At 42.0% G+C, this 144179-nt stretch overlaps 1 pseudogene; it reads left to right on the top strand.

The window, feature by feature from the left end:
* The first annotated feature begins 22619 nt into the window (after positions 1-22619).
* Positions 22620-130647, top strand: LOC126188631 (uncharacterized; annotated as a pseudogene).
* The last annotated feature ends 13532 nt before the right edge of the window (positions 130648-144179 follow it).

Here is a 144179-nt window from a genome sequence, read left to right as displayed (position 1 = left end):
TAGAAAATCCTCACGTGCTGTAAGCGACTGTTGATATTCTGCACGTCAATCGGGGGAAGCAGGCTTGGAGGTTTAATGATCTCGAAAAATTGGCTGGTTATGCTTTCTCGCGAGTCTCTTAGTAAATTAACTTGCCTTTTGATAAAAAGAGCAGAGGCTTTATCCGTTATATCAGTTAATCCTAGTCCACCATTTTTAGGATCTAAAGTGGCTACTTTAGCAGGTACTCTGAACACTTCACCTCTCCACAAAAAGTTGGTGATTTTGGACATTATTCTCCTCGCCATCATTCTCGGTATTGGAAACAGCTGGGCAGTATAATAAGCCTTAGCAAGGATGCATGAGTTGATATACTGTGTTCTTTGAACTTGGTTCATATATCGAGTTAAATTCTCTACAATGGCTCCTTGCACTTTATCTGCTGCAACTTTCCAAATTAAAGCCGTCATTTTCATAGGGCATACTGTCAGGGTGATCCCAAGTGTTTTATGTTGTCGGACTAATTTTGCCCACTCGACGTTGATATTATCAAAACCTCTGAGATTTAACATCTTACTTTTTTTCCATTTGCATTGGCTCCAGATGCTCTACAGTACGAATCAATCACTGTTGCTAGCGTGGTTACCTCGTCATTATTCCTTATAATGACCCCTATATCGTCAGCATAGGCTCTCATAACTGTTCTGTTTCCTGATAATGTTAAGCCTTTTAATGTAGCATGGACATGTCGGAGGAAAGGTTCCAGCGAAATTGCGAAGAGCGACATGGCCAGAGGACTTCCTTGAGGAAGACCTCGTTGTATTTGCATCGGCCTGGATTGTTGACAATTCACCGCTATTTTAGCATTTATTGCAGTTGCTATGTTCTTAATCAACTGTATAACCTTATCGTTGAAACCTATTTTCTTCAATGTCTGTAGAAAATATTCATGGTTTACTACATCGAACGCCTTATAAAAATCTAAAAACAATAAAGCACACTTTATGTTTGTTACAGAAGTTATTCCAATGATATCCCTGAATTCCGCTAGATTTTGAAAAATGGTTCTGCCTTGCGCACAGTTCTGATGTTGACTAATAATTTTATCTGTAAGGCATGAAATTCTCTTGTTTATTATTCTAGCTATTAATTTATAATCAGAATTCAGCAGTGAAATTGGACGAAAATTATTTAAATCTTTGTTTCCATTATTTTTTGGCACCAGAACAATTTTACTCTCCTTAAACTCAGCCGGAATCATTTTACCCTGAATAACCTCATTTACAATGTTCGTGATTTTCGCACCTACTATTGGCCAGTAACGGATGTAAAACTCTGCTGGCAGACCATCCGGTCCTGGTGATTTTTTTGGTGGTGAGGCGCACAGAGTCTCATACACGTCTTCTTCACTGACAACCTCGAGAAAATTTTCGTTGTCATCTTCTGTCAGCTGTGGGGCTAGGATTTCAAGGAATTCTTCCAAGGAAGCATCACCACTTTGATGTACAGAATATAGCTCGCAATAATAGCGATAAATCTCGTCCATGATATCCTGCTGGGTTCTGAGAATCGTACCGTGTTTTGTTCGAATTTCTTCAATAAAAGTCCTTCTCCCGTTTTTCGTATGCTTCACTAAATGATATAGGGAAGTAGTTTCATCTGCTGACACCGAATTTGCCTTCGATTTTATTTTCAACCCTTCCATTTGACTTCTCTTGATATTAAGTAACTTGGCTTTGACTTTTTTGATGTCTGCTATCCGAAGTGAGGAACCTGCTGAGACTTGATCATATAGATCTCTCAAAACGGAATAGTAATACTCTATAGTGCATTTCATTTCCCTTGCGCTCTGGGCACTGTATTAAATAAGAACTTTCCTCAACTTTGGCTTTGCCATTTTAGCCCACCAGTCAATAGCAGTGGCATACCATCTGAGCTACAGAAGCACGACTCACGCCCGGTCCTCACAGCTTTACTTCTGCCAGTATCTCGTCTCCTACCTTCCAAACTTTACAGAAGCTCTCCTTCGAACCTTGCAGAACTAGCACTACTGAAAGAAAGGATACTGCGGAGACATGGCTTAGCCTGGGGGATGTTTCCAGAATGAGATTTTCACTCTGCAGCGGAGTGTGCGCTGGTATGAAACTTCCTGGCAGATTAAAACTGATAATACAAAAATTAGGGGGAAATCAGATTACTCTGTATTTGATAGCTTGGAAACCTTTCATATCTAGATAAATCGTCACTTAGAGTGTAGTTAAGGGTATCGGCTACTTATTTTTAAATCATGAAACTGTACTATTTAGATATTACGAACAGGTACATTGATCTGATACGAATTCTGGATGGCTTAGTATAAGAATTTCTACAATAGCAAATTAAATAAGATGAGATACTACCTTTTTGAAACGTCAATTGCAGTTTGACGTGAATTGTGCCACGAGTGACCTAACACATATAGAAAGCCAAATACATCATCGTGAGCATGTAGCATTAATCTTCTCTTGACTCTGACTTCAGTGACGCTACAGTTGTGTTTATAGTATCACTTGAGGATCATTTATTACGACATCTGCTTACGGCGAAATCTCAGTGAGTCATAACTTATCATTCGGGTAAGAAATCTCATGTTTCGTGGGTAAAAGCTAACGAATATTCCTTAAAAACATGACTAATCGTAACGCACGACCAGATATATGAAATGATTTATAAATAATCACAATTACTGTGAGGACGAAACTGAACCGTATTTTGGTTGTGGCTAACAGAATATTAATTTGGTCAGGTAGATTACAATCAGACACATGCATGAATTAGAAATTAAAGAGTTGTGCACCAATTTAATATTTTGAGTATTGCGGCGCAAATCAGGTTCATTTCACAGAGATTTAATTAAAAAGTTATTCAGATTTTAATTCGAATTACTTTTTGTAGACGTCATCTTATTCCGAATATAATTAATTTGAAATACTTATGTTCGTGATAATACAAAAATTAAGGGGAAATCAGATTACTCTGTATTTGATAGCTTGGAAACCTTTCATATCTAGGTAAATCGTCACTTAGCGTGTAGTTAAGGGTATCGGCGACTTATTTTTAAATCATCTTCTGTGGTTATTGTAGTAATATGCTTTTTCTTATAATTCCGTTTCCTACAATAATGCATAGTTATGTTTTAATTCATTACCATAAATAGTATTAAATCATCATCATTCTCGCTGTTTTCTGATTTTTATTTCATTCTGAACGCTCTTCCACAAATATGAACCTTTTTTGTACAGAGTACATTCAAAAAAGATATTTACGTTCTGTAGGTCCACTGCCATCTTTCAGTGTATTTGTTTATTCGTGGATCTCCTTTAAAATAACATTGGAGGTTTTAGGTCATTACAGCTTCAAAGAAGAACATATAATTCATATATATGGGCATCTATATCCCTACAGGCCTAATGTTCGATGCGGTCGCATATTCTCATCCACGAAAATAAAGTCACGTCCGAACTCTCTTCTGAAAAGACGCACGTTGGGAAGTAGTTAGCGTCACAATAATATTGACTAGTTAGTGTATTGTACCCAAGGATTTAGAGATCAGTAGACCCATGCGACGTATGGGCCAGCACTGCATAGCACACGACTCCCCAAAACGACCATGTTCGACAGAGCTGGACGTACAGCGAGAGGTGCATGCACCCATGAACATTGTTGGTCATTATTGTTTTGGTGGTCCAGGTGTTGTAGCGGGTGGGTGGCGGGACGGAGCCAGTATGTTGCATGGTGGGCGTACTGACTTCCATATCTTTGAACACACCTGTCAACGTTATTGTGACACACTACTTTTCACCGTGGTCGTCTTTTCAGGGCTGCAGTCGAACCTAACTTCATTTTTATAGATGACAACGAGTGACCGCATCGAACATTGCAGGTGCAGGACTTCTTGGAAAGAGAAGGTATTTGGCGACTGGGATGGAATTCCATTCCTTTTACTCAAATCTCGTCGACCACAAGCTGGATGCGTTCGGTAGACGTATTGCAGTACGTCAATATGCACCATGAACACTCGGTAGTCGTCACCGGAGCTGTTTGAGGAATGGAACGCCCTGCCACAAGAACTCTTTACCGAGCATATGGCCAGTATGTGACCACGTTGAGGAACATGCTTTGTCGTCCTTAGTGATGACACACTCATTAAGGACTGGTAATCGCACACTTTTTGCGATGTCCAGCGGACCTTCATGAATCGCGGTGACTTCTCATTGACTGAAAGTGTTATTTCTGTTCGTCTGAGTACTTTTTTCAGTTATCTTCTGTGCTGTACTGTAATATAGCAGTTCTTACTAGGTGTGAATCCAATTTCATTCTTTTAGCTACTTTCTGTGTTATACTGTAGCAGGTCTTCCTGTGTATGATCTAGTTTCATCATGCTACGTTAATTGGCAGTGATACATCATGTGACATTTTCTTTCGTCCTTCACTTTCGCACACCGGTGTAGATCACTGCCGGACCCTTAGAAGACTGACCGTCTCGTCACCACACCAGCGTGTAAGGTCGCCGTCTTTGCATAGTACAAGGCCTGTGTAGTGTCACCAGTACAAAGAACACACGTGACCAACTGAATTACAGTCAGGTATGTGGTAGGGTATAGTAGCCCGATCCACATCGTTAATTTCGAAGTCACGCAATTACAAAGCCTCGCGAGACATAAAAAGAAAACTATGAATTCCCGCTCAGCTGCGGTCTGTAAGCCAGTTCTGAATCAAAGGCGCACTCATCCCACTCCACAGTTGTTCCAAACAGGATTCAGATCAGTGGTCCTGAAGGCGGTGGGGAAGGAGGACTTTGCGTGGAGCGTTCCTGCAACCCATCTGAAATAATTGAGACAGGCGCGTTATTTATCTGAAATAGCATGTTGTCTTTATGCTGCGGGTGGAAACGAACCAACGAACAAAATCTTACCGTATGATCTCGTGTCAACATCGCTGTTGCTGTCACCTTCAGTTTGAAGGATGATTTGGTGCGCTTCCCCACGCTAGTCTGTGGTGTGCAAGTATCTTAATCTCTACGTAACTACAGCTAGCTACTTACATGGTTGGTTGCAGTCAAACCATGGTCTGTACTACCCTCATACACATACTGTCCTTCATTAACAAACTAACTATCCTTCAGAGATATTCTATTAAGTCATCCCTTATTTTATTCAAGTTGTATCATAAAGGTATTTTTTCCCCGGTTCTATTCAGTACGGTATTAGTTACACAGTTTAATCTTCTTCTCCGGCATGTTTGTCGGTTACGTTTCATAACCATTAATAGCTAATTTCAAGTCATTTAATTATTCTTCTTTCAGTCTCGCACAACCATAACCCCCTCGTTCGGCCTTACTTCTACAGTCTCCTCCTGCTGCCTCTGTCTCCCTCTTGCATTCTCTTACGGTTAATATCCCATTCCTTCCTTCCTATTGCTGCTCTCTTCTCCCACTGTCGTTATCACTCTCTTCCTCGTTGGAAATACTCTGTTTTTATTATCACTGGTTCTCACCCATTTCCACTTCCTCCTTCTCTTTATTCCTTCCCCGACCCCTCCTTTCATGCCTACTTCACTCTTTATCTAGCACTGTTCCGTCACAATCAGTTATTTACCGCAGTTACTGTGTCCCTCTCTTTCTCTTAGAGTGCCATTGTCTCCTTCGCTCTTTCTGTAATACAGCCACTATCTACGAGCTTCCAGTATTTATTGCTTTTCATCTCTCTGCAACTGCGACTTTCATCTCTCACAGTATAAAAAAATTCAACATGTTCGTATGCCAAAATTTTTGTGGAAATTTTTGAAGGCGCTGAGGAAGGTAGTGTGAGGCAACTGGAACCCCACTTTTCAGTCAGTCTTATGAATATGCAGGAACATACTCGCATTTTTTGTGCTCCGGTAAGAGTATTTTTCTGCTGGTTCCCTTCCTTCCCCTGCTGCAGCAGGGCATGCAACTCGTACGAAAGGAAATGAAACTGAAATCACGCGAAGCCGGTTATACACTCAGATGGGATTTTAGGTGTAAAAAGATTTTACACGTTCTTCAGTACTGAAAGATGGAGTTATTACAAGGGAACCTCCCCATCGCACCCCCCCTCAGATTTAGTTATAAGTTAGCACAGTGGATAGGCCTTGAAAAACTGAACACAGATCAATGAAGAAAACAGGAAGAAGTTGTGTGGAACTATGAAAAAAATAAACAAAATATCAAACTGAGTAGTTCATGCGCAAGATAAGCAACATCAAGCACAGTGTGACCTCAGGAGCGCCGTGGTCCCGTGGTTAGCGTGAACAGCTGCGGAACAACAGGTCGTAGGTTCAAGTCTTCCCTCAAGTGAAAATTTTACTTTCTTTATTTTCCAAAAGTTATGACCTGTCCGTTCGTTCATTGATGTCTCTGTCCACTGTAATAAGTTTAGTGTCTGCGTTTTGCAACCGCTCCGCAAAACCGTGCGATTAGTAGACGAAAGGACGTGCCTCTCCAATGCGAACCGAAAACATTTGATCGCAAGGTCATAGGTCAACCGATTCCTCCACAGGAAAACACGTCTGATATATTCTATACGACACTGGTGACGGCATGTGCGTCACATGACAGGAATATGCTGTCGACCTTCCTAATTTGTACACTTGGCGAATGGGTAAAAAGATTCTTCTACCTAGCCTGATTTAGGTTTTCTTGTTAATGTGATACACTCCCAAGAAAGTGATGAAAACATAAGAGTTTGTCACATAAACTGCAAAAAATGAATGCAACAGTTTCACAGTCGCACAGTTTTCCCTGTGCTCTGTCAAAACATATGTTTTAAACGTTTTCATACAACGTCCCCATACTACGGCGCAGTTACCTCGCATCGGACGGACGGACGGACAAATAATAATTGTCTGAAAATAAAAAAAATAAACTTTTCACACGTTCTCGTTCGGCAGGTGCTCACGCTAACCACGGGACCACGTCGCTGTTGGCCTCATAAAAGCCTCGATATTGACTATCTTCTGCATGGACTACTCAGTTTGTATATTTTGATTATTTTTTTCATAGTTCCACGCAACTTCTTCCTGTTTTCTCGATTGATCTGTGTTCAGTTTTTCAAGGTCTATCCATTGTGCTAACTTATAACTAAATCTGGGGGGGGGGGGGGGGGGTGATGGGGAGGTTCCCTTGCTAGGTGTATCGGAGACACTTCATAGCAAGTTGCTGCGATCTAGGTTACTTTATATACGATCTTTCGCCTGCCATCTGATTTTACGTGTGTATTTTACGTGTACAAGTAGGATAACTTTGATCCTCTGTATATCAGAAAGGAATAAAGATATGGATAAAATTTTCAAGGTTTTTCGAAGACGGGATTTTAGGAATATATTGTAAAAATTATAGCCATTTTCTGTGCATAGACATATAGGAATCTGCTGAAGTACCCCAAAAATAAGTTTTTTGGGGTTTGTGTCGATAACCGATAAGTATTTATCAAAACGTGAAGACTATTCGTCTAGATAAATGCCTAGAGAATATGCCGTTAACATTGTAGCAAATTTGTGTCATTATTATTTAGATTTCGCGTATCTTACTTGTAGAAGTAGAGTAACTTTGAATCTATGTATCTCGGAAATGGATGAAGATAAGAAGAAAATTTCCAAGGCTGTTCGAGATCGGGATCTTGGGAATATATCGTAAAAACTTCAGCCATTTGCTTCTTGTAGCAGTCTTGGAATTCTCGGCTGGGATTTGGTCCATTTATGATTGCGAAAATACAGTAAAAGAACCATTTATGTCGTAAGAATTTTTCACAGTCAGTTCCAACGTAGCGTCCGTGGCTAACCGACCCCTTTCCACGAAGTGGGACCGGGGCTGTTAGCTAAGTAACGTAACTTGACATGGTACCACGGTACTTTAGCTTTTAATGTTTGACCGTGCCTTATTCTGGTACGTATTAATTTATTTTATGCTTCTGAAGAAGGCTAGATTACTCTAGCTGAAACCTGGGTAAAGACCAGTAACATTTCGCAACTGAGGCGGAGTTTTGACACATTCATTTATGTGGTGTTTCCTGAGGAACTACCCATGAAGTAATGGTTCCTCTGTAAGTCTCATCAAACCCCCCGTAGACCATATCAAATGGGAGAAGAACCAACCGATTTGTTCCTTCGCCTAATCAGGCGGTAGTGTGTAATATTCATATGTTTACGTTGTACCGTAGAATAATGATTCAAAGACGATAATTCTGTTGGGTGTACAAATGGTCAGTAGCCCAAGGGGTATCCAGAACACTTGACCTTACCTTTTTATCAATAGGACCCCAAGCATGAGCACCGGAAAATCCGGTTTTCATGCGCTGCGTTTTGGAAGATATTATGTACGCATGCAGTCGCATGCATTCCGCTAACTTCACTCTTCCTGGAACTTCCCATCGTGAACCAAAACTACAACAAACACAAGCGTTTCTTCTTCGTATTTATGATTTCGAACCGTCTCAGAAAACCATAAAACCATCTCTTCCATTCCATCGACGTCGCACTTGCCATCTGTACAATACTTGGCGAAGCGACTTCTTTAGACGTGGAAGTGACAAAGGCCCCGTTTGCGCTGCTGCAGCGATGAACATAACGGACATGAGTAAGTAGGTTACTGCTGCTGGTGGTGCCCGTGTAAAGGAAACAGCATAGCAAGGGAGGAGCGGGGGACTAGGGCGGTCATCAGCCTGGATCGATGGGATCTGCACTGCCGCGGAGCTCCGCATGCCCGCGGGCAGTGTGTGTCCTTGCCGCGAGGCAAGTGGGCAGAGGGCCATACGCCGGAATGGCGCCAAATGCCGCGCGCCGCCCGCCGATATCTGCGGAGCCCTTCGGCGCAGTCTTCTGCAGGTCTCTGCGTCGATCTGGTCCGCCCTTCCATCGGCGGCAAATGACAGCCAGCGACACTCGCTACGATGTGCAGTTTCTCCTGATCACCCTGCCTAACACATACGGCCTTTTTTCAAGGTGCAGCAGCGACTGTGTTTCACCTTATCCGTCTTTGGTCTCTGTTACCGAGATACACTGAAATCACCCTAAAGGAAGACGAAACACACGGGTGTGAGGTGTTTTTAACAATAACACGGGTTACCAGCTCACTGGATGTTCCATATCTTCGTCTCCCTTCGCACAATCAGCTGCTAGCCCTGCCAGCTATCTGTTTCAGATGTTCAAGTGGCTCTAAGCACTATGGGATTTAACATCATCAGTCCCCTATAACGTAGAACTACTTAAACCTAACTAACCTAAGGACATCACACACATCCAAGCACGAGGCAGGATTCGAACCTGCGACCGTAGTAGTCGCGTCGTTCCAGACTGTAGCGCCTAGAACCGCTCGGCCTCTCTGGCTGGCGCCAGGTATCGAGGAACGTACAGTTTAACTGGGTACTGGAATCATCGTACCATTTGCATTCGTAACATAAATGCAGACTGGATACAGTAAGAAGTCGAGAATTTTTTACCGTCAAATATAGATGTAACTGTTAAATGGCTTTACCGAAGATACTTTTTTGAGTAAAGGGTGTAGGTTTCAATGGATATAGTAATTCTGCAAAATTTTGACAGAGTAGACTAGCTTAGAGGGTTGCATAACACCAACGGGATGATGGCAACAGCCCGCAGCTCGTGGTCGTGCGGTAGCGTTCTCGCTTCCCACGTCCGGGTTCCCGGGTTCGATTCCCGGCGGGGTCAGGGATTTTCTCTGCCTCGTGATGGCTGGGTGTTGTGTGATGTCCTTAGGTTAGTTAGGTTTAAGTAGTTTTAAGTTCTAGGGGACTGATGACCATAGCTGTTAAGTCCCATTGTGCTCAGAGCCATTTGAACCATTTGATGATAGCAACAGCCACAATACCAACAGCAGCAGCAGCAGCAGCAACAACAACAACAACAACAACAGCAACAGAGTGACACGACGCTTATGCTATTTAAATATCAGAAACACCGAATACACTATTTCTTTAGGAGAAGAGAATGAAAGAGAGTAGCGTTTTAGTCATGGGGTAACCTCCATTCCTCCCGCTTCCACTCACCGAGTCACTTGACTCGTAATCAAGCGGAATTTATCCATGGTGATACTCGCTTACGAAGTCCTCATGCAACAGATTCTGCAGTACTGTTTTTCATTCTGGAATCTATGTTAACTTATGTAAATGGTCTGCTGGATAATATCGGAAACTGCATGCCGCTGTTTGAGATTTATGCTATTGAGTACTACGAAATTTTAGAATCAGATAACTATATCGAAATACATGCAGCCCTGCGTGGTAATTGAATATCATTTTGAGGGTACTTAAGGGCGATCTGTTTTAATTGTAAAAATCTGTCCAACAGCCAAGATAACGTAAAATATTTCTTTATGTAAGACAACCGATTTCAACAGACTTAGCTGTTATCTTCAGACCTTAAAAACTTTTTGCTGTAAAACATGTTAGTTTTACGCTGAATCTCACTCACAAGATGTGGTGGATTTTATCCATTTGACACCTTGTATGTGAGGTTTAGCGTTAAATGAACATGTTTCACAACAAAAAGATTATAAGACGCTGAAGATGACAGTTAAGACTGTTGAAACCGATTGTCTTTAATAAAGAAATATTTTATTCGATCTTGGATGTTGAATGGTATTTCACTTCACAGCAATGCTGGTTTGTGCATTTACTCGGTTTTGACCATCAACATAAAAAATGTTAAGTACTGCGCATAAGCATTGTTTGCTTAGGGGATTGATGACTGATCATTAAACAGTCACAATCGGTTACGATCTAGGAGCATGTGTCCCGAGGGATTCAGAGTGAAACGGAAGTGTGAAACTAGCTGTAAGAATTTTGAGGTAGCACCATTTCTCGGCAAAGGAGGAAGCTCACATGAAAATGGTTCAAATGGTTCTGAGAACTAGGGATTTAACTGCTGAGGTCATCAGTCCCCTAGAACGTAGAACTATTTAAACCTAAGTAGCCTAAGGACATCACACACATCCATGGCCTAGGCAGGATTCGAACCTGCGACCGTAGCAGTCGCGCGGTTCCAGACTGCAACGCTTAGAGCCGCTCAGCCACACCGGCCGGCGAAACTCGTTTCACTGACTGCTGCATTTTGTTCATTACGTAAAATTAATAGAGGAGATAGAGATAATTCAGACAGAAGGGTCGCTTCCGTTACGATCTTGTTATTGAATGCAGGACTGTGACAATAAACTGTTTATTATTTGAAAAGTAGTCACCTTAGCTGCTGATCCATTTATCGTACTATGAGACAAAATGGTCAACGGGTTAGAGGAAAAACGCTTGCAGTTGGATACTTAACATAACTGAACTTCTTTGCCGAAGCATATCGACGGCCACCACTGTCATTCTCGAGGGCTCCAAAAATACGGAAGTCGGAGATCAGCACTGTATGGTGGTTCTCAGAGGACCATCTGCAGCCTACTCGAAACTACCTTGGCAACAAGTGGGTTGGCCCAAACGGGAAGCTGTGAGGGTGAACAGGGGCTCCCTGCGTTACAGCGAAGTCTTTGGGGTTGCCTGCACAGCAGGCGTATGCGGACGGTCTGCCGTGCAGAAAGAAGAGTGGAGAGAGAACTCGAGAGACAGGGCCGATGTCCTTCCAGCTAGTAAGACGATCACCACTCACCCATTACATAAATAGCTCAGCGAACGGACTTAGAACTTCTTGGAAGTGTGACATAATCTATTACTGTGATAGCAATTAATCTGACTACGACACTGATACAAAATTGAAAATTACCTGACATGGGTGCTCTTCAGCAGAGAGTTAAGTATTTTATGTACTTACCTTAATGGTAAAAGTTGATGTAATATTTTCCACATCCTCAGTACAGCAGAATGAATCTTCAAAAAAAGGAATATACTATTTCCAACTATATGGAAAAGAACGTAAATTAGTTACAAACTATGGGGCGCACTCACTTTATTCAACATATAAAAGTCACTACAGATATTCGGATTTAGTTAGTTACATGTTCGATATGCCTGTCATCATTGGCGATAATGTGGCGCATACGAATAGTGAAATTCTGCATGACTCTCTGAAGTGTCGATGATCTTCTGAATGGCTGTTTTCAGCTCAGCAATGGTTCTGGGGTTATTGCTTTACACCACGTCTTTAATATAGCCCCACAAAAAGGTGTCGCATGTGTTCTGATTCGGAAAATATGGTGGCCAACTGCGGCCTATGCCAGTGGCCTCTGGGTACTCCAGACCACAATGTGGTCCCCAAAGTGCTCCTCCAGGACATCCAGCACTTTGCGGAGGTCGAACTCTGTCTCGCATGAACCACACCTTGTCTAAGTCAGGGTCACATTGGATTATGGGGATGAAATAATCTTTCAAAACCTTTGTGTACCGTTCGGTAGTCACCGTGCCATCAATGAAAATCACAACGATTATTCCGTCACTTGACATTGCACACCACACAGTCACCCGTTGAGGGTGAGGAGACATCTCAATCGCGAAATTCTGGTTCTTAGTCCTCCAAATGCGCCAATTTGACTTATTGATGAACCCAACCAAATGAAAGTGGGCTTCGTCGCTAAACCAAACCAAAATGCGCATACTAATACCAACATGCCCCGCGGCCGACCGTGCAGTTTTAACGTCCTAACGCAAACCATTCAGAAGTTATGACGATTTTGTTTCCTATAGTTTAATAATTGTCACCCTGAATCTCATGAAATGACCATGGCTGTGAAATCAAAGTAAATCTAACAGACAGTCTTCAGAGCCGGACATAGTACCAATATGAAAAAGCTGAATTGGTTAATGATAGCGGTGTAGAAGTACCCTTCGTGACATATCGAAACGTAGCTTTTGTTGCGCAAGTGTAGATTAAAACAAGAGATATAGCAAATCAACGAAGAGCTGCAGGATTCGTTACATTCGTATCAAACGCTGGAATGTCACAGTGATGCTCAACAAGATTCAGTGGAAACAATTATTACGAATATGTTGTGAAGCACCGATGAACATGACATTGCTATTCCGAAAGTGGAAACAAAGAAAAGGCTAAAGCCACCCGTAGATGTCGAATTCATCAGGATCGGAGCACAGATACATGTTTAGAAAATGGAGAATTAAATTCACTGTGACCTTATTTAATGATTCGTCGTGCCGAAATTCACTTGTCCTGCACACTTACCACTGTAAACCCAAATCAGCAATTTTGCAAGGAGATACGAACTCTAATCCCACTGGCAACAAGTCCACAGTCCAAAACATACAACTCCGTAAATTCAGGAGCGAAAGTTCCAAAACAAATAAAGGAATTTTTTTTATATTATTAAGACGGGATAGTAAGAAAGTTTCAGGGTTCTTTGGGAATCCTAATGATTGACCTCTTGTACAGGTATAGTGCTACCAATGTTTAAATACCATGTCGCTTATGAAGCATCATGTACTACTGCTACTACTACTACTACTACTACTACTACTACTACTAGTAGTAGTAGTAGTAGTAGTAGTAGTTGTTGTTGTTGTTGTCTTGTCTGAAGATTAATTTGAGTCAGATCTTCAAGGAATACTATCCCGTGCCTGCTTCTTCATCTCCGCTCAACTACTGCTACCTACATCCATTTGAACTTCCTTACTGAAGTAATACCTTGGTCTCTCACTACAGTTTGTTCCCCCCCCCCCCTTCCCCACACACACACACACACACACACACACACACTTCTGTTCATAAAGAAGCTGGTGATTCCTCGATGTCTGAGCATGTGTGTTCTCAACCGACCCCTTCTTTTAGCCAAATTGTGCCATCAATTTATTTTCTACTCAGATCTAATCAATATTTCCCCATTAACCATCCAACCTATCCATGTAATCCTTAGCCTTCTTCAGTGTCGAGTATGGCACTATAAGCCTAGGCTGGCAATACTTCCTCCCGACTGTGTTTGCGACCTCTCTGGTTAGGAGTGGTGCATCTAGCCTCCGTTAATGCATATGGATTGTGCATCGTTATTCAAGTTTTATGTACGGGAGGCCACGTCGCCACTATTTCTGTCTTTCGTTCTTCCATAGTGCGCCGCTAGTTGATGACTGACCTGTTCTGTGCTATCATATAATGTAAATTTCGTGAGTGCACACCGGATCCGTGTCCTCAGTTTGGCAGCATAATGTGCTTATGTTATTAATACGTGCCTGGTTTGCTACCCTCTCGGTTGTGGTACAGCGTAATGGTTGACTTGATAATCAGGCTCATTATTTGTTGCTGGCAGTGCCTTGTCTATTTTTTTCTCTAAAATCTTGTGACTGTGCAGAGAGAGAGAGAGAGAGAGAGAGAGAGAGAGAGAAACATGCGTTGTGTTATTTATGATTTATTTGGTGAAATGGGCGACTGACCGATATTAAGTCTTTTAAACGAAGCACAACGGAGAATTTTAAATACTTCGCTATGAGGTAGCTTGCCTTTGTTTTTGATTAAGTCACTCTTCTACATTTTTAAAAAATCTTAGTGGTTATCCTAGTATTTATTGTAATTGTATTTCTAAGTCTTGAACCCACTTCACATCCCGGTCTAATGCATGAGATAAGAGACATGTGTAAATGTATGAATATTATTGAACTCAATCATTCGGTCCACCTTTCTCTATCCTATGGTCCTGAACCACGCTCCACTTCCACAGCGCCATATTACACGAGGTCTACTTTTTGACCTCTGAACTGCATAGTAACTACGTTTCAGTTCCGTACAAGACTACAACCAAGACGAATACTACCAGAAACGATTTCCTACAATTTAAATTTATAATCTTTGTTATATTTGACAGATTACTTTCAAGACATTTGTATACATAAAGAAGCTGATTATCTGTAGCTACGATTCAGAAGCAGTTTTCATATCGTCTTATCAGTCGAAAAACGCAGAGGCTGAAAAGGCTTATAAATGGGGTTCTTTCTAAAATCAACTTAATTTTATAAGATGCAGGCCGTTACACATTAAGCCTAAATTAATGTGAAGAACACTAATTCTCTTTTACGTAGTTTTTCTTCGATTTGCCTACGGAACTTCTGCTGTAAGTATGCTGGACGCTTTGGTATTCATATTTAATTCATCACTAAAATCAGTTAACCCAAAACTCGTAGTGGTAATGTGAAATGGAACAATGATCTGCAGCACTTCTTAGGCTGAAGACCAAACTGAACTATGTGAGACGATTAAAGACGAAGACCTTCATCTGCTTGAAATAATGTTCTATTTGATAACATACATAGAGGGTGTTTATAATGAAGCTTTCGGTACCTGAGCCAGTGTAGTCAGAAAATTATTTACCGTCTGAGTACTCAACTTCATAAAAATTATGTTCAGTCTGTACGCTGCAGGATTTGCGTTGTTGAAACTGTTAGTGTCATGATTTACCGTTAGGCGTCGGTAGTGATACTGCGACGTAGGGTTGAAACACAGCCATCATTATGTATATGTGGTATCCATTATTTCGGACATGTCCGAAAGAACAGACGCCATAATTTTATCCAAGAGCCACTATGAATAAAGAAGAAGAGAATTAAAGACATTGGGTGCGACTGGGCCTTGATTTAAATCAATGGGGATAGTCTAAAATTTGTGCCTGGCCGGGATACAAAATCCGGCCTGCCGCTTACTAGACAGATGCTCTGACCACTAAGCTATCCGGACACAGTGGTCATCGCAGCTCAGCGGACAAGCCTACACTGCTTCCGTCAGAGCCAAAGTCTCAACTCATCTACACGCTAAAAATGTACTGCTCGCTATCCTTATTGTTTGCGGCATTTAGCGGATCCCCGTAAACGTTCGAGACTATTGTGCATCTGCACTGAAGAGATTACAGGCTATTGTCCCCTTAATTGCACAGGCTGGATATTAATAAAACTGGCAAACTGCAAGGACTGATTCCTGACTGTAAATGGAATAAAAAGTGTCCTATCAAAATGTGTCCGGAAATGCATCATAACCACAGTAAATTGTGCCGACGAATTAAAGTTCCTCTTACCACGTGTCGTGTGTTTAATGTGTGTTGCAGGCTGTGTGACTGACGTAGCGTACTGTAAGCGGCAGAATGGTCCAGTATTCATGTCGGAAATAAGGAGAGATGGTGTTCGTGTACGACCAAGCAGGTTGAAACGGTCAGGAGGCAGCACAGCTATACCAAAAGAAGTGTCCTCACAGATACCTACAACATTGCACAACGTCTCAAGCCCTTTTCGACGTTGGATCACAGGCCCTTACACACAGATGAAGGTGCAGGGAGGCGTCGGACTGTTCTTACGCCACACTTGGAGGACCGCATTCTGCTGGATATTGAGACGATGCGCAGTACAAGCTCCAGGCAAGTATGCCAAGATGGTGTGAGCCCAAGTGCGGTTATGTGTATCCCGTATGACACCCGCTACTGTCCCCATCATGTGAAACGAGTGCAAGGATAACCAGTTGTGGATTTTCCTCTACGGGAAGGATGGTTTTCGCGCCAGACTACCACAATGATGAGATGCCTGTCAGACCTCTTTACCGACAAAGCAACCTTTTCCAGAACTTACATCATCAAACTCCTTAATCGCCTTCTGTGGGCTACAGTCAATGCACTTGGTCAGAGGAACTTTCATTCATCAGCACCATACATCGTGGTAGTGACGCATTTCCAGATACATACGCATAGTACGTTTCTCCCCCATTCCCAGTTGGGAATCCGTGCCTCTGGTCTGTCGGTTTTATTAACACTCACCCTGTATATATGTAGCGTCTGTTTTTTCGGACATGTACGAAAGATCAGAAACCATTTCTTCATCCAGTAGCTACGATGAACTAAGACACAAACTAATTAGAGACTTTTACTACGAGTGGGAATTGATTGACGTCAATGGAGAAAATTGAAAATTCTTGACGGATGAGGATTCGAACCTGAGTCTTCTGCTTCCCAGGCAGAGGCACTGACAACTTTTTTAATTATTTTTTTTCGATCTCATTTGGTTCGTTTCATCTGCTCGGGCGGACGTCGCAAGACACCCGTTTCAGTTCGTCGTTGATCCATTAACTCAGTTTTTTTATTACAGAGGGCAGCTAACCCTCTGACCGAACACGCTGAGCTATCGTGCCGGCTACCACTAAGCCATCCTAAACACTGTGATCATCACAACTGCACGGCTACCCTTGCACGTCCCGCATAAGATCCTATGCTGAATGCTGAACACATTCAACTACAGCTCTATTTCGGGTGATAAGTTCTAGTATTAAGATGAAGTGAGTCACACGTAGACAATGCATCTAATAAATAGCTCTTAAATATAGTAGAAAGCATGCAAGACAAACGGACGAAGAGCAAAATCACAGCAGTATATTGAAGGGCTCTGAGCACTATGGGACTCAACATCTTAGGTCATAAGTCCCCTAGAACTTAGAACTACTTAAACCTAACTAACCTAAGGACATCACACACACCCATGCCCGAGGCAGGATTCGAACCTGCGACCTTCGCAGTCCCGCGGTTCCGGACTGCAGCCCCAGAACCGCTAGACCACCGCGGCCAGCCAGTATGTTGAAAATGTAGGTTTCATAAAATTCAGTAACATGAAGGTATCACCAACTTCTCCTTCTAAAATCAAGAAAATTATGCATTCTATGGATCAAAAATAAAAGCTCATCTGGTTTTAATGGGGTTTTCAGTACAGTATTAATGATCTGTTCGCATATAATAGGCCCAGTATTATACACAAGACGAAATCATCACTTACTCAAAGAATTTTTCCAGAGAGACTGAAATATGCCTTTGTTAAAACGACCTTCAAGGAAGATGATAAGAGAGATGTCAATAACTACCAACCTATTTATCTGCTGAAATTATTTTCCAAAATTTTTGAGAAAGTAATGTATTCTGCAGTAGTACCTCACCTTAGCAACAATAATATTCTCTGCAAATCACAGTCTGAGTTTCAGGACGGTTGCTCTACTGAGACTCCCATTCACATGTTCACGCATCAGATTTACGGACATTAAATAATAAAAAAGACCGTGTTGGTATTTTCTGCTAGCTCCCTTAGGCATTTTACTGTGTGAATCGCAGTGTTTGCCTCGATAAATTAAAGTTCTGCGGAACTGATGGTATCGCCGACTAATGAATAATGTCATATCTGACTAAAAGAATGCAGAAAGCTGTACATGGTAATTCAGCCATTACAGTCTAGGGAGACAATTCCGACTGGGGAAAATCACGTATGGGGTTCCCCAGATTTCAATCTTAGGTCCACTATTGTGCCTCATGTATGTAAACGATCTTCCATGTGACATACAAATAGCTGAATTAGTTCCCTTTGCAGAGGACACTAGTTTGTTATCAGTCCAAGCACACAGACAGAAACAGAAAAAATGGTAAACAAAAAGTATCAATGACTTGTTTTCTGCAAGTAGTCCCATCCTCAGTCATAAAGAGACACACCATATTTATTTCTCCACATCTAAGGGTGTACACCAATGATAAGTGTAACACATGATAAGGAAACATTACATAGGACGAAACTTAAAAATTATTACGTCCAATGTTGATGAGAATGTAAATAGGAAAAGCACATTTTGGAGAGATGTTAATAACTACCGACCTATTTCACTGCTGACATCATTCTCCAAAATTATCTAGAAGATGATGTATTCTAGAATAGTATCTCACCTCGGCAGCAACAGTAGTTAATTAGTTAGTTGGTTGCGTGTTCCATTGATCAATCGCACGGTACGGTAGGCGTTATGATGTGGAACGTGTCAAGTGCACAAGAAATGCACATACGAAACAAGATTTTTTAGTATATATATATATTAAAGATAAACATTTCTATGATTTATCCCATTCCCTTAAATGGCACAGAATGCATATACTATATTTATATATTTTTTTATTCCTGTTTACGGATTCATCTATTATATGGATCGAATTGTCAAGGAGATATGATTTCTGTTTGTTTTTGAAGCTATTATTGCTGTCTGTCAGACATTTTATTTCATCAGTAACTTGTCGAAATTTTTTTTTTTTTTTGTTATCAGTCTACTGACTGGTTTGATGCGGCCCGCCACGAATTCCTTTCCTGTGCTAACCTCTTCATCTCAGAGTAGCACTTGCAACCTACGTCCTCAATTATTTGCTTGACGTATTCCAATCTCTGTCTTCCTCTACAGTTTTTGCCCTCTACAACCCCCTCTAGTACCATGGAAGTCATTCCCTCATGTCTTAGCAGATGTCCTATCATCCTGTCCCTCCTCCTTGTCAGTGTTTTCCACATATTCCTTTCCTCTCCGATTCTGCGTAGGTCCTCCTCATTCCTTACCTTATCAGTCCACCTAATTTTCAACATTCGTCTATAGCATCTCAAATGCTTCGATTCTATTCTGTTCCGGTTTCCCCACTGTCCATCTTTCACTACCATACAATGCTGTACTCCAGACGTACATCCTCAGAAATTTCGTCCTCAAGTTAAGGCCGGTATTTGATATTAGTAGGCTTGTCTTGGCCAGAAATGCCTTTTTTGCCATAGCGAGTCTGCTTTTGATGTCCTCCTTGCTCTGTCCGTCATTGGTTATTTTACTGCCTAGGTAGCAGAATTCCTTAACTTCATTGACTTCGTGACCATCAATCCTGATGTTAAGTTACTCGCTGTTCTCATTTCTACTACTTCTCATTACCTTCGTCTTTCTCCGATTTACTCTCAAACCATACAGTGTACCCATTAGACTATTCATTCCGTTCAGCAGATCATTTAATTCTTCTTCACTTTTACTCAGGATAGCAACGTCATCAGCGAATCGTATCATTGATATCCTTTCACCTTGTATTTTAATTCCACTCCTGAACCTTTCTTTTATTTCCGTCATTGCTTCCTCGATGTGCAGATTGAAGAGTAGAGGCGAAAGGCTACAGCCTTGTCTTACACCCTTCTTAATACGAGCACTTCGTTCTTGATCGTCCACTCTTATTGTTCCCTCTTGGTTGTTGTACATATTGTATATGACCCGTCTCTCCCTATAACTTACCCCTACTTTTTTCAGAATCTCGAACAGCTTGCACCATTTTATTTTGTCGAACGCTTTTTCCAGGTCAAAAAATCCTATGAAAGTGTCTTGATTTTTCTTTAGCCTTGCTTTCATTATTAGCCGTAACGTCAGAATTGCCTTTCTCGTCCCTTTACTTTTCCTAAAGCCAAACTGATCATCACCTAGCGCATTATCAATTTTCTTTTCCATTCTTCTGTATATTATTCTTGTAAGCAGCTTCGATGTATGAGCTGTTAAGCTGATTGTGCGATACTTCTCGCACTTGTCAGCTCTTGCCGTCTTCAGAATTGTGTGGACGATGCTTTTCCGAACGTCAGATGGTATATCGCCAGACTCATATATTCTACACACCAACGTGAATAGTCGTTTTGTTGCCACTTCCCCCAATGATTTTAGAAATTCTCATGGAATGTTATCTATCCCTTCTGCCTTATTTATCCAAAACTTTTTTAAATTCCGATTCTAATACTGGATCCCCTATCTCTTCTAAATCGACTCCTGTTTCTTCTTCTATCACATCAGACAAATATTCACCCTCATAGAGGCTTTCAATGTATTCTTTCCACCTATCTGCTCTCTCCTCTGCATTTAACAGTGGAATTCCCGTTGCACTCTTAATGTCACCACCGTTGCTTTTAATTTCACCAAAGGTTGTTTTGACTTTCCTGTATGCTGCGCCTGTCCTTCCGACAATCATACCTCTTTCGATGTCTTCACATTCTTCCTGCAGCCATTTCATCTTAGCTTCCCTGCACTTCCTATTTATTTCATTCTTTTGCAGATTACACGAGTATTGTAGTGAACACAAGCATATGTACAGAAACAGAAGAAATGGTAAACAAATTCTTATAAGTATTATTGACTGGTTTTCTGCGAATGGTCTCACCCCCAATTTTAAAAAGACACAATATATTCATTTCTGTGTATCTAGAGGCACTACAGCAATGGTAAGTGTAACACACAGCGAGGAAATAATAAACAGGGTAGAAACTTGAAAGTCCTTAGGGCCCTTATTGATGAACATTTACACTGGAAAGATACACATTTTACAATTCAAAACAACTGAGTTCAGCCCCACTTAGAATCATTGCAAATCTTGGGCAGAGACAAATCGGTAAGCTTACATGCTTTGCACATTTTCATTCAATAAGGAATAATAATGAACCGTAATTCATCTTGAAGAAAGAAAGTGTTCATTGCACAAAACGGCCTATGAGAATAATATGTGATGATTACCTACTATCACCGTGCTGAATAGCCGCGCTGTCTTAGACGCCTATCTACGGCTCGCGCGGCTACCCCTGTCGGAGGTTCGAGTCTTCCGTCGGGCGTGTGTGTGTGTGTGTGTGTGTGTGTGTGTGTGTGTGTGTGTGTGTGTGTGTTTTATCCTTAGTGTAAATTAGTTTAAGTAAGATTAAGTTGTTTGCAAGCCTAGGGACCGATGACCTCAGCGGTTTGGTCCCTTAGGTACTTACTGCAAATTTCCAAAAAGGATTTCACCTATTATCATCTTCTAAATATCTGTTTACTGACTACTGCTTTACAGTATATTTATTTCCTCATGAAATTTGTTATAAGTAATCCACCTCAGTTCAAAAGGATCAATTATGTACATAATTACAATACGAGAAGGAAAAATGACACTCATTACTCCAAATTAACGTTATCTTTAGCACAAAAAGGGGTGCACAATGTTGTAACAAAATTTTTTGATCACTTATCCGGTGATATAAAATGTCTGATAGCAAAGTAAAATTTTGTGAGAAACAGAAAGATTCTCCTTGAAAATTCCTTCTATCCCGACGAAAAATTTCTATCATTGTTATGTGCAAAATATTGTCGCTAGAAACTAGTATCTTCCAGCTATACATATATATTATTTTTGTAAAAAAGAAAATACACCATTATAAATGTTCGTTATGTTGCCAAATGTACAAACTGATTCGCTATTTGAATGTAAAGTGACTCATTCCGCATCAGTACGAACTGTCGTTCAAAATGGCCCATGCGACATGGAACTAACTAGCCAACGGTCGCCATGGAGACGCACATCAGCTTATATAGTTGCCCCTGCTGTACTTTCTTCAGCTAGTGGGACTGTCACGTACTGATGTGTGTCGCACATTACTTGGCATTAAGAAGTGTCTAGTCACAAACCTGTCCATTAGCAAACGTCGGCAGTCTTCTTATTACAAATACCAAAAACATCATAACTCTTATTATTGTTTATTTCATCTTAAGTGTACTACAATTATTTAACGAGTATTTTTTACCAGATGCGTTTCGCTTTTATTTACGAAGCATATTCTACGGTTATTCTGTAAACATTGGTTCATAAAAGGCTTTTATATTTTTGGTTTTGTAAGTTAAAATCAGTATTTCTTTATAAAGTTGGCGAGCAATTGAAGGGCTCGGAGAGATAAGCCACAACTTTCACGAAATTGAGTTTTTCATGTTGCGGCATTCTTAACAATGTCTTCTTCAGAATGTGTTGAAAAAGTTCACTGTTACTGCAATAGACGGCAGGCTATTACGGAGTGCAGTTCTATGCTGTGCCATCTGGTGGTAGTTTCAGAAGACACAGCTAAATGGCTCGTGGGTCAGAAACGTTTGAAGTGTCTTCGGGGCTTCAACACATATTTGACACAGACATTAGTGGAAGTGAAGAGCTTTACCCGTTGGATCCAGACAGTGATCAATCTTGGCATCCATCGACCACCAGTTCCAGCTCAGATGATGTTTCGGTAAGTATATAAAACGGTTTATTTCTGGTGATTAATTTCCTGTGGCTTGTGACTTTGTTTCTCTCAACATTGCCAAAGCATTTGACAGCCATCCTGTGTGTTAATGATGAAACTCGATGGGCACATTTATATTACTGATTAATGGTGCAATAATGTAGTTTCAAAGGCAATAGATGTGTAAAAAATATTTTCTCATAAATGTGATTTTAGCGAAATTTAATGTTTTGTGTGGCTTATGACAGTATCTCACGCTTATTCTTAGACTATTTTGCTCTTCATGTTATAGCTTGAAATAAGTAGAATAAATGAAGAATCACCCGAAAAACCAAAGCCTTCACGGAAAAGAAAGCGAAATATTGATCAGTGGAAGAAAAATAAAGGAAAAGGTCGACGAAATGCTGGTCAGCAGTATAAGTCTTTAAAAGCCCACAAGACTGTTCAGGCTGCTACTATAGGAAGTCCCTGTACTTGTTTAAATAAATACTTCACAAAACCGCTTGGAGAGGAAAAAAAACATTTTTCATTTTGGGATATAGGAAACTTTAATGTCCAGAATACTTACCTGATGAGCTGTATGAAAATGGAACCGAAAAAGCGGAGGTTTGTTCACTTTTTAAATACAAATGGTTCAATATTTTATATATTTATTTTATTTTGTTATATTTGTCATAATTTCTTTCAAAGCTATCCAAAAAAGACTTCGAAGAAAATATCATCCTGGGATGTTACATTTTCTTATAATGTGAGGGTATGTGGAATAGAAGTCATGATCTGCAAGGAAGCTTTATAAAGGGCTCATGGCTAACAGATACATGCACGAAGAGAGAGGAATTTACAACATCAAATGAAGCAGGGATTTGCAGTGCCAAAAGAAGACGGAAGAGGTTTGTATGTTACTCTGTGCTATAAGTTAGGCATGTACTGAAACTGAGTACTATACAAACATTTCTATTAGGAAGAGGATATAAGCTCATCTTTTTTTACTTTCAGGAAAACAAGGAAACTACCCACATAAATTTCAAGATGAAGCTGTACAAAGTGTTAGAGAATTTCTCAACGCCATACCAAAATATAACAGTCATTACAATGGGCAACAGAACCCCAATAAAGTGTATTTAGATTGTGAGCTAACAATTGCTTCCTTATTTCGAGATAAATACTCAGAATACTGCAAGGAAAAGCAGGTTCCTGCAGTATCTGAAAGTAAATTCAGAGAAATTTTCGTATCTGAATTTAACATAGGCTTCAAACTACCAAAAAGTGACACCTGTTCAAAATGTGATGGATTTCTAATTGCAATAAATAACCCAGAATTATGTGCAGAAGAAGTCACAGAAAAGAAACAACAATATGAACTGCATCTCAAAAAGGCTGACAGGTGACAAAATATGATTGCGTCTTTAACTGCTGTGGCTAAAGAAAATTCGAAACAGCATCATGTGATAGCAATGGACATGCAGCAAACGTTCCCCACACCTAAACTAACAGTTGGTCCAGCATTTTACAAGAGGAAAATATGGACATACAACTATGGTATCCACGACTGTGGGTCAAATAAGGGTTATATGTTTCTGTGGAGCGAGAAAGATGGAGGACGGGGTTCGGATAAGGTTGGGAGCTGCTTATTGAAGTACTTGGAGATAACTAATCCTCAGACAAAACATGTCCACATAATCACAGACGACTGCAAGGGTCAGGCAAAGAACTGGAATGTTATTGCTTTGGAAAGGTCCCTTGTTTCTACCAAAAGATTTGATTCTGTCCAGCATTACTTCCCTCTGGTAGGTCACACCATGCCACCTTGCTATCGTGATTTTGGTCGCATTGAACGGTATGCAAGAAACAGACGTCCAATATTGTACACTCCAGATGCATGGGCAGAAGTAATAAAATCTGCGAGACCAAAACATTTCATTGTAACGAAAATAGAAAGAGAAGACTTCAGCAGGTTTGGAAAGCCTGAAGACGTTAATCTCAAAACGTACAGAATCCACGTCTGGAGATCCCCACCCTTTCAGAGAAGCTACTCAATTTAAGTTAGTTTGAAGATCCCTTCAAGCTAAGAGTAAAGCACTCTTATTCAGACATAGGAGCTTTCATGTCAGTGGACATTCGTGTCAAAAAGAAAGGAAGGCTAGTTGAACCAGGTCCATATCAGCTGCCAATAAAGTACAGAAAGCCACTACCATTTAACGAGAAAAAGTTGATGTACTGTCTCTTATGCCATACATACCCGCAGCAAATCAAGATTTCTTTCTGTCTTGTACTGGAAATAACGTGAACAATGATGAGGTAGAGGAACTTCCTTGATGTAACTGTATCAATGAAAAAGTAATTTATATATCTCAGATACCTTATATGTATATATTATTGTGTAAAAATTATATATTCTGCTTGCTGTGTAAGAGTAGTTAAAATAAATCCTTACAGATTCATACTTTATGTTTTAGACAATTTTTTGGGAGATATAGTCATAAGCCACCGTTGAATACATCTTAATTAGAATCATTCCAAAATTAAAATTTTATAGCATGCAGAGAGTTGACTATTTAACAACATACTTTGCAAGTATTAAGCAAGTGTTTGCAGTAGAAATAAGGTTCCTACCTTGTATTACACATTTTCAGACCTCTGTGGAACTTTAAACTCGCTGTATCTCAAAACTAGTTCGATGTGGCTTATGACTATATCTCTCTGACCCCTTCAATTATGTAACTGTGTTTACGCTTCTTGTTTACGTAATATTCAAATCAGTGCTTCGTCCTTCATTGTTAGCTGAGGTTGGGGTCGAAACCAGCTTGGTTGGACATTCAGTCTTGGTTCTTTGTCTTTTTTGAAACATTTTTTTCTTATGATGCAATGACGTTATTACCCCATCACCTCACATTGCAGTTGCGTATGTTCCGCACCCAGCACAGTGTATATGCTTATTCATTTGCTTTCCACGTCGGTTGTCAACATTACCATCCTATGAATGCATGGTTTTTGTATTTGTGTGTGTGTGTGTGTGTGTGTGTGTGTGTGTGTGTCTAAGTACAGGTGTGAGTGGAAATTAGTGAACATGTCTTATAGGCGTACGGTCAGCAGAGATGTCTTTCCTTTTTTCTCTCTGCCTTCGTCTCATTCAAATCTCTCTCTCTCTCTCTCTCTCTCTCTCTCTCTCTCTCTCTCTTTCGCACACACGCAAGCGCTCACGCACACGCACACACACACACACACACACACACACACACGCAAATATAGAAACAACTGTATTCACTGGTTGGCAACGCTTAATGCGAGTGCAGAACTCATGTAACCGCGTTTCTCTTTCTGTTGGGAAGCTCTACAATTTGATCTGAAGTGAAAATAATGCCAATGCAGCGTCAAAAAAGTTGTTACAAAACTGAGAAAATTTCCAATTGTGAATATGCAACCAAGCTTCCTTCTATCTATACCTCTCCTAACAACGAAGGAAAAAGCAGAGATTTGCCGAATATATGAACAAGAAGTAGAGAAACCGTAAGCGGACTGCACATCATCTTCATAAAGAAACAAAGACATTTCAAGCAAAATACCTTGATACATTTGCGCTTTTTTATGAATTAACCCTCCTTTCCCAGCGCAGTGAATTGGCACACCTACATCTTGCAGTTTTCCTGCCCAAAATTCAGAAAATTGGCCAACCATAGAAAACTATACGTAACATCATATTGCTTTTTTTTTTTAATTTCTGGCTGAGGGAGGTTGATTTTTTCCGCGAGGGGCTATTTCTTCTCAAACCTACTCCCTGTTACACGTATGGTGAGGTGTGTAAGAACACTTAGAAACAAATTAATGTGGTTCTAGAGAGTGTGCATCCCCTACAATAGGAAGAATCAGACTGGGCGTTGGATCTGTAAAAGGAAGTATGCCAGAGTAGGGATGCATGTGTGCTAAGCTTTAATGATATGTTATGTCATACTGCACAACACGACAAATTTTGAATGACATGATGGCATGTGTCATGCTATACGACCTAATATCATGCATTATTTTACTTTTCTTGACATGATGAATTATATTACAAAAAATATATTAAAATGTGTGAATATGCCCAATTGTTTTGATTTAAATGTAATTGAAACTACCAGACAAGTCGAAACCCTTGTTTCGTCCTTTTACATTCCATGCTCTGCTCAGGATATATTGGCCATTTTTTTGTTATGATAGAAGCATTTTTCACTCTTGTGTCTTACGTAATCCTTTGTTAATGTTATATGCTTCGGAGACCTGTTCTGAGAATGACATAAAGGGCAGAGGCCGAGAGCCAGAATTAAAAATAATTTTTTTTCATAACGTGTACTGCTACTTTTATTAAGATATCTAGTATGATCGCTGTGTTTCGTAATGATGTCAAAAATAGCTCAGTGACAGTGATTGGTCACATGAGTCCAACAAGCACTCGCCAAATTTTCCTTGGGATTTACCAACAAATAATATCATTATTACCAAATGAGCATCCGCCAGTAACGAAGTTCCTAATCGAACTTCCTTGCATAAAGTACTTATAGGAACCGAAGGGCCGAAAAAATGTTTTATGCTGCACATATAAAATTATTGGTCGAAATATCTCTCATATCGGAGAAGAGCCATTTATTCAGCCGCAGCCGCTTTCCATCTTTGGCGATTAATGCCGGCCGCGCCGACACAGGCCTCCGGTGCGACTGCAGATGGATGAATGGCGGCGCCACTAAATGGAATCACTTTTCGCCGTTCCGCGGGCGCAGCCGTCAAAGCCAGCCAATTACCCGCAGGCGGCTCACCGCGCCGCTCCGTGCCTCGCCCCGGCGGGGACAAATTTGCCGTTCCCCCGATTCCTCCCCGGTAGGCAGCAATAATCATAAAAGCCGACAGCGGTGTCCGGGCAGGGGGTGTCTAACACGCCGATGGCTCTCCGGGCCTTTTCACGGCTGCCCGGGAGAAATGTGGCCCTGAGCGATGACGGCGCTGTTACAGCGCGGGTGGTGGTGGGGGCTCACCTTTACGCTGCCCCGCGTCCCACCTCCACTGCCTTACAAACCCCCTCGTACCCAACCCCTTCGTAGCTTCCGCGCCCAAGATATCTCGGCGCCGCATGGATGACTAACTATAAAGGGATGGATGAGATGGAGAGGCCATGAGTGTGGGCCGTATCGGATAAGCTGCGGAAGGTCCGCGGGGGAGCATTCGGATGTTAGTATCTGAGCCGAGGATGCAGAGATGGGAAAAGAAACCCTCAATGTTCTATGACCTAGTTTTTCACCCGAGACGTCGAAGATTCAAACAACTGATAAATACTATATCTATACTATGGTATCTGATAACTTGATTACTTACGACATTTCTTAATTGCACCTTCACCGGCCACGTCATCGGTTCCATCATGCGACTTTTTACGCTGCATGTAATTAAAATACAAGGTACTTGGAAATTCCCGTAACAAATTTCTAGGACTTTTAGAGGGTAATAACTATATATCGTTATGAAGAGGAACCAATGGACGGAAACTTACAGTTCCTGTTCTACAACGGTTTCAGTTCAGATGTTTAACTCATCCACTTCTGCTTGAGGAGTTGAATTGGGCTTGAGACTACATTTACTAGGTGACAATACGAAAGAAAACATAACAAAACACCTATTTATCAATTACGCACATTTTTTTGTACTAACACTTAAATAACACATCTTTACATTATTCGAAAGTAAAGAAGAACCCAGCATACAGCGTACACAGAACAGTGCTGATGCACTACAACAGCAGCTCGATGTGATATCCACCGACGTTGTTACAGACATTGTACGTACTAACCATTTTCTGGTACACATTCTGCATCCTACCTGCCATCTCTTCAGTTTCTAGTGCAACAGCCAGAACTCGTCCCAGCAGTTCTTCCTCAGTCTCTTTATGAGTCTCGAAAATTAACCTTGCATACAACATTAAGTGACACAAGGTGACTGGCATAGTACACGTCATGTGCTCTACCTTATTGCATACCACGTCAAGCAAGTCTCAGATTTTTCTCTTTCCCTCAGGAGGAGTGGAGGCATTCTACACCTGACGTGAAGCTGTCGAACAACGGAGATGGCGCCTTTCCGGACATGGGTCCCTATTCAAAATACTATGTACTCTGGGCACTCTACTAGTCCTAAAAGATTTTATCGATATTTCCGAATACCCTGTATATAATTATAGTTCGGTGTTCTCTATAGTACAAAGACTACTTTGCTGCAGCTTTCATGTTGCTATATCCCGTTCAGGAATCTTGATCTCTGACTGACTACTGCAATCTACATTCATTTAGTCCTGCTTGCTTTTACTCTTTCTCTACAATTTTAACCAACACGTTTCCTTCCAGCGGGTAACTGGTGATCCTTCATGCCTCAGAACGTATTCCACCAACCAGTCTCTTCTTTCAGTCTAGTTTTACACACACACACACACACACACACACACACACACACACACACGGATAAACTACTCACAAACCTCCGCAAAAGACATATTAACACTTTTATTTCTATTAGATGTTAACAGATTGCTTCTTTAACCACTATCTTCTATTTCTATCACCTCTCTGAATTTTGTATCCTCTCTACTTCGGACTTCATCAGTTATTTTGATACCCAAATAGGAATTCTGGCATTTTGTAACACAGTTGCATTATCTGATTTAATTGAACTATATTCCAGTACCCTTTTTTACTTTTGTTTGTGCACATAATTGCTGCTGTATTGTAAATAACATTAATAATGACAACAATAGTGAAACGACGTTATGAACAATATCTGTGGGTTTCTAACGAAGAAGCAATATTAGCAATGTCAATATTAGTGTAAAAATTAATATTTGGAGTGACAGTACTTGCTAAGATCTAATAACAAAACCAACACTACAACTCCTACGACTACTGCCACTGCTACTACGAGCAATAATAATAATAATAATAATAAACCCCGTGGAGGCCCGGGAAAAGAATAGGCGTCCGGTATGTTCTGACAGTCGTAAAAGGCGACGAAAAGAACAAACCACTAATAGGGCTAACCCCCCTTTTACTGTGATTAGTTGGATCAGGACAGAACTAATGAAGCCTCGGACAAGCGCTGTCATTGTTGGGGACGACGCTTGAACCCTATTCCTGTCCACAGTGGTAACGACACTGCTAGCCACACGGAAAATGATTTAAATCCAAATAGAGGTGTTTTGCAGGATATGCTTCGTGCAACCACCATAGAAGGAAAACAAAGATAGAGGATGAGATGGTCAGATGACGTTAACTGACACCTCTTGTTCTGTTATTACCAAACAACAAATTTAGGAACCAATACAACCGGATACAGATCACAAGTATACACAACATTTATTACCAGGTACCCAGAATTAAAATTTTTAACAGAACAACTACTAGCTGATCAGATCCGTGCAGTAACCAAAAATAACAGGATGCTCCAGTCAGAATTAGAAAACATCAAACAACAAGTACAACAAATACTGGAACAAAATAATGTGCCATCAGAAGAAGAAGAAAATAAAGTAATGGACTCAAACATCCCAGAGCAAACAAACAAAGAACAACACACATCAATTAAACAATCAGAGGAAAACGAAATCTTAAGACAGCCACCAGAACAAGCACAAATAGAACACGAAGTGACACACATGTTAGATATAGAAGCAAAATTTTAGCTGACACATATAGAATACAAAGACACAAATACAGATATTAGACCATTCTTGAATAGACCCCCAAATAACCCACAAGTCGAAACAACAATAACTACTATCAACACAATCACACACAACAAAATAAATGAAAATACAACTATGCAAGAGTTAACAACCACTGGTTTATATAAGAGCAATCACTACACTAAATATACACACTAGGCAGAGATCAGAACCAACCAACACACAGAAGAAACCCACAAAACCAGCATGGCACCACAGGCTACAGATCAGAATAGAAAAACTGAGGTAAGACATCGGACAGCTGACACAATTTATAAGAAATGAAATATCAGACAAGAAACGAAAAAGGTTAGTTAAAATCTCACAACAAGAAGCAATAGAGCAATTAGATGAAAAGAAGCAGAAATTACAAGCATTGGCCAACCGACTTAGAAGATACAAAAAAAGTGAAAACAGAAGGAAACAAAACCAAACATTCAACAAAAACCAAAAGAAATTTTACCAGACAATAGATAAGAGACACATTAAAATAGACAATCCACCAAACATAACAGACATGGAACACTTCTGGAGCAACATATGGTCAAACCCAGTACAACATAACAGACATGCACGGTGGATACAAGCAGAAACAGAACCATACAAGATGATACCACAAATGCCTAAAGTGATAATTTTCCAACATGAAGTCATCCGAGCAATTAATTCTATGCACAATTGGAAAGCCCCTGGAAAAGATAAAATAGCAAATTTCTGGCTAAAGAAGTTCACTTCAACACATTCACATCTAACTAAATTATTTAACAGTTACATTGCAAACCCATATACATTCCCTGATACACTTACACGTGGAATAACTTATTTGAGACCTAAAGATCAAGAACACACAGCAAACCCAGCTAAATATCGCCCCATAACATGCCTACCAACAATATACAAAATATTAACTTCAGTCATTACATAGAAATTAATGACACATACAACAGAGAAAAAACTATAAATGAAGATCAAAAAGGCTGTTGCAAAGGAGCACGAGGATGTAAAGAGCAACTGATAATAGATGCAGAGGTGACATATCAAGCTAAAACTAAACAAAGGTCGCTACACTACGCATACATTGATTACCAAAAAGCTTTTGATACTGTACCCCACTCATGGTTATTACAAATATTGGAAATATACAAAGTAGATCCTAAATTGATACAGTTCCTAAACATAGTAATGAAAAATTGGAAAACCATACTTAATATCCAAACAAATTCAAACAATATCACATCTCAGCGAATACAGATTAAGCGTGGAATATACCAAGGAAACTCGTTAAGTCCATTCTGGTTCTGCCTTGCTCTGAACCCACTATCCAACATGCTAAATAATACAAATTATGGAAATAATATAACTGGAACATAACAACACAAAATCACACATTTGCTACATATGGCTGATCTAAAACTACTGGCAGCAAAAAATCAACAACTCAATTACTAAAGATAATAGAAGTATTTAGCAATGACATAAATATGGCTTTTGGAACAGACAAATGTAAGAAAAATAGCATAGTCAAGGGAAAACACACTAAACAAGAAGATTACTTATTGGATAACCACAGCGACTGCATAGAAGGGATGGAAAAAACGGATGCCTATAAATATCTAGGATACAGGCAAAAATTAGGAATAGATAATACAAATATTAAAGAAGAACTAAAAGAAAAATATAGACAAAGACTAACAAAAATACTGAAAACAGAATTGACAGCAAGAAACAAGACAAAAGCTATAAAAACTTACACTATACCAATATTGACCTACTCATTTGGAGTATTGAAATGGAGTAACACAGACGTAGAAGCACTCAATACACGTACACGATCACAATGCCACAAATATAGAATACATCACATACATTCAGCAACAGAAAGATTCACATTAAGCAGAAAGGAAGGAGGAAGGGGATTTATCGACATAAAAAACCTAGATTATGGACAGGTAGAAAATTTAAGAAAATTCTTTATAGAACGAGCAGAAACTAGCAAAATACACAAAGCAATCACTCATATAAATACATCGGCTACACCATTGAAATTTCATAACCACTTCTACAACCATTTAGATCACATAACATCAACAGATACAAAGAAAGTAAATTGGAAAAAGAAAACACTACATGGCAAGCACCCACATCATATGACACATCCACATATCAATCAAGATGCATCCAACACATGTCTAAGAAAAGGCAATATATACAGCGAGATGGAAGGATTCATGATTGCAATACAGGATCAAACAATAAACGCCAGATATTACAGCAAGCATATTATTAAAGATCCCAATACCACAACAGATAAACGCAGACTTTGCAAACAACAAATAGAAACTGTAGATCACATCACAAGCGGATGTACAATACTAGCAAATACAGAATACACCAGAAGATATGACAATGTAGCAAAAATAATACATCAACAACTTGCCATACAACATAAACCAATAAAACAACACGTTCTCACATACAAGTTTGCACCACAAAATGTACTGGAGAATGATGAATACAAATTATACTGGAACAGAACCATTATAACAGATAAAACACCACCACATAATAAACCTGACATCATACTCATCAATAAAAAGAGGAAATTAACACAACTAATCGAAATAGCCATACCAATTATACTACCAACTACAGGAGTCATACCACACAATATCCACCAGTACATGAACGCAATACAGCTACATCCAAACGTATACATACAACTACAGAAATCTGTAATTATTAATACATGTTCAGTTACCTGAACGCTCGTAAATGCAATGTAACATATACCGTACAGTTAAAAGGAAGTCACACTTGATCAAGGTCCGCGTCACTTTCCATTTTTAACCAGGCACAACGTCTGAGAAAGGAAAGAGAAATAATAATAACAGTAACATTCATTTAAATCTAGACGAGTATATAGCTAGTAATGAAGCTCACTTTAAAACGCACGTAAATGATACAGTGATTGTCATCTCCTTCTGTTCATCCGAGAGATTTCTTAGTAGTACCAGTTGATAATCACATGTTGTTAATAATGACAGAGAACATGATCAATACATAAAAACTGACTTGTACACTAATATGATCAGTATTTTGAAATAGTGTGAACTTATTTCATGTATGATGATACGTGACTTCAGCAGCCTATGAATAATCAGGTACGTTAGCATGTTTTAAATTTACATGTTTCCTTACAAGTTTCTTATTATCTCGTAAATGAAAATACGTTTGAAGTTATTTTACCTGTTCGACATCCATGAGGACCATTTCACTTATCGTGGGAGGTTTATTAGCATATCTGTGTTTATATTATAAATATGGTTTATTTATTTTTGTTTTACGAAATATCCTGCAGCCTTGGGAATCTTCTCCTTATAGATTTACGGGAAAAAGTATATCTAGTCTAATCCAACGTAACATTCGAAAGTTTGTTGATTTTGACCTTAAGAAATGAAAGCAGATGTTAGAGAGAGAATATTAATCTCCCCGTATTTGTTCAACTGCGTATTGTAAAATGTAATACACGAATGGAGTCAGAATTGTATTTTCTGGACCGGTTCAAATCTCTAATGGTTGGGATGAAGAAAAATGGCGTTAAAATGGACTGTTTTGCTTTTGCAGATATACCATGCCCAAATTGTAACCTAAATTGATCTCAATTAAAAATCGGAAGCCAGAAAAAATTTATTTAAAATAAGACCATAGGAACACAATAAGAAACTCTAGAGTTCACTTTTGTGGCCGCATTAGACGAATGAATTGATCCTAATGGACGAAAAACATGTTAGTGACCTTCGATTCGAAAGCAGAAAGAACAGTGTCCTGGCACATGAACGGCAGTGTACAATAATTGTACAGTTTAAGGCATAAATCGAACCATTTGCAGAACGTCTATAATGACAATTGGGACTATCCAAACAGAAATCGGAAAAATGGTGCCCAGTTGTCTAATGAATGGTTTGGTAGATACAGTGAATTGTTAAAATAATCAGTTCGAACGAAAGAAAAGAGAACAATACTGTAATTAATGTAAGTTATAGTATTCATTTTGTGGTGGACTAACAAAATAGATGAAGCAACGGAATAATTAGTAACAGCGTGTATAGAAAAAGCTAACGTAATTTTATGTAATAGCACAGAACTGAGTTATTACAGCATAGTGCTTCCCAACAAATACACTGCTTTGCATCCAGAATGCAACACGAAGAAGGACCGGAGATACCACAGCCAAACTGATTTGGGAGATAACACGTTGTACAAAGATTCCATGTGAAGTGAAACTGAAAATTTGTGGTAAGATCCTATGGGACCAAACTGCTGAGGTCATCGGTCCCTGCCGGCCGAGGTGGCCGTGCGGTTAAAGGCGCTGCAGTCTGGAACCGCAAGACCGCTACGGTCGCAGGTTCGAATCCTGCCTGGGGCATGGATGTTTGTGATGTCCTTAGGTTAGTTAGGTTTAACTAGTTCTAAGTTCTAGGGGACTAATGACCTCAGCAGTTGAGTCCCATAGTGCTCAGTGCCATTTGAATTTTCATCGGTCCCTACGCTAACACGCTACTTAATCTAACTTAAACTAACTTACGCTAAGGACAAAACGCACACCCATGCCCGAGGGCGGACTCGAACCTCCAATTGGGGTGTGGGGGGGTGGGGTGGGAGGGTGTGGGGGGGGGGGCACGCGAACCGTAGCAAGGCGCCGCAGACCGCGCAGCTACCCCGCGCTTCCGTTGTGGTGTGAAGAAGATGAATTCACTAGTGAGTGTGGTCGCCATTGCTGTCTATAATCACTACAAGACGTCTCGGTGTTGAGTCAAAGAGGCTCTTGATGTGGTATAACAGTTCATGCTGCTTCCACATATTGCTGCAGTTGATCTTGGTTGTATCCCGGACCAGTCGTTCCAGAGTCATCGGCCTGACATTTGTGGTGTCGAGAGACCAGAAGAACAGGGAGGCCAAGGCAGTAGTACAACCCAATAGGCGACGAAGAAGTCTTGAACACTGCGTGCCACGTGTGGTGGCGCATTATCCTGTTGCTACGTGGCCGACGGTAAGCTCCAAAGGTATGGGAAGACAACAGGCTCCGACACTTCGGAGATGTAACGCTGGCCGGTTTGTGTAGTGAGAAAGTGTACTAGGAGGATGCGGGAGTGGAATCAAGTACCACCCCAAACCATAATACCCGGTGCAGGACCGGGCATCAATCCAACAGTACCTCACCACGGTGTCTTCAAACTCTAATCCGACCATCGTGGTGCAGTGGACAGAATAGGAACTAGTCGGTAAAAACAATGTCGTTCCATTGTGTTGTCCATGTTCGTCGTCGATCACACGGTTCACGCACACACTGCTTGTTGCGCAATTGACCGAATTTGTTGTGATCTAGTTTGTGATGCAGCGGAGCGATCCATCACTGCCACGTTCACAACATGCCTGTCATTACGTATAGTGGTGCAACGAGGTGGGTGCAATCGGCTCCGCCGGTCCGTCTTTACCTCCTGCTGCCAGCAATTACAGATCCGCATCACAGTTGCTTGGTTACGTCCGACACTATCACCGATTTCTCTGAAGAATAGTCCGCATTTCCTATGGGTAACTATTCTTCCTCAGTCAAACTCCGAAACCTGTTCGAAAGACGCTCACTGCGTTCTACGAAACTTACTGAAGCTGCTTACGGAAAACAACCGCACGAAAGAACAACTCCAATACGTCCACACGGCCGTCTGCACCTCCCTTATTCAGTGCTTGCAGGTGGCTCCACAGGCGCCCGTGATGTGCGCCTGCGCTGAAATGCTGGTCATGTGACTCTCGCGTCGTCGCCACAAACGCATACTGAAAATTTCATCTCATTTGCACGCTTCCTTCAGGGTGGCGCATTTTGGGTGGCCAGCAGTGTAGGAAAGCAATCAAGCGGCTTTTGGAATTGAGGCAAAGTGTAGATATTATTGGTTTGTTAGGATGTAGGTCACTAACATTCTTTTGAAGCGAAAGATATACCTCTCCTGATACAATGAGCTAATTTATTCCGGATTAAGGTTTGGCAGCCGACAATAATTCAGTGATAACTGTTGTTTGGTGGGAAACTTCCTTGCTCTGGAAGAATCTGTTGTTTCAGCGTAACCGTTGCTGATATTAGTGTTAGGTCGAGGAGAGACAAAAGTAATTGTCTGCGTTTGATACGTAACAGTCCGTTGCCGCACGGAGACGTCTCATGTATTATTCGTACCTGATACCTAGGATTAAGTGCTCTACTTTTATAGTAATTCATTCTGTTCCCTAGTGGATATTTTGCATTTAATATTCTCTGCAGTTAAGCTGGGTTTGTGATGACCCAGGCCGGATTCCTCTGGGACTTGTACCTCGCCTTTCAGAGGAGAGAGTGAAGGGATGGAGCAAACTGACCGCCCGTGGTAGTAACACAAATTGGCCTATGCAGTTTTATCACGGCCGCCAGAGTTGCGTTCGTGCAGTTTTTCGCACAATATGCCCTGCGCAAAATGGGGTCCAGTCCCACATTCACCGAAGTCGTGTATTGTAGCATGACGAACACCCTAAGCTAGGGTAGAGTTTTAATTTTTACAAGCGCGCCAGCAGACCAAAATATCTTTCAACTTTTTTGCGCCACTGATTGCGTTTTCTGACAATACTTTGCGACGGGAAGTAAGTAACAGATAAGGAGCTTAGCATTCCGTGACAGTGACAGAGCAGCATTGTGGACAGACATTTTGTTGACTTTGTAAAGCGATGGGCTGACTTTCTGGCACCGTTGTGTGTAGGATGAACAGCTTCTTGTCTACTAGGTCGTAAGAGGGCTCCTCATTACTTAATCTTAAAAAATAGCAGGGACGGGTTATTCCGGAGGACACTTTTTGAGGAGTGTTTACATGCACATAAACGTATTGGCTCCAGTGGACGAAATTAGCTGAAGAGTGGAAGTGTAGCTCAGAATTGTTTAATAACTATGTACATGGGACTGGTCAATGTTGTACAAAATTCGCTAGGACGGAGATTTTTGTCTTATTATCAAACAGATCGTTTGCAAGCATTTTGCACAGCCCTTCCCATTGGTGCCCAGGAATTGTGTGGACTTGTAAGGAGAAGAGGAAACACTGTGCTGGTAGAGAAGTTTGGCTGCAGACCACGTTGCAAAATATGTGTAACGTGAGGAATGCCACACAAAGAGATAATGTACCACAAGTTCTAAATACCGCTGTAACACGTTTCCAGGCCGTACCCGTCGGTAAGTGGTGCTCCCTGTTTTCAGCTTTCTGGGTACGGCGACCTCAAGTCAAGATATAAAGGGCCAATATGTCCTTAATCCAGTTAAACAGAGGTTGCCTGTCCCGGCTTTGTGACAGTTTTGCTGAGTGACACTTGTGCGAGGATGGGTTGTTACGATATTTCCGATGAGGCCAAGGCACATCAGGTAGTGTTTCATATTCGTTGTCTTCTTCAACATACAACAAGACTGTCACTTTCAGCCTGACCTAGACTTCCGACTAAACTGCAGGTTAGTAGAACCCGGTTTCCTGCTTCCACATTTGTTAGCTTTGGCAACTTACAAACGAGCTGTCACATTCCAACCTAACCGTGACCTCGTCTGAAGATGGGTAAACCAATATTAGACTGCTAAGAGCCAGCTGAAGGAAATGTGTTAGAAATCTTATGGGACTTAACTGCTAACGTCATCAGTCCCTAAGCTTACACACTACTTAACCTAAATTACCCTAAGGACAAACCCACATACCCATGCCCGAGGGAGGACTCGAGCCTCCGACGGGACCAGCCGCACAGTCTATGACTGCAGCGCCTTAGACCTCTCGGATAATCCCTCGCGGCAAAAAAGAGCCACCTGCATATTTAAAAAAGTATATATATTATATTATCGGTTGTGTTCTGTTCTGTTTGACATGCTATACTGTGAACTTCTCAATGACTGACCAGATTTAATTGAGATTGTCTACTTATAGTTTACGTCACTTAAGTATAGGTTCACAAATAGCGCTATACAGTCGGAAGAAAAATTCGTGCACTCCGACTCCGTAGAGTAATTCCTCATATACTGGCAATACAAAAATGTTCGTCACAAAATTTCGTCATGTGCGTATTTTGGGCAGTAAATGGACGCTAAAGATTTACAGTATGGCAACACTGTTGTCATATTTACGTTAACTACCTCTGTCGGGAGATAGACCAGTACTGTGGAGTTGGTGCTGTTGATAGCGTTTTCGATTAACATCCGTGAGGTCGAGGGATCCATTCTGGGTCGAAACTTGTTATTACTGGCAAAAGTAGTCTGAGTGGTACAAGTGTTTACAGTATGTCTTCTACAAAATATTTGCATTTAGGTACTATGAGCACTGGTTACCTTTTAGAGGAGCCTTTTGCACATCGTGGACGCGAATTTTTTCTCGGCATTGCATCTGCTAAATTCCAAACCTCTTTCCTGAGTAGCTTCCCCGAATGGGCTCATGGAAATTATTTGCAAAGCACGTTGCTAGCCCTATTGGTGACCTAAGGCACTAACGAAATGTAATGGAACTGAACATGACATGAATAATAATTCGTGTTAATCAATGGAACCACTGGGGAAGGTTCACACAAAACAAGTTTGGAATCAAGCAGATGCACTGGTGCGAAGAAATTCGCGTCCACGACGTACAAAAGGTTCTTTTGAAAGCTGACCAATGAAAGCGATTGTATTTCCATTTGTGTGTTCACAGTACGTAACTGCAAATGTTTTGTAGAAGATCCACTGTAAGATGACAGGTATCGTACCACGCAGACTGCTTTTAGCATATAAAAACAAAAACGCCTCCACCCAGAATCGAACCCTCGGCCTGCTGCATCCTAACCCAAAATGCCATCCAGTGCACCTACTACACAGCATTACTGCTGAGGTCTGACGGAGATAGTTACCTTAAACGTGATTACATTATTGCCATATTGCCAGTCTTTAACGTCCATTTACTGTCCGAAATATGAGTAGGACGAAATTTTCTGACAGACATTTCTTTATTGTTAGTACGTGAGGAGCCGCTCTGCAAAGTGCGTGGGCGCGAATTTTACTTCACCCTCTATATGTATGGAATTTCAAGAATAAAAATGTTTTTTTCTATGGTTATAATTACTGACTTGTTATTGGTAGATTGCAAATACCGAAGTGACTATATTGTCATGTAGTCTGAGTTAAAGTTGAGCAATTTTGGTTCATTTAATGACCTGAAACCCTGTAGTCATGAAATTTGCAGAAGTGACAGTTATTTACACTTATTATGCAGGGCTAGATACTCTGTCAAAGCTGTGCATTCTGAAGTTGTGTGACTACAACTTCACGACTACAACTTACCTTGATTATTTTCAGATTAGTCACATTATTAAACAGTGTCAGGGCTCGACCACTGTTTAAAATGAACTATAATTTTAGCTGGACTATACTGGTGCCCGTAGAGTGTGCCATCTTAAGACGATAACATGATCGTAGCGCTCACAGGTTTTAGTGGGCAATTTAGTGGCAGTAATAACTATACTAGAGGTTAGTAATAGTCCAGAAATCTGCATCTACATTTACACAGCTACGGCATGGTGCGTGGCGGAGTGCACCCTCTACTTCTACTAGTCATTTCCTTCCACTGTTAAACAGAGCGAGGGAAAAACGATCATCGTGGTCCTTATGCGCAGTGTATGTAGGTGGCCGTAGAATCGTTGGGCAGTCAACTCCAGATGTCTGTTCTATAAATTTTTGCAGTAGTATTCCTCGAAAAGAACGTTGCTTCCCCTTCACGGATTCCCAGTTGAGCTTCTGAAGCATCTCCGTAACACTTACGTGTTATTCGAACCTACCACGTCAGAATTGCTTCCATGTCTTCCTTCAGTCCGACCTGGCACGGATACCAGATACTCGAGCAGTACTCAAGAACAGATCTCGCCAGCGTCCTATATGTAGTCTTCTTTACAGGCGAACCACTCTTACCTAACATTCTCTCAAAGACCAAAGCCGACCATTCGCCTTTCGTGTCACAGTTCTCACATGCGCGTTCCACTTCACATCGTTTTGTAATGTTATGCCCAGTTTAAAAGACTTGACTGTGTCTAGCAGGACAGTAGCAATACTGTACCCAAGGTTGCAGGCTTGTCCTTCCTATTTACCCGCATTAATGTGTATTTTTCCACATTTAGAGCTAGCTCTCGTCACACCAATTAGAAATTCTGTCTTACAGTTACTCGACACCTTACCGTACACCACAGCATCATCAGCAAACACCGCAGATTGCTGACCACCCTATTCGACAATTCTTTTATGTATATAGAGAACAACAGCAGTTCTATTACACTTCCCTGGGGCACTCCTAACGACCCTTCCCTAGATAGGACGTCCGCCACATTACGTAATTAAAAGTCAGAAAAGTTAAAATTCAGTTCAATCAAAACGCAGTTTGCCCCAGATAGTCATCCTACTATCATTAGTCCTTTGTACTAAATGAAGATAAGAAAATATTTTCGTCTACGGTGAAGAGTCTAAGTGAAATAACAGACGAAAATCTAAAGTGATAGGAACACAATCCTACAACTTCGAGGAAAGCATAGCATCCAACGATCGACAGCAAAAAATATGAAAGGTCTTCTCATGATAACTGTAAAAGAAACGTGTTTTTTTTAATTATCTTTTTCGTAATTATTTTTGTTTTGTTTATATCATAATTCTTAACTTTGTTTAATTTTTTATATCTACACACATTTTATTCATGTACGCATGAGACTGTTTAAGCAAACATATGAAAAACAACCACAAATTCTTAGTGCAGAGCCCAAAATAAACGAAAGCGTAAATAAGATACCGAACGAAATATTAAATGCTGTGGGAAGTTCACCATAATAATGTATGTAAATAGTTTATACGACTTATATGTACTTACGGAACGACCATATTACACCGATAAACATACTTAAAACCTTACTGTATCGCCAGCTGAATGATTCGTGACACAGAAGCCTATCTAATGAAAAGTATACATCTTGTTATCATCTCGTATCTTAAAATTCTGGTGATTGTTTATTTAAAGTATGCGCTAGTAAAAATTGAAATTGGTAAACCGCTAGAAAAATCCACGTGAATAATTTTGGCGTGAAGAGTCGCAACAGCCAATCCGAATTAAGTATCATCCTGATTGGCTGATATAAGCAGATCAACTGCCAAACAATGTACGTACGTCAAACTGCAATCAAATGTTGAGTCCTGAACGAAAACTGACGAGCATAAGCTTGTTTTCTACAATAATAAATTTTCAGCAAGATAACAGCATTTTTTGAAGGAAACTAAGTAAAGCATTTTATGTTGATTAGAAAAAAGGTGATCTTTCATCTGAGAATCAATTTTTCTTGTAGCAGTTTTCGGGTTAGCTAAATTCTTTGCGTACTCATCGATAAAACTTTAAATACTTCATGAAACAGCATATTATTTTGTACATGGCTGGGTATAATTGTGGTTTGGTACATCCTTTTTTCTTGCGTATCCAAAGGTATTTTGATTATTTTAAGCCATTGCCGAATAAAAACTTTGATGTATAAACAACGAAATTATAATCAACTGTAATAACCATTTTTTAATTATGTCGAAGTACAGCCATTAAAATATAAAGCATTTCTACGAAACAGTGTTTCTGTACACACTTGTGATTTCTCGCAGGTAAATCCAGAACGATGAAGATTTTTTGTGAAGACTTCTTACAGTTACCGTATGAACATATTTTTTAATATCACCAGCATCGCTTTAAATCATCGAGGCCCTTGTGTTTCACGTGAAACCGGATTTTACATACTTTCTATGTGCAATATTAGAGCGCTGTATCTTGCCCGTGAAATCCGAATGAAGCTAGGTTTTTGAATACGAGTTTTCTATTTTAACGTAAGAATTCGTTTCTTTTCTTTTTGTTTCACTTTAAATCATTACCACGCATTCAGTAGGCGTAAGAGCGAATTTCACGTGTTACATTATGTCGACTTTAAACCATTGTATCTTGACAAAGGATGAAGATCATCAGATAAAAAAAATGTTTAACTTTATACATTTGTCTCGCTTCGCGCGAAGTTTTATCCGATTCGTACAAGTTGAAAGAATGGAAGTGGTGCGCTTCAAAAAACTCGCAGAAAAACGTGGATTTTGCATGTTTTTGCACGTAAAATCCGAACAGTGCACATTCAGACGGCGGCATTAATTTTAGCCCAATGAAAGACTTTTTCAAAAGTAATGAATCAATTGGCACAGTTTACCTGGGCACCAGCTCCCGTTTCGTCGTTCAAACCTTGTTTAATCTAATGTAACATAACTACAATAAGACAAATGTCTGAATCGCTGCATAAATGGCTGCTGGTCTGGTCTACATCAAAAACATTTTACTCCATGTTCCTTGCTGAAACACGAACCGAGCGCCAAGACTCCCCCCCACCCCCCCCTCCCCCCTACCAAACTTTGATTCTGCTCTCGGCCTTTCATACATACTTGTTACAGCACAGAAGCACTGTAACGATAGTTTCTTAGTTTGAATGTGGAAAAAAAGCATAGAAATCGGTGGTGAGACATTATATGTAAATCAAATGCGTGAAATCTTATGGGACTTAACTGCTAAGGTCATCAGTCCCTAAGCTTACACACTACTTAACCCAAATTATCCTAAGGACAAACACCCACACCCATGCCCGAGGGAGGACTCGAACCTCCGCCGGGACCAGCCGTACAGTCCACGACTGCAGCGCCCAGACCGCTCGGCTAATCCCGCGCGGCCTTTATATCTAAGAGATTCCCCAATGGTACTACAAACTATGTTAAAATTAACATCTTTATTTGAATACTTAGTATTGATGTGAGTATTTTTTTCTGAAAATTATTTTATTTTTAATTTGATAACAGTTACTTTAACGCCGCGTGTAATTCTTCTGCAAGGGTGAGAGAAAAAGACACTTAATTCTCTGTGTGAAAGAATAACATTATATATTATTCAAGTCTTATTATTGCTTGTTAGGCCCCTTGTTCCATACTAGTCCGATTTTTGCGATGGTTGCCTGCAGCTGTTGTTCGTTTGTATACAAATAATATTACTATTCTGTCAGCCACTTGAGCCGTACCGAATTATCCAGCTTTAAGTGGAACCTGGGCTTAGTAACTGTTGTGGACAGTTTTCGAGGGCTGAGTTTAGCAGCGGGCTGTGTACACCGAGCGCCGACTGCGGACTCCATTAGCGTAACCATTAGGCGTGTTTGCGCGCTACGGAGTCCGCCTGCTGTGCCTCTTCCAGCAGTGGGCTCCACCGTTTCCGCGCCGACCCCGGCGATCGATAACTTATTTGCCGACAATGCAGAGGTCTACGAGGATCGATGCTAATGTGAAAGAAGGACGGTGCCCAACGCTATCAGCGATATCGCCTTGCTTCTGGCAACGAAGCAGTAAGGCTGTTAAGTAGAAATTTCAGTTACACGTTTCTGATCTCTCACACTAATGGTTCGGAGTTGATGAATCTTAATGATACTCAGTAATACTGTTTAATACGCCGATTTAGTTGCGATTTTTTCATTCGTAACCTTACTGGTTACAGTTAGTTTAAGTCGTTGGAACCTCAGTTAGTTGATGTTGTCTCGGTCTTCATTCAATTCCAAGAATGGCTTGACACAGTTCTCCACGTGATAGTACATTAGCAAAATCTGAGACATTCAGCATTTATTTAGAATTGATATCTTATTTTGAGTTCAGCAATAGGAACATCTGAATGGTTTGAAAACTATATTTTATGATAGTAAATAACCGAAAGTATTGAAAGTCTTTAGCTTTCATACACTTCAAGACGTAGATATATTGCAATTTTTTATCGACATAAACGGTAAATTACGCGTTCTGGTAGACCGTCAAAATTGGATTCATGAACAGAGTAAGGCAAAAAGGTTATTACGGAGTCATGGCTTAGCCACAGCCTGGGGGATGTTGCTAGAATGAGATATTCACTCTGCAGCAGAGTGTACGCTTGGGTAGCTCAGACAGTAGAGCACTTGCCCGCGAAAGGCAAAAGTTCCGAGTTCGAATCTCGGGCCGACACACAGTTTTAATCTGCCAGGAAGTTTCATATCAGCGCACACTCCACTGCAGAATGGAAATCTTAGTCTGGAAACGTACCCCCGGCTGTGGCTAAGCCATGTCCCCACAGTATCCTTTCTTCCAGGAGTGCTAGTTCTGCAAGGTTCGCAGAAGAGCTTTTGTGAAGTTTGGAATGTAGGAGACGAGGTGCTGGCAGAACTGAAGCTGTGAGGACACGTCGTGAGTCGTGCTTGGGTAGCTCAGACGGCAGAGAACTTGACCGCGAAAGGCAAAGTTTCCGAGTTACATTCTCTGTCAGGCACACAGTTTTATCCGCCAGGAAGTTTCAACATTATCAGAAAGTAATGTAAAAGTTTGTGAAGAAGTAAATTCCCTGAAATGACTATATTTTTGTATGCAGGAATTTTTCATCAGTAACAAAACCGTAAATTGCGGGAAACAAAGAATAACTTGCGGAGCACACGTTGTTATAGAATATTGATGTTCAACTTTTTAATCTATTGCCTCCAACATGCATCAGTCGGTAAGCCACACGTCCCACAGCAAACTCACTTATTCTGAATGTTTATTGCTTGAGTCTTGATATTATCGTGCTTTAGCTGTTGTAAAGCACGTTGAATACAAGATCCATGCAAATCATTCGTAAGGTCCTTATACTCATTGGAGGAATCGATACTGCTATCAGTATGAATAATGATATGTTGTCTGTTGCAGAGTGGGGTACATGATAAGAGGGTTACGAAACTCTAAACAATATAAAACTATAGTAAAACTGCAGGCAGACATCATCAGAAGATATCTACATACACATACAGATAGGAGCACAGTAAATACTGGTATTTTGGTCACCGTCTCCATTGTTCATGAGTAGAATTACGTGTGTAGTACCATGTATGGTTGTGGAAGAATGAGAACAGAGAGAAGGACGACAAATAACGAAGAAAGTACCAACAAAATATCAATACTTGGGAGGTAATTATCAACGTCTCTTTTCGCTTCATGCCTCACTAGATTGATTGTACACTTCTGACCCTCGTTCGCTTCCGTTTGTACGAAACGAGCTATCGACGTACCATTCTCCACGTGAAAAGTAAATATCATTTCCTCTCCCTTTCCAATAGATCTCATAATAAGCGATGGTTCCAACCAAAACAATAGCTGTTTATCTATATTCTTCATATAACAAATTTCTTATAAAAATTAAATGCTCGCATCTCAAGACCGATTAAACAGTACGTTTGGTCTAAGAAAGAAAACAGTGTTAGCAACACCCAGAATAAGATATTCGCTTCAAAAATGTGAGGTGCAGAAATATCAGGGTCTTCTCAGAAAGAACGGTCAGACGGAGGCTGCGAAAAATTACATCCATTTCCTCTAGCACTTCCCACGAATACTTCAGGAGCAGGAGTGTAAAATAACAATGACTGCATAACGTAGACGGGGAACGTCGCGAGACGTGCGTGTAGCTGCGGATCTGCGTATGCTCTGTGGTGCGTGGTGGTGGTGGTGGTGGTGGTGGTGGTGGTGGTGGTGGGGACGGAGGGTGGTGCTCCGGACGGAGGGTTGGCGGAGGGAGGGAAGGGGTGAAGGTGGAGAGTGGGTGGAAGTTCTGAAACGCGTTACCGTTTTGTCTGTCCCAGCCAAGCAGTACAGCCCCTGATGGAAACAAAACACTATTCTGTAACTTCATTTTGTTATGCATGCTCTTATTATAAATTTCAGCATCATATGCGAAATAGTTCTGCATTTTTATCGGTAATTAATCAAAATCTAGTGCTAGCAGGAAGCAATGTGCTCTTCAACAGCTGTAAAGTGAGTGGCTGATTGCCAAAGTGACCTTTCTTTTCTGGAAGGTATTCCAAATTAGCAAAATATACTAAAATACAGAGATGTATGAAATATTACTTTGGAAAATTGACTCATAAAGACATATACCGTCCGTCCATAAAGTTCCGAGATGTATTTTGCTTCTTGTGCACAAGCAACGTGAGATTAGTACACTACTGGTTATTAAAATTGCTGCACCAAGAAGAAATGCAGATGATAAACGGCTATTCATTGGACAAATATATTATACTAGAATTGACATGTGATTACAAAAAAATGGTTGAAATGGCTCTGAGCACTATGGGACTTAACTTCTAAGGTCATGAGTCTCCTAGAACTTAGAACTACTTAAACGAACCTAACCTAAGGACATCACACACATCCATGCCCGAGGCAGGATACGAACCTGCAACCGTAGCGGTAGCGCGGTTACAGACTGTAGTGCCTAGAACCGCTCGGCCACACCGGCCGGCCATGTGATTACATTTACACGCAATTTCAGTGCATAGATCCTGAGACATCAGTACCCATAACAACCACCCCTGGCCGTAATAACGGCCTTGATACGCCTGGGCATTGAGTCAAACAGAGCTTGGACGGCTTGTACAGGTACAGCTGCCCATGCAGCTTCAACACGATACCACAGTTCATCAAGAGTAGTGACTGGCGTATTGTGACGAGCCAACTGCTCGGCCACCATTGACCAGACGTTTTCAATTGGTGAGAGATCTGGAGAATGTGCTGGCCAGGGCAGCAGTCGAACATTTTCTGTATCCAGAAAGGCCCGTACAGGACCTGCAACATGCGGTCGTGCATTATCCTGCTGAAATGTAGGGTTTCGCAGGGATCGAATGAAGGGTAGAGCCACGGGTCGTAACACATCTGAAATGTAACGTCCACTGTTCAAAGTGCGAATGCGAACAAGACATGACCGAGACGGGTAACCAATGGCACCCCCTACCATCACGCCAGGTGATACTCTAGTGTGGCGATGACGATTACACGCTTCCAATGTCCAATGGAAGAGTTGTACAATGGTAGGGCCATCTATAGTGTCAGGAGAGACCACTGCTTCTTTTTCTTTGTCAGAACGACTTGATATTAGGGGTCATGTCCGCTTTGAGCGTTAAGTTCAGTACAATATTCCTTCAATAATCAAATTTAATTTCATATAATATAGTTTTGTAAATTTATTTACATGCTTAACCGTACAAGACGTTCTTGATAATCTTGTACAACAAACTTGTTGGCAGATTAAAACAGTGATTATTACTAGGACTCAAAACTGGCACTTATTTTACCACAAAAATGCTCTTACCAAATGAGCTATAAAGTCAAGACTTAAATACCTCCTCCAGTCCAGTCGGAATGTCTTGTGGAAGCAATTTTGTTTACTTAAGTGCGTTAACAGTAATAAGTCTCAAGGTGGTAGTTTTGAGATGTTGGGCAGTAATATTTCGTAACTAAAACATTTCAAGAACATGCACTGTGATTTTGTATTTGAGTGAATCACTGTTTACAAACTAACGGCTTATTTTTAAAATGGTGAATTCTGCCCAATCGGTACTTAACATCGTTTAGTTGCAAACTGAGTGGTCTTAACAAGGGTTGGCATTGATTTTCCACTTATTACTTACTGGGTGAAATAACGCGTGAAACCTCTCGAAAAACGAATTTGAAAAGTCCGAACTGTTTCAGTTTTTGATGTTAAGACATGCGTTAAAAATTTTTGCTGTAATAAAATATAATAAGCTGAAAAATTAATCCTACTCCAAACAATATAAAATTAATTTTAGCAAGCACCTTAGTACAGCAGGTAAACAATGCTAAAGATGGCCCTAAACTTTCTACCATCATCCAGTCACGAAAATTCAAGTAAACTTGCTTAAATAAATTTTAACATTTACTTTATTATCGACAAATTTTTAAGCACTTTTGCGTTCAGGAACATATATAACATTTGTGAATCGTAGTTATCCATATCATCCTCAGATTCGTGCGAATTGTTCCAGGAAAGGATTTTCTTGGCACGAACACTGCTTGTGTTACTAAATTGGCAGCTTTGTCTTTTGGCACTTACCACTATTAACTTGCATAGCAAAAAAATGGTTCAAATGGCTCTGAGCACTATGGCACTCAACATCTTAGGCCATAAGTCCCCTAGAACTTAGAACTACTTAAACCTAACTAACCTAAGGACATCATACACACCCATGCCCGAGGCAGGATTCGAACCTGCGACCGTAGCAGTCCCACGGTTCCGGACTGCAGCGCCAGAAACTTGCATAGCTCCCGGCCAAGTTACCATTAGGGAGGATCTCTAATCTAAGACAGATTTGCCATTTATCGATTTACTGTGAAGCTATCAACTAATATGAATAATAGACATCGCTTGACATGTTTTAAATGAAGCAACTCTGATTCTTACCAGTGTTTACAGCTGAAGTATAAATATACATTTTGGGATATAAAAGCTACAAAGCTATCTGTGATTCCCGACATACATTGCTACCAGCATGTGACAACGTTGAGTGCTGAAGAGCACCGCAGAGCAATAAAAGTTCTAAGTTTCCGTTATAGGTACTGAAACAGTCTCTGCGTAAGGCAAATACACCGTCAAGGACAAGAGCACAAAAGGATGAGGAATACAGAAAGAGTGACACAGTTCTGTGCTCTGCAGACGAAATAAACATTTTACTGTTGTTTTTACTTTTGCTCAGAAACGTGGTAAGATGTATGGAGCTGTAGCGAAGTTTGTTGTGGAAGGAGGCCAACTCCAAACGAAAGTCAGTTCCTTAGCAAGCGTTCTGGAATGAGGGAGAACAACAAAAAAGCAAATCTGAGCAATAAATCGCGAACGTTGTCAGGCGAGACAGAAAACCGATGGTTGCATCTCGCACCGTGCCGCGCTGGAAAAGATTGCGTGCTGTCTGTCCCGCTACTGTGGCCAACAGCGCCGCAGTAATAACCTCCATTGTCTGACGCTGGCCATGGATAAACGCCCTTCCTCTGAAGAGATGCGGCGCAGTCGGAAAATTGGTGAACTGCGGGGGCCGGACAGCCGATAACAACCCGCCGAAAATGGATGCGGCAGTCGGCCGTATCGGCTGGTTGCAGGGCACCAGGCTATTTTTCAGAAGAAAGGCTAAGCGTTTAACGTGTCACCGCCTCTTGTTCTGGCCGAGCAAGCGAGAAAAATGACAGTAATGGGGCATAGCGAATAGGCGAAGAATATCAGCTTAAAAGGCAAAGCCTCCCGAGTTCTTTATAAAGGATAACGATCATGCAGAAAGCTGTACAACAAAAACGATCAATGGGAGCACCCTTTTATCGACTGCTGCTCACTGCCTTTCATTAATCTCAGGTGACATAGACAAGAGGCAACAGAACTATAAATGCCGGCGTGGCGACTGCTATATAGTTTTGCATGAGCTGGGCCATTGAGAGGGCCAAAGAACTCCGGTACTGATTGAAGAACTGTGCGCAACGGAATTGACAACTCAGGGCGGCCCTTGTAAACGAGTCCAGGATACTGGATGGCAAAAATAATTAAAGTTACACTGCTGTGGGCAAGAGATTCAGTTACTACTGAATTAAAAACTAGGTCCAAAGGCATATAGGCTTATTACAACCATTCTCAGTGTGCATACGTCTAGGGTAACTTAAACAGGTATCTCAATCGGGCACACACACACACACACACACACACACACACACACACACACACACAATCAGCATTGAATTAGGAGAAATAAATGAGATAGAATAAGCACTAGTTAACTCGTCACGGTTCTTGGAAAAGGAACTCGGGATTTCAGAAAGTGTTAGTACCCTAACAACTTTAGTGTGGGGAACATAGCCTCTGCTAGTTACACAATGATTGTAAGATCATACCGAATGGCGAATAGATAAACAAACATCTAACTACTCCTGCTCGCATGGTCATGGATGTGTCCAGACGAATTTAATTGTGTGACGCCTATTGCTTTTTTTAATTTTTTTATTTTTGAGTCATGAGTCTTCTGACTGGCTTGATACGACCTGTCACGAGTTCCTCTCCTGTGCCAACCTTTTCACGTCAGAGTAGCACTTGCAACATACCTCCTCAGTTGTTTACTGGATGTATGTACCCTCTACAGCGCCCTCTCTCGCCATGGAAGTTATTCCCTGATGTCTTAACAAATGTCCTATCAGCTTGTCCCTTCTTCACGTCAGTGTTCTCCATGTATTCCTATTCCCTCCGTTTCTGCGAGAGAGCTTCGTCATTCTTTGTCTTATCAGCCCACCCAATTTTCAACAGTCCTCTATAGCACCATATCTGAAATGCTTCGATTCTCTTTCATTCCGGTTTTCCCACGCCCGTGTTTCACTGCCATACAATGTTGTGCACCAAACGTACAGTCTCAGAAATTCTTTCCTCAGGTTAAGGGCTATGTTTGATACTAGTACACTTCTTTCAGCCAGGAAAGCCTTTTTTGTCAGTAGTAGTCTGCTTTTTGTGTCCTCTTTGCTCCCTCCGCCTTGCGTTATTTTGCTGCCTATGTAGCAGAATTCCTTAACTTCATATACTTCGTAATCTCCACTCCTTGTATTAAATTTCTCGCTGTTCTAATTTCTGCTACTTCTCATTATTTTCGCCTTTCTCCGATTTACTCTAAATCCATATTCCGTAATCATTACAGTGTTCATTTCAATCAGCAGATCCTGTAATTCCTTTTCTCTTCCACTGAAGACGGAAAAGTCACCAGCGAATCTTATAACTGATATAATTCACCTCGAATTTTAGTTCCATTATTGAACCTTTATTTTATTTCGATCATTGCTTCTTTGACTTATAGACTGAATAGCAAGGGAAATAGTCTACATCCTTGTCTTACACGCTTTTTAATCCTTGTATTTCATTTTTCATCTTCCACTTTGATTTTTCCTTCTTGGTTCTTGTACACATTGTATATTATCCGTCTTCCCTTATAGTTTACCGCTGTTTGTCTCAGAACTTCGAACATCTTGCAACATTTGGGAATGTTGGAAGCTTTCTCCAAGTCGTCTTATCCTATGAATGCATCCTGACTTTTCTTCAGTCTTGTTTCCATTATCAGCCAAAACGTGAGAACTACCTCTCTGATGTCTTTCAGGCAAAACTGACTGTGATCCCACTGATCCTCCATAACCAGCCAATACCGCTAGATAATCTCACCACAACTGATGTTCAGAGACGCGCGCTGCCTAAGGTCCCGATGGCTTCAACTGCCACTATACACACAATGCACTGGCTGCTTCTTAAAGCCGATACTCCGATTTCTGGTCCATTTTATCATCGGAGCCCTCAAGTCTCCACTCTTAACCCCGAACGGGAGTCTACTCTTCTAAATCATAGCACAGGCCTTCTCCACAAGCCCTACACTTAAATAAATTTCAACCGCTCTTCCTGTCCCTGCAATTAGCAAAATCCCTGCCACAAAACCTCCAAGGAAAAAGAAAGCGCGAAATTCCGGCCAATGGGGTAGTTGCTAAGGCGCTGTCTGTTCTCTCACATAATAACTGATGTACAAGGATCTCCGCATGCCGGAGTGGCCGAGCGGTTATAGGCGCTACAGTCTGGAACCGCGCGACAGCTACGGTCGGAGGTTCGAATCCTGCCTCGGGCATGGATGTGTGTGATGTCCTTAGGTTAAATGGTTCAAATGGCTCTGAGCACTATGGGACTCAACTGCTGAGGTCATTAGTCCCCTAGAACTTAGAACTAGTTAAACCTAACTAGCCTAAGGACATCACAAACATCCATGCCCGAAGCAGGATTCGAACCTGCGACCGTAGCGGTCTTGCGGTTCCAGACTGCAGCGCCTTTAACCGCACGGCCACTTCGGCCGGCTGTCCTTAGGTTAGTTAGGTTTAAGTAGTTCTACGTTTCAGGGGACTAATGACCTGAGATGTTAAGTCCCATAGTGCTCAGAGCCATTTGAACCATTTTACAAGGATCTCCAGAAAGCTGGCTTCGCATCGATGCCATTTATACGGCCTCGTATTTAGCTTTCTTAGATCATTAATTTCTTTTTTTGTTCTTCCAATCCCTGGTGTTTTCGTGTACAAAATTTCCAAAATTATGTATCCTCTCTAGGCCGACGTGAACATATCAGGTCATTTTGGTAGAAGATATCGTCACACCATTGTGGCTGACGTCACACTGCTCCAAATTGATTTCTCTGTGAGAGCGAAAACACAGTAAACTAAGTTGAATGGCGTTGCGTCTCTTGGAGAAGCAGCAGACAGGAACCTATTCAAGGTGTCTCCCATAACTGGGTATACTGCAATGCCCTCTACAAGAGCTCTTGCCCAACCAGGGCTCAGGTTGTAAAACGGCCATTTGCTTGCTATGAGCGACTCTCTTTTAGTCTTCAGCTGGATCCTACGCATTACAAACTTCGGTGTGGAGAAGAAATCAACACCCAAATTACAAAAATAATAGGAATTAGGCAAAAAACATCGAATTTGACAAGAAACACCGAAGTTTGCAATATAAATAACATCGTATTTGGGAAAATGAAAAGCATCGTATTTGGTAAAAAATAGTACAGGACTTGGCAAAACAATAATACCAAATTTGACAAAAATGTACTATCGAATTTAAAAAAAATAAGAGAACATTGAATTTGGCCATAAAAAAACCGAATGCGGCAAAAAGCACTGTTCTGGCAAAAGTGCAGAATTTGACAAAAATTTCACAAAATATGACAAAAAAGTAATATAGAGTTTGGCAAAGAGACACCAAATTTGACAAAAAATTTCAGTAGGTTTGACAAAAAGCCAGCACCGAAGTCGGTAAGAAAAGAAGATCGAATTTGGTAAAAGAAAAAGGCAGGGAGTTAAGCAATTTTTCAGAAATTAGTTATTTTTTTGCTAAATAACTAAATTCGGCAAAAATTGCTTTGCATTTTGTACGAATTTGGCAAAAGCATTAACTAATTTCCAAAAGTAACAAGGATTCTTCCAAAAATAAAGCAGAGTTTCGCAGAAAATAACACAGAATGAGGCAAGAAATAACATCGAATTCGGAAATAATGTAGAACGATCTTTTACTGCCCTGCCGACAACTCATGAAGAATATTTCTGGGTCCACCAGAACGACACCCAGCAGAACAATGCTGGTTGATAAAGTACCTGTACCCCTGCTGTTCGGATTAACTGGCTCTCCTCCTGTCGACAAGAGACTTAGAAGACAGCCCTGTCCTTTTGAACTTATCTCTACTGAGACATCAGTCCGTAGCCTTTGTTGGTGTATACCAATGCCTCCCCTGATCAAGGCTGACCTGTGATATCTGCTACTCTACATGAAAAAGTTCCCAATGAGAGCGGAGAAGATTAACATAAAACAATATGTCTTCCCAATCACACACATCACCACTGCACTCAACAACCAATATAAATCGAGCGGCATAGAGATGTCTGCAGTTGTGGATAAGAATTTACGGAATAAAAATGTCTCTTCACATCACACTTGAAGTGACTGACGGCGACTTCTTCTTACTGCAGTTAGGGAATGAGCTGATTAGTAGAGGTAAGCTGGAAGAATCATGCCTCTGTTAGCGAAGTGTGGAGTTGACTGTAATTGGCGACGTAGTAAGCAATGCGGTAACCGAGGACACTATAATTTACTTTCAGTCATGTGTTCTAGTGAATTGACGATAAATATTAGTACCAAATAATTGGTCACGACAGCCAGCATCTAACTGGTACATGGGGGTATGACTTTTATCCGTAATCCCTCTCGTAGTCGTTAAAAAAGGAAAGAACAGTTATGGGAAGAACGGCGCTTCCTGAGTGAGTGACGTTGGTTTCTTTGTGGTACCATAAAGGAACAATCGTTAACAGTACTGTTCGAATCTCTGTCATTCTGTGGAATTTGATAAACTGTCGTACAGAAGAATCATTTTTACTGTCATGGAGAGTTGGCGACGCAATTCTTGATTAGCACTACGTGTAATGGTTTCGGGTTAAGAGTTCTGGTCCGATAATTTGTACAGTTATATCTCTTTCAGATGTGTTATAATAACTCTACTACTCAGATTATTGAGTTAAGATGCAAATTAACAGTGGAGAATTATGACTGAATTAAATGATCACTTTCTTCTGGCACCGCAGCTGCAGAAGTGAAGAATCGCAGATTATGCTCATTATATTTGGTATGCTTGCTCTTATGCCTGTTCAGTGGCTACAGTTGCTAAAAGACATCTATTCACATCACGTAAGGAGAAAGCAAGCTTTCGCTCAGTTAAGAAAAAGAATAGATAACAAACATTCTTTTCGTACATGATACCACCCAGAAACTTCCTGCAATTCTGCTGAAACGTCGTCAACCAGTCCGGAGAATCGCCATGAGAGTTGGGAACATAACTATAAATTTTGAGAGCTTCAGTCTACCTCCTGTTATCTGGTGCAAACTGAATCGAATTAGGTGTGGCTCCAGGAGTCACAGCAGATGCTCTCTACAGTTGGGGATGGCGGGACTCTCCAAGATGTGACTACTGCAGCCAGGTGGCATCATTCAGGACTGCACCTTACGTGCTTTCGCCGGAGTCCTGCAAGAACTACACTAAGCTGCCTCTAAGGCAACTGAGTGGTTGGAAATACTGGACACTGATATTTGATTTTTTTCATTTTGTTTATTTAACTGGTTGTTTACAATATATTTATAATTGTCAACGTGCTTGCGATTGTATCAGAGTATCGGACGCTAGAAAAATAAAGTTTTCTTTAACCCCCTCTTTTCTTCTGTATTTCATGTGGAAATCGCGAGCTAATATAAACCTTTCTTGTGGCGGCGAAGATAAACATCACGTGTACAAAACAAAGACAGAAAGAAAAGCTAGTACTAAATGACCTAATGAATATAACTAACCACTCAATGTCTACACTGATCGATCATATAATAAACAGAAAGCCTAAGAGGTGATCACAAAACCCATTCACCTAGTTAGTATATTATTATTATTATTATTATGAGGTTTTCCTCATTACAGAGGCTTATCTCGAACATAATAATTTACTTGGAAATTACAATACAAACAAGAAACGTTCTTAAACTATATTCTCGAAATATTCCTCCAGGTGTTTCGGTCTTGTGTGTCCTCTTCCTCTGCGCCCATTCTCCTCATTGTGCGCTGTACATTTTGGAGCCAGGTGATCATAGGTCGCCCTCTTCTTCTTCTCCCCTCCGGTTCCCACTCCAGTATCAATGTTGGTATTCTGGTTTTCTCCATTCGTCGTACATGCCCGTACCACTGTAATTTCTTCCTATCCATTACGTCATATATTCTTTCTTTTATGTCCATTCTCCTTATTATTTCGGTGTTCCTTATCTTTTCTTTCCTGGAGATTCTTGCCGATTCTTCTCCAAAAGTCCATCTCTAGAGCTTGTAATTTTTTAATGTGCTTCATGTTATTTGTCCAGGTCTCCGTTCCATACAGAACCACATTCTCTAATATGGATTTGTATATTAATTTTTTAGTTCTGCTCATTACATTCCTGCTCCATAAGACTGAGTTAAGCATCCCAATGACCCTCCGTCCGCTACTAATTCTTTTATTGATTTCTGACTCTGATTTTCCCTCGATTTCTAAAATGGATCCCAAATAACAGAAAGTGTTCATCTTTTTGATTTTCTTTCCTTCAATGTATACCTCATCTGAATCATTAGTTAAGTATTCTGTTTTTTGGTAATTAATCTTAAAACCCCATCTTTTGTATGCTATTGCTAGTTGATTGCACATATAGTTAGCATTCTCCTCATCTTGTGCTACGACTACTTGATCATCAGCAAATAATAAATGATGTAGGTAAATTCCATCTCTTATTTCTAATCCCATACTATTACATTTACGAGACCGTGTTCTAAGGCTAATATCTATATAGATTTTAAATAATGATGGTGACATGGGACAGCCCTGTAAAAGGCCTTTGCCTGTTCTAAATTTATGTGTAAGTTTATTACCAACTTTCAATTGGCAAATGTTATCTTTATACAACTGTTGTATTATTTTAATCAAGGAAGGGTTTATGTTTGCCATATGTAGTGCTCTCCAAAGTAATTTTTTTGGAACAGTATCATATGCTTTTTCTAGATCTATGAAAATTAATCCTATATTTTTTTGATTTTTTCCTCTGTTTCTCCAAAATCTGTCGTAATGTGAAAATATGGTCTACACATGATCTCCCAGCCGTGAATCCACATTGTTCTTCTTGGGTTCTAAATTTTTTTCCAGTTGGTTTTTAATTACTTTCGCAAAAATTCTCATTAATGTGTTTGTAACACAAATTCCTCAATAGTTTGAACAAATTTGGCGATCCCCTTTCTTAAATAATGTATTAATGTAACCTAGCTTCATCTCGTTGGGTATTGAATCTCCATGTATCATTTTGTTGAAGAGCTGTGTTATCAGTTTCACAATATTGTCGCCACCATATTTCAGACACTCCAGATTGATATTGCCTGGTCCCGGTGATTTACCATTCTTTCCTGTTCTCAACGCCTGAAGTACTTCACTTTCTAAAATCTGGATCTCATCATCTTCATGTCCTTTTTCTTCCCCTCTTCCTTCTTCTTGATATTCTTCTCTGTCCTCATTTAATAATTTTTGGAAATACTCTTCCCATTCCTTTTGTGTTATCAGTTGGAGATTAGTTTTGCTTTTTGTATCCTGTCGAAGCCCTTTCAATACTGACCATGCTTCTTTTGCTCTCCCAAATCCTAATTTGGTATTCACCTTGGCACATGTTCTTTCCCTGCTTAATTTTTGCCATCCTTATTTTTTTCGTCACTTCATTCTTCTTTTCCTTGTATATTGATCTTGTTTCTTCTGATTTATCATTCAACCACTGAAGGAACGCATTTCGTTTTTCTCTAACGAGGACCTCTAGTTCCTCTGACCACCACTCTGCTGCACGGTTGTGGTTGCTATCTTTTTTACTCAACACCTCTGTTGCTATGATTTTCACATTAGCTTTTATATAGTCATATATTTCCTCTGTAATTCCTTCAAATGATTCAACCAGTTTCCTTTCCATCCTGGCCGCAAAGAGTGTTCTGATACTTTCGTCTTGTAGGCTGTCAATATTAAAAGGTAAATTTTCATCTATCTCAGTCTGGTTCGTTTTATTTATGTTACTTGTATCACTCCTTGCATTCTTCCATGGCCAGAAAGACTTCTTTTTAACTAGATAGTGGTCTGATCCACACTGGGCTCCTCTATAAGATCTGACATCTACTGCTTTGAAACTACTTGTTTGCCTAATGTATATTAGTATATAACTGAAAAAAAAAAACCACGCTCTGTTAACATAGCTGTTGTCTTGTTGGAAGCTGCACGTACGCATAGCAATTTCAGCATGACGATATAGAAAAATGGCAACACTTGGTAACAGGGAATGAGGAAATAAACATCCCGGTTCACGCTCACTGTAATATGAATGAGTGGACCAACGTAACGCAAGAAAATACACGCACTAACCACCACAGAACCACCTACGCCATGAACCACATACTGTAAACACAGCCGATGAGACACCTGGTTGGGCCACCGGTGCACTCACCACCCACAGACTTTGTAAAGAGGCAAAATTGTGACTAGCCACACCACAACAGACGTTTCAAGTCACTAATGTCCAGTTTCTGGTTTTCTTGGAAATTTGTGGTCAGGTATTATAGGACCAAAGTGCTGAGGTCATCGCTCCCTAGGCTTACACACTACTTAATCTAACTTAAACTAACTTGTGCTAAGGACGACACTCACACCCATGCCCGAGGGTGGACTCGATCTTCCGACGCGGGGAGCCGCGCGAACCGTGCAGGGCGCCCTAGACCACGCGGCTACCCAGCGCGGCAGTTTCTGGCTTGTTTGGACCACTGATTTGTATTTTTACAACCTCGTTTGAGCACACACCTTCTTCGACATACACTGTTCGCTCATAAACTATTCTAGATGGACCTTGATGGACTCCTGTCGAGTATGAATCCGATCCCTTGTCAAGCCCTGACGTTTGTCTCCAGTCTAAGTCGGTTATAACGTTTCTTTACGACACTCTGAACGACAGCGAGTCGTACACTATTCTTTCTAGCCACGTTGGCTAGTCCACCAACAAATCCGACTACTTAATTTACCACCATTTACAAGACAGCTCCTTTCTGACGTTCTGTCACACGTCACCTCATCACTCTGCACTGTTTCACTTCCATTACTTAAAACAGCGGTGGACGGTCATACGACCGCCTGGAACCAGTTCTACTATGTCTATATCGCTCCAAAGCGACTACTGTGGTCTTCCTGCGGGAAAGGGTAACTACACTCTTGTGAAAAACTTAAAGACGAAAGTAACTAGCACAGGAGGTGAACCACCTCGATGAAATTTGGATCATACCTAGAAAAGAACGTAACTGAAAACGCAATGAGACGAATGTAAATTGCAGCTGTACTCAAAGACAATGATTACACTGAAGTTATGGTCCTCTGGATATTACACTTGATCGATGCGATGTAAGTCGGGCTGCACTGTTCGATGCGATCGTGCATCGTGATCTATAAAAATTAGATCCGGGCCGAATGCATACCTCAAAAGAAACACACAGTACTGACCACAGTGTACAATAAAGCTGATCTGTGACTGTACAGTGTTCAAACATTTGGAGGTCAGTACACCAGAGCAACATTATGCTTTCCCACAAAATAACACCTGGACCATCAAAACGATCATGTTTGACAAGGTTTCTGGGTGCATCACGTGTTTCCACGGTTCGCCATATGAGGGCACGTAAAGCACTAAACAGGACTCGGGCGTGCACGATCCTGTACTTTGTTCGTAATGTTACAACGGACGCTATCAATTTCGTTCTTGAAACCGGTACCGTACCTTTCAGCAAAATGTAGCGTTTGTCTCGGAAAAGCATGAATATAAAGTTCATCCAACCGCAAGCTTAGTGACACGCTATCATATGCTCCACCAAACAAGTATAAATCAGTGCAAGCATACGCCACAGTCACGTGATTTATGGCTATAGGTCGTTTAATAGAATGGGGTATACTGCACAGTATGTCTACAGATATTCGTTCAGCATTGTCACTGTTTCGTATGCAGCACCTCGTTTGTATGCGCGCTCGTGAAGCGTTTAAACATTTAATGATGTTGTCTCATCTGTATGCCAAATCAGTAGCTAATGCATTTGCTCCAAATGCACCCATTTGGGAAGGCTCTGTGATTGCGATAAATATTACCTCATACGGTGTCTGTTTTTGTCGGTGACAAACGTACACGATGATTCTTGCGAAACAGGGAAGTGGTCCAGATGAGGATAGAATCCACGCGACCTAACGTAGATTCTTTGTCTGGTACACTGCACATACAGAGACTAGTTTCAGGCAGTTTTCACAATAGATTACGTAAATGCCTGGTTGGATTCCGACCGCCTCCTCGGAGCAAAACACGAAACACAACAAATTACCCTACGACCTCTTCCAGCTTGAGCTTCATGCCATACATATAAAACATGCTGTGTGTTTTCTATAATTGTTACTCAGAAGCTATAAAATGCAAGAGTTGAAATTGGTTGCACACTGCTCTCGCTTTCGGGAGGATATCGGTCCAGTTCTCTTACAGGTCACCCCGATTTTGATTTCCCATGGTTTTCCTTATTAATGGTTCCTATCACAAGGACACGTTCAATTCCCATCCAAATTGAAGAGCAACTCATCAAAACGTATAATGTCCGTTGATTAAAATTTTTCAGGAAAAGCGAAGAACTGATATTTACTAATCTATTCAATGGAACGTAATGCTGTTTTCACACTTTATTCCGTGTTGGGATATTGAATTAGATACCACTTCGCAACAGTTCAAAATTTGATAACGATGGCTACAAAATCAATATATGGTTTGAACAATACACGTTTTGATCGGTCACCTAGGACATTACTCATTGTGATGGGTTTTCAGGATTAAATCTTCATTAATTCTCTCGAGCTATAACACCAGAAATTAATTATTAAATTACAGTAATTTTCAATTGATTTACCTTAATTATAAAAGCGAGAACAATGTAACATTAATATTTACTTGAAAGAATGCTACGAAGTCTTAAATTACAAAAGAAAACTGTTCAACACAATAATTTGTTACAGACAGAATTATCTAAATTTTGTCCATTTTTGGTTCTTCTTGTAAACAGTCACATTCTATATCTTCTGGAGTGCTGCATGGAATCTCTAGGGTCCGCAAAATCAATTAAGTTGCTGTCCTTTTTTCCGAATCTTAAAGTGAGCTGTTTCTTCACATCTTCCCTTTTCTCTTCCTTTAACATGTTTGACAACGTTAGTACAGGTCACTGAGTAGAGAAAAAATCTTATGTCCACGTTTTTCCAATGTTGTGAATTATCTAGAATGGTCGTCGAGGTAATAATGAGTTTCTATTTTAATTCTATATCCTGATCACTGACACTCTTCAGTTTTGAATTTTTCAAAATGATTATTTTTACTTCACTTACACCATCTACACAATGTGATCAAAAGTATCCGGACACCTAGCTGAACATGACCTTACAAGTTCGTGGCACCTTCCATCGCTAATGCAAGAATTCAGTATGGTGTTGACCAACCCTTAGCCTTGATAAGAGCTTCCGCTCTCGCAGGCAACCGTTCAGTCATGTGATGGAAGTTTTCTAGGGGAATGGCAGCCCATTTTTCACGGAGTGCTGCACTGAGGAGATGCATCGATGTCGATCGATGAGGCATGGCACGAAGTCGGCGTTCTAAAACATCCCAAAGGTGTCCTATAGGATTCAGGTCAGGACTTTGTGCAGGCCAGTCCATTACAGGGATGTTATTGTCGTGTAACTACTCCGTCACAGGCCGTGCATTATGAACAAGCGCTCGATCGCGTTGAAAGAGGAAATCGCCATCCCCGAATTGCTCTTCATGTGTGGGAAGCAATAAGTTGCTTGAAACATCAATGTAGGCCTGTGCTCCGATAGTGTCACGCAAAACATCGAGGGGTGCTAGCCCACGAAAAACAGGACCACACCATATCACCGCCGCCTCCGAATTTTACTGTTGGCACCACACACGCTAGCAGATGACATTAACCGGGCATTCTCCATATCCACGCCGTGCTATCGGATCGCCACATTGTGTATCGTTCCACACAACGTTTTGTCACTCTTCAATCGTCCAATGTTTACGCTTCTTACACCAAGCGAGGCGTCGTCTTGCTTTTACCGGCGTGATGTGTGGCTTATGAGCAGTCGCTCGACCATAAAATCCAAATTTTCTCACCTCACATCTAACTGTCTTAGTACTTGCAGTGGATGCTGATGCAGTGTGGACTTCCTGTGTGATGGTCTGGATAGATGTGTGCCTATTACACACTACGGCTCTCTGCAACTGTCGGCGGTCTTTGTCAACAGACGAGGTCGGTCTGGCCGTGCGGTTCTAGGCGCTTCAGTCCGGAACCGACCGACTGCTACGGTCGCAGGTTCGAATCCTGCCTCGGGCATGGATGTGTGTGACGTCCTTAGGTTAGTTAGGTTTAAGTAGTTCTAAGTTCTAGGGGACTGATGACCTCAGATGTTAAGTCCCATAGTGCTCAGAGCCATTTGAACCATTTTTTGAGGTCGGCCTGTACGTTTTTCTTTTGCGCTATACTGCCCCTTCACGTTTCCATTTCACTATCACATCGAAAGCAGTGGACCTACGGATGTTTAGGAGTGTGGAAATCAATCACCGGACCACTTCCGAAGTCCGTGAGTTCCGCGGAGTGCCCCATCCTGCTCTTTCCTGATGTGTAATGACTTCTGAGATCGCTGATTTGGAGTACCTGGCAGTAGGTGGCAGCATAATGCGCCTAATATAAAAAACGTATGTTTTTGGGGGTGTCCGGATACCTTTTATCACACACTGTACCTTTTTGCATTCATTTTAGAGTTTCTTATAGTTCTTAAGCTCCATGTCTTTTGCAATTAACCATATTTCCCCAACTTCGTTATAGGTCGGTACATACTTCGTGGATTCAAAATTTTTTCAAATCTGCGCAGTATTCTCCAACTCGTCCAAAGCCCCTGCCTGTAGGTAAAAAAGGATGCCCTCGAACTGGAAACTTTATGTAATACAGAACTTTAAGTAGCCAGAATGCAGTACCATGAATCAGATGAATCTGGCCACCACACCCATCAGCAAAGAGTCTGAAACATGTGGTGGTCAAGTCAGAGGATGTTTTAGAAAGAGCTTCATGCCATACATATAAAAAATGCTGTGTGTTTTCTATAATTGTTACTCAGAAGCTATAAAATGCAATTTTCGGGCGTAGTATGCGTCTCTAATGTTCAATTTTGGACTTAAGGGTGGACTTGCTGCAAGTCAAAAATCAAGATAAATCTTTTATATGAATATTTTTACATAAGCACCATACTAAAATAGAAGTCCTTGTTAATGAACAACACATATGTTCGCCTGATTGCCTTTATAACATGCATAATTTTTATCCTTGCGTCTCTAATCTTACTGATATTCAGTTCATTGCCGCTGCAACTTCGTTACTATATAAAGGTCTCAAATATAATTTAAAGCCAGCTCTAAACTACGAAAATGTGAAATGGATAATTGCTGAGGTAAAGGTTGCTACAAAATGTTCTAAACCTAGTAAATCAGAAGTATACAAAATTGCCTTGCAAACAAAAGAATTTATTACCAATGAAAAGTATAGATAACAAACAAACGGTAAATCTAACATAACTAAAAAATCAATAAAAAGTAGACCTTAGGCAGGGCTATTGACACAAAAGCAGACAAAGGAAACACCTTAGTAACTGTCAACGAAGCAGATTACATTTTGAAAACTCTTACGTTGTATAGCGAAAATGCGATCAATGAAATCAGTAAAGATCCAACCCCTAAATTTCAAACTACGATAAGGAAACTAATCGATGACAATAATTCGCTATTTCTGCCTAACGGAAAAGTGTTTTAGAAGGTGATAAATCTGCTATTACCCAAATTAAGATCCAAACTGAAGATTCATAAGGATTATTTACCTCTTCGCCCTACTGTGGGTAATAAGAGCTGTCCTTCGTATAAATGAAATAAACGCCTGAATGTTATTTGGAAGTCCTCTCATGTTTATGATAAAAGCTTTAACATTAAAAACAGCTATGATTTGCTTTACTTGATATTAAAAATTTATAAACTAATATACCAGTTAAAGATGTAATTGATATTATTGAAAATAATTTGCAGTTGCACAGAATCATGGATATAGAAGATATCACAGAGTTCATAGAACTGCTTGAAAATATTTTAGCTTTTAATTATTCCTCCTTCAATGGTAAAATTTATATTCAGAAAGAATGTCTACCAATAAGGAATTCCTTAGCCGGTATCGTGGTAGATATTTTTTGTTATTTATGTTGAGTTACAATGTTTCAAAGACAACCCAGAAATTACCACTAACATATACTACAAGCGATATGTCGATGATGCACTATTGCTCTATAATGGGACTAAAGATGAAATAGACATATTGAAAGACTGTTTGAATAATACACATCCCAAACTGATTTTCACAGTTGAACACGAAAATCAAGGAAGTATTAATTTTTAAGAACTCACCATTACAAACAGGGACAATAAACGTCATTTTGCAATCTACAGAAGGCTAATGGCTACAGATGTCATCATTAATGCTGCTTCTTGTCATCCACCCAAATATAAAAAAGCGTTTTTTCAATCAGTGATCCATAGAATTGTAAAACTACCGCTAACCCCAGATGAAATCCACAAAGAGATGTCAATACTAAAGAAGATTGCCAAGACAAATGATTAAAATCCCAACAAAAATTGATTTTTTTGTTTAATAAACTACAACATTCGAATGACACTTCTGAAGATGGTAATCGAAAACTCACGAAAATGACATATATGGGGAATATTTCTGACAAAATAATTAATAATTTAAAAATACCGAATTGACAAAAGCTTTCAACACTAACAACTTCCTTCAGAAGAGACTTAGTCACAGAATTGGTCTAAATGACATCAAATATGAAAATTATGGTGTTTATAAAATCTTATGTTATGATTATGAGAAACGATATATTGGACAGAAAGGTCGCAACTTTAAGAGAATACACCTCAGGTACTTACCAAGGTAAGTTTTTATTGGGCCAACATTTAACAGACTGATCATTCTGAAGGGCCAATCCAAAATAATTTAAAAATTCTCCACATTGCCCGTAAAGGACCTTTATTAAATTCACTAGAAGGAATAGAAATTTACGCATATCGTAAAAATGAGCCTCTAGCTTTATTGAACGAGCAGCTTGATTTTAGGGTAAAATATTTCTTTGACCTTTTTGATGACTTGCTATAAATTTGACTGCTCTTTCGTTTTTTGTCCAGTCAATGTTTTAGTTTACCTTCTTTCTATACAAACAATGCCGACTCGTGATTTTATCATAAGCACTTTTTTATGATTAATGAAATTATAGTTTCTTTATATTTAAGACTGCTGCTATGTTAATATTCTTAATGTTCTGTTACCAACAACCCCAACCCCCCCCCCCCCCCATTTTACTTCACAAGCTGTTTTTTTCATTAACAGTCTACTTTTAACGGAATTTGTATCTTTTAATGTTGCAAGGGTTATTCTACCATCACCATTACTTTACACAGTATTATCTATTATATTAATTTATATCCATTTCGTGTCTAACATGGGATTTAATGGATATCTGTATATCTAAAACCTTATGCTGCCCTTTGTGTCTATTTTCCCTTCCTACGTATTAGGCAAGATTGCTTGTTAACTAACGCCCCATGTTTCTCTATTCTGCCATTTATATTACTATGAATAATCTCTAACGTCTATTATATTCAGTATTATATTTCTACGACAACCCCTCAACGAAGCCAGTAGCTTCTCTCTATCGCTATGTCAATCTTTGGCAGCTATTCCATACATCGTTGCCAACAGCACGTATATTACGGAACGGATAACAGAGGGCAGCCTAGAATACTTTATTTTAAACTAATTATTTCCTAGAGTGTATAATGTTTGACGAATAGTTATTTTTTAGCTATTTTACTATGTATTTTACCTATAACTCTTCTTCAAATCTTAGTAATATAGACTACTGCCAACACATTTTATGCAAATCGTACACGCTGTACTTCTGATTGGTTAACACTGATGTCATACACAGGGCGGTGAGTGGGACCAGTGCTATTTAAGACCAATCCCTGCCTATTCATTTAGCAGTCAGTTCAATGTCGTGAATCGGCGCAACCTGCTCTATGGAAGTCCACCTGCCGTTCTGGGTATATGTAGTTAGTAATCTTATTTCAGTGTATTTACGTTAGTGTATGGATCCCTCTATCTGTACGTGTGTTATTTCAGAGTCTAAAGATGATCCTGAAGATAGGAAACCACTCCGATTAAAGGAAATTTGCGATCAAGACCGTGTTTTAATTATCATTGCGTTTCTGCCTAATGTGTTGCTGTACTTAGCAGCTGCGGTAAGGTCAGATAATTTATTTAAAAACAATGACCGAATGAAAATGAACATACCCCAGCTGCATGAAGTATTACCTACATGTAACCTCCATGTGTGATTCTTATGCTTGATATAGCAAATATTGTACCGGCAGACCTGACCTCACATCGTGTAATGGGTGTAGTCTTATGCATTTAAAAACGAATACTGTGACGTTGCAGATAGTGGATTAGTACCAAAAGTCAATGTAATCCCGAGCTAAGCCGCTTTTGAAATGAATACTGTGACTGTACAAATACCGGATATATTACAAAAATCAACGAAGTCTCCAGCTAAATAAGTGTAACATAAACTCATTCTCCAGGTGTGATTCTTGTGCTTGCTGCAAGGAACATTAAAACGAATACCGTGACGGCAACAGTGCAAATAGGGGATATAGGGATGCAGCTGTAAAATCAATGAAATCTCCAGCTAAATAAGTGTGAACTTGTGATATGAACTTATGCTTGCTACAATGAATATTGAAGCGAGGACACTGAATCTCGCGTTGAATACACTACAATATCAGTGCTTAACACCATCTAACTATGGTGATTAGAAAACTTTAGCGATAATGTAAAGCTGGTAGGACAACACAACAACATGATAACGGATATTGAGCGAGCATTCTGGAATGGATAGACATATTTTTCGTGTGAGTAGTACCAGTGTGTCTTACAAGGAGAGAAACGCAATCCCATCACGACTGAGCAACTATTAGACGAAACCACAACAGCAACGACTGTGTTTCGCTATGGCTGCATCCTAGCCTTGGTTCTACTGGAAGGCGAAATACTCTAATAACATCACACAGCCATTGGAAGAAAACGCCTTCTGATCGCACACACTCATGACTGTGAAGCACGTTCCACCCACCTAGTGCAGCATTCCCTGGGGAACCACGGCCACTCCAGCCACGCTGGCAGTTGAATGCATATCTTCACCCACACCAGAGAGACCATCGCTGTGACTGTCCAGCATTGGACAAGTCTGTTTTCAAAGGGTGGGAATAATCACACAGCGGAAACCAACCAAAACACCAATTTAGCTTGTTCTACATGCTGTCGTCCAGTAGAACAAGCGTTAACAGTAATTAAAAGTAACATCAGAACTACAGCGCACAGGGAAAAAGTATCTGTGAGTGACTGTCTTTGTAGAGTCTGTGTGGGTGAGTTGACAGTGCGTGAAGGCGTCGAGCCTAAGGTCTTGCGTTCCACCCAGATGCGCCAAGGGGCTACCGTCAGTGTCTTCTCAAGAATTCAGCGAACGTCTGCTGCAGGCGTCTCTTCGTGCACCCATGCTTACTGGCGTTTATCGGCAATGTAGGCTGAAAATTGCTTGCCAAAAGCGCAACTGGACGTCGAATTAGTGGTGACAGTTGTGCTTTTAAGATAAATCGCATTCTATGCTGCATAACACCGTTGGGTGGCTTGCGGAGTATAAATGTAGATGTAGATGTAGATGTAAAACAGATGGCCGTTGCACTGCAACAAAGGTCCAGATTGGAGGAGGGAGCATTATGGTTCAGGGAATGTTATGTGGCATTCCATGGGTGATCTCGTCTTTGTGGAAGACACAATGGATCAACACAAGTATGTATCTATCCCTGGGTATCACGTCCCCCCCTAAATGCAGTTTCTTTTTTCTTGGCACAATGGCATCTGCCAGCAAGACATTGCAATGTGTCATATAAATCACAGTGTACATCCATAGTTCGAAAAGCACAAGGACGAGTTTACCCATATTCACCTAGTCACCAAGGTTCTTTGACCTATATCCAATCTAGAATATGTGAGACCACCTCGATGAGGCTCTTCGCAACAAGGATCCTCAACTGAGAAGCCTGGAGCAGCTGGCCATGGCGCACCCCTGTTAGTTCCTTCCAGAACCTCAGTGACTCTTCTCCTGCACGTCCACACCGCATTCGGGTTGTTGACAGGCGGTTACATTAATGTGACTGGACAGTGTAGGAACTTACTGCCGTCATATGAAGGACGTTTTCATCTACTGCTCTGTGCAGACGATCTGTATTGTAAGCAAGGCAACGCACTACCATATATTTTGAGAGTGCAGTTCGTTGATCGGTCACTCTTGAAGATGAATCCCTAATTCCTTCGGTGTCTCGTAAGGTCAGCGCTCACAGGCTGACGTCTTTAATTCATTTGCAAGTAGTTATTAAGGTGCAGTCAGAAGACTGGATTGATGCAGCTCTCGGCACCAGTCTGTTCTATGCAAACCTTTTCATCTATGCTGTATTCAACCATTGTTCTGTACAATGCTCCCTCCACCTCACCTCCACACACACTCCCTTCCATACCTGAGTGCCTGATCCCTCAGGATGTGTACGATCAACTGTGTTCTTCAATTAGTAAATTTGTGGAAGGGATGTTAAACAAATAATATTTATCTATGAAGAAGCTCTACTGGAGTAATGTATGGACAAATAACAACAATAAAATGAAATTCATCCAGGGTTCGATTCCCGGCGGGGTCAGGGATTTTCTCTGCCTCGTGATGACTGGGTGTTGTGTGCTGTCCTTAGGTTAGTTAGGTTTAAGTAGTTCTAAGTTCTAGGGGACTGATGACCGTAGATGTTAAGTCCCATAGTGCTCAGAGCCATTTGAACCATTTTTGAAATTCATGTTTGGATACCTGCCTGCCTTCTCAAAACATCATATCTTAGAGGTTCATATTTCTAAGTTTTAATTTATTATGAATAAACTATATTAATATATCAAATGGTAACATATCCCACTCGCGGACCTAAACACTAATACAAAGTACAGACTACCGAGTATTGAAAAATGGTCTTTAACATACATTAATACGTTTTCGCAACTTCATTAATAACAAGGTACAGACAGTAACTGATTTTGTTGCAACAATGCCACGAGTATATTTTGCGCTAGAGTTGCGATTCTAGTTGTATAGAAGGTAATTTTAGTGATATAATCCTATTACAAGTTTTACAAGAAATTAGCTAGTAAAAGTGTACGGCATACGGGGAGTTATTTGTGGTGTTGTTGCGATCATTTGGTAGATAACATGGCCACAAGTTTTCGCCACTCTTCATACAAATCAGTCTCCAAGCGAAGTGGTAAGATACAGTGAGTGGAAAGTGGAAAAGATTTCCCTTGGGAAATTGGCCACAACAACTGCACAAAAATCCTCCGTTTCTCGTGTATATTTACTCTTCGTACCCCGTCAGACTGCATAAAGTGTTACATCACTGAATTTACCTCATACATATCTGCTGTTGTGGAGTCTATTATACGAGGAACATTTAGTAATTAATGAAAAAATCATTCTCGGCCATTTTCGGTTGTAAAAATGTCGAATGCTTTGTGTAACATCTTGAAATATTCCGGTTTCAGCCCGTATAGTTTCAGGAAATTTCGGTAGCTGACGGCGCTGTATGTAGTCTTGAAAATGGCGTCTTCAAGTGAGGTGCGTTCCAAACAGAGCGCTGTAATTGTGTTTATTCTGACAGAAAACCAGAGTATCGCAGATATTCTAAGACGCTTACAGAGCGTGTACGGAGACCTGGTAATTAACAAAAGCACGATAAGTCTTTCGGTGAGGCGTGTCTCATCATCGCAACGAGGTCACGAAAATCTTCCTCATCCACCATAAATCCAGAATATCGTACCTTCCGACTTCCATCTGTTTGGCCCAATAAAGGGAACATTCCATGGAAAGAAGTACTGTACGTGGATGATGAGTTGATTATTGATGCAGTAAGACGTTTACTCTGATGTCGGCCAGTAGAATGGTAGCACGTGATCTTACAGGCTCTTCCAGTAAGGTGGTGCAAACCCGTCGTATTGAACGGATATTATGTTGACAAACAGGATATTGTAGCTGAAAGAGTAGAGAATAATATGACGTATTGGAATCCTGAATAAAACCAATCTGCTTTCAGAAAAAAATGTGTTGCATTTTCTATTGCTCTGTATATCGGTGATTAATAAAGCTGCAGGAAAAGTTTCGTCTGTGATTCATGAGCCCAAGGTCACAATTCGTGAAGTGAAAAGTGACTAAAAATATCTCTAACGAGGCAAACGTTTTTAGGTGGAAACGTTCGACGTATTCGACTGTTCAGCGTATAATGTCGGCTGTATGAAAACTGAGCTTGTAATATAACGCTTTTAAAGTCCTTTCCACCCATACATTAAAGTTTTCTTCTTTAATCCTGACGTAGCGGGTAGAACTTACTCCGTCTGTATTCCTGCACGGTGCTTTCTCATTATTTCGCTAAAAATATCACCAGAGCTTCGTCGTAATTCGCAGAGTATAAAGGCACACTTCAAAGCCCTGTCACTTCAAAGCAATAGTACAGATTTTACTTACTGTTCCTCCTCTGGCAGGAGTCAAAACGGAATTTCTGTAGGAGCTCCGACCCGAATAGAGAACTTAATCTCCCGTGCAAGGGCGCACGGCATCGACCTATAACATACTGCCGCAGCTGGAGTCACAAAGCAAATAACTCTGCTTTGTGATTTCGCCGGAATCCGGAGAAGTGCAAGGTATGCAAATCTTTCGGTAGCGGTCTCGCCTGTTTTTCTTTCATTTAATTGGATCTATTGTTGTCGACTGGTTTGCCAGAGCTTGACAGGCTGCCGGCGCGGAAGAGCTAGTGCTCCGGCTGCCGCCTTAATTGCGTTCCTATAAGGGAAGCCGTATCCGGGGTGCGCGCGTCCGAATAATTGGCGATATACCGCAGGCGGCTGCCGCCAACTCCTGCAGGCGGTTAAGCCAGAAGCCTTACGGAGGGTTGCGTCACCCGCTAGCATAACACTGCCTTGCACTTGGAAACACAGTACGTGGCGCCGCTGCGTAGCAAAATCAACAAAGACGCACGGTTCCTTCGATGGGTGCTTGAGAGCTCACCCCGTGGTCGTGAATACGCATAACAGATGTGCTTACGCCGCCGTAACAACTTGCCTGGCGGACCTGTATCGCGGGGTTTTGCGCGTAGATTTACATCCACATACATACTGTGGGGGGTATCTTGTACCACTGCCAGTCATTTCTTTCCTTTTCCACTCGCAAGTGTAGCGAGAGAAGAACGACTATCTATGTGCTTCCGTACGAGCTCGGAATTCTCTTGTCCTTGCGATCACTGTGCGAGTTGTACGTAGGCGGAAGCAGAATCGGTCTGGAGTCTGTCGAAATGCGGTTTCTAAACTAACTCACGAGGAGAACACGGAAAGTACCATAACCCTTATTTCACAAAAACTTTACTCGGTGGAACAGGTGTCAAAATAGACAAACATGTGTCTCCGCTTGTCCCTTGATGCTAGATCGTGTCTGGTCTGAAAAACCGACGTAAAATTTTTTGACGTAATTTAGGTGTCATTCATTCAGCGCGCGATAATCTCAGCCGAAATGGAGGCACAGTGGCCATTGTCGCGGCCTTCTCCTTTCGCGCCTCGTCTTTGATACAAGATTACTGTTTTTCTTTATCTTTTTTACTTTTTCATTTATCTATTCTTGTCCGTAGAAGGAATGTTTCTTGTCATGTTTTGGATGTAAGGGCCTTATAGTAATTATAAAATTACAACTGAGTTTTACGAAAAATGTCATACCTGATTATATAGGTGTGTATCGTATAGGCAATGGTTATAATGTTTTGAGATTCTAATATTCGTATATTTCGTTCTTATCCATTCTTGTAGTAACTATTATATTTTATTCTTAAGTTTATTCTTGAGGAATATTTGTTGCATTCATTTGGATGGTGTCGATCGTCGAAACATTCGATACAGAAACTCCGAACAACACGAGTGAAGGCAGGTTTGGCAGAGCGACATTTCTTCTTACGAATCTCATTCGGGAACGAAACGTCGGTACCAATCCTGAAGGTTTCACGCGTTGGCAGTAATTTCGCGACAAATCACGCATTACGGATAACTTCACCTACAAAATGGTGCTTGTAACTGATTATGAATCAAGATAAACGGAAGGACCTTCACCGTAAGCAATTTCAAATAATTTTCTTACTCATTTACCGTTTTCTAAATGAAGTCAGCATACGTACAATTATCTGTAATTCGATCTTTATATAAGAGGGTTGAGTGACCTAGTATGTAATATAAAATATCAAATCAAAACACCTTCAGGCATGTGAGTTTCCAGTTTCATTTTCGAATGTTTATCTAACAGTTGGCAAGTGATGATCGAAGGGATCGCTGTGTAAAGATGAAACCTAAGATACAGGTGACTGAATGCTGGCCTCTTTTTCGACAGGGCCAGAGGTTGGATTACCGCTGAGCAATAAACTTAGAAACCGAAAAGCTATTACAAAAATTTAATCCTGATACATTTACCCACTTGTATCAGTTTGAAATTACACATAAAACAAGCGCTGTTACATCAAAAACTCAGTTTGAGAAGATCATAACGTTACGTTGCACTGAGATACAACATGAATCCAAGTTAATTGCCGGCTCAACTGCAACTAAATACCAGCGAGTTGTATAAAGAATAATACCTCTTCATCCAAGAACACCAAGCAAAAAATTATCATCGATGAAAAATAATGCTAATACCGTACAACTCTGCCTTTCGTCAAACCAGAAATCATTACGTGCGCCCATAAGAAAACAGCTGTTCTTTGTCTACAGTAGAAAAATCATCAAATGTGCAATTAAAGGCAACACTTGTTTATCGAGAATGTGGAAATAAACTCCATGGTAAGAAAAGCACGAATATTAAGAAGGAAATGATTTAGACAAACAAGTTTTAAGCTTGGCAGCCCGAAGAGCAGTAGTAATTGTAGTGACAATACACTTGATAGTGTTCTTATCATTCTTTTCTCGTCAGCAAGACCTGTTTCTTAACTTATCATACGCTTTTATTCACAGGCCTATAAACTGGTAAAGAAACAGCAGACAACTTCGTAACCGCACGTTATAAAATCTCATTTTAGAAGCGTCGGGCAGTCCTCCGTCTTTTTACATCCCTCGGTCGAAAATCCAGTTAGGGGCGAGGGAAAAAGTGTTATTCTGACGGGAAAGACAGCTCAGCGACAATATATCATGCAAGATCGCAGTAAAAGATGGTGGATCATGACTGCAAATCGCTTCTGTTCTCTCATACGGAGGAGAGATGAGAATGCGGCACATAATCTTGTGAAAGCCTATTCCGTTTCTTCAGAAGCGCCCTACTGTAACCTCAGCTCTGTCTCATTTGGATGGAAGCATTTCCTGACGTTTCGAGATTACTCTGCGTTACGAACATAAGGACATAAAAAAATTTTGGACATTGTTTATCATCTTTAAAGGGAGCACTTTGTTAGATGTAACTTAAGGGATTTGGAACTGTGACGAAAAAAAGAATTTTGTTTGTGTTAGGTGGCAAAACCAGTCGAGAGTCGTCTTGCATGACGAACTACACGTAATTCCAACTGTCGTCTTGGCAAACTACGTACACTGATAAGCCGAAACAGTATGACCACTGCCCACCGCTACTTTGGATTTTGCCTGGTGGCGTTGCGGACACGTGACACGCTAAAAAAAGTAAGCAGAGCAGACATGGACGGGGGATCACCCCAGCGAAGATATGGGCTGCAAATGGGAAAAACCATTGAGTAAACGACTTCGACAATGGGTATATTATTTTTACACAGAGTGAATGAGGATCTCGGAAATGGCGAAGCCTCTCGGATATTCACGAGGTACTGTCGTGAGCATATATGGAAAGATGTAGAAAAACACTGTAACTACCGCTAGGCGCTAAATGGTTGGACGTCCACGACTCTTCACAGAACGTGAGGCTCGGAGGTTTGTCTGGCCCGCCGTGCTAGTGCACGCACAAGTGTTTCGGAGAACACCGTCCATCATACACTGTAGAACATGAGGCTCCGCAGCAGACCACCCTACTTGTATACATACGGACCCAACGACATCGTTGATAGCTATTGCGGGAGGCACAGGGTGGTCGAGGACCGTCCTTCAATGGAAATGTGTCGGCTCTTGGGGTGACTCACATTTTTGCTACACGCCGCCATCGAGGTAAACGGGGGCTCGGAAACATGCATCGCCCCAAGGACGCAGGCTGGTGGGAGCCGTATTACGCTGTGGAAGACATTCTCCTTCGCTTGCGTTGAACCTGTGGTAGTAATTGAAGACAGCTGACAGCAGCGAACCACCTGCATGCCATGACGCTTGATGTCTTCTCCGACGGGGACGACACCTATTATCAGTATAATTGTCCCTATCTAGGAGCCAGAACCTTGCTACGGTGGTCTGAGGAGCTTTATACTGGACTCACGTTGATGGCTCGGCAACGAAATTCGCTTGACGTAAATCGTGTGAAACACATCTGGGTCGCTGTGGGGCACCATTAGCGCGTAACCAAATCAGCGACTCGTTATTTACGCAAAACTGCATGACTTGTACGCAAACATCTAGCTCCATATGCCTCTAAAAACCTGTCAACAAACTGACGGATCGCTGATATGCAGATCCAGTGATTTATATCGCTCCAAAGACGGACAATCAAGCTATTAAGGAGGTGGTCATAACGCTTTGGGTCGTCAGTGAATAAGGGAATAAAATGCAATGTTGTGACCCAGGAGAGCTACTGCATGCAAAATTCCGCCGACTTCGGAATACGGTAGACACAGATCTGCTGCATATTATACTAGCACCACTATTCCCATTGCAAATAGTCACCTCTGTGCTCTTTAGCACAAAGGACACGCACAGTACTCTGCATAGACTAGGCGTACAGCAACAGCAGGAACGCTAAAACGCCCCCACCTAGTAACTACCCGGGAAGTCGTGTTAAAAAGGTGCTTATTCCTATAAACATTCCCTATGTACTTATTCCTTAGGAATTACTGATAAAAACACGAATCACTCAAGATGCGTACGTCAACTACAGCGTTCATCCCTTAACACTTCTACACCACTGAACGGCTCTTAAGTTTCAACCTCTACTACCTTCTTCCTTCAAAATTAACTGTGCCTTAATTTGGTGGTTGAGGGGAAACCACAACTGCAGACGAGGAAAGAAATGTACAAGGGACGTTCAATAAGTAACGAAACACTTTTTTATTTATTTGCTGAACCCAGGTCGGATTTGTTGTCTATTCCAATACACCATATTATTCCTTTCTCTTTTAGTTACAAAACTCTATTTTTCGACGTAACCTCCGTTCAGTGCGCGGGCTTGCTCTATCTTACTGGGAGGACCTGTTCGCCCGCAAGGTACTACTCCACTGGTCGACGTCAGAACCAAGGTCTTGCTACGTCAATAACCTCCCCATTATCCGCGTACTGCTTCCTGCGGAATGCCTCCTCAGTTGGGTCAAACGAAAGACGGAGGGTGCGAGATCCCGTCTGTAGGGTGAACGAGGAAGGACAGTCCAATAAAAGCTTTGCGAACTCCTTTCGGATGAGGCCTTTGTCACACACAGAGGACAGTTCGTTTGCGTTTTTGTAGCGACGAACACGCTGAAGTCGTGAGGGTAGCAGATCGCAGAAGTCCAAGCTGTGTGTAGCCAGCCGGCACGCAGGAGATCGGACAAGTTTGTACGACTTCGTTGCGATGATGACACATGCCTCGCGCAACGACTTATCATGATTTTGTTCACTGCCAGGTCTCCGCAGAAATTCTGCTAGTCTCTATGGACATCTCCGAGCTCCTGACAGCTCTCTGTTTGGAAGGCTCCTCCATTACGAAGCCATTTTGTTGGCTGTGTGTAGCGGCGCCACCTATCGGAACTTCATGAAAGTGTAGGGACTGAAACGTGAAAATTCCTCTGTCTCATAATCAAGTGCAAATTTTCTCAACCGAAATTAGCCTTGAAAAGTAATTTGCATTACGTGTTAAAGACTCCTCGTAAGTGCAACCTGTCAACAAAGTTGCACGCCACTCAATCCTGTCATCATCTTGCACCTGTGACCCAGCCGAGATCCCAAGAGCAAGTGTCCAAGTCCTGAAATGCTCACCCAGCTAACGGCTGTTTTATCCGCCGGTGTGCCCCAAGGTTCCATCCTCTCCCCCCTTCTATACCTTTTGTATACGGCGGACATGCCGCCGCCGTCACCCCCCCTCCACCTTCTCCAATTTGCCGCTGACACCGCCTACCTTGCCCTTGCCCCCACCCTGCAGCACTCAAAACACCTTCTCCAATCCCATCTTGACCGGTTCATCGCTTGGTGCAACCAGTGGTTGCTCAAGGTCAATCCCTCCAAAACCCAGGCGATCATTGTAGGCAAAACCACCTCTTCCTTCCGCCTCCTTGATTTCTATCTCACCGTCTATGGCCGCCCTATCGCACTCACCCCCACCCTCAAGTACCTTGGAGTCACCCTCGACCGTCGTCTCTCCTGGACCCCCAATCTCCAGACAATCCAAGCCAAGGCACGCTCCTTTCCAGCCGTATGTGGGGTCTGGACACCTCCACCATCCTCCACACCTATAAATCCCTCCTCCACCCTATCCTTTGTTACACCCATCCGGCCTGGATCTCCGCCCCCCTACCTTTTATAAATCCCGTCAAATCCTTGAACGCCATGCTCTCCACCTTGCCTATCGCATCCGTCTCCCCTCCCCCACGTGAATCATGTACGATCTCATTCCATTCCCCCACTTCCTCCTTTTCCTTGAAAGGATACAGATCCTGTACACCTCCTGCAAACTCGATCCTCCTCACCTGCTTGTCTCGCCCATCCTCTCCCACCCCCGCCCACTGCCGCACCTGTATTCCCACGTCCCACCCGGTCTCCATCTCTCCACCCCCCTTACCGTCTCCCAAGGGGGCTTCCGCCAGCTCCCCCTCCCTGATGATGTCCTCCTCCCCTCCATCTACCTCTCCTATCAACTTTGATCCTCCCCACCCCCACTTCCTTTAGGCACCCTCCCTCCCTTCTCTTTCCTTTTCCCATGTCCCCTTCCTCCACCCTTCTTCCCTCTGGCTTCCCCTCCCCTTTCCTCCCTTCCCCCTATCTCCCCTGCCCATGGCATCTGCTCTCCCCTCTCCCTCTCCCACCCCCCTCCTCCTCTCTTGGCAGGTCCCTGGACTTGTACACGGTTAGTGAACATTCGCGCGCCAGAGATCAACACCTTGTGTTTCTGTGTGTGCTGTCGTTTTGTGCTTAAGTGGTTCAGTGTTATTCGTTTTGTGCACCTACGTTCAAGTGTGACAATTTTCGTCTATGTATGTGTCCAAGTGTCTGAACAAATTTTATCTTGGACTCTACGCCCGTGAACGGCTCCATGTATTTTAAAAAGTGTTTGTCTCCATTTATATGTCCACCATATTTTTCTCTAATTGTCTCCCTTTGTATCTTTTGTGTTTCTCTGTGGCCAAAGTGCGGCGTAGTATGCTGCTGCAGGCCCGCCTGTAAACAGGTTTAAAAATAACAATAAAGAAAAAAAAAACGGCTGCCAGCCGAGATCCCAGCAGCAATTGTCGATCTCCAAGTCCTGAAATGCTCACCCAGCTAACGCCTGGTTTATTCCATCCTGTTTTCTCCCGACCTAACCTCTCTCTGCCTCCCTTCTCCCCTCCCCCCCCCCCCGAGTCTTTCTGCATCCCCTTCCTCTGCATTTCCTCACTCCCTCACTCCTTGTTGCGTCTGCCCAGCCCCCCACCCCCCCACCCTCTTATGGGTCCTCGTCCTCCATCGGCTCCTTCCCCCCCCCCACACTTCGTTTTTTCCGCTCCTTCACCCCCCCCCCCTTTTCTTTCCCATCATCTGTCCACATTCGCCCTGTCTGCCCTCGGCTGTGGTATGTCATATTTGTGCCACCTTTTTAGTGCAGTGTTCAAGTGAGTGTTCAGTGTTGTGCGTCCTTCCAAAGTGTTGCGAACAGAGATCATACTGTCACTGGGTGTCAATTTTATATCTCTTGCGAACAGAAACCAGACAGTCGCCGTGTATTTGACAGTCGCCGTGTATTTTAATTGTCTGTGTATCATTTTTCTGCTGCCTGTGTATTTTATTAGCATCATCAACCCTTTGTTCTATGTTTTAAATTCCACAATTTTCCGCCACTTTACCATTTAAGTATCCGATTTTATCGCCAGCTTTTATTATTTATTATCTTCATCATTTTGAAACAAACTCTGTGGGCTGAAGAGCCGCGTACTAAGCTGCTGCCAGCCTGCTCACTTCGGCGGGAATCGAAACCGAATAAAAGAAAAAAAAAGGCTGGTTTAGGCGATCAGTGGCCAGCCCCTCCCCCACCTTACTCAAGTCTATACTATTAATTTTTATTTCAAATTCCGGTAGTACAAAGGGAAAAAACTCCCCATATGACATGCTACAACAAAGCTTCTCGTCGCCTGTTTGCAGTGAAGTTATACATCTTTTTTGTAGTAACGAGAACATCCACATATCAAGTGCCGGACTGTGATTGTCTATTTGTGTCTAGACGGCAACGAGCGCACTTTTGGCAGGAAGGGAAAGCGAGTTCCATCGCGTCCGTTGCGTTTTGAGCCTGCAGGGCCTCAGCGCCTTGATAGCAGATGCATTTATACCCTCACTGTCAACTTTGAGACGTGCTTCCACATGGCCACACAAGCGGCAGTGGTAATTTGTTTGCTCTCACGACATGAAATGGATGTTTCTCTTCACTGAAAAGACTTCTAACCGATTGTTCATACCATAGTTACTCATTAACAACGAACTTTTGTTAATGCAGTCACATTAGGATTATTATTATTATTATTATTATTATTATTATTATTATTATTACTAGCAGCACCTTGCAGTATTAGCCGGTTAAACAGTTGCTTATAAAGAAATATTAGTGCCGAAACGCACTATCCACACATATTCGCCGTCACAATTGTTATCTCTATGTGATATTGAGGCGCGAGTCACTTGCGGCTAAGCAGTTCGCATGACATCGGAAAAAATGGGAAACACCATGTTTTGAGACGACGGGGAAAGCTGACAGAATACATCTACCTTACAACTCACTCGTTTACCTGCAAAAAAAATTTTTGCGCAACCGAGTAGAGAATTAAAAAATGTGCCAGTAAAGGTAGCAAATAATTTCACAACTGTTTGTGACACGCCTAGCACGGAACATATCATAATTGTCTTGGTATGTGTGTATGTAGAGCCAGAAATCTACAGTAAATAACGTGCCGAGACTTCTTGTTCTCTGCGTATAGGTAGACACTGCTCGACTAGGCAATGTTCAGCTTGTCCGTTCGAGAAACTTGGCATTCCTATATTAATAACTGCTACTTTCAACGATTGTCCCTAGCTCTTATGGATAGCCATCCCACCGACATCACAAACCATTACACTTCCAAAACATCCTACACCCTGCGCATTATTTTTATGCCCTTACGTCACGCTGTTAGTGATGATTTTATTCTACAGGAATATTTCTGCTTCCCTAGGTTTATGTATGCACTTATATCATTTGTCTTTTTGCGCTAAACTTAATGCACTCATTTCGTAGTTAAATTTTATGAATGACTTTCTAGTCACGTGAACCATCCCATGGGAACAGTTGTCACTTGACAGTCCTGCAGTGATAGTGATTTTTTTTTTCGGAATAAAAGGTAGCCTGTCTGTTAATTCAGGCTGCAGTATTCTTCCAGTTCGAAGTTCATTCAAATCCATACAGCTGATTCAGAGGTATAGAATAACAAACATACTAACTCAACGAGGAAAGAAAATTCGGAATTTCTAGTTCAGTCCTGAACAAATTTTATGATATTTGTACATACGAGGCCGACATCTATCTTCTCGTCTGTGCCTCTTACCAGTAGACACGTTCTCACATCTTTATGAAATGCAGTCTCCCTATTAGCCAACCACGTTCTACATGTAATGGCACTACGTCTCTTTGTTCTACAGTATCTAAATGACACCGTCGTTGTGCCTTCATGCGTCTCGGGAACTATAAGGTAAACCTGACGCTCATTGGCTAAAATGCTGCAACGGGCTCGTAGGCAGATATGGACTAAAAACTTTGAGGATTGTGTAACCATTGTATTCATTATGTTGAATGGTATTATGTAGGACATATTAAACAATAAAGCCATTTTCGTAACGACTAAATAGCTTTTTCTAAGAGTAATTATTGTTCCACATATCACGTTATATTCTTCAAATCAATAAATATCTTGTACCACACACTTTTAAAAGAAGTCTAAAGGTTAATCAATGGTATAAGCTAATCACAGTCCAATTTTTTTCCGTATCCTTCCAGCAGTTTCAGTGTTAAGGAGTAACAAACATAACGACACACAAACATTCGCGTTTATAAAATATGTGTGAGTAACTGACTCGTGCGAGTAATTTCGACTCTACCCTGATTACTCGCTGATAGGTAGTACCGTAGTGAAGTGATAAGTAAATGGGAATATTTATTAATAAACTGTATGAGATTATAGACAGTAGCTACAAATGAACAAATATTAATTCGTCTCATTGTAAAAAAGTTGTTGGCATTATATGCATTACGGATAAATGTAAAACATAAAAGCAGACAGTGTCTTCGTCAGATCAATTTTATTTTTTGAAACGTCTGTATTTTGCAGAACTTTTTATGAAACTATGTTAGCAGTTATAATCTGATCATCGCCAAGTCTCTGACTGTATGTATCCCTAGCACAAATACAAATATCACTGAACATGCGAACTCGTGAAGAAGCCAGGTGCAGCTGTCCACGTGAAAAAACAGTTTGTCGTAAAAAAATCCTGCCTTTGTAGCGTCTGACCTTACAGTGATGATCCACTCGCCTGATTTATCACCATTACTTAATTACCGCCACTAATTAATCGACGATAAGCATGAAGACGTCTAGTTAACATAATAAATATTAGCAATTATCTTTAATAGCAATCTAGAGTTCAAGAATTCTACATGATACATCTGAATGTCGATTATTTCTTCAAGTTCTACAGAATCAGAATCGAGGTAACGTTTTCCTCTCCTAGTAACCAACTGCAAATCTCATACTCATTAACTGTTGTACCATCACAATTTTTTGGGAACAGAATCACCATTGAAAAGATTTGCGAAAGATTTTGTTCATTGTTTTTGTGGGACCTAATTTGATAGCAATAATAGTAACGTAATTACAGTAACAATGTTTAGGAATTTTGATTGCTTCATTGAATTATTCTGTTTGTTCTTCTAAATGACCGTTACCCAATTGATGTAAGCAGTAACTGAAAACGGGTTCGTCATTTGCTGTCATATTATGAATGAAATTATGAATTTTAACGTGAGACCAAGAGACTGGTGATTTAACTGCAACTTCAACAATGGCCACTCTATTGGGATATCTAACGACTGGCAATACTTGCTGGAAATTTTCACAAAACAGTCATTTTACGTCAATAAATAAGTCTAACCGCTGTTGTGCGTAGTAGTAAAATCAGATTAAAATAGATGGCTGCTTCTATATTTTTTACATTGACTTGTTTGACTGAAATCGCGTGAAAAAGGAGCTAAAACACTACAACAGCTGTCATGTATGTTAGTTAAATACACTGCTAATATATAGCATCTCATATACTGGTTTTATAAAAATGTTTTAAAAAGATAGTATTTTAAATAAAACAGTAACCTTAGAGTATGTATGTATTTTTCGTTAATAGAGGCGAATGAGATCTTGAAAATGAAGTCAGATCTATTAATTTTAATTAAATGATAGGAGACTGATATGACGTACTGAAAAACACAGTAGAAAGAAGTACTAAAAACACCATGCGAGTCCACCACTACACAGGCATAACCACCCACCAAGCGCCTCCGAGCGAGGTGGCGGAGTGGTTAGACACTGGACTCGCATTCGGGAGGACGACGGTTCAATCCCGTGTCCGGCCATTCTGATTTAGGTTTTCCGTGATTTCCCTAAATCGCTCCAGGCAAATGTCGGGATGGTTCCTTTCAAAGGGCACGGCCGACTTCCTTCGACCATCCTTCCATAATCCGAAGAGACCGATGACCTCGCTGTCTGGTCTCCTTCCCCAAACAACCAACAACCATTTCTGAGCACCAGTCTTTAGATGACGCTCACAATCTAGACATCTTTCTGCTTCCACGCCATCTCCGTGTGTTGTATTCGTCCACCAATAGCGTTTCTAGCTGCTAAAAGCGCTGTCAATAGTGGACTACACTGCGTCCATGCGACATGGACACTAACAGTTTCGGACTAGCAGCTGGACACTTTAGCACTGTGCCTGCAGCCAGCTAAATTCTTGCGAGACTACATTCCAACTTCGCATTCACTATTTATGCGGTAATAAATCGAGATTGTCTGCCATTGTACTTTCAGTGATATTGATGATATGATAGACTGCGAACTTATTTAGATATATTCGATATAGGACATCGAGTGCCACTCATGAGACTATTGCCAAAGTTAAGAATTACATTGTATCACAAATTTTAAGAAATGTTAATGGTCACAAGTTAAAGTGTCGCCATATTCGTGGTTTAGTGGCATCCAGTAAAAGTAAGTGTTGTGGTATCGACAGCTACGATGCCACGGCGTAGGTGCAAGTTCCTAGGTTGGCAATACAACACCGACACAGACGACAGCGCCCTCTAGCCGGTGCTGCGCTGCTCTACGAGCGCCGCTCCAGGTTCAGCCCATCTGATTCCGAGTAGACGACCAAGCAACATTGTTTCTATTTCATAGTTGGCGAGCCATACAGATTTTGCCTTTGTAACTTGATATACAGCTTCGCACCTATGTGCTCATCTCAGCCAAAGTACAGTTGATGTATTCAGTTATGGCGTTGTGATATAGTAAAACCACTTTTAATTGCAGTACCGAAGCATTTCTCCTTTTCCTGCTCCTACTCGCTTCCTACATTCGGCCTACCCTTCAGTTTACAGGAGCAGACCCAGGCGCCGCCTTCCAGGCGGGATACAAAATGCGTTTACTTAATAATCGTAGTGTGCTGTTGTCACTTTTAAAAACATTATAGCAGTGAACCACTGTGCTTTTACTGTGGATGTTTGGGCTGCATTAATGGTAACATTCAGTTGGAACATTCATGACAATTGTTATTATACTATTATTATTATTATTATTATTACCATTAGTTTCATATCTATGACATTATGGAGCAATTATTAACAACTTTACAATGTATCCAGAACATATTTACAGAATATACATAAATATAAGTTGGTAATTTTAGAAAACGAGGTACACAGTGAATTACGAAATCTACAGAAAAGCATCCTTACCGCTAGAAGGGGTGGAAAAAGGAATACGTGTAAGCGGCAGCGATGCTGAGCTGTTAATTTAGCCTGCATACATGTACTTCTCTCGATTCGCTACACTGTTCCATTCTACATCTACATCTACGTGATTACCCTGCAATTCACACTTACGTGTTTGGCAGAGGATTCATCGAGTCACTTTCAGACTATTTCTCTACAGTTCCGGTATCAAATAGCCCGCGGGAAAAACGAATACTTAAGTCCTGCTGTACGACCAGTGATTTCTCTTATTCTATTGCAACGGTCATTTCTCCCTCTACAGGTGGGAGTCAACAAAACATTTTCGCATTGGGAGTTGAAAGTCGGTGATCGAAATTTCGTGAAAATATTTCGTCTCCACGAAAAACGCCTTTGTTTTAAAGGTTGCTACGCTTACTCCCGTGTCATATTCGCGACACTCTCTCACCTGTTTCACGATAATACAAAACGAGCTGCCCTTCTTCGAATTTTTCGATGTCCTTCGTCAGTCCTATCTGGTAAGGATCCCACAGTGCGCAGAAATACTCCAGAAAAGGTCGGACAAGTGTAATGTAGGCAGTCTCCTTGGTAGATTTATAGTATCTTCTAAGTGCTCTGTCAATAAAAAGCAGTCTTTGATTCGCCTTCCCTACAACATTTCCTGTGTTATGGTTTCACTTTAAGATCTTCGTGATTGTAATCCGTAGACATTGATTTGAGTCTACAACCATTAAATTTGCGTGAATGATTGTGTAACCGAAATTTAAGGGATTTATTTTGGAACCCATGTAGATGATCTCACAATTGTTATTACTTAGAGGCACTTACCTCTTTTCGCATCATACAGATGTCATTTTGCAATTGGTTTTGATATTCTGATGACTTACAGGACGATAAACTACAGCATCAGAAGTTTCGTCATTGAGTTATAGCTACGTGTTGAATACAAGTAGCGCATATTCATTAACTAAAGCATTGTGTACATTACTAGAAACTGTTCTTTCGAGTAATTTAGCACCCGAATTGTTGCTAAATGGTGCAGACTTGGAAATACAGCTGGTGGGAAAGGGACTGCTGAATTTTGACATATTATGCGACGCCCATCCAATTCTGTTATTATTATTGGTGTAGTTAACGGGGGTAGGAAGGTCAGTATTGTTGGAGACCGAACCAAATACATCACTCGCCTAACTCAACGTGATAAATCACTGGAGTGTCTTACTTAATTACGCTACCGATCAAGAGCATGGTGCTCTACAAAATCTTCATTAATTTTAAATATCAGCGCCTCCTCAGTGGATCAATAACGTAACCGTGTTTGTCGTTCCGTCTCTGTGCAATTCAGAATGCAATGGCTTAGACACTGGTGTCGACAGCACTGCTATATAACTAAAAGTGCACTGAAAACTATTCAAGTATCGATATCGGGTGTTTTACCCCCCCCCCCCCCCTCCCATAACCACCGCCACCCTTCTTATGAATGCAGCTAGAAGGTTCTCATTTTATGAGCAGTAGCCAGAGACACTAGTGCATTTCGATTAGTGTGTCGTAAAATGTACAATAAGAATGAAAACTTGTTTCATGAATACTGAATACAGCGTTACATACGACTTTTGCAAATCTGGATGCTTCCGCATGGAACATCAGAGCTCGGCGTGAACCGCTCCGTTGGCCTGACGGGAGGGTTGGCTCTTACGCTTTATTTCATATTGGACGGCGCGCCGAAGATTCCAATGTGGCGTTATATATAGTCTGCAGAAATTGAAATACCTTCGTGAAGGATGGAGCTCCTCTGTCCACATTGCTTTTACTGGCCAAATGAGTAAATCGTTTACTGTCTTCATCTCTTCCACAGCACGTAATCAAACAGACGTGTAACAAGACAGTATTTGCCTTTCAGTTTCTAATCGTGCACAGCTGTTGATAAAAATACGAGCAAATAATTTTTCTGATAGCCTTAGTGTCGTAAGAAAATAAAACGATAGTCCGAAAAGATTGTAGGAACCTACGTTTATAGAATAAAGCACAACGAATTTGCTTTGATTGTCGCTTCTCACAGTAAACATTTTGGAGTTGTGTTAATAGTGATGCTTATCATAGTTTATAATGAGTACACAAATCAAAACGTAAAGCAGATACTTCATCATTTCCAAGTTCACCAATGACAAACGAAACGTAAAGATATGGTCGAAATGTCAATCGCCTGAGAAACTTTTCTCAGTCGAGGGATGCGTGAAAGATACAGATGTAGAGGTCAAAGCGCCCAGCGACGTTAATTGAGTCAAAATCACGAGCTTTCGTCGAATATTGTTTGGCTGCCTTCAACTTATCACCATATCATTATGGTGATCTCGCTACAACTGTGTCCCAGCCGCAGAGCATTATCCCCACTGAAGATATCTCGAGTACTTCAACATCTTTGGCGTCTTTGCACGGACCCATGTTATCAGCTTTTTTGTTAATTCAGATGAAATGTAATTCACAAGCGTTTGTTTAGAGTGTCTATCCGTCACATAATGTTAATATATAGCAGATGTTTAAGATAGGAAAAACATCGTTAAATAGTAAGAAATATCATGTCAAACGATTATTACACTTAAACGTTTTCGATAGTACATCACAAATGGAAATACGTCACTTTTCAAAAATTCGCTTGTTATGTTACTACGAGCGGCTTCAATACCACAGATACCTTATTAATTGACTTTGGATTGAACTTTTTACCGCTTGGAAACTTTAATTTTTGGTGGACCTTAATTTGTTTCTAGCGGTGTCTAACTCAAAAGGTTGGCTTCAACAAAAGACTGAGCCTTCTCGGTGCCACGAATTATTTAGTCTGTCAGCATGTAGTCTGGGGGTAGCCACTTCGAGATTGGAAAACTAACCTGAAAAAATAATGTTTCTGAAGGAAGTGAACCATTCAAAAAACATGTTTTTCGGTTGGTCAGGAGTAATGCTAGTGGTGATAATTGCTCATAGGTAACTTCACGAAGATAACGCCTCCAAATAATATGTGCAGTGGACGTCGATCCGGGATTAGAGTTGGCTGGAATGACGACATAGGTTCTGAGTTCAGTACCCGTATGCGAGCTGGAGAAATCTCTCTCGGCGCGTCTGACACTTTATGTGCCAGCGTGCGGCCGTTATGTGCATACTTGGTGTTGAGTGTAGTCCGCAGACACGTCGTACGATACAAGTGACTTTTCCGCGACCCGGAAAATGAACTTTTCTTTTGGTCAATCTCACATTTCAACTGGCACAACCCGACAAACGACTTTCCAACATACGAGTGTATCTAAGAAACATTCATGGAAATGTATTTCTTGTAAAGTGAACAGTGAGTAGCAACTGACGGGAAATCATTCGAGTTACTCAGGATTCATCATAGCAGACGACGATCTCAAATGTGAGGTAGCTAACGCGGAAGTAGACATATTTTATACTTGAAAAGGGCCATATGTCTTTTGCATCCACAAAGGAAACACATTCAAGTTAAAATTTTTGAGTCTTTCGTGGAGCCTTGTCTAATTGCCTGTGGGCTATTGTCTTAGGTCCTTCGACTGTCGTTTGCTTAACGGATTTTCAAGATACAAACGTCGGCCGAGAAACTCGAGACAGGAGCCAACAACAATACATCAGGCAATCAAGAGCTGCATACGTGGAAGAGTTTACCTATATAAATTTGTGCTACACCCACTGTTTACCAGATATATCGTAATTTTTTATAATTTAAGTACGAGGATTGGAACTTTAATAGTGGCAACTATTTATTTACAGCTCGTACAAAATAGATACTTGTTTCAAAGTTTTACTGACCTTCAGAATAGTTACCAGAATTTTGTATAACCCGTTGCCAGCGATGTGGAAGTCGTAAGATACTCTTAGCAGTGCCAGTTGTGTTGACAGTTCGAGCGGCGCGGTCTATTGCCGAATTTGTAGCAGTTCTGAAGCGAATGCCGTGAAGTGTTCCCTTCAGCTTATAAATTGAGTTGAACGTACAAGGGCTCAAATCAGGGGTGTGCAGTAGGTGGTATAGCACTTAGCAGCCCCATCAGTCAAACAAATCAGTAACAGTTTGTACGTGCTTGTGTATTGTCCTCCAAAATAATGGTCAGGTCCTGCAGAAACTGTATCTAAGCTGGTCGTAGCTTGTGTTCCAAAAATGAACAGCACAGAGACAGAAGTGATTACAGTTTCTTCAGGACCTGACCATCATTTTGCAGGACAATGCTCAAGCACGTACAGTGCAAACTGTTACTGATTTGTTTGACTGATGGGGCTGCGAAGTGCTGTATCACCTACTGCACACCCCTGACGTAAGCCCTCGTGAGTTAAACTCGATTTCTAAGCTGAAGGAAACACTTCAAGGCATTCGCTTCAAAACTACTACCCATTCGTCGTGCAATAGAGCTTGCCTCTCGAACTGTCAACACAACTGGCACTGCTAAGAGTATCCTACGACATCCACATCGCTGTCAGCGGGGTATGCACAATGCTGGTGACTACTTTGAAGGTCAGTAAAACTTCCAAACACGTATCTGTTTTGTACGAGTTCTAAATAAACAGTTTCCGCTATTAAAGTTCCTACTCTCGTAGCAGAGATAGAAAACGAACTATTGGCCATCCGTTATATGCGTAAAATTACGTTGGTCCAACGGCGGTGTTTTTTTCCCTTCTTCATTTTCCTCTTATACATACTGTAATGATGCAGATGAAGAGTAGACACAGAGTTACCGAATCCCTTTACCTCCATGAGCAAATTTCAGAAATTTAACTTTTAACACAAATGAATGTAGGAATTGCTTTCTGTTTCTCGTGATACAAAAGTATTACTGAATGTGAATACTAGTCTACCTTCTTTATACATATCCTTTTCCTGTGCCTATTTCTCAGACGCATAAATTGAAACGTTTCAAATAAACGAAATTAAAACACAAAAATAGCTACGACTCAGACATTTACGTTTACTGGAGTGGAACGTAATGAAACTGTAATACACATGACACATTATAAGAATGGATTCAAGGAAGAGCTGAGTAATTAATCATATATTTATCTACTCAGTCCATGAACCTCATACAAATGGCTTGTAGAGCTACAGAGACGAGCTGACGATGTTTGCGAGGATGTGATCATATGCGATGACTTATTAATGAAAGAGATGGTTAAAAACTCCTTTAAAAAAAGAAAAATGAAACAGATATACGCAATGTGAGGAATTCAGATGTACTGTTGGCGAGCTGAGCTGATGAGGTTTATGAGGATGTGGGCATATGCGAGGATTCATTAATGAAAGAGTTGGTTACAGACCAAAAACAATAAATAAATAAATAACATAAAAAAGTAAAAAGCAGATGTATGCAATGTGCGGAATGTACATGGATAAATCGACCTTTAGCAAGTCTTGATGGTTTTTGAAATTGCGGAACAAAGTCCGTAAAAAGTATGACAAAGGAATCACTCCGTTGTTACCTGGAAACCGGAGTCGAGTGGAGAGAGCTTTTGACTTGAAGCCGACGCTTTTCGGCAGCGACCAGCAGGACGCTTCTTATTGGCAGCCTACTGGCTGCCCACACTGGATATATACTGTCGTCAGCAGATCACGTTCCACAGGAACAATCACCCTCTGCTGAAGCGATGATCCTATTTGACACGTAGGTCGCAATATTAAAATTTGAAACAATTATCAGAGTGGCTAGGAGACTTGCGCAGTTAAACGAACGTTTGTTGATAGGGCTACAGGAAATAAGGTATGTGCCGCAGAGACCCTTACGTTCAGACTTACAGGAGCTCACATACCAGTACTACTCAAGAAACGTATTACGCTCACGTAGTCAGCACGAGAGTTAAGTAACTGTAAATCAAGCGGACACACAGGGCTGCAACCAATGGCGTTTTATGCAACCCGCACTACTCCAGAATCAGGAATGGTATCTAGACAGTTCATTGCCACACAAGCGATATAAGTTACCCCTCCGAGCTTTGGGTGACTATTGGCAAACCGAATCACAATGTAAAAAATATAAGTGTGGATTGGTCAAGAATAGCACAGTATTTTAGTCCAAGATATAACTTACTTCTGCCACACTTGTCTAAGTGTCTTCAACGTTTCTTTGTGCAATTAGCAGTGTGGTCATAGAGGTTTTGTATGTCTTCAGAATATTATTAAATTTATAGTACTTCATGTTTCGTAAATGGTTCAGAAACATTGCCTTATAAAGTGCGTTTCATCACCAGAAACCACGAAATTAACAGGTGATATCAAAATGGGAAGTGTGAAAGTAAGAATTTTCTGATATACAGCCCAATGAAAACATTAACATATGATTAACCACATTAATGTGCTGAAGTAGTTGCATAAACAATATATGTACAATACATTTCAGATCCCTTTGTATACTTTTCCAGTCATTCTATGACATTTTGACAATGTTTTTCCTATCCCAGGAGCAAACTGGCTAACAAAATTGTGCTGTCATGTGGTGTTGCGTAAAACAACGTCAGTAAGGGCACCCAACGCATTGATCTTTTCTTTGGGTAATATATCAGAAAGTTGCTCCCTACACAGTTCGTCTTTTGATATCTACTGTTAATTTAGCTGGTTTCAGTGGTGAAAGAGACTATATGTCGACGTTTCTGAACTATTTACGAAATGTTACGTAAACATAAAGAGACATACGAAATCTGTATAGCTACACTGCTAATTGCACAAAGAAAGATTAGATACCCTTGGATAAATATGGCAGAAGTATGGTGCATCTTGGTCCTACATTACCATTTAAACTCATGGCCATTCCTAATTTGTGTTTTTTAGAGTCGTCCAAAGCTCTGAAATGGAACGTACATCGCTTATCTGACTGACGCCTGTCTGGATACCATTCCTGATACAGACAAACTGCGGGTGGCATAAAACGGCATGAACAGGGGCAGCTGGATCACTCTGTACAGTTTTTATGGATCACCTTGTGCCACCAACGACACATCGTAGCTGGATTATAGAGTACAGATGGATAGGTAGACATTAAACATGAAACATAGTGCCATACATGATGAAAAAAAATTACACAGCAGATAATGCCTTAAGACCTATGAAGCTGTTTCCGGACGTCCCTGTGGAACTTACAAGGTGCAACAGTGAGTAGTAGCCTCTGCCATGTATTTCACATTGGTTTTTCGGAGTATAGATGCAGATGTAGGCTCATTCTCGATCGAACATTTTCTGTAATGAGACTACACTGCAGTCAATGGATGACTGATACGTGAGTGTCAACAGAAGCTGAAGACGCGCAGAGCGCCGGGGCTTTCGCAGGCGAGACGGTAATTTCCTGCAAGCGGCCCGGATGATGTAGTGGCAGCTGTTTTTCGCTGGCCTCCGCAGCTGATAAATTAGGCAGGGCGCGGGCCGGCTGAGAACAATCGCCCCCCTCCCCCGCCTCCCCCACCCCCCCCTCGGGGAACTCGACACCTCGCGCTGCCCTGTGCTGCGTCCCTCAGCAGCGCTGGGCTGGGCTGCCGCGGTCGCTCATGAATTATGGAGCCGCCCTCTGACGCCGGCACAGACTCGCTTTCAAAATGCAGCCACCAGCCCTGCCCTTCCGTTCCCGCGCTGCGGGCCAGTGCCTCCCTGGGAGGCCCACACCACAGCCTGCCAGAAGTCGATGCGCCTGTCCGCATTTACATGTAAAACAACTGCCGCTGCTCAAGGTCGGTGCGAGATAACTGGTGAAATGGCAGTTTTTGGCTACTTTGTTACCCATGGGTGAAATATACCACCCCACAATGAAGTAGAGACGAGCACGCAAGCAGGGTGCTCACATTCCTACAGCATCTGAATAATACATACCTGTTAGTATATGGTGCTGAAACAATACGGAGCCGCCGGGGTGACCGAGCGGTTCTAGGCGCTACAGTCTGGAGCCACGCGACCGCTACGGTCGCAGGTTCGAATCCTGCCTCGGACATGGATGTGTGTGATGTCCTTAGGTTAGTTAGGTTTAAGTAGTTCTAAGTTCTAGGGGACTGATGACCACAGAAGTTTAGTCTCATAGTGCTCAGAGCCATTTAAATTTTGAACAATACAGGGAAAACTCCCACTGCAATGGACCTCTACGCCTTCTTCTTGCCTTAGCAGTACCAGTAGTATTACTGTAGCTGTCACCATATCGGAAGAGTATCTGTGGACAGACTAGACAAACGTATTATTCCTGAAGAGGGTCAGCAGTGTTTCCAGTATTTGCAGGGGCTGAAAATTAGGTCTTTATTTCTCCCAAGGTTGTGCAGCTCTACTGTACGCTTACATAGTGAATGGGTCCTCTTCAGTAAAATACTGCGGAGATTAAACAGGCCTAAATTTTCATCTAATACTCATGGGGATGTCACAATCAATTCAAAGAAGAAGAGTAGTTTTCTACATGGCGGGGCAAGAAGTGTTACATTCTTTAATGAAGTAGGTATTTTAGAGAAACTAAAAAGGGAAATGGATATATTGATGTTAGGTTTAACGGAAATTAGTGCAGTCTGGTGGCAAGAATGACAGAACCAGTGGCCTAGTGTGTACTGGGTTATAAATACAAAACCAAGTCGTGCTAATCCAGGGCAAGTTTGAATAATGTCCAAGACGGTACTCCAGGTAGGTGTAATGTGCACTAAGTAAAATACTAAATGCGAAAATGAAGATTTGGCCCTGTCTGACTACCGCATGAAGCAGATCTTGCGAGCTCTTAATGGTGATATTATCTCCTCCTTCTTGGTCTTTAACATATGAATTACAACATCAACATAAATAGATGATTAAGGGAACTAGTAGCTACAAAGTGATAAATGCTGTTTATGGTTATACATTTAATGTAGATTAAAACCCCTTTTATGTGTTACAAAAGTCTCTATACCAATGTCCAATGGATATAAAGAGATACAAAGGAATCTCCTAACTAATATGATTGATCAATTGCCCAAATCTACCCCTTTTTATGGCTACGCGCTCTAATATAAATAACGGGAGATGATTGACACCATCTACGTACTAAACACTAGAAGACACTACTTTCAAAGATGATCTACCGTGGGATTGCAACCTCAGTGGAGATAGAATTTACGTGATCACAGCTGTTTAGCCTTATAGTGCTAACAAGCTGAAGCAATTAGCAATATCACTATATATACTGCGTCCAGTGCGACAGAGTGATGGTTCTCGTACATGTCTGCGACGATGGAAGAACTCCAGCCACAAAATAAACTCTTTCTAACACTAGGACGGCAGAAGGTGGTCCTCTGACTAGTATAATATAATACTGTCTTCTCCTCTCTGTGTTCTACAGACAAATACGCTAACTCCCAGCCACACGGACGGAAATCAGATAACGTTCCTACGTGAATATAGACAGAAGAAGTGCTCTCAATCACTGACTGCTGCATACTCAAAGATGACTCCCTACGCGAAGGTGAAGTCCAGAATCGTAAAAGTTCGCAACAGTATAGTATCTAAGCGTTCTCACTATAAAATCTCCTGAGTGCAAAGACAGCAAGTCCGTCTATGGCTCAAATGGTTCAAATAGCTCTGAGCACTATGGGACTTAACTGCTGAGGTCAGCAGTCCCCTAGAACTTAGGACTACTTAAACCTAACTAACCTAAGGACATCACACACATCCATGCCCGAGGCAGGATTCGAACCTGCGACCGTAGCGATCGCGCGGTTCCAGACTGTAGAGCCTAGAACCGCTCAGCTACACCGTCCGACAGTCCGTCTGTACCAACAAAAGTTGATACTGAGCGGCCGTCAAACAAGGGCGCTCAAATCGGAAGACTACTTTCACTCCACCACTGGCTTCCCAGCAAAGCTCGGCTCCCCTCCCTCGTAACTGCAGAAAGCAAATCATATTCTCGAAACCACGGAATATTCTCCCTCTCTACAGATTCTTCCGTACCCTGACCAACCATACATTAGTCTTTTGCAGTCCAGTGCGGCAAGTTGGTGAGGAAATATCTATCCCTGTTAATTAGGAATACATACAATAGTACGCTTCTCAGAGTAAAAATCCTCGGAAATTTCCGAGTTAACGCTTCCTCGTTTCTCTTTGTCGAGTCCAAGATTTTCAGAGTTTCCGAAGTATTATCCGGTTACCCTTCCATTCCCGCTACAATACCGGGCGGCAGCCACCGTACTGTGCTTCAGCGCACAGGTGCCCCGACCGTCCGTCTTGGCTACTTCCTGTGTCAAGCAGGAGCTACACACCTTTATGGGCTTTTCCACCCAGGGCTTGAGTTACGCCTGCCGTTTCATTTCCATTGGCGTTCCAAACTCTACAAGTATAGGCAATCACTCATTACGCCGTTTTCATCATAAAGACACTCCATCACCTTTCATGCAACAAGCGTTGGCAACTGTTTACAAGGTGTATGCGACAATATCAGTCTTCTTTAAATATTCATATGTATGATGTAAAACTTAGCAAATGATACCTAATTCTGGTTGTAAATCACGGCAAAGTGTGAAGGTGAAAGCTTGTAAGGCCCGCAATTATAGCCACCTTACAAATGAAGAAGAAAACAAAAATGCATAAAACCTCCTATGGACAGCATATCTAACATATTGTGGTAACCAAGACATACACGAAGGCAACCCCCACTCTGCAGATGGTGGATAGATTGAAAGAATGTACGATGAGATGAAAGAAATTATTGAGATAAGTAACAAAAAAGAAACTGTACTTCTGACTGTGGCAGTGGAACTCGAAATTAGGAAGAAGGAGAGAAGGAAAAATAATAGGAGTAAATGAACTCGGGGGAAAAGAATGAAAGAAGAAGTCGCCTGGAAGATTCCTGCTCAGAGCATTATTTAATCATCAGTAACACTTGGTTTCATAAACATGCGAGATGGTTGGAGACACTGAAAGGTTTCATAGTGGTTACGTAAAGGCTTGACTGAGATTTCGAAACAATATTTCCGGGATCAAATGTAGATTCTGACCACAATTTATTTGTTACAATCTGTAGCGGTAGCATTCTCGCTTCCCGCGCCCGTTTTCCCGGGTTCGATTCCCGGCGAGGTCAGGGATTTTCCCTGCCTTTTGATGACTGGGTGTTGTGTGAAGGCCTTAGGTTAGTCAGGTTAAAGTAGTTCTAAGTTCTAGGGGACTGATGACCATAGATGTTAAGTCCCATAGTGCTCAGAGCCGTTTGAACCATTTGTTACAATCTGCAGATAAACATTCAAGAATTTACTGTTAAGGAGGTGATACATGAATAAAATGAGGAAGACACAGGTCTCTTTAGAATCTGAGAAGGAGCATTACGCAACAGTTTAGTGACACAGGATAGCTGACTACCTGTCCTTGTAACTTTAGTTAATATGGCCATGCTGCGTTGGTATGGCGAAAAGCTGAAAGGAAGAGGAAACTACAGCGTTTGTGTTTCCTGAGGACGTGCTACTCTGTTTTATGACTTCATGATGACGGCCGTCTGCTGTGGTTTACACCGAGTGGATACAATTAAAATTCAACTGCTCACAGGTTTCCAGTGTGAGCCCACCCTCTGGCAGCGAAACTTGACAGATATGATAATGTGTTAAAGCAAAACCGATTTACGCTGAAAAAAAGTTAGTTCCGGCTTTAACCATTAGGTGCAGATCTAATGCTGTGAATGCAAGATAGACATATAGAAATGTTTCCATATGTGGTGGATTAGGAATAAGACGTGGGGAGAAAACGTCAGACAAGTGAGAAATGTGTAATGTTGATTTGATAATAAGCGGTTATAGCTTGTCGAAAAAAAAAAAAAAAAAACAAATGGTGGGCGACGACGGCCTCCCGTCGGGTAGACCGTTCGCCTGGTGCAAGTCTTTCGATTTGACGCCACTTCGGCGACTTGCGCGTCGATGGGGATGAAATGATGATGATTAGGACAACACAACACCCAGTCCCTGAGCGGAGGAAAATTCCGACCCAGCCTGGAATCGAACCCGGGCCCTTAGGATTGACAGTCTGTCGCGCTGACCACTTTTTTATTTTTTTATTTATTTATTTTTAATATTTTTTATTTTTTTGTAACTTTTTGTATTTTTTTAAACAGTAAGTAACTGAAAACTTGTAAGTACACTCGTTGCGTAGAGTTGGGGACGCACTTAACTGAAAACATGCTTACAGTTTTAGAAAAAGGCATAAAGAAAGAGAGCAATGTGTGGGGTTAAGGGAGCCATGAAACAAAACCAAGGGGGGAATCCATACCACCATTAACCGGTGCCACATTTTGCACCGGGTGGGAAACACAAACTCCGAAAACCTTTTCGGTCCGGGGACAAAAAGAGGAAATGGGGCAAATACTGCTATAAGCTATAGAGTGCGAGGGTTCGCGACGAAACTCTCCATCTGCTGTATCATCCAAGTATGACGTCTCGTAATGCCCAAGTTAGATCCCACGTTGTATCGTGTAGTGTTCTATCATTGTCTTGTAATTTTAGCTTCTCTTACCCGTGATGTTCCAGCTACGTGGAGGGTCGTGGAACGCACCCCAAAAATAATTGGAAAAATATTGTCGATACTTTGGGTTACGGAGGATCTTGCAATGTCGTTCCTGTAGATAGTTCCAAAGGTCTAAAGTGTACTTAGTGTCGTCCTGAAACAAATAATGCACTGCATGTCCACGAAGCCGCGTCATGGACGCTAAATGTGTCTTGACATACTGGGTCCGTTGGATGATGTTCAGGGCTCGTAGGCGGTTGTTGGCAATCCCAGTCCGAACATTCCGTAAAATCCGTCGAAAGTTGTGAGCAGCGGTTCGTCGTATATCGTCTGTAAAATCAATGCCGAGACATTTCAAAGTATTTCTGAGCTGTAAGGGGGTGACACTGTCCTCAGACAATCCGACACCTATGTTCATTTCCACTGATTTTGCGACGTTGATACGACTACCAGTGGCCATGCTATATGTCGCTATTGCGGTGTCGTCGGCGTTGCGGATGACAATCACCAGGTCGTCAGCGTACGCTTTACATCGGAAAGTGTGGCCTCGTAACGTCATACCCATTAGTCGTTGGCGCAGGCCCCATAGGAGTGGTTCCATGGCCACAGCGTAAATCGAAGTGGACAGAGGGCAGCCTTGGCGTATCGATCGAGAAATGGTGAGGGGCTGCGTAGGTCGGCCGTTGACGATCACCTTGGATGTCGCGCCACGGAGTAGTCGCATGACGACAGTGACGAATGGCTGTGGGTACCGCATATGTCGGAGGACCGCTTCCAAATAGTCGTGGTCCACTCGGTCGAAAGCTTGACTGAAATCGATTGCCGCCAGTGCACCCTTCAGACTACATGCCCTCGCCAGTGAGATCAAGTCACGATATTCACTGAGTGCTGTTTGAATATTATTGTCGCCTCCTAATGACATCTGATCGGGTGAGATAACGTTTCGTAAGGTCTGGTGTATCCGCGCCACCAACAGTCGAGAAAAGATCTTAAAGTCGCAGTTCAATAGCGTCAACGGGCGGTAGTCATGCAGCCGTGAGCCACAGTACGGTTTGTGAATAAGAATAATCATCCCTTCCACAAGGGCCGAAGGGAGCGGCACTTCCGGAGATAGTAGTTCGCGACAGATGTCCGTCCATCGTGTGGCCAATAAATATTGAAAAGTCCGGTAAAATTCCAAGGGGAGGCCATCAGCACCTGGAGACTTGTTGTCAGCTCCTCTTTTAATGGATGGCGTCGATCACTTCTTCTTCCGTAATTTCTTCCATCAAGGCCGCTTCCTTCCCGGGGTTACGGTGCCGTAAATTGTCTGAGAGACGTCGTCCAGTGCTGTTGGATCAGGGATCTGAGCGGAATAGAGCTGGGAATAATGATCGTAGAACGCTGTGTTTATGTCTTGTTGCGTGGTGAGGCGGCGACCGTCCTCCGTGTCGATGAAGCGTATCAGCGCTCGTTGGCGTCGGTTACGTTCACGAAGGACGTGGAACATCGACGGGCGTTCGCTCGGTATCCGATCCTGCGTCCTCGAGCGGATGACCGCCCCCTCTAGGTGGCGCCGCATATTAGCGATGATCTGAGCCTTCGCACGATGGACCGCAGTTTGTCGTTCCTGAGACGGCGCCATAGCATCGCAGTCGCGCAGTGCCCTGAAGTAAAATTTGAGTGTATGTCTACGCCAAGCAGCGTGGTCGCGACCGTAGGTTATCAACTTTCGCCTCAGTGCCGGTTTGGCGCAGTCCAACCACCAGCGGATCGTTGTAGGATATGCACGGAGGCGATGTTCACACGAATGTCACGTATCGTCAATGGCTTGGCGGCAATCCGGGTACGACAGGTGAGCGACGTTTAATTTCCACGGGCTGCGGCTTCTCCACACTTGTTGCCGCCGCAGAGTGACGGCACAAATGTAAGCTGAGTGGTCCGAGAAAATTGCAGGCCACAGTTCCGCATCCTGTGTTCCTGCGGCGAGTGAATGTGAGACATAAATCCGGTCCATGCGACTGGAAGAGTCGCTCGTGACGTTTGTGAATCCCGGTCGGTGGCCGTGAAGATGTTCCCAAGTGTCCACCATCTGCAGGTCTCGAATTAGCGTCTCGAGTTCCGGGCACGAATTACGTCGTGGGAGTTAGTCTCTGGGCGCCATTACGCAATTGTAGTCACCTCCAAACACCAGATGGTCGTGGCGGCCTTGGAAGAGCGGGGCGACGCCTTCCGAAAAGAAACGTGAACGTTCACGACGCTTGTCCGTCCCTGAAGGTGCATAGATATTGATAAGGCGGACACCTAGTACTGTGAGTGCCATTACTCTTGCCCCAGGCACAAAGAGGATATCGTCCGCCACTATCCCTTCCCGGAGAAGTACAGCGACACCGCTGCCTGTTGGGGAAGCTGGAGAGACGCAAGCATCGTAACCGTACATGCCTGGGAAGTCATCCACGTACACTTCCTGGAGAAGGACTATATCGATGGAAGCAGAATTCAACATATCCAGAAGCAAGGATAACTTAGCGCGCGTCCGTATAGTGTTGATGTCTATAGTTCCAACGCGATAAGTTTGAGGTCTATCCATAGCGTCCGTGTTGGCCATCAATACCCTTGTAAGGCTGTCTCGTCACTGTATCTGATGGCGGGAAAGGATCAACACTGGTGGGTTAAATTCCCCCGCGTGTCGTCCGACACAATGGGCAAGGAATTCTCCCCACCGTCGTCCGCCCAGTCGCCATGAAATACCATCGGCTGTTGGTGGCTGTTTGTGGCTGCTGCGGCACTCTGCGCTGGCTCCATCAGCTCTACTGGCTGGGAATCGGCCGCGGCTGTCTGCGTGTGATCCTGCTGTTCTGTAGGGTCGGACGGGCTGAAGCCGTCACCATGGCGATTTGTTTGGTGGCATGTTACTGCGGCCTCCGTACGACCGGTACCGTCGTTGTAGAGGGAGGATCCGGTACTGAAGAATCCATCATGGTCTCGCTATCGGGGGCGGCTATCGGACTAATGTGGTCAGCATCGGAAAGGGTTTCTGCACGTGCAACCTCGGCGTAATTGAGAGGAAAGATCGTCACCGTAGAAGGATGCATAGATTCACCTGTCGGGATTTGAGTAAGCCGTCGTCGGTGGCAATCCAACCGGATGTGCCCTTCTTGGCCACAACCGGAGCAAGTGCGTGGCTGGCCGTCATACATAATGATCGCCCTACATCCGCCGATGACCATATATGATGGTACATGTTTGGTCAGTTCAATTTTTATCTGTCGTACCCCGTTAAGAAGAGGGACGTTGTAAAGGTGGTCCATTTTTCGGCCATATAGCTGACCACTCTGCCGTAAGGCTGGAAAGCCGCGGTGACTACGCCCGGTAGTACTTCGAAAGGGAGTTCGAAGACGCATATCGTAAGGAGGCCAAGCCCCGCGTGATCGATAGAGACCGCCCCAATATGGCCATCAGTTTGTTTGAATTTAAGATAGTTCGCATGTGCGCGCACGATTCTGTTGCACACCTCGTCACGTACTAACTTGACGTAGACAACACTGCTCGTGATAGAGAGATGGATACCAATTTATGTCCCACCGTTCAATTTTAACGTTGTTACATAGAAAACGTTCCACTTCAAAAGGTCGCGGTCGTTCATGATCGGTTTGAAAACTGATCTTGTCTGTATAAATGTGCCATATTGCGTCGGTAGTGATGGAGTCTAAACTAGCGAAGACGAAGTAGTAAACAACTCCGGGCACCCGCGACCGCGCGGACGGGACGTAAACAAGACGTCCTCGCCTCAGCGCTGCGGAAAGCAGACTGACCACTCAGCTACCGGGGGCGGACAGCTTGTCGAAGAACAGAATGGATAACATGCCATCATATAGACACTATACAGCGCCATATTTGTATTTGGTGTTAAAAATTGGAACTAATATTTTCTGTGTCAATCAGTTCTGCATTAATGCAGAATGTATGTACCAAGTTCCACTGCCATATCACAGTGACAACTACTGTGTACCTCCTGGAGTACCCACACTTAGTTATAATCACCTGGTACCACACCACAGCTGGTGTCATGCGGAAATGTCCCTCCAAGAATGGTTTAGAAACACCACACGGAATGATGCAGCGGCAGACACCTGGTGTATTTTATATGCTGTATAAATAACACCACAATTAAAAATTAATCACCGGCCGCTGTGGCCGAGTGTTCTAGGCGCTTCCGTCCGGAACCGAGCTGCTGCTGCGATCGCAGGTTCGAATCCTGCCTCGGGCATGTATGCGTTTTATGTCCTTAGGTTAGTTAGGTTTAAGTAGTTCTAAGTCTATGAGACTGATGACCTCAGATGTTTAGTCCCATACGTGATGACTGGGTGTTGTGTGATGTCCTTAGGTGAGTTAGGTTTAAGTAGTTCTAAGTTCTAGGGGACTGATGACCATATATGTTAAGTCCCATAGTGCTCAGAGCCATTTGAACCATTTTAGTCCCATAGTTCTTAGAGACATTTTAATGAAGTCGGTGTTGAAAAGCATCCTAAATTTGTTCTGTATGATTCAGGTCAGGACTCTGTGCAAGCCAGTTCATTACAGGGATGTTATTGTCGTGTAGCCACTCCGCCAGAGGACGCCCATTATTAACAGGTGTTCCATCGAGCTGAAAGATGCAATCACCATCCCTGAATTGCTCTTCAACAGTAGGAAGCAAGAAGTTGCTTAACACATCAATGTGGGCCTGTGCTGTGATAGTGCCATGCGAAACAAGTGGTGCAAGCCCACTCCGTCAAAAACACGACCACACCATAATACCATCGCATCAGAATGTTACTGTTGGCGCTACACACGCTAGCAGATGAGCATTCGCCATATCCAAACCCTGCCATCGGTTCGCCACATCGTGTACTGTGATGTGTGGCTTATGAGCAGCAGCTCGACGATGAAATCCAAGTTTTCTCACCTCTCGCCTAATTGTCATAGTACTTGCAGTGAATACTGACGCAGTTTGGAATTCTGTGTGATGGTCTGATAGATGTCTGCCTATTGCACATTACGACCGTCTTCAGCTGTCGCCGGTCTCTGTCAGTCACCAGACGAGGTCGGCCTGTACGCTTTTGTGCTGTACGTTTCCCTTCACGTTTCCACTTCACTATCGCATTGGAAACAGTGGACCTAGGTATTTTTAGTAGTGTGAAAATCTTGCGTACAGATATATGACAAAGTGACATCCAATCATCTGACCAAGTTCGAAGTCCGCATGTTGTGCGGTGCTCCTTATTCTGCCCTGTCACGATGTCTAACAACTACTGAGGTCGCTGATATGGAGTACCTGGTAGTAGGTGGCAGCACAATGCACCTAGAATGAAATATGTATGTTTTTGGGGATGTCCGGATACTTTTTATAACATAGTGTATGTTCCATCTTCTAAGTATTCTTCCAAGAAATCGCGGTATTTGGTTCGCCTTCCCGACAGCATCTTCTAGGTTTTCTTTCCTATTTAGGTTGTTCGTAATTGTAGCTCCTAACAGTTTAGTTCAATTTATGACCTGTACATTTGATTGATTTTTCATATAGCCAGAGTTTAACAGATTCATTTTAGCACTCATGTGGAAGACCCTATACTTTTCATTATTTAGCGTCGATTCTCAATACTCGCACCATACAAATATTTTTTGTAAACTATTATTCCATATATTTTGATCTTCTGATAACTTTCCCAGACGTTAAACGACGGACGACTGCTCAGCTTGTCTCCTACATAATTTATATACACTCCTGGAAATTGAAATAAGAACACCGTGAATTCATTGTCCCAGGAAGGGGAAACTTTATTGACACATTCCTGGGGTCAGATACATCACATGATCACACTGACAGAACCACAGGCACATAGACACAGGCAACAGAGCATGTACAATGTCGGCACTAGTACAGTGTATATCCACCTTTCGCAGCAATGCAGGCTGCTATTCTCCCATGGAGAAAATCGTAGAGATGCTGGATGTAGTCCTGTGGAACAGCTTGCCATGCCATTTCCACCTGGCGCCTCAGTTGGACCAGCGTTCGTGCTGGACGTGCAGACCGCGTGAGACGACGCTTCATCCAGTCCCACACATGCTCAATAGGGGACAGATCCGGAGATCTTGCTGGCCAGGGTAGTTGACTTACACCTTCTAGAGCACGTTGGGTGGCACGGGATACATGCGGACGTGCATTGTCCTGTTTGAACAGCAAGTTCCCTTGCCAGTCTAGGAATGGTAGAACGATGGGTTCGATGACGGTTTGGATGTACCGTGCACTATTCAGTGTCCCCTCGACGATCACCAGTGGTGTACGGCCAGTGTAGGAGATCGCTCCCCACACCATGATGCCGGGTGTTGGCCCTTTGTGCCTCGGTCGTATGCAGTCCTGATTGTGGCGCTCACCTGCACGGCGCCAAACACGCATACGACCATCATTGGCACCAAGGCAGAAGCGACTCTCATCGCTGAAGACGACACGTCTCCATTCGTCCCTCCATTCACGCCTGTCGCGACACCACTGGAGGCGGGCTGCACGATGTTGGGGCGTGAGCGGAAGACGGCCTAACGGTGTGCGGGACCGTAGCCCAGGTTCATGGAGACGGTTGCGAATGGTCCTCGCCGATACCCCAGGAGCAACAGTGTCCCTAATTTGCTGGGAAGTGGCGGTGCGGTCCCTTACGGCACTGCGTAGGATCCTACGGTCTTGGCGTGCATCCGTGCGTCGCTGCGGTCCGGTCCCAGGTCGACGGGCACGTACACCTTCCGCCGACCACTGGCGACAACATCGATGTACTGTGGAGACCTCACGCCCCACGTGTTGAGCAATTCGGCGGTACGTCCACCCGGCCTCCCGCATGCCCACTATACGCCCTCGCTCAAAGTCCGTCAACTGCACATACGGTTCACGTCCACGCTGTCGCGGCATGCTACCAGTGTTAAAGACTGCGATGGAGCTCCGTATGCCACGGCAAACTGGCTGACACTGACGGCGGCGGTGCACAAATGCTGCGCAGCTAGCGCCATTCGACGGCCAACACCGCGGTTCCTGGTGTTTCCGCTGTGCCGTGCGTGTGATCATTGCTTTTACAGCCCTCTCGCAGTGTCCGGAGCAAGTATGGTGGGTCTGACACACCGGTGTCAATGTGTTCTTTTTTCCATTTCCAGGAGTGTAGATAAGAAACAACATAGGGCCTATAATACTACCTTGCGGAACGGAATTGGTGAGAGATCTGGAGAATGTGCTAGCCACGGCAGCAGTAGAACATTTTATGTATCCAGAAAGGCGCCTACAGGACCTGCAACATGCGGTCGTGCATTATCCTGCTGAAATGTAGGGTTTCGCAGGGATCGAATGAAGGGTGGAGCCACGGGTCGTAACACATCTGAAATGTAACGTCCACTGTTCAAATTGCTGTCAATGCGAACAAGGGATGACCGAGACGTGTAACCAATGGCACCCCAACCCATCACGCCGGGTGATACGCCAGTATGGCGATGACGAATACACGCTTCCAATGTGCGTTCACCGCGATGTCGCCAAACACGGATGAGACCATCATGATGCTGTAAACAGATCCTGGATTCATCCGAAAAAATTACGTTTTGCAGTTCGTGGACTCTAGTTCGTCGTTGAGTACACCATGGCAGGCGCTCCTGTCTGTGATGCAGCGTCAAGGGTAACCGCACCCATGGTCTCCGAGCTGATAGTCCAAGCTGCTGCAAACGTTGTCGAACTGTTCGCGCAGATGGTTGTTGTCTTGCAAACGTCCCCATCTGTTGACTCAAGGATCGAGACGTGGCTGCACGATCCGTTCCAGCCATGCGGATAAGATGCCTGTCATCTCTACTGCTAGTGATACGAGGCCGTTGGGATCCAGCACGGCGTTCCGTATACCGTCCTGAACCCACCGATTCCATATTGTGCTAACAGTCATTGGATCTCGACCAACACGAGCAACAATGTCGCGATACGATAAACCGCAATCGCGATAGGCTACAATCCGACCTTTATCAAATTCGGAAACTTGATGGTACGCATTTCTCTTCCTTACACGAGGCATCACAACAACGTTTCACAAGACAACGCCGGTCAGCTGCTGTTTGTGTATGAAAAATCTGTTGGAAACTTTCCTCATGTCAGGACGTTGTAGGTGTCGCCATCGGCGCCAACCTTGTGTCAATGTTTTGAAAAGCTAATCTTTTGCATATCACAGCATCTTCTTCCTCTCGGTTAAATTTCTCGTCTGTAGCACGTCATCTTCGTGGTGTAGCAATTTTAATGGTCAGTAGTGTACTTATAAGATACTCATGTTGGCAGTTGTTCGTGCTTTGAATTTCGCAGTATTTACTTTGTCTTCTTTGGTGAATAAATTTAGGGAGGCAGTATTTTATAACTTTACTACAGTACCACTGTCATCCAGAGTATTTCCATTGCTATCGCGCAGAGAAGGAATTCATTATGTCTTGGCCGTAGCACACTTTACATACGAACAGAATCTCTTTGTATTTTCTGCCAGGTTTCGAGACAAAGTTTGGTTATGGAAACCATTAAAACCATCTCGCATTGAAGTCTCGTAATTTTCGAGATTCTATGTAAAATCACCAGTCTTGGGGATTTTGCATTCGTTTAAATTTGCCATTTTTCTTTTTTGTTGTTTCTGAAACAGTGTTCTGACCTGTTTTGTGTACCATGGGGCATCAGCTCCGTTGATTGTTAATTTATTTGGTACAAATCTCCCAACTGCTGCGGTACTCTTTCTTCGAGTTGAAGCCACATCTGGTCTACACCTGTTGTGTTAATTTGGAAGTAGGAGATTTTCGGTCTGGAAGCCATCAAGGGAATTTTTATCTGCTTTTTTAAGTAGATATATTTTAGTTTATTTTTCGTGAATTTGGGAGCTGCGGTATTCCGTCTCGCCATAGCCCCGTGCTCACCAATCCCTGAATCCGTTTTGATGCTCGTTGTTAGCTTAGGAATATTCGTTGATAAGACGTCAAGTTTTGACAATTGTTTACTATTCGAAAGGGCTCATGAACTAATCGCTCGAAATGATTTTCATAGGTTGCGTTTAGCACGATTTCTGATGACATTTTATTCGTACCTCCGGATTTAAACATGTATTTCCGCCAACGTATCGTGTGTAAATTGAAGTCACTGCCAACTACAATTGTATGAATCTGCTATGTACTTGAAATTAGACTAGAGCTTCTTTTGAATCTTTCAGAAATTTTATCATCTGAGTTGGGAGGTCAGTAAAATGGTCCAATTATTATTTTATTCCGTTTGCCAAGAATTACCTATACCCATACTAACTCACAAGCACTATCTACTACAATTTTGCTAGATAAACTACTTCTAAAAGGAACAAACACGCCACGAACACACCAACCATTACAAAAGAATCGCCTGAGTACAAAAGACATTCCTCCCTCACACTGGTCTTCTGTACCTTGTGTACGCGATATCACCGCTATACATAATTGTACATACCGCTATCCCATGACATTTGTCACCTTAGTGCATGTCACCGTATGCCGTATTAAATTGTCAATTCAGTGTACGTCAATGTATGGAGTCGTAAACTCTATAATGGATCATAAGCCTTTTTAAATAGTGCTTTACTAAGATCCGACAGTTGACTGTCGCTGCACTGATAGAATTCACTTCCGATTTCCTGGTCACATCAATTTCCTCTCTCCTACGTGTAGTTCAGTGGCAATTACAATCTTTTACAGTTTCTATTCCAATAAAGCTTCGTAATTTCAATGTTCCTTTTTAGTATGGAATGTGTGTTCATCTTTTCGATTAGATTTCTGCAGTTATATCATATGTGTAGCTTTGCGTCTGATGCTATAAAGTTGTAAACGGAAAATTTCTTATACTCATTGTTGACATTGTTTCCATTTAATACGTTTCCAATCAGTTAGATTAGCTATAGATTAAGTTCGTAAGATACAGTTTTGTTTTAAAATTGTCTCTGCAATGTGCATAGGTTGAGTAATTCAATTCTTTGCTTTTTTTCCTTTACCTTAACGGTATCCAAAGTCCTTCCCTGCTCATGTCCTCCGCGTTGACAAAGACCGATTGTTTTCTTCGACCATAGTAAGAATTTCCCTTGTGGGGAGCACGACTGCCTAAACGCAGTGAAATGGAGCATTCCTGAGGACCCCAGTACCTGCGCCGCAGAGATTCGTAATCAGTTGCTCCCCCAATAACGTAACGCATTTAGTTTCTTTAGTGCAGTGGCGAAGTATTTCTGTTTCCTTTACTGAACTTAACGTTTGTGTGCCAGGATTTTACTCTGATATCGTATCATTTGCGAAGATTTCTTTTCATATGGCTTCATTCTGCCTATTTAAAGACTAAAGCAAACGTAGTGCTGTGTACACGAACAACAGCTGCACTGCCGGCCGGTCTGGTCGTGCGGTTCTAGGCGCTTCAGTCTGGAACCGCGTGACCGCTGCGGTCGCAGGTTCGAATCCTGCCTCCGGCACGGATGTGTGTGATGTCCTTAGGTTAGTTAGGTTTAAGTAGTTCTAAGTTCTAGGGGACTGATGACCATTGATGTTAAGTCCCATAGTGCTCAGAGCCATTTGAACCATTTTGAACAACTACACTACCTATGTACTGCCTACACCCACCATCCCCGGTAAGGTACATGACATAAGGCAATAGGTTTCGAAATATTAAGTGTTAATGCTTAAGCTGTTTTCCTCTGGGAAGATTTAACCGGTTTTCAAAAACTTATCTCTGGCTCTAATCAAAATTAAAAACAAAGTTCTGACATGTTTAGAAGAAGAAGACCCTATAGCAATTTTCTTTTCCCACAGGGAGCGAATCACTGTGGCGACTGTCTGCAGATAGTACATAGCTCGACAACGTCGCAACTTTGGCCCATGAAAGTCCGATGCCAGCTAATGTAAATTTTGATCCGGCAGCCACTAGGAATCAAGACAAAGAGGATATAATGACATTAGCTGCCATCGGACACTGATTAGATCAACTTTCATTATTGATTATATCAATGAGGAAAGTTGAAAATTTGTGCCGAATTGCGATTTGAATCCGGGTTTCCTGCTTACTAGACAGATGCTCTGACCACTGTGCCATCTCATTTTTGTTTTGTTTTTTTATCCCTTGTGAACATAGAACCCACATTCCTGGCGCCCAAAAGGTGGGGTGGAGGAAAAGTAGGCAGAGGTCGCAACCCGAGCTCTGGCCAGCATGTCCCAATATTTATAGGCATACATACACGCATGCACACACATGCATGCACATACATGCATGCACACACACCACACAGACAGACAGACAGACAGACACACACACACACACACACACACACACACACACACACACACAATTTCTCTCTAGACGCATTGTGAACATGTAAATTGCAGAAAAGTGATAGTGCCATTTGGTGAAATCATACGTAGCACAGTAGGCCCTTTGAAGGTCAAAAACGGCTCTGAGCACTATGGGACTTAACTTCTGAGGTCATCAGTCCGCTAGAACTGAGAACTACTTAAACCTAACTAACATAAGGACATCAGACACATTCATGCCCGAGGCAGGATTCGAATCTGCGACCGTAGCGGTCGCGCGGTTCCAGACTGTAGCGCTTAGAACCGCTCGGCCACTGCTGCCGGCGCTGATGTTTCCAGTTAACACTGCCGATTTCTCCGGTACAGTCAACAGCAGTATCAGGTTGTTCGCTGATGATGTTGGTTTCTACGGACGTGCATTTTTCTGGTTCATCGTGCAGAAACGCAAAACTATGTAACTACTATTTAAATAGTGTTTTAACTATTGTTGTTAACGGCAGCCCTCTTAAAAAGTGACTAGATTTAAGTTTATGTCCATAACAAAGAGAAAAACAAAGAATCTGGTTGCTAAACTGATGTAAATTCTGAAGACTCGTAATACGTTTCAAATATCTGGATAATACGAGGAAGTGGAACGGACATGTAAACGCAGCACATTGTGTAGTGACTGAAGCACTTAGATTTGTTGAAAGTTATGGCAAAATGCAGGACATCGATAAAAGGAAATCCATACAAAACATCCATACGATCAGCAATACATTACTGCCCCAAATTTTGGGGTCTTCATCATCCCAATCGGATAAATTGGTGAATCTTCATTTGAGGAACAGTGTGGACAATTCTGCAGTCTGTATAGCATATTTTCACTATGAATCATGAGAATACAATACAAAGATTGCCTCGTGAAGATTGGGTGTTGTGTGAAGTCCTTAGGTTAGTTAGGTTAAAGTAGTTATAAGTTCTAGGGGACTGATGACCATGGATGTTAAGTCCCATAGTGCTCAGAGCCATCTGAACCATTTGAACCAATACAGAGATTGGGTCACATGCTGAATAAATATGGTCATTGCTTCGTCGCTCCATATCTCCGTATGAGAATGAAATAGAGCAGGTCGCCGCCGATGTTGGTATAAAATACTCAGCCATTTTCATTGTAGTGGCTTATATATAATTTACTAGCTTTCACGAGTGAAATGGAATTGGTGAATTTTAAGATCTAACTTAATAATGGGACTACATGAAAAAGATATTACAATAACATAACACAATTCATATTGAAAATCTAATTTCCTTTTTTCATTCAATATTATATATGCTTTCACGTGACTTCGACGCCCACATTTAGTGCGGCTACATTAGCTTTATGGGAAAGTCGCGGGATACAATGTTTTAGGTACTTTATCTAGACGGAAACTTAAGACGCAACAACGTCAGCCGCGATGTCTGTGGCAGGTAAAATAGCTTTTTCATTCTTTTCCAATACTGCTGAGATGCGTAGAAACAACCATCAACCACCAAAGTACGTCAACAGATCCACCAGCACTTAGCGCAAGAACTTTTGCGTAATTTTGTGAAACTCACAATTGTTGAATAGTACTGTCAATCATTTTTCTTGATAGATGTACTTTATTCAAATGGTTTCTAAACTTATTTACGTAAAGTCATTACATATCCTGTTCCTTGAAAATAATATTTTTCAAATGTCTTTCAGTGTTTTTTCTAGCGCTGAAATTGTTCAAGAAATTCTTATTTGTCATAAGCTCAGTTTTCGGTCATAAACGCAATACCTTCTACAGAGCTGATCTATCTTATCTGCGTATGATAGCCGCATTCGTACTCTGCTATTTTGGTACTAACTGAGTTAATCTGAGAAATACAGTATAATTAGCAATACTCAGTATCTAAGAATCTCACTTGTTGTGTAGCCTAACTTAAATTTGATAGTCACAGTGATACATTGCAGTTCAGATGCAATGATCCATCTTGTCTCTATGAGAAAGTGTTTAGACTAAATACAGTTATTCCTCAGTTTAAAGTAAATTAATATTCATTTGTGAAACATCAGATTCAGTTGTTCCTTCAGAACTGGTGACCAAAAGTTCATATATATAGCTCAATGGCAGAAAGAATGTTAAAAGATGAATTAAAAAGCAGTTCTTTTGGAGTCGACATCCTGTAATGGTTATGATGGAACCAGTCGTAAGGACTTCGCCATAGGTAGACACTGAAACATCATTGTGCTTTGGAAAGAAGTTGATTTAATCCTGATCGCCATACATAAAATATAAATTCCGTTAGGATACACAGGTCAAAAGTTGTTATTCCCCGAGTTCAGCTTCCACTACTTTTTTTCCATTCTTATGTAAATTATTTCTGCTGGTAATTTGTAACTGCTATCAGACAGACGTTCACGTCTGTCAGAACTTTCCTTCTTTTGAACTGGTGTTCTTGACTTTTCCTTCAACCCTGTGAGCATTTCGTCTGTCTTATATACTGAAGCGCTATGGATACTGGTATAGGAATGCATATTCAAATACATAGATACGGAAACATGCAGAATTGGGCGCTGTTGATGGCAACGCCTATATAAGACAACAAGTGTCTGGCGCAGTTGTTAGATTACTGCTGCCACAATGGCAGGTCATAAAGATTTAAGTGATTTTGAACGTGGTGTTATAGTCGGCGAACGAGAGATGGGACACAGCATTTCCGAGGTAGCGATGAAATGGGGATTTTCCCGTACGACCATTTCACGAGTGAACCGTGAATACCAGGTATTCGGTAAAACATCAAATCGGCTACATCGCGAAAAAGATCCTGCAAGAACGGGACCAACGACTACTGAAGAAAATCGTTCAACGTGACAGAAGTGCAACCCTTCCGCAAATTGCTGTCGATTTCAAAGCTGCGCCATCAAGAAGTGGCAGCGTGCGAACCGTTCTACGAAACATCTTCGATATGGCCTTTCGAAGCCGAAGGTCCTCTCGTGTACCCTTGATGACTGCACGACGCAGAGTTTTACGCCTCGCCTGGGCCCGTCAGTACCGACATTTGACTGTTCATGACTGGAAACATGTTCGATGGTCGGACGATCCTTGTTTCAAACTGCATCGAGCCTATGGACGTGGACGGGTATGAAGACAACCGCACGAATCCAGGGACCCTGCGTGTAGCAGGGGACTGTAGAAGCTGGTGTAGGCTATAGGGGGGCCTGTGCAGTTTGAGTAATGTGCGACCTCTGATATGTCTAGATACGACTCTCACACGTGACATGTAAGTAAGCATCCTTTCTGATCACCAACGTCTATTCATGTCCGTTGTGCATTCCTACATCTTGGGCAATTCCAGTAGGACAATGCGACACCACGCAAGTCCAGAATTGCTACGTAGTGGCTGCAGGAACACTCTTCTGAGTTTAAACACTTCAGCTGGCCACCAAACTTCCCAGGCATGACTGAGCATATATTGGAAGCCTTGCAACGTGCTGTTCAGAAGATACCTACACCCCAGGATTCATGGTGTTAATTCCCTCCAACACTACTTGAGACATTAGTCGAGCCCTTGCCATGTTGTGTTGCCGCACTTCTGCGTGCTCGTGGGGGTCCTAGCGACATTAGGAAGGTGTACCAGTTTTTTTGGTTATTCAGTGTATATTGGAAAACAGACTGAATAATTGTGACGGTATGATTTCATATGAACAGTTTAATTTTATGCCATTATTACTTTCAGCCCTTCTGCACATATTTTGACAAGCTCGGAACTGGAAAAGAATGGTGATATCACTCAACGAATTATTTCCGCAATATTCGTTGTCTAATCAGACGAGAGGAAAAGTACCTCTCATCTCGTTACATGGATGGCAGCGTAACTACGCATTCGGTACAGACAGGATAACAGGCGCGTGACGGGTCGCGCGAGTTTCGGATTTCAGCCGGACAGGAAAATAAAAGCATCACGCAGGAGCCCGCGCGGCTGTCACGTCGCGTGATGCCCCCCCTGAAATGAGTTTCGGCTGCCCGCGCTGCCTGCGGGGAAATCACGCCGCACCATGTAAACGGCAGCCGGCCGCGAACCTGCTCACTGGCGAGCAGCCCTTCGGCTGTGACACCTGCGGTCCACATTGGTAGTGCCATCCCAACACAACCATCTCGCAAGATCACTAACAAAAAATATTTCCACAATATTATTACAGCCGGCTGGAAGCCCTTATTTTTTGAGATCGTCTACAACAACTCTATAAACTGGTTTAAATTAACATAGAAAGAAATTAATGACATTAACTTCCAGTGGGCATTGATTAAATCAATGAGAAAAGTTGACAGTTTGTGTCGGACTGGGTTCGGACCAAGGTCTCCTCCTTACTAGACAGATGCTCTGACACGTGCGAAAGTACACACACCGCACGCGGACTGTCAGAAACCACTTCGGTGTGGATGCACACCATGCTCTAAATCCTACAGGAACTGGCGAAATGACGCGCGTAATGAGGATAATGGGCAAAGGGCACTTTTTCCATAGTGTGTGGATAATTTTGGTATGACGGGAGGCATGCTAGTGTAGTCCGTACATTTGTAAGGACCACTGTGTGCGGATGGCATCTGTGACCGCATCTCTGGAATGTCTCTCGGTGATCCTGTATTCAGTTGCACTGCTTATGCGGACGATCTCGTCATCGTTATTCCTAGCGGTGCTGAGGTCAGGGAGTCACTGGCATGGCTACTTCCTGCGACGAGGCTTTTCGTAGCTGCCTTAACATCGGCAAATCGAGCTCCGTGGCTGCAGGTGCGGGGCTTCCTGCGGACAGAGCTGCTCCCTAGAGTGTTGTTGATACTATCCGATGCTTAGGAATCGATTTCGCAAGTGATCTGAGGGGCACAATTGCCCTCAACTGCCGCGCCTACCTTCCCAAATGCGAGCTGTGCTCTTAGAACACCGTTTACGAAAACTCGATCTTCTGCAACGGACAAAATACACTCCTGGAAATGGAAAAAAGAACACATTGACACCGGTGTGTCAGACCCACCATACTTGCTCCGGACACAGCGAGAGGGCTGTACAAGCAATGATCACACGTACGGCACAGCGGACACACCAGGAACCGCGGTGTTGGCCGTCGAATGGCGCTAGCTGCGCGGCATTTGTGCACCGCCGCCGTCAGTGTCAGCCAGTTTGCCGTGGCATACGGAGCTCCATCGCAGTCTTTAACACTGGTAGCATGCCGCGACAGCGTGGACGTGATCCGTATGTGCAGTTGACGGACTTTGAGCGAGGGCGTACAGTGGGCATGCGGGAGGCCGGGTGGACGTACCGCCGAATTGCTCAACACGTGGGGCGTGAGGTCTCCACAGTACATCGATGTTGTCGCCAGTGGTCGGCGGAAGGTGCACGTGCCCGTCGACCTGGGACCGGACCGCAGCGACGCACGGATGCACGCCAAGACCGTAGGATCCTACGCAGTGCCGTAGGGGACCGCACCGCCACTTCCCAGCAAATTAGGGACACTGTTGCTCCTGGGGTATCGGCGAGGACCATTCGCAACCGTCTCCATGAAGCTGGGCTACGGTCCCGCACACCGTTAGGCCGTCTTCCGCTCACGCCCCAACATCGTGCAGCCCGCCTCCAGTGGTGTCGCGACAGGCGTGAATGGAGGGACGAATGGAGACGTGTCGTCTTCAGCGATGAGAGTCGCTTCTGCCTTGGTGCCAATGATGGTCGTATGCGTGTTTGGCGCCGTGCAGGTGAGCGCCACAATCAGGACTGCATACGACCGAGGCACACAGGGCCAACACCCGGCATCATGGTGTGGGGAGCGATCTCCTACACTGGCCGTACACCACTGGTGATCGTCGAGGGGACACTGAATAGTGCACGGTACATCCAAACCGTCATCGAACCCATCGTTCTACCATTCCTAGACCGGCAAGGGAACTTGCTGTTTCAACAGGACAATGCACGTCCGCATGTATCCCGTGCCACCCTACGTGCTCTAGATGGTGTAAGTCAACTACCCTGGCCAGCAAGATCTTCGGATCTGTCCCCCATTGAGCATGTTTGGGACTGGATGAAGCGTCGTCTCACGCGGTCTGCACGTCCAGCACGAACGCTGGTCCAACTGAGGCGCCAGGTGGAGATGGCATGGCAAGCCGTTCCACAGGACTACATCCAGCATCTCTACGATCGTCTCCATGGGAGAATAGCAGCCTGCATTGCTGCGAAAGGTGGATATACACTGTACTAGTGCCGACATTGTGCATGCTCTGTTGCCTGTGTCTATGTGCCTGTGGTTCTGTCAGTGGGATCATGTGATGTATCTGACCCCAGGAATGTGTCAATAAAGTTTCCCCTTCCTGGGACAATGAATTCACGGTGTTCTTATTTCAATTTCCAGGAGTGTATGTAAATGTATATTTGACGTCAAATATACCACGCTTGGCACAGACGCTCCAGTTCCGCCATCCATGGCCTGCCGCATTCTAGCGGCATTCGGTCCGTTTGTTTTCCACGGCCTGATGTTTAAGATAAGGGACACTCCTGCGATGCAGGGGCGGCTTAGGCCAGCATCATGTGCCTGACAGAGGGATAGCCCTTTTCATTGGCTCTCTCATGGCGTTGTGGTGCTGTTGTCCTATGTGCCTTACTAGCCGATTGGTGGAGGCCCTTGCACCACACCTTCTCTCAGCACCTATCCAGCTTTCTGACGTCCCGCCGCACTTCTTTTAATTCCGCCATTATTTCCTCGACCTGACCTACGTCCGCACTGCAATAATGCCAGTGCACCTGACATCCACGAAAGCGATTTATGGCTTTCTAAAACAGCACATGTCACCGAATGTGGTTAAGGGGAAGCTTCCCCACGTCGACTGGCGTGACATTTGGCGATCGGTGTGTGCTCCCTATCTTGACACTAACGTCCATTCTGCATGGTACCTTATTGTCAATGGGAAGCAAGTATTCCGGTAGCGCCTTTAGGTATTTATCTCGCAGACAACCCGTCGTGTGTCGCCTGTGATGTTTTGGACACAGACAAGCATCGCCTGGTGTGTAGATCGGCATCAGGTGTCTATTTATTGGCACGACCGATGTTGTCTTTCCGGACGCGGGATCCTTCCCGTACGCCAAGACAAACTCTGTGAAGTGGATTTGTGGACACGCAGCTCACTACTTGTTTGATTATGGCGAGAAAAGTATCCTTGTTTTTGGCAGTTCCTTAATGAACGCAATTGTGCAGTGGCCCGCAATCCAAAATACAGACAATTTTTGCCCAATTTCTTTTGCAGTGTCTCGTTAACCCACCACAGTGCTGGGGTGATCCTGCTATAATGAGTCGATCTCTGCCTATTCCACAATCAGAACCGATATATTCTCTGGTCATCGGAGTGTTATCATCGGTAACACTATACGTCGGTTATCTGAATGAGTCTGAGTCTTGCAGCACACTCCTCCATTGGACGCCGGTTTTCTGCTATTCTCGGTGGTATTAACTTTAATTGAAAAAAAGAAAAAATGAATAAATAAACTACTTATGATGATTGTACTTCTACTCCACTTTCCCTACGCTTTCCGTGAATGCTTGACGGAGGGGACGGAACATGCTGACCGGGCCTCGGGTTGCGACCTCTGCCCACTTCGCTTCCACCCCACCTTATGGGCGCCAGGAAGGTGGGCGTACGAGGGATAAAAGAACAAAAAAAGAAAAGAGATGGCACAGTGGCCAGAGCATCTGCCTAGTAAGCAGGAGACGATTACAATTGCACTCCGGCACAAATTTTCAACTTTCCTCATTGATTTAACCAATGACGAAATTGATCTAGTCAATGTCTGATGGCAACTAACGTCATTAAATCCCCTGTGTCTTAATTCCTAGAGGCTGCAAGGTCAAAATTTACATTATCTGGCATCGGATTTTTATGGTCCAAAGTTGCGACGGTGTCGAGTATGTACTTTCTGCAGACAGTCGCCACCGTGATTCTCTGTCTGTGGAAAAAAAACTTCTTTAGGGTCTCCTTGTTTTACAAATAACACTTCCAAATTCTGAAATTCAGTGTCGTCTAAACATGTCACAACTTTGTTCTTAATTTTGATTAGAGACTGGGATAAGTTTTTGGAAATCTGTTAGATCTTCCCAGCGGAAGAACAGCTTAAACATTAACACTTAATATTTCGAAACCTATTGTCGTTTTTATTTGGGCCTAGTGTATGAAACACGTCGTAATATGACATTTTAAATTGAATCATTTAGTGAGATTCTGAAACTGTCGATATTGCACAGGACTTAATTTTTATATAAATGCTACCAGTTTCGTGACTTAGTCTGAAATTTGTTGCCGTTTATACGAACACAAACATATGTGCAACTCTTACGGTTTCGTAATATCAATGAATCGTAGTAATTTGCTGCCTATTGCTATCCACCATACTGTAAGTGAATAAATCTTTCAAGTTAACTCCTAATACACTACCAGCCATTAAAATTGCTACACCACGAAGATGACGTGCTACAGACGCGAAATTTTACCGACAGGAAGAAGATGCTGTGATATGCTGAAGATTAGCTTTTCAGAGCATCCACACAAGGTTGGCGCCGGTGGTGACACCTACAACGTGCTGACATGAGGAAAGCTTCCAACCGATTTCTCATACACAAACAGCAGCTGACCGGCGTTGCCTGATGAAACGTTGTTGTGATGCCTCGTGTAAGGAGGAGAAATGCGTACCATCACGTTTCCGACTTTGGTAAAGGTCTGATTGTAGCCTATCGCGATTGCGGTTGTCGAGATCCTATGAGTGTTAGCAGAATATCGAATCTGTGGGTTCAGGAGGGTAATACGGAACGCCGTGCTGGATCCCAACGGCCTCGTATAACTAGCAGTTCAGATGACAGGCATCTTATCGGTATGGGTGTAACGGATCGTGCAGCCACGTCTCGATCCCTGAGTCAACAGATGGGGACGTTTGCAAGACAACAACCATCTGCACGAACAGTTCGACGACGTTTGCACCAGCATGGACTATTAGCTCGGAGACCATGGGTGCGGTTACCCTTGACGCTGCATTACAGTCAGGAGCGCCTGCAACGCAACAGTGTACTCAACGACGAACCTGGGTGCACGAATGACAAAACGTCATTTTTCGGATGAACCCAGGTTCTGTTTAGAGCATCATGATGGTCGCATCCGTGTTTGGCGACATCGCGGTGAACGCACATTGGAAGCGTATATTCGTCATCGCCATACTGGCGTATCACCTGGCGTGATGGTATAGGGTGCCATTGGTTACACGTCATTGTCACCTGTTGGTCGCATTGACCGCACTTCGAACAGTTGGCGTTACATTTCAGATGTGTTACGACCCGTGGCTCTACCCTTCATTCGATCCCTGCGAAACCCTACATTTCAGCAGGATAATGCACGACCGCAAGTTACAGGTCCTGTTCGGGCCTTTCAGGATACAGGAAATGTTCTACTGCTGCCCTGGCCAGCACTTTCTCCAGATCTCTCACCAATTGAAAACGTCTGATCAATGCTGGCCGAGCAACTGGCTCTTCACAATACGCCAGTCACTATTCTTGATGAATTGTGGTATCGTGTTGAAGCTGCATGGGCAGCTGTACCTGTACACGCCATCCAAGCTCTGTTTGACTCAATGCCCAGACGTATCAAGGTCGTTATTACGGCCGGAGGTGGTTGTTCTGGGTACTGATTTCTCAGGATCTATGCACCCAAATTGCATGAAAATGTAATCACATGTCAGTTGAAGTATAATATATTTGTCGAATGAATACCCGTTTATTATCTGCATTTCTTCTTGGTATAGTAATTTTAATGGCCAGTAGTGTAGTTGGATTGTACTTCGTACAATAACCCTATTTTGGCAGTATTAACATCGTTAAGGACACGTATAGCTCGGCGAGATGTACGTATTGCTTCATTTATGAGTCCTTTTGTCGCTGTTTTATGATATTAAAATGAAGTCACATAGTAATCACTGAGAACTGTCAACTAGCCGTGAAATTACTACCTTACGTTATTGTAGCATCGTAAGTGACAGTTAATAGAAAAGTTCAACAGCGGAATGTAAACGTCTCGCCCCGTTAGACCTGTTTTTAACAATGGGAATACCGTCGTATTGTGCGAAATATAATAAAACTACTAGTAGTTAACTTGGAAGCTGTAGTTCAAAATTTCTAGTTCTTTGCTCTCACAAGTAATATGACAGTTATTCCGTCTTCTCAGACTGTAATAATAGCCTTAACAGGAGCAGAGACGTTTCGATTTATTTCAAGGCTTCTGCAGTGGTCTCTGAAGCAATGGTCTTTCCTAACCAGTCGGTTTGGTGAGACCGTAAATAATTCTCATTTTTAAAGTTACTTGTACAACTCACGTTTATCGTGCCTATAATATTTCGTTGCGTTCTCACCCAAGCAAGGGCTCTCTTTCTAGCGCGCTGCTCTTCATTTAAATACAATTTTTTGTTTTCACGTTTTTACACATCCAATTCACCTCGTGTACTTAGTTTTCTCGTTCGGAAAGCAGTCATGTTTTTTTTGTTTTTTTTTTTTTTTTTTGTTTTCGTTGCTGCAGATACATCTGCTTCTCCTGTGTGTATTTCCCTATTTGTGTGTCTATTTAACCAACATGTGTGTGTTGTATACAGGGTAGTATGAAACCGTCTGCGTGAGACTGCTCAGGCTTTGGCTCTGGTACGATCATTTACGACATATCATGTCCAATTTTGGTATCGCTCTCTTGTTAGGTTTTAGGGGGAAGAAACGAAGAACACGTTTGGATACACGGTCTCTGTTGGGCCGTTTGAATTTGGGCGCACAACGGCCTGTCTGGCTAACTTCACTGTTAATTAACTGAGGAACACCGTAAGTATCGAATATTTTTTCTCAACAATTATTTCTCAATACAAGGTACCCTGATATACTCTTAAAAGTTTTCAGACTGTTGCTGACCACGTTGTCATTATTCACTATTAGGAATTCTGTTTGGAAGAGGGGCTGATGGCGGAGGCTCAAATGGCTCTGAGCACTATGCGACTTAACTTCTGAGGTCATCAGTCGCCTAGAACTTAGAACTAATTAAACCTAACTAACCTAAGGACATCACACACATCCATGCCCGAGGCAGGATTCGAACCTGCGACCGTAGCGGTCGCGCGGTTCCAGACTGTAGCGCCTAGAACCGCACGGCCACTCCGATGGCGGAGTGAAACGGTAAAACGTGTGTGTGTGTGTGTGTGTGTGTGTGCGTGTGTGTGTGTGTGTGTGTGTGTGTGTGTGTGTGTGTGCGTGCGCTAGTGTGTTAATGCCAATTTCATTTTCTACTGAAGCTGTATTTCATCAGGTTAAGGTGGATGTTTTTGGAGTCCCTGTAGTGGGTAGGAAGTTTGCTATTTGTACACCAGATCTTTTACTAGCTTTAGAGCGTTGGGTTACTGATATTTGTGTGGTTGTTTAGAAAAAGTTTTCTTGTAATGAAGGAAGGTCTTAAGTTACTGAATCTGATTACTAATTTTAATTTTAATAATCAACAGCCTCAGCTGGACCGTTCACCTAGTATTTACCTAGGTTTCAGTCGGAATAACCCAAATTTCTTCAGAATGACAGTCACTAACGTTTGTCCATAGTGGCCATCGTCAAGCTAAAACTACAACTCCATAAATTATCGTCATACAGTAAAAACGTATCTGATACTGCCTCGGCCCCACTTCGCGACCGCGATGCGGCAGCCACGAGTGCTGTACTGAGTTCCAGTACAGCACTTGTGGCTGCCGCAGACACCAAGCACATAAATTGTGGTAATACACTGCTTTAGGTACTATTACAGCCTGAACAATTTGTGTACACACCAACAAACAGACAATCAGTATATAATGTTAATTACATTAGTACAAGGAATGTTTGCAGAAGTCAGATTATACGTAACAAAAAATAATGGTTCAAATGGCTCTGAGCACTATGGGACTTAACATCTATGGTCATCAGTCCCCTAGAACTTAGAACTACTTAAACCTAACTAACCTAAGGACAGCACACAACACCCAGTCACCACGAGGCAGAGAAAATCCCTGACCCCGCCGGGAATCGAACCCGGAAACCCGGGCGTGGGAAGCGAGAACGCTACCGCACGACCAAGAGCTGCGGACTATACGTAACACATTATCTGATTTTATTAATAATGGCTACATCAGCTGGTTCTACCATGATATCCATCGGTGGTGTAGTAAAAGTTGGCCAACAGTAACTCTCGTAATTTCTCTCTTATACTACGGTTGAATGAAAAGTAGTGCCTCCACCTTCGTTAATTGGGCTTGGATGGGAATATTTAAAAAAATCAAACGCAGAAGTAATCCTTAAAATGTGTTCTTTAATTACCAATATTCACTATTCCACATAATGACCAGCCAATTGGATACATTTCTGCCAACGATGATCAAGGTTTCTGAAGCCGTCACGGAAGAATTCGACACTGTTTCCGCAACCACAGTCTCACAGTTCTCTCAACGTCCTCATCAGAAGCATAATGATGTCCCATGATTTAATGGAGAAAGGCGTCACCTACATTTTCGTAACGCGAGACGAGTTCCTGGCAAATTTCAAGTCTGTCCGCTTTCATTTCAGGAGTCAGCATCCGGGGTATCCATCGTGCACAGATCTTCCGATAGCCAAGCAAAGCCATAATGTGATCCACACGTTCTTGTGAAATGCCGATTGTGCTTGCAATTCCTCTCCGAGTGATACGACGATCGTCTTGAATCAATCTGTCGACATTTTGATTGTGAAACGCAGTGTTTGCTGTCACAGGACGTCTAACTCTTTGTATGCACGGCTGGTCAGATGTTTCCGCCTCAACATCTTTAAACTTATTCGGCCAACGACGCACAGTACTCATATCAACATGATCACCATAAACTGCTTTCATTCTCTGATGAATCTCCTTTGGGGTGACACCTTCTGCTGCCAAGCATTCAATGACTGCACGTTGCTTAAATCGCAGTGACCGACCGTCTGCGGAGGGTTCCATACTTTACACTGGAACAACACAACTATTCAGCGCTAAGGCTTCTCGCCAACTGGAGCTGTAGAGAAGAGGCTACGGAACAAGCCAGTACCTGCCGCATACCAATACTGCCAACTGTTGAAGAGTTACGAAGATGGAGGCATTACTTTTCAGTCAACCCTCGTAATTAGTTATTTTAGTGGCTACTCTTATATTGTTTGGTACAAGGTTAAAGAATACATATCTTCGTGAATGATGGATATCTTTCTGGACCAAACTAACTGAAGTATTTAGTCTCTATGGAGATTTCTAATAATGATTCCGTGAATTTACCTGCTGCTTTGAGAAAGGAGATATATTATTACTGTAGTACATCAGTTCGTAGAGTTTTAGTTTTGTATGTTGGTAGTCCTCTTGCAACGCATTTAACTACGGACTGCCATTTTTGTTTGTAGTTCAGAGTTGTTACTTGTGTTAACATATTGTAATTTTGTCATCTGCCATTAGTGAGTGGAGCTGTGGTTGCTAGAAAGTGGAATTCCAAATGAAGAAATCGGTACATTTCCGACTACTCTTCTGTTTGAGTTCCATGGAAGGGTGACAGCAGTGGAGGCAGCCAGAAATATTTTCGCCGTGTGTGGCGGATAAGTCAGTTGGACAGAGTACGGCAAGAAAACGGTTTTCTCGTTTTTAGAAATATTGTTTTGATGTATGTGATTCTCCACGTTGAGAAGGCCTTCGGTGTCAGATAAAGATCGTATAAACGCATTAATCCACAATTATCCACGTCAGTGTGCTCTAGAACATGCAAATGTGATGAACTGTGACCATTCCATCTTCGTGCAACATTTTCATACAGTGGAGAAGGTTCAAAAATCGGGTGTCTAGGTACCGCATACTCTGATCCAAAGTCGCAAAAATGAGAACGTGGCCAAATATGCATCTGTTTGCTCGTCATCAGTTGCCTCGTGAACAAAACCAACCCTTCTTATTCTGTACCGTTACTGGTGTCGACAGATGGTGTCATTAGGCTGACGTGAGGAAAATAATAGAATGTCTGAGTCCAAACAGCAGTAACTTCCGTAAAAAGACCTGCATGTTTCCACAAAACACAATACTAGGGATCTGGTGGGTCAGCGACGGTGTGGTGCATTACGAATTGCTTCTCTGAGGTGTAACGATCACTGCTGACAATTGTTGTCGACATTTGAGACGTCTTGTAGACGCAGCCCGAGAACTACGACCAGGAAGACCTCGTAAAGTGATGTTACTCCATGATAAATCCCTCCCGCATTCTTTTACACTGACAAAAACACTGTATAGGAGTTGGGTTTAGAAATAATAATTTACCTTATCATGTGCCTTCAGATTTTCACCTCTTACATTCTCTATCGAACAAGCTACAAGGCACTTTATTTTCGGATGAAAATTCACTCCGAACATGGCTCATCAAGTTCTTCACCTCAAACCCACGTGATTTCTATAGTCACGGAATCGAAAGAATCGAAAAGTTAATCCACCGTTGCAGAGTGTTATAAGTAATGAAGGAGAATATATTACTGATAAATGGTTCAAATAGCTCTGAGCACTATGGGACTTAACATCTGTGGTCATCAGTCCCCTAGAACTTAGAACTACTTAAACCTAACTAACCTAAGGACATCACACACATCCATGCCCGAGGCAGGATTCGAACCTGCGACCGTAGCGGTCATGCGGTTCCAGACTGAAGCGCCTAGAACCGCACGGCCACACCGGCCGGCTATTACTGATAATTAAAGCATCTGTTATGTGTATTTATTAAACTTATGGTAAAGCGCTACGAACTTATCTACCAACCGAATATTTATGATAAATCTGATTCAAGAATAAACGTATTGGTAAAGGATAGTTGGCTTCCCCATTTCCCTGAACATTCTTTTGTACAGCGTCATTGACGTCAAACGACATACAAGAGCTCGTGTTACGCACTTTTGGACTGGCTTGATGAGATACCTCAAAAAGATCCTGAATGCTATTGTGGGGTTGAAGTAGGTGAAGTAACTAAACCGTTTTATTTTCATACCTCTTCGCTCTGGCAACAAGTTTAGCTTCGCTGCTGTGGTATCTTCCACTCAACTGAAAATTGAGACTTATTATCGGGTTGTAATACCAAGAACATAGCACTAGCAACCTCTTCTGTTTGTTTCTCGTCATATTTCGGTCATATACTGGGAAATTTGTTACTAATTCTGAGCTGTAAGAGGTATGTTTTCAAATTTTACTGGCTAGGAGTTGCCTACAAACTATTTATTAATATCCATGATAATTTAATTAACCAAGCTTTTAGGACAATACTCGTTTTACATTTGTTCCGATCGTTGTATCATCTGCAGAAATAACAAACCTGGTACTTGATTTCAGTTACGGATGAAAGTTCATTAATACAGGATTTATACAAATTGTGACTAAATTTCCTTTACAAACTTTTAGGACCAGGATGGGGACCAAGACGGTTAAGTCTACCGCAGGAAATCATGTGCGGAAACGTACCGCACACACCTTCAAATCTCCCGCACTTTCGGCACCATTGACCAGGGTATTACGTTCGCCATTCAATGTTCACCTGGTTGCATGTGCGTCATAATACGTTTTTTTCAGCACGATGGCGCATCAGCTCATTTGTCACATGCAGTCCGAGATCGTCTGGACCAACCATTTGGCCAACAGTGGATAAGTCGTGATGGCCCAACTGCTTGGAAAACACGTTGTCGTAGCTTGAACCCTCTAGATTATTACCTGTGGGGCCACATGAAATCCTTGATTTGCGAGACCCCGTTATGGCTGCAGCTGATGCTGGAGGACAAGGCGTTGATGATTGTGTACACCGGAACCTGGTACGGGCGTACCGTATCTGTAGTGACGTCGGTGGTCGTCACATCAAGCCCTACTTGCATGTGGACCCAAACGACAAGTAGCACGAGTCAAAGAGCAACGTGTGTTGCAGCATTTTGCGTATAGTGGGAAAAAGGTGTGTTTCAGGACATCAGTTCCTGCACTAAACTCACTAAACTTAATCGTCTTGGTTCTCACTACGAATTCTCGAGGTCTGTAAAGGAACTTTAGTGGCACACTGTACACAAAAAGTTAAGGGACGTAAATTTTAACATTACGGGTCATTAAGGGTAACTAGTTTCCAGTTGCATTATGAATGACAACTTCATACAGGACTAAGAACTACTGATACCCTTTATTTCAGTTCAGAGAGATACAATTTTTACAGCTATGCTGGAGTAATTGTTACACCGCAGAATTCTTATTTACTTAAAAAGGTATTGTGATTTAGCAGGTCTCACGATTTACTAATAGCCTGGGATTTAGTCTAACATATCAAGTACAGTACGCACGAGTAGAAATATACCTTCAGAAATCTAAAGTGTAACAGTGGAAATATTTTGCTTCTAGTCACCTTCTCTCTGAAAGTTTCGAGAATATTGGCAAAAGAGGATTTGGTGAGATATTTTGGAAGTGATTTATCTCCTTCATTGTACAGAGTCTTAACTTCGACATATTTTAGCCAATCGCGAAGTGAGGCTATGATAAAAGATTGGTTACACAGCTAAATTAAAATATTAAGAAACTCATAAGGACGCTATATAATCACGTGGCAGATGGGACATTCTCTGTGTCGGTAACTTTTTGTTTGGGGGGGGGGGGGGTGGCCTGATTTTTACTCCTAATCTGAGCAGTTGAAAAAAATTCAAAAATTTACTAAAATTTCGCGGCTTTACCTGACTTCAGCCACTATTCAGAATATTTAGGATCCAACCTAAAATGCAGTAGCTTTGAGTGGAGGGTGGTTGTCAGCTGGAAGGGTAAGAAAGCTATCGTTCTGCCACCCGAGTACTGATTGACTAAAAGGTCTCCAAAGTAGAAAGAAGTTCCAAAGCTGATACGAATTCGCGAGCTCGCTGGAGTCGTTCGTGGGCACTTGAGGAGCGAAGAGGGTGATTTCGTTGGAATCTGGACGGCGATTGTTGAATGCGTTTTATTGCGGGCGCACGTGGCTTTTATGGCAGCTGCTCCACCTGGAGTAGTCTGTGATCGGTGTTGTTATTCAGTGCCGGTCTTCACTTTAATAGGGGAGCTAACACTCATCTGATCGACAAGTTGATTCAAGAAGTGATCTCAGTGAGGCTTACTAAACTGAAAATCTTTCGATATTTCTGTAGAAACTGGTGTACATCACTTTAAGGAACGTTTATGACTTTAATATCTTTGTACTAAGAGGTGGGTAAGTTGGCGTATATGTTGTGGAAACTGGGAGTTACATTATATTTTTCTCGCTTTCAAAGACTTGCTTTCAGTTGATGTTTTATAGACAGTAACCACGCAAAAAAATTTACGATTTGGGGTAGTATCCATTGTAATATAAACATTGAAAAGAATCACCTGTGACAGAAGAGTTTAAAATCTAACACCTGATGTACCTAGATATTTAATTTTTATTTCTCTTTTCCACTTTTGTTTATTTCCAACTGAAAATATGTGTGCACATTTTAGCTGAAATCCTTAATTAATGTGTGAGCAGCGAGCGAAGAGAAAGCACAGCTACTGTGTACCAAAAATATACGATGGGGTGAAAAAAAGGTTCGAGAAAATAACTGCAGTCACACAAGATATTTGGCGAGAATATCTCATTGTATCTACATTCAAATGTAATACGCAACACAGGATGTCAGTGATATGGAACTAAATTGACTTTGAGTTGTCATCGATGTAAAATGCGACAACTGGATGTGGAGTTTCTTAACTGCTTTTGAACCAGTTTCACGTGAACGTCAAATTAATTAGCTGAGTGTGCCAGCGGATACTAGTGCTGCGGCATTCGATGCGGATGTTACCAATTTACGCCCTAGCGATAGCAGTTTTCATAACTTGCCTTTAAGTAGCGAAGGAAGCAGATGTAGTTTCGCTCTGTGTCTACCAACATTACCGGTAACGCAAACTCTACACTAAGCACTACAGGCACTGTATTACTCTGCACAACACCTACACACATGAATTGCGACAGCTTGCATGTCGTGAAGAAAAGACGCAAAACTGCACCAAGTAAGAATACTTTTCCGGTTACGAAAATGAGAAAACCCATTGGGATCTCCCGGCCTATAATATACGTTTTTTACTTTGCTTTACTTGACCTTACTGATGTACAGTAAAATGGCCAATATTTTTCAGCCTATGAAAATACGGTCCATACTTCTCCTGCCTTGTTCCCGCTGTAGACCTATGTTTTTGTTTTTTTTTAAATAAGTAAAATTTGAGGGCTATATCTACGCGAAAATCAATATTTCATGTTTTATTTTACTAAGTATTTGGTGGCTGTGGATCCACAAAAAAGCAAAATTTTATCAGAAAATGCTTTTCACAGTCATAGGTGCTCAGAAACGGCTTCTGGAGACAAGAAGCGAAATATTGTGTTGATCGTGGCTTCGGCGAAATGAAGTGTGACGGAATCAGTTTCCGTGAAATCGAACTCACTTCAAATTCTCAAAACTGCTCTGTCATTCCTAAAACTCTAACGATTTCGCCAACTGAAGTGCCATGTTTTTAATAGGACGCCATTACAAACTGTTATTATGTCGACCCGCCGCAAAGAATTATAACACAGACTTTTTTGTTTTAAACTTTTATGGTATTTTCCATTAGGCTGAAAACGATATAGACTGTGGATAAATGCGGTCCTGATTACAAATATCGCAGAACGTCAACATAATAGTTACTGTTATTTAGTGACAGATATAAGAAATATACATGACAAAACTTATGGAAATATGTTGTCCGCTGAATGTAAAACGAGTAAACCCGTGGCCCTGTCCAGTGTACCTGTCTCAAGCGTTCCAGAATTGATCACGCGTTCTGGTAGAAAAATTGGTTGCACTACATCCACAAAGATAGAAAACAGCCGATAACTTATCTGTAGAGGATTTACAGATAACGATTCTCATCATTCGTGAGACGCTTTGAAGTTCCACATCTCACAGAAGGCTTGTTAACCCTTCAAAGCTCTGGTCTGCCTTCAGTAAATCCTAGACCAAGTGCTACGCAAGCAATTAAAAAGGGCGATAGAAAAGTTTTCGTTCGAGAGCCGTACAGTCCAGAATCGGTATTCCAATCGGGCAAAATAGCCGAGAGTATCGAGGTCATCATTCCACCGACACACCAGGTTGAAGATACCAGTTTGGTAAAGCACCGTGTCCTGCTGCATGAAGAGGCTCGTAACTGCCTGCTGGATTTCCTTATCCGACACTGATCGTCAACACTTCAAGAACTTTTTCAAGGGACCCAAGTCGTGATATTTGCATGGGGAGAGGTCAGAACTACAGGGTTAGTGCTCGAGGTTCCACACTTGAGATGTCGTGACTCCGGCCTTACGACATTTGCGATGTGGCGACCTGCGGTATCATGGACAAGGAGCACCCCTTGGCGCACCATTCCACAGCGGTTGTTTTCGACAGACGAGCTGCCCGATAAGGATTCTGTACCCTCCAATAGCTGTCTACCAGTGTTCATACGTCTACAGCCAAGAAAAGACAACCAGCACGCTAGTCCTATTAGGACGTCTTTGAAAAGCGTCGCCATAATTCAGGTTTTCGCATTTACCACACACAGTTCTGATAGACCCAAGTGCTACAGCAGTCCCTTGCTTACATGTCTGTACTTGTACACCTATATCAATGCCGCGCTGCGTTGCGCATATGCTGCAGGAACTCCCTCAAATGAAAATTTTTTCATCGTAACTTTTGGCTTCTGGGAGGAGCTGTAAAATGTTCGTTGCATCTGGCTCAGAAGGTAGTCAGCTTGCGGTTCGTCAATGGAACGTGCTGGCTTTCGGTCTGGACATATTAAAGAGAAAATATTTATTTTTAATGGTATGTCGAAGCATACACTTGGCAGTTTAATAATCCCTCATTCACGGAAAAATTTAACTGAGGCAACGGAGTAAACAGTCTTAACATCAAAAGCTTCGGAAAAAACGAATCTTTAAGAACACCTAATTAATGGATTCAACTACTTTTAACAATTTCAGTATCGAATCCTTCGGAACACATTAAAAACGCTAAACTAAAAGACTCAGTGAATTGTCTCAGCCTTAGTAATCAGTCTTTCGGAAACACAAATCTTGAAAACTAGATTTAAAGGAACAGTAAGGTGAAACAGGTTTGGTGGAGGAAGAAATTGTAACTACCACATTAGACGATAAAGTAAGTTGCACAGTCCTTACCCTAGGAGCCTAAAACGTGTCAGGCGAGCAAGCAACCAACTAATGGCTGGAAAACGTCAATGAATCAACTCACAACGCCGTCAGAAGAGAAGAAGATTGATTAACAACATCACCAAAACAGAAATCAGTCTTAATTCAACGTACCAAGAAAATCAGTCCGATCACTCCAGCAGTGCTCTAGAAACTGGTAATTTGTGGTAAGGTCTTATGGAACCAAACTGCAGAAGTCATCGGTTCCTAACCTTACGCATTATTTAATCTAACTTAAACTAACTTACGCTACGGACGACACACAGGCACTCACGCCCGATGGAGGACTCGAACTTCCGCCGGGGGTAGCCGCACGGACCGTGACAAGACACCCTAGATCCCGCGGCTACCACGCGCAGCGGTCGTGCTCTGCCGTTGAGAAAACACCGCTGGTCATAATCTATGCGCTGCCAGCAACCACAATCTGAGTAACACACTCCCGATCTGCCGATACTTGGTTGCTACTTATTCACTTGAAACTACAGTCGACAGCAACACAAGCATGTTACACTTGCTCGCTCACTGTACGCCTCAAATGCTTCACGTACCAATGAGCCCAGCCCTGCACATTAATCTTCCTTCTAGATGCTCCGATGCCCTCCATCCGTTGCTATAGAGGTTACTTTAGCCACCAGACCAGTTACAGCGCCACTCTTCAATCTCGACAATCAGAGTCGTTGACGCTCGACGGTTGACTAATATCAATGGAAATTCGCGTTTCAAATGGTGCTCGTAGCGCCCCAACGGCGACTTCGAGGGTTGTAAACTCCAGGGTATTGACATCTCGCGTGCTCTTGACAGTTACTGAGGGCTGAAACAAAGCATCCAAAATGCGTCAAAGCTTACCTGGATTTGTGAAGACGGGAATGGATCATGACTTTTATGCGTGGCAGAAACCAAAATTACGAGGTGCTTTTAAGTTCTAAGGCCTCCGACTTTTTTTCTAATTAACTACTCACCCGAAATCGATGAAACTGGCGTAACTTCTCGACGTAATCATTTTTCACAACGCTGACGCCATGATTCCATGGCAGCGGCGAAGGCTTCTTTAGGAGTCTGTTTTGACCACTGAAAAATCGCTGAGGTAATATTAGCGCGGCTGGTGAATGTGCGGCCACGGAGAGTGTCTTTCATTGTTGGAAAAAGCCAAAAGTCACTAGAAGCCTGGTCAGGTGAGTAGGGAACATGAGGAATCACTTCAAAGTTGTTATCACGAAGAAACTGTTGCGTAACGTTAGCTCGATGTGCGGGTGCGTTGTCTTGGTGAAACAGCACACGCGCAGCCCTTCCCAGACGTTTTTGTTGCAGTGCAGGAAGGAATTTGTTCTTCAAAACATTTTCGTAGCATGCACCTGTTACCGTAGTGCCCTTTGGAACGCAATGCGTAAGGATTACGCCCTCGCTGTCCCAGAACATGGACACCATCATTTTTTCAACACTGGCGGTTACCCGAAATATTTTTGGTGGCGGTGAACCTGTGTGCTTCCATTGAGCTGACTGGCGCTTTGTTTCTGGATTGAAAAATGGCATCCACGTCTCATCCATTGTCACAACCGAGGAAAAGAAAGTCCCATTCCTGCTGTCGTTGCGCGTCAACATTGCTTGGCAACATGCCACACGGGCAGCCATGTGGTCGTCCGTCAGCATTCGTGGCACCCACCTGGATGACACTTTTCGCATTTTCAGGTCGTCATGCACGATTGTGTGCACAGAATCCACAGAAATGCCAACTCTGGAGGCGATCTGTTCAACACTCATTCGGCGATCCCCCAAAACAATTCTCTCCACTTTCTCGATCATGTCGTCAGACCGGCTTGTGCGAGCCTGAGGTTGTTTCAGTTTGTTGTCACACGATGTTCTGCCTTCATTAAACTGTCGCATCCACGAAAGCACTTTCGACACATCCATAACTCCATTACCACATGTCTCCTTCAACTGTCAATGAACTTCAAATTGGTTTCACACCACGCAAATTCAGAAAACGAATGATTGCACGCTGTTCAAGTAAGGAAAACGTCGCCATTTTAAGTATTTAAAACAGTTCTCATTCTCGCCGCTGGCGGTAAAATTCCATCTGCCATACGGTGCTCCTATCTCTGGGACGTATTGCCAATGAACGCGGCCTCATTTTACAACAATGCGCATGTTTCTATCTCTTTCCAGTCCAGAGAAAAAAAAAATCGGAAGCCTTAGAACTTGAATGCACCTCGTAAATTCAAGACACATTGTGGTTGTATTCTTCAGTCCCCGGAGTAGGGAAATCGGTCGATTAACATACACAGCGTGTCCTTTGACTCTGTGCGTAAAAAAGAAATGGGATGTGGGCATAAGAAAGGGAGAGGAATTGACCCAATACAAGAATTTGTGCAGCTAACACTTCGAACAAGACGATTACCTGCATACAGGTACATTTAAATGTGTGAATATGACCTCATTCATTCGCAATTTCTGTTCCAACAGCAGGTCATATTTCTCACGGTTATATCTAATTAGGTTTCTTGTGTATAGACCAAGAAGACTAACTTGAGGAAAATTGCACTGCCGTCTCAAAATGTGTCTGTACACAGTCAAGAGAAAGTGGAGACATCCCCTGTTGAAAGGAAGAAAGCTGCTAGAGCAGATAAGGCGAGAGAAACAACCATGTAGGGATTTGAATAGCAAAACAAAGTCGATTCAAGGGCAGAATTTTAATACTACAGCTACCGCAAGTAGTATTAAATTGACTGTGATGGGTAGCTATGGTAATCCGCAACTTTGTGTCTTCTCCCTGAACCCGCTGACATCTAGTCTGTTGGTCTGATTCTTTTTGTTGTAGCCTCTTTTTGTGAGGACTATTTTATTACTTTGTCCTTCCCGATACAATCTGTGAGATATATTTTTATACGAATCTTTATGCCTTTGTGAAGACAGTTCAGTAGTTGAACATGGTACAATATTTTTACTTCCGTGCATAAAATTCAATGTAACGCAGTACAGTTTTCTTTTAACTTATTGTAGACGGTCGTACAATATGTGAGCAAGATGGATATTCCTGAAGCGGATGTTGATATACAAAAGTTTAAGAATGTTGATGTGCAAGTTGGTACATATGAACAAAATTAACCATTTGTAAACAGCATTATCGGTGTTGTTGTTGTGCTCTTCAGTCCTGAGAGTGGTTTGATGAAGCTCTCCATGCTACTCTATCGGTAGTGACAGTAAATTGTTTTCGGCAACGGGTCAGTACTCGGTGAAATATGTTAGCATATTGAGATTACTTTTTGGCGAAATTTGTCCAGAAAGTCCAAAGGAGATCACCTGTTACGAGTCTTGTAGATACTGCATAGATGTATACGTAGTGAGCAATAGAATTATTAACCTGACCGGGAAAGTTATTCTTTTCCTTAACGTGATTAGAAGTGTAATTACTATTTAGCTATAAGAAAAATGTAGAAGGATGTCCACACATTTATTTACAGATAATAATCCGTTTGTTGGCATCCGAGAGATGGTCTGAATAAAGGCAAACAGAGTAATTTCTGAATATTTATAACTCTTCTTGAGAGCTTACATTAATTATTCAGAGTAATTTATGCAGAACGACTCCAGCAGACTGTAAGTATCTGAAAACACACACACACACACACACACACACACACACACACACACACACACACAAATAGGTAGGTAGAGGAACAGGAAGTGAAAGAGGAAAAGAGAGAGAGAGAGAGAGAGAGAGAGAGAGAGAGAGGGAGAGAGAGAGAGAGAGAGAGCATGGATAATAACCACGTAGCCAGTTCGTTCGTATAACTACGAACTTATACACTTCATGTCAAGAATGATATGAAACTCGTTTATTCAGGTATGAAAGAGGCTGGATGACACAATTCGAAATTCACGCAAGTTAACTTGATATAACGTACTGGAATGATAAGAAAATTCACATAGTTCGTCATCACGATTTTTGTTTCTTTATTTAGCAGGATTTATTTTTACATCGATATTTTACTAGCTTCACGACATCCACATTCAACACTATCCCTGCAAAGTCAAGCGGAGCACAATCTTTATGTCATCCTATTAGGAACGTAATAATAAATGCTCCCTAGTAGGTCGATTTCTTTTGTGCCACTATGTAGAAGAATTAACGATCAGGTCAATGAACACTACAAGCAAACTGTCGGTAACAAATATTTTATCTTTACTGTAGGGGCTACTTCCTAGTAAACAATTGCTACCACTTAATGCTTCGTTGAGTACAGATTCACCGAACACTGGGGTTAGTTTAAAAGCAGTGCTCACATTGCTTCAGTACTACAGTGCAAATGGTAACCACACTGATTGGCGATTGGTTGCATACTCGTAATCAAATTCTGTTGGATATGAAACGAATAATTTTAAAATGAAGATAGGTAGTCAAACTTTTATCAGCATTCGGCTACTTCAATCCCCAAATTTCATAAAATCTTCAAGTAATTCAAAATCTACTATGTAATTACGTTTTGGTTTCGTTATATTACCGAATTCAGAGCCATATTCAGAATGCCCTGTCATGTTATACTACAGTCGATGGGCATACATCGCAAGAGAGAAAGGTGGGAGGTGTTTAGCTTAATCCTTCTTTTGTAGCCGACAAAGCCCGATAAAGTGTTTGTTAAAGGATATTACTTTCTTTCATGTATCATAATTTCAATATCGATTGATGGTACCGCTGGTTAAAGAGGAAAGGTATCAAAGACGAAGTACAGTTGTGTTCGTCGAAACTGATTTTAAAAATTGAGTGCTTGGGGGAAAGACAGAAGATACGAGGCAATTTCCAACAAAGTACAATCATTAATCGAACTAAAGTTACTTAGCAGTTAAAAAAGGCATCATATTAACTGTCCTAATTACTTGTACGCTATTTGGCTCCACACCTTTGTTAAGGAGTATATTGAATTTTACTGTGTTAGAAATATATACGATGTCTTCGTTGGTTAGATTTTTCTAGGTTTGTTCTTTCCTACAGTACTTCAGTCCTTGTTATACGACAAAGTCTCCAGTTAAATGTTTCCCGGTATCAATACTCCGAGTAACGTACAATAAAGAAAGCAATTTACAGAAATAACAGGCTACAGTTGAACTACTTAGGCTGCAACCACACTATAGTGAGCCACATATTTTCTGAAAATGTAAAGAAGGCCGTAGTTAAGCTGCCTTTAACCTCAGTCCCAATTTACCTCCCTCCTTTTATCTCTTAACGTAACGTAAACTTCCATTTTACTGAAACACCTGCAATCTATTTCAAACGATAAAAGTATAATCGTTGTTTTGTTGCGCCCATGTTACTTCTTAATTTAATACACAGAGAACTTTGGTTAGACGGTGAATTAAATGCATTTTTAAGGCCTGGAACTTAAGGTTCCGTATGAATGGGTTTTACGATGTAACCGCCGTTTCCTTTCAAGATACCATCGTAGACATTTTATTCTTGTATGAACTTCTCCTTTCGTTGCTGTTTTTCTGAGAGTGATTCACAAGTTGCAAGTGAGTGACAAATTTATGAAATGTTCGTCCAAAATTATTTGCAACTTCGAATTTCTAGAATCGCAAAAAAAAAAAAAAAAAAAAATGAAGTGCGTCCCGAACACTGTTAACCTTGGTATGCATGAGTGTTCAGACTAACGTTAATGCAAAATCTTTGACCATTAATTTCAGTGGAATACGATTCAATAAAACTTATTAATTTTGTAATTTTTTCATATAATAATTTATATTATGACTGATAGAAACTAGGAATAACACAATGGTGAAGTAAAGTGCAAATCAATACGCCATAGCATCCAAATACAGAACAGATAGAAAGATAATGGCTAACCGCACATTAAATAGGCACAACTAAAATTAATCTACACATAATTTTATGTGAATAAAGATTACACTGCCCGTCACAAAGATATGCACATTACTGGAAACAATCTTCACAAAAAAGCACACTATGTTCGTTGCATACGTTGTTAGAACATTTAGAACAACACTGAGCAATCTCCCTTTCCAGTTAAAGGTGACACAAAAAAAATTTTCTTCCGGACATTTTTCCTTAGTGGATGATATCCATTTCCTGGCCCCTTTTGACGTCACGTCTAGTTCTTCTGGAAATTTAAGTTTTTCCTCTGGACCCCATATGTGGATGAATAAATTCTAGAGCCCAGACATCCAAGAAAACCCTCCTTTTTATGCGTTTGTCCATTGTGATATTCTAGGTATCGATTTATAAATAAACAGAACGCATTCATTCATTAGATCATAAAACAAACGGCCATCTCATCGTCTGTCTTTGCAAATGTAATTGCGTATCTTTTGGTCAAGATAATTCGCACCTCATTTTGTTTTATTACAAATTGAAATAATTTCTAGCTGATTCTTTCTGTGAGTCTCATGAACTGTGGCGTCGTGATGCATGGAACTTAATAGCTCGACATTCTTATTTTTCTTGGTACATTACTCACAATAGTCAGATCTTCATTGAATCCAAATGTTGAAGAAAGAACATCTCGATTCTTACATTGTTTCATTTCAGATGAAATTTGGGTTTGTTGTGACGAAGAGAACCGACTGCTATAATGGTACCCTTTTTAATAAATCTTGAATCAGGGGAAACTGGTAAAGTAGTTGTCCATCGTGATATTGGTTGAGCTTGCTGTAATGGTCTTTGCCGGGGTCCTTACCACATTAGGTGCAACCTTAGCTTGATGATGGCGATCTTTATCTTTGTTCTGAGTACACTAACCCATCTTTAGCGTATGATGTCAAGGACTCGCAGAGCCAGAATATCTATTCCATATTTTCCTGGCTTGCTTGGAATACGTTGTAGAAATCTGCAATGCTCTCTATAAGACACTAGAAGCTCATCTGTTGTGGAGTTCTCTCCTGAATGAAATCCTTGTCTGCAGTTATTTATGGACAGTTCCCACGCAATGCGGAAAGCTGCCGTATTATCGTCTTGGGTCCTAGTTTGTCAGGTGCGTCTGTCACAATATTCTTTGTAATAAAGTAACTCCAAGCATCATTTGGAGTTCGTGTCTTTGTTCACCTGACAGGACCTGGAGAAATTTTCATTGTATTATGAGAAAGCGTTCTGCTAGAACGAGGTGTTATATTTCACCACAGATTTCCATCATGTCCGATAAAAAATTTTGCAGGGTGGGCTGGATTTGCTAAATTAATTTCATTTTCAGGCTGTATTGTATTTAGTATATTATTTGTATTTGCAGTTTGGGGTTTAATTGCTAGAATATTCGAATTTGGAGGCTGCGCTCTATGGGCAAAGCAGGCTACCCTTGGAGACCCTATATTATTTATATTCCAACACTCATCACTACTTCCTTTAGATTCTGTAATATTCGAAGTAGGTGCGTAAGCAAGACCACTTTCATCTTCAGAAGCAGTCCTTGATTCACATTCGCCCAATCATTTGGAATTAATCGTTGAAGTGTTTGGATCATAGTAGGTAGTCTTTTTCGAGCAGTATTCGACGATTCTATACTGTAAGAAACGAAATTTCCTTGGTTAGAAAGAAAGTCTAAGTAATTACTTTGTCAGAGAAAGAGAGAAGAAAGAAAAACAAATATTGTTACTTACATAAGCTATGAGAGCAACACCTTTCACGTCTGAGGTCAACTTCAACAATGAGCAATGAGCTACATTCTAGAACGTTCTACTATTTTCAGAGTAAAAATGGCACAAGTAGCAACATTCGTAGATGACAGGAAATCGTTTGCTGAAGTATTACATTACGACAGGCTTGGAAAGGCCCCATCATGCATTATGCGGATAGCATTAATTAAGAAAACACTGTTTTCATGCATTGTTTGATATATTACATACAATTTAATCATGTGTCTTAATCCTGGACGTAGTTTCAAGGATTATGTAAAGTAGCGTCCAATTATATACGACTTTAATATGGTTAAAGTGATGATTAATTCACTCTCGGGCCTAGAAGGCCCCCATCATGCATCGAGGAGTTAAAAACGTTTATAAAATTCGTGTACCTAGTAGCTATCTTCCTGTGAACATGTACATGCAATTTAACTGTATACATTCTTCACATTTGGGCAAAATGCAAAAGGTGCTCCAGCAAACATTTCCCTTAGCTAGGTGTTGGGCAGATACCCTTTTAGTCGATGTTTCTTTATTGCCGTTCTTTTCAGAAAGAAAGGTGCACTTTTGTATGCGAATTGGGAACTGGAAAGTTTCTTTGCTAAGCAAACACTTGCCGTAGTTAGAAGTTGCATCGCAACTTGGACATACAAAATATCCCATCAAAGATTGATAGAAACAAAATAAATTCAACTACTGATGGTGCTCAAAGGACATAAAGGTAATTAGCCATTTGTGATCTACAAGAAAATTTAAAAAGGGAAATGGATCGGTTGAAGTTAGATATAGTGGGAATTAGTGAAGTTCGGTGGCAGGAGGAACAATACTTTGGGCAGGTGAATACAGGGTTATAAATATGTACAAAATCAAGTAGGGGTAATGCAGGAGTAGGTTTAATAATGAATAAAAAAATAGGAGTGCGGGTAAGCTACTACAACAGCATAGTGAACGCATTATTGTGGCAAAGATAAACACGAAGCCCATGCCTACTACAGTAGTACAAGTTTATATGCCAACTAGCTCTGCAGATGAAGAAATTGATGAAATGTATGATGAGATAAATGAAATTATTCAGGTAGTGAAGGGAGACGAAAATCATGGGTGACTGGAATTTGAGAGTAGGAAAAGGGAGAGAAGGAAACATAGTGGGTGAATATGGACTGGGGGAGAGAAATGAAAGAGGAAGCCGTCTGGTAGAATTTTGCACAGAGCATAACTTAATCATAGCTAACACTTGGTTCAAGAATCATAAAAGAAGGTTGTATACATGGAAGAATCCTGGAGATACTAGAAAGTATCAGATAGAATATATAATGATAAGACAGAGATTTAGGAACCAGGTTTTAAACTGTAAAACATTTCCAGGGGCAGATGTGGACTCTGACCACAATCTATTGGTTATGAACTGTAGATAAAAACTGAAGAAACTGCAAAAAAGGTGGGAATTCAAGGAGATGGGACCTGGATAACCTGGAAGAACCAGAGGTTGTACAGAGTTTCAGGGAGAGCATAAGGGAACAATTGACAGGAATGGGGGAAGGAAATACAGTAGAAGAGGAATGGGTAGCTCTAAGGGATGAAGTAGTGAAGGCAGCAGAGGATCAAGTAGGTAACAAGACGAGGGCTAGTAGAACTCCATGGGATACAGAAGAAATATTGAATTTAATTGATGAAAGGAGAAAACATAAAAATGCAGTAAATGAAGCAGGCAAAAGGAATACAAACGTCTCAAAAATGAGATCGACAGGAAGTGCAAAATGGCTAAGCAGGGATGGCTAGAGGACAAATGTAAGGATGTAGAGGCTTATCTCACTAGGGATAAGATAGATACTGCCTACAGGAAAATTAAAGAGACCTTTGGAGAAAAGAGAACCACTTGCATGAATCTCAAGAGCTCAGATGGGAACCCAGTTCTAAGCAATGAAGGGAAAGCAGAATGGTGGAAGGAGTATATAGAGGGTCTATACAAGGGTGATGTACTTGAGGACAATATTATGGAAATGGAAGAGGATGTAGATGAAGATGAAATGGGAGATACGATACTACGTGAAGAGTTTGACAGAGCACTGGAAGACCTGAGTTGAAACAAGGCCCCGGGAGTAGACAACATTTCACTGGAACTACTGACGGCGTTGGGAGAGCCAGTCCGGACAAAACTTTACCATCTGGTGAGCAAGATGTATGATACAGGCGAAATACCCTCAGACTTCAAGACGAATATAATAATTCCAATCCCAAAGAAATCAGGTGTTGACAGATGTGAAAATTGTCGAACTATCAATTTAATAAGTCACAGCTGCAAAATACTAACGCGAATTCTATACAGACGAATGGAAAAACTGGTAGAAGCCGACCTCGGGGAAGATGAGTTTGGATTCCGCAGAAATATTGGAACACGTGAGGCAACACTGACCCTACGGCTTATCTTAGAAAATTGATTAAGTAAAGGCAAACCTACGTTTCTAGCATTTGTAGACCTAGAGAAATGTTGACTGGAACACTCTCTACCAAATTTTAAATTTGGCAGGGGTAAAATACAGGGAGCGAAAGGCTATTTGCAATCAGTACAGAAACCAGATGGCAGTTATAAGAGTCGAGGGGCATGAAAGGGAAGCAGCGGTTGGGAAGGGAGTGAGACAGGGTTGTAGCCTCTCCCCGATGTTATTAAATCTGTATATTGAGCAAGCAGTAAAGGAAACAAAAGAAAAATTCGGAGTAGGTATTAAAGTCCATGGAGAAAAATAAAAACTTTGAGGTTCGCCGATGACATTGTAATTCTGTCAGAGACAGCAAAGGACTTGGAAGAGCAGTTGAACGGAATGGACAGTGTCTTGAAAGGAGGATATAAGATGAACATCAACAAAAGCAAAACGAGGATAATGGTAAGTAGTCGAATTAAGTCGGGTGATGCTGAGGGAATTAGATTAGGAATGAGACACTTAAAGTAGTAAAGGAATTTTGCTATTTGGGGAGCAAAATAACTAATGATGGTCGAAGTAGAGAGGATATAAAATGTAGACTGGCAATGGCAAGGAAAGTGTTTCTGAAGAAGAGAAATTTGTTAACATCGAGCATAGATTGAAGTGTCAGCAAGTTGTTTCTGAAAGTATTTGTATGGAGTGTAGCCATGTACGGAAGTGAAACATGGACGATAAATAGTTTGAACAAGAAGAGTGTAGAAGCTTTCGAAATGTGGTGCTACAGAAGAATGCTGAAGATTAGATGGGTAGATCATATAACTAATGAGGAGGTATTGAATAGAATTGGGGAGAAGTGGAGTTTGTGGCACAACTTGACAAGAAGAAGGGACCGGTTGGTATGACATGTTCTGAGGCATCCAGGGATCACAAATTTAGCATTGGATGGCAGCGTGGAGCGTAAAAATGAGACCACGAGATGAATACACTAAGCAGATTCAGAAGGAAGTAGGTTGTAGACAGTACTGGGAGATGAAGAAGCTTGCACAGGATAGAGTAGCATGGAGAGCTGCATCAAACCAGTCTCAGGACTGAAGACAACAACAACAACAACAACAACAACAACAACGATGTACAAGATATATTTATTTCCTGAGATGCTGAAGGACTTGTTTTCAAATGGAGAAATTTACGTTTTTAGATACTTGTGTAGCGAGTTGGCAACTGAGTTCAGTAACACACAATATTACGATGGGATTCTATCAGGACGTATTTAGTTCATATCATTGTGGTGGAATAAATTTTCTCCATCAGTTGTTTTATAATTATGTAGCCAAGAAGTCAACTGAAATCAATATGTACCTTTAGTGATGTTTAGATACTTTACGAAATGGGCAATAACCCTCAAGAAAATTGGGTACACAATAAACAGAGTATTCACACTCAAATCATTTACAGAGCAACGTAGATATTATTGCACACCTCTATCACTGTCAGTCAAGCTGTGTTACAACTTCCTTACAGGGAACGATGGTCAAAATATTAGTGGCAGAATAAAGGAAATGGCCATGGTACATGCCTCAAACTCCAAAAAGAAACGTGGAAGATAATATAATAAAACTATAGCAACCGGACCAAAATGGTAACCACTCAAGCTCTAAAAAGAAACAAGCAGCTTAACATTACAAATTATATCAACCGGACCAAAGAATGGGTAAAGCGCGTATATGTCCGAAGGAACATAACCATATTATAGTGTAGGGCAGTGCATGATAATAAGGTCATATTCTTTTGGCTGAACATGATACAATCACGAATTTTATCCATTCCTTGGTCCCCTTGCTCTACTACTATTATATTATCCTCCTTCCTTCATTTTAGAACTTCAGGCATTTACAATTCTAGTCCGGTTGGTAATCTTTTATTATATCAGCCGCCATGCTTGTTTTTGGAAGTTGAAGTGTTCATCATGGCCGTCTCCTTCATTCCTCTATTCATATTTTGATTATCGTTCCTCTTAAGGATGTTTTAAGACAACTGGACTGAGAGAGATGGGCTGTTTAGTAACCTCTAAGTTTCACTGTACATAATCTGAATGTGAGTATTCTCCTAATTGTGTACCCGATTCTCTTGAGGTTTATTGTCCATTTCGTATGTTACTGTATTGATTCCACTGGAACTCTTGGCAAAAATTTTAATTTTTCTTCCCATCTTCGTTTCCTTCTGTTCAGATGTATCTCATAATGCAACTTTAGGTTGTGAAACCTTCTGTACCAACAAAGGCTTTTTCAAGAGAAGTTGCGCTTTTGTTTAACAAGAATGCATTGTTAAAGCTGTGGTTGCCCACAGTAGAACGTGTGTTGATAAAATACACCCCTGATTGCAGAACATGAAGCACCGAAAACGATGTACCATTTTCTTTAATAGTTTTCGAAATATTAATCGTGGCCCTGCTACGTATAATACTCTGTTTAACTTTTAAATTAAAAATAAATAACATAATTCAATCAAAGGCGTATACTACACAGGTACACATGATCTCGTCGTTGCTAACCCATGAAATCATCATTAAAAACGTACTCTTATGAAATTCTGTAAATACATGGCTGTAAGTAAGGCACCGCGGGTATAAGAAACATGCTAAAGGCGCTGCGCAACATCCGCTAGTCTTTTATCCGCAAGCTCTTTTTCCAGAGAATTTTAGACATAACTATTGTGGTACCGTGACGGTAGGCTTTCGGCTGGCCTGAAGATGCTGAAGACGCACTCTGAAATTTTCAGTTGGTAGAATGAAAATATAGATTACGACTACATATCAGTACAACGCAGTGTTTCTTCTCGTAAGTGAAAACCTCCCCTCGTAATTACTGAAACGGATTTTGAAACTTCTTGCGTGCCGTTAAGTATACATACACATACACGTTAGTTGTGTCTCATTTGAACGTTCTACACTCCTCAACGTAATAAGCGACACATTGTGTACATAAAAATCCATATAATCGAATACTGATATATTCGTATTTTATATCGAATAGTAAGCGGGTTGTAAGTTTTACAGTAACATTAGGATACCACGAAGCGAATACTCCAGTGGATGTTGTATAATAGAACAGCTTGAATGTTGCTCTGGGCCAGAATTCCGCAATTACGTAACTAACCTGTGTTTCGGCAAACGAAAAGGCAGTTGCTGGTATGACGAAAGCAGGTCGTGAAATTGTGCGAGAAACAGGGTAGTCATCACCTAAAGCTCTCGTTTACATTAATAATCCACCAACGGTCTCCCGGTTACTTGGCATTAAGCTAACATACAGGCATTCCGTCTAGTACAATAACAATCATTAATCAATTGAAGATATGAAGTATATAAAGGTTTTCAACTATTATAAGTACAAGCGAAAAGGCTTTGTAACAAGACAATGAAAGAGGCAAGCGACCTTAATAAACTGAGGTCCAGAAAACAATGGTCTCCCCTAAGCGAAGTATGCAAAATCGTAGTATGCCAGTATTACAGCACGTTTAGTGCCTAAGGCTACTTTTATTTGGGAACATTGCAAATAAGGAGTAAATTACAAAGTAATGAGCCGTCCTCATTTGATTTTACCACCATTCTGGATACCTAAGTATTCACAAATAGCGTCTAGGCGAATAGTTTATCGGTCGCGACTCGGCAGTAACATGGCCTATAATGTCCACCGACTTGATATATTTGTTTTTTTTATGTTGGGATATTTAAAAACTTTAGTACATTCCAGCCGCGTTGAAAATGTCGATGATCTCCGGGAACTCATTGTAGTGGTTGTCAGCGGATTCGCGGGAAGCTTGGGATTTCCGAACTTGTACGGAAGCGTCACTTCACATGAGCCTTGTGAAGGCTTCCTCGTGGAAGACTTTATGTTTTTGCCCTCTGCAGATTGGTTCCTCGGTACTCTGTTCGAAGCTGTCTATATACTCAGTCGCAATACGTAGTACCAGGAAAACCGTTGGTTCCCGGGCATAGGTTTAGTAGGATTATTTGCTAGTTTCATTGTCCTCTACTGGTGCCTTTCGTTTCTACCTATAATAGTACAACGGCCTGTAGACGAGACAGCGATTATATCTGGCACTTCAGTAATTACTAGCAGCTCTGATCACACTTTGTAATATAATTCAGAATATTACCAATTTCCAGTTTCTGCCTTCATCACATCTGATAAAAAAATGGAAAACGCCAATATAATAATAGTAAGCCTAGCTAGCTGAAGGCTAACTTTACAGAAAATCTAACAGTGAAGAATAACGATAACTTGGCTGATGGCCATAACATTCAGTTAAGAATGTTCTGATACAATTATCGTAATAAATGCTGATAGAGGGCGCTCGTGGTGGGGTAATGTAACTGTCCAGCTTTAGAGGTACATTACTGTAAAAAATAGTATCCATAACCTAATTCATTAAAGTGTTTTTACATGCATAAAGTGTGTAACAGTAGAACAGAAGATATAACACAACAAGTAACAACAGTATTTATACATAAAATCAGAATAAAATGTCTAAAGTTGGTATACTATCTATTTGCAGAAAGCCTCTTCACATGATGAAGTAATCAAAACAAGACGTTGTGTGAGGAGTGGTATTAGAGACTATTTATATTTCAAATTACTGAATTTGAGACGCTGGTGACATGTTACCTCATCACTAGCGCCCTCTACTGACCCTGAAGCTATCGGTAGTACCGGTTCATGTACTTGCGTGTGTACGTCATTTGGCGCTGACACTCATATCTGACAACAACACGAATGTGGAACGAAAATTAAAGATCTGCGAAATGTCCCGGGTGTCCCCTAGACTTTTTGGGACACGCTTTTAACCTTACGAGGGTGGGTGACAGGTCCACGTTTTTTGTGTGTCATCAGCAAGCCTGATATCCCCGGATAATTATTACAGCTTTCCTCTTATCTTACTCGAGCTGTAATTTACATTTTTCATGATCTGCCACGTTTCCACTATCTTAAAGGGATTGAGGTAGTGTGATCTCACGTGTGACACTGACGAGAGGACCCAGATGGCAGTCGTACTTTTGGAACTTTTTATATTTATAGCACGTGAAGTGCAGTACTCAAATATCAATCATCAAAAGCAGTCCAATGTAACTCGCAAAAATTCTCAAGAAAATCAGCTTTTGAAGCTTTCGTAACGTCTTTAACATACTAAAGCAAGGTTTGTATTTCTGGACAGGTCGTACGGCTGTGTGGTAAAAATCTCGCCCGCGACCTCTGTGCCGTGTGTTCGATCCCCAAGGCTGGCAAAAGTTTGAGCCAATGGTGCATGTTCCACGTACATTTCCCTTCATCGTAAAATGCGTAAGGATGAAAAAGAATTTATGTTTGCAATGAAAGCTTGATTTTCGTGTTCAGTACGAAATTATAAACATGAAGACGTGCCTGTCGAGGAAAAAAAAAACAAAAAAAACGGTTTTCCCGATAATTTTTGATAGTCAAACTGAATTGTTTTCGTAAATTAGTATTTCAGCTGTAAACTTGAAGTAACACAAATATAAAACACTACAAAAAACAGATTGCTGTGTGGTCCAAGTGTGTGTGAGACTGGGAGACAGTGAGTGCACTTTGGTGTAAGCTGTAGTCTTACATGATTTACAAGCTGTTAGACGTTTTAATCAGATTCGTTTATACTAATTTTGCTTAGGGTGCTGATAATCACGTCTTTGAGCGCCGACAAAACGCTCGTTCACACACACACACACACACACACAAAGAGAGAGAGAGAGAGAGAGAGAGAGAGAGAGAGAGAGAGAACGAACATTCTTCTACTATTACATTTCTCTGCAGGCTCGATCTTCAGCCGGATAAATTACTGTTTTCATAATAGCGTTTTTCCACCAGACAGTGTAGCCGAGAGCGCTAATGCGCTGCTTCCTGGACTCGGGTAGGCGCGCCGGCCCCGGATCGAATCCGCCCGGCGGATTAATGACGAGGGACGATGTGCTGGCCAGCCTGGATGTGGTTTTTAGGCGGTTTTCCACATCCTACTAGGTGAATACCGGGCTGGTCCCCATGTTCAGCCTCAGTTACACGGCTCGCAGACATCTGAACACATTCGTACTATTCCATGGACAGACAGTTGGGGTACACTAATTTCGTCCCGGGGGTTACGGAGTGGCAGCAGGAAGGGCATCCGGCCACCCCTTAACCATTAACATGCCAAATACGATAAACGATGGCTGACACTGCGGGACAAGGCTCAAGCGATAGAATATTAGCGTTTCTCCATTTTATTTTAAGAGATCTGAGGATGTCAGAAAGTCGAAACCGGTAAAACTCTAACTTTTATAGCAAAGAACAGTGAAGGCAGACAGTTTTCAGTAACACAATTGGCAAGTAGATCGCTTGTACTGGCCCTCATTTTTTAACCACGAAGCAGCCATATTATGGATATCAGCAGAGCCCCGCCGGATATTAGCATCGGCGTAGGCAGTCCAAGTTAATATTACTGCGGATGTATCCGCGTATATCTAGTTATCAACAGCTCGGTTGTACAGTAGATCGGAGGCTAAGAGTATGAGTCCATTAGCTGCCACTGCAGCTCCAGCGTTGCAGAAGCCGCCGTGACGCGACCCGAGACTTCGCCCGGAGAATTTCCAGAGAGGCATGTGTGTCCCCGATCTGCTTCCCGTGTGGGGGCGTGCAGCGCACATTCGTCACTCTTCCGAAACCAGATCCGCTGGCTGCGAGCCAGCGGGGATACTGGACACGCAAACATCGCCGCCGATACACGGACGGCCACTCTGCGGCGCTGACGTCTCGAGTTCCGGCAGCGAGCCAACAACAACAGCGCGGTCCGTCGTCGTCGTCGTCGGCGGCGGCGGCGGCCGGGCTTACCTGCCTCCCGCCTGGACATGGCTGCAGGTCGGCGT

This window comes from Schistocerca cancellata, chromosome 5 (assembly GCF_023864275.1).
Source record: "Schistocerca cancellata isolate TAMUIC-IGC-003103 chromosome 5, iqSchCanc2.1, whole genome shotgun sequence".
In the NCBI taxonomy this organism is placed as follows: domain Eukaryota; kingdom Metazoa; phylum Arthropoda; class Insecta; order Orthoptera; family Acrididae; genus Schistocerca; species Schistocerca cancellata.
This window is presented reverse-complemented; position numbering and strand designations above follow the sequence as displayed.